We start from the raw sequence: 134139 nt of genomic DNA, 5'->3' as shown, positions 1-134139 counted from the left end.
TTTAAGTATTGACTCCCTGAGGAGTTCCTTGTAGCTGATTGAATGCTGAAAGCTCAGTGTAATGTGTACTAAAAAACCATATTCCAAGTCAGTAACCACACTGATAAGAAGAGCAGGTTAACATGACGTGACCGCTTTTCCTGCAAGATGCAGACAGTGTAGCAACCAGCTGCTTTGTAGTGTGTTATTCCTTATGTGGTAAGATCAGAGCTAGCTCAGATTCACAGTTTATTCCTGCATGAAACAATGACATTTAAAAGTGCGATATTGTCACAAGTAAGAAAGATTGGTATTTAAACATTAACAGAACCATTTTCCTTTTCAGAAACATTCAGATTTGAAAACATTGTTTTCTAGTTGCAATATCACCATAGCTTATTATTTCCATATTCTGGTTATCAAGGTAAAAATTAAGCACTTAAATCCTATAAATACATCAGTCTTGATTATTTCTCTTACTTTCAGATTCATCAGTTTATGTGTAAGTTTCAATACCAAAATTCTAGTGTGTAAAACTGCTTCCAGGGAGAGTTTTCAAATGATGTGATATTATTTTATCTTATAAATTATGTTACCAAAGAAACATGATCAGCTAGTGAAATCTCAGTCTCATCTGATAAAAGTTTTTCAATTGTGGTTCGTTACCAAATTCTTATGAAAACATCCAAAAGCTTTCCACATAACGTGCTTCAAGAAGTGGATTAGTTTGGGGTACCAGTGTGGTCGGGATGTGGGGTGGCACTTGGCAGCCACAACTAGAGCCTGATTTTGTATCAAGTACTGTTTATCTACTTGTGTTATCAGAGCCTGGCAGTCTCTGCCCTTTGGACAGCGGATCAACATGACGCCTGGGAGACAAACATCTGTCCTGTCTCAATATAGGCTGAGAAATCCATCAGGAAAGGATACTCCCTCTTCATTGCCTGTGTCTTCCAGATGGTGCCAGAATGGGCTTTCGGGAGGGTAGAAATTCAGTCCCTGTATCTTCAGGGTGACACAAGGGAATGTTGCCCAGCAGAGCAGCCGGTTTTACAGCACGTAGATTAATCTCCTCACGTTTTAAGTAGCTTTGGTGGCTACCACCATTTTCGCACCTCAGCGGGCCCCGCCTCAAGCCCTTCGCTGCTCGTCAGAAGGGCAGCTCACAACCCACCGTAACGCTTCCCCGGCCTTCTCTGATGTGGACGTTCAGAACAACCGCAACACTTCACAAAAAAAAAAAAAAAAAAAAAAAGGATAACGCAGAAATACTTTTTGGAGAAAAAACTATTTATTTATTTATTGTCACAGAGCGTTACGTTTCTCTTCCCGACGCCTCCCCGCCCTCGGCGCCCCTCGCTGTGCAACTTGCAAGGGGCCGAACGCAGCCGGGACCCCCAGGCCGTCCCTCGGCGGCGTTGCAGTCCCGAACCCGGCAACGGCTGCAGTCCCCGCAGCACCGCAGCTCGCCCGAAGAACTGCCGGTCCCCTCCTCTCTTCCGCGGCCTGCCCCGCTTATTAGCCCGCGCGAGAGGCCGGGCGGAGGCAGGCCCGGCCGCCTCAGCCCCCGCCCCTCTCGTCGCCGCGTCCCATTCATCCCAGCCCCTTCCTCTGCGCTCCTTCACGGCCGCCGCTCGGCCCGGCCGCCCCTCCCGCCTTCTCCGCCGCGCGGCACGCCGCCAGCCCGGCAGCGGGGAGGGCCCTTCCAGCCGCAGCCATGGCTGCCGAGGGGGTGGACGAACGCTCCCCGCTGCTCTCCGCGCCCAGCTCCGGCAATGTCACCCCCACCGCGCCGCCCTATCTGCCGGACAGCAGCCCCCGAGGTAAGGGCCGGCGGGGAGGGAAGGCGGGCGGGGGGCCGGGGCGGGGGGCCGGGGCGGGGGGCCGGGGCGGGGGGCCGGGGCGGGGGGCCGAGCCGCGGAGCCGCCGCGCGGCCTTTGTCGGAGGACGGCGCGATATGGAGCCGGTAGGCCGTGCTCGGATCCGTGCTCGATGGTCCGCCTCGGAAATAATGGGGAGAATGGTTGGCAGCGGCAGAACAGGTCGGAGCCGGTCTGCAGCGTGACTCGAGCGCGGGTCGGAGCCTGCGAGGTAATTGCGGGGCTTAAATCAGCTCTGGCATTAATTAGGAGAGGGATTAAGCAGGAGACGCTTAGCGCTGAATAGCTAAATTCGGTACGGCGAGGTGCGCGGATCTGCAGCGTCCGTCGGGCGGGAGGAATGAAGTGTGTGGAGCTCTGCTCCATCTCTGGCTGGGGGGGGGCCGAGCTCTGCATCCGGAGATGAGCAGGGGAGGGAAGGGGAGGGGGCTGCCGCTGCGCTGCCCTTGCCAGCGCATCTCAAGGCCGTGGCTGCCTGCTCTGCGTTCCCAAAGCGAGGCCCGTACCGCAGCCACCGACCTGTAATGGAATGGGGTTAACTTCTGTCGACTTACGGAAATTACCTTGTTGATCGATACTGAGTCATAGGTTGAACGTTTTTACTTGCAAAGCAAAAATCGGAAGGCTTAGAAGGTACATTAATAGGTGTTTTCTTTTCTTTTTAATCCAGTCACGTGTTTCACAGCAGAAATCAAAGGAGGAAAGAAAAAAAAAAAAAAAAAGAAAAAGCTGAGACTTAAGGCTAAATGAGATTAGTGTAGCTTTCCTAGCAGCAGCCTTTAAAATGTGAGATTGGTTCTCAGTGGCTCTGCTGCATTGGCCATGTCTGGGGATTTCCATAGAACTGTAGATACAGCATGCACGTACAAGAAGGCTACAAATAAGCATCTGAGTGCTTCAGCACTTCAACCAGTGGGTAGCTGGGTTTCTTTGCTTTGACATGAAAATGTCTTTTTGCTGGTGCTGTGGCTGTTGTGTCCATTTGCACAGACTGTGAGCAGACCAAAAAAAAAAAACCAAAACAGATGGGCTTTTTAATATTTCTGCAATCAAATTGGGCTGCCAATTGAAGCTTTACTGTATGAGCAATCCGGAAATCCACCTTCTTCTAAATTCTACTCTGTTTTTATTCTTTAGAGTCCTTTTTCTGTATCTATTACTTTGAAATACATTTCACTCTATTAGAAACACACTTTAAAAAAAAAAACCAACAAAACAAAACTCAACAAGTCTTTATATACTTCTTAGTTAAGGAAAGTGCATCAGGTCAGGGACTCCTACTTGATCCCTGGATAGAATGCAGAGCTGGGCACTAGTTGGGCCCCAGGAGCTGTGTGCTGCTGCAGCTCCTGCTGACCAGTTTGGCAGCAGTGGGAGGGTGTGGCACTGGAGATAAGCAGCTTTTTTTCAGAAGTGGGGTGGAATCAAATACATTTGCTATTTAGAGGAACCTCTGAAGAAGTGTAGAGTATCTTGTTTAATGGCTCTGTGAGCAATTGAACCTAGAAGCACTTACATATACGCTGCTCTATAAAACCTAAAAAAATGTCTGCAAAACAAAGTCTTGCAAAGGTGCCACGTAGATCAAGTTGCACTAGCTTTCTTGCTCCATGCCTGTGTGTGTCAGCTATCCTTAGAGAAAGCAGCTCCCTTGTGTGGCGGCTACTGGGCAGCCTTTATCTCTTTCTCTAGCGCAAACAGAAGGAAGAGGCATTGTCCAGGTAATGGAATTTACTTTTAAACCATTTTTCTTCTGTGCTTCCTTCTCTGACATTACCTGAAGATGAGGTTGGAGAGATAGAGGAAGGAAGGAGAAGCCCTCAGTGCTCAATACTACCACCTGAATTACGCTAACAGATTCATCCCCATACGTGTAATTGCTGCTCCATGTGTAATCCTGAGCTTTAGAATGAGGCTGTGGTTTGGAAGTATCCTCCTCTGCCCTTGTTGGGCTGCAGCTGAGCCCCACCTGATCCTTTTGAGCATAAGCTAGTGGGCAGCTGGGTGCTACAGAATCCTGGCATTCCTTGTTCCCATGAGGGGAGCAAATGAGAGTTTTGGGATGTGGCCTCAGGGCACAGTTAAGAAACTTCATGTGGACAAGGGCTGGGACCATCACCTCTGCTCCCTGTAGTACAGTGATTATTCTGCTTTCTCCATCCTTGCCTACCAGTCCACTACATAGTTCACTAACTTTCTCCTTTTCCCTTCCCAGATTAGGATAAAGCTGTGTTTAGAAAATGTCAAATGCACTTCTCTTTGACCAAGGCAAGCTGCAGGCAGTTCCCTGTGGTTTCTGTGTTTTAGAATACTGAAGGAGGAAGTGCACAAGCACAAGAATCTTCTCAGGTTGTGTTTTCTTTGCTGCATCTTCTGTGAGGGTTGATGGGGGAATGCACTGTAGGTTAGTCATATACTTCATGGTAGGGGCACTCTGCTGCTCTTGTTGACCTCATTATTGTTGGGTGGTTATCATTAGAAGAAAAGCTGATAAACTGTTAACTGAAATGTCAGTAGCAGAATACTGACATGCAGTATAAATATATCCTGAAGCCTCTGGTGTGTGCATGAAATCTATCTACCAACCATTCATGCCCACCATGTGGACCTTTTGTGAACTGTTATTTAAGATAATAACCTGAAATTCAAGCTGGAAAAAAAAAAAAAAAAAAAAAAAGGTCATATCAAGTACATATGTTAATGTGCTTTGAAAGTGGCCAGCATTTTCATTAAGGGATATGGAGCAGCAAAGTCGAAGACAATTCTTTTATTTCCCTTTATAGCTTTCCTCTGAATATATTTCTCTTTACACTTAGTTCTGGAAGGCCTTGCTGGTTGTTGTTTAGGGAGCCTTTCTGAAGCTCTACTTTAAACACGGATGTTGCAGTGCCTCTGGCTTTCTGCTCTGTAGCAAATGCTGTTTGCTGCAGCACCACTCTGAGAAGCAGCCATTATTGCCTGCTATTGTAAATCTGCTGAGACAGCAGCACAGGAATGAAGAGGCAGCTTACCTGGAAGCCAAGCAGCTTCAGCGTGAGGTTGGAGAATTGGTTGTCTGTGTACTTGCACACCTTATCTGACCGGCTTTAAAAATTTAGAGTTGTTTCTTACAAAGAAGATACAGTCTTAAGGTCTTCCAGCATCACTGAAAGGCTGAAAGGCTTGGGGATACGTCTTTATTAGACAACAGAACGAATAATAATGTTCTTGTTTGCCTTTCCTTGATACAGTTGCCTTGTACCCAGCTGATAGGAGTTTAGTCTCACTGTAAATTGAAAGAGCCAAGCCAAGAAGATCTGCAATCTGGTTGCTGCTTTACAGAAGTAACCTGAGAGCTGGGATTGAACTGTAGTTTCTCGACGGGGGAGTTTGGTTTTCAGCATGCTGGGCGTGCATTCTGTTCTGTGGCTCTTTTTCCTTGTAACCAGGGAGTGTATCAGTTACTGGCTGCAGAAGCAGTTAAGCAGCCTGCTTACAGCCAAGAAACCCCCTCCAGCAACCTTAGCTCGGATTCTCACAGCCAAGGTCTTGCTCTCCAAGTTGTCCGCGTTTCAGAACTCTTTTCTGCTAGTGTGGTGATCTGCTGGGCTGAGATTGTTTGTGGATGGCAAAGTGTGGGATTTTTGTGTGTGCTGTGGGTGGATGAGTGTTTGTTTTGCTTTCATTTGTTTTCCTGTGTTTTGCTGCTGTTGTTTTTCATTTCTATTTCTTCCTTTGTGTGTGGTAGTCTTGTACTGAAAATACAGTATGACAACATTTCAAAATAAAGCTATCCCTGAAAATTTTCAGCTGGGTGCTACTAGACCTCAAACAGAGAAGAAAAATCAGAATAGAACTGAAAGTTACCTGTTTTGTCTTAAGTATGTTGGTTTCTGCAACCACAGCGTCAAAGCTGTAGGTATGAGGTTCTCTTTCTGAAGTTATGAAGCACTGCTGCACATAAGTGAATTTTGCCTCTCATCTGAAATAATTTAAGTCTGTTAGGTTCTATCCTGAGACTCTCAAGATGTCCACTTGTCTTCTGCTGCCTGCAAGTTAAATCAGGTATCAATCTGTATTGTTTGGGGACCAAGTAGCCAGGAGATAGTGCCAAGCAATGGTGAAGCTTAGAAGTTTTGTGATGATATTTTGGATCTTAATGTTTCTTAAATCCGTCCAGTTTACAACATTCACATTAAAATTGAGTGAACAAATGATCTGTGTATCCTTGCAGGCTTAAATTTACTACTTGGACTTGTTGCTTTTCATAGTAGCTAGAGATTTCTCCCCACCTCAGCAGATAATGCATTGTTTGTAAATGGGAAGAAAGCTGATATCCTGTTGCTGATATCCTGTTGCTTCTCTGAGGACTTTGTTGACCATTTGGATGTAATCATGATGTAATTTCTTGTTCAAAGCTGCAGAGTATTTTAAAGTAGTAGAAAAAGTTAAGTACTAAATGTGCCCATTCCTTCTCTGCTTACCTGAAGAGCTTGATGAAATAAAACCCAGTGGTATTACATGCCAAATAATTGTAGTAATAAGCTTGTGAGAGTTTATGTGGAATTGTTTTCATTCCATGAATTCTTAAACTGAGAAGGATCTGAACTGTTTCCTCTTTTCTTTGTTGTGTGTTTGAGGCTGGCAGTGCTGAAATTAGGCTTGCCACAAGAGCACAGGGCTGTTATGTTCTCTGTTATGTTGGCTTTTGGTCAGCAAAAATATTTAGGACCCTTAAAAGTAGAAGATCTGAAGGTTTTATTCATGTCAAGGCCATGTTGGATGGGGCCCTGGCAACTTGTTCTAGTGGTTGGCAACCCTGCACATGGCAGAGAGTTGGAACTGGATGGTCTTTAAGGTCTCTTCCAGCCCAAGGCACTCTGATTCTCTTGGTATAGTCCAGGTGTGCTTTTGCTGAACTTGAAAAAAGAAGCGTTTCCCATCCAAGATCTGACCTGGGCTCCTGCGGGATTTGTTGCCTGTTCCATTGCCTTTGCTTCTTTAGTTGCTAGGAATCCTGGCCTCTTAATTATGCCTGTAGTAGAATTTTCCTCTAGCATATTTGGTACTTTACTATAAATATTCATGGATGTTTCAGTCTCTTCAGTTGTTTACAAGTGCTGGATAAGCTCTTCTGTTTACCTGGCTATGACTATTCTGCTTATCATCAGAAGCCACCCTTGGATTCTAGTAATCCATGTTTCTCACTTGCCCCTTTCTTTACTACTAAGAGGCTGATTTGAAAATTAAATGGAATTGCTTAGATGAGACTCATCCAACGCACCTTTCTGGGGTGATTTATCTTGTTTTTGTGTTGCTGATATGCTCTATGTATAACTATGATGCTTGAAATGTTGCACAGATGATTTGGGGAGGGAGGGGGGAATGCAGAGTAAACTTAGATTTATCTAATGTTGATATCAATAATTAACTTCAACATTTTTTCCCCTTTTCTTTCTTTGAGGCTGTGGCTGTTGGTGGCTGTGCTTGCTGACAGTTTTAGGATGCTGTGTTTGGTTTTCCATCTGAGATTTCATGGTCTCTTGCAGCAGAGCTCCCACCTCCATATACTGCCATTGCGAGTCCAGATGCCAGTGGTGTTCCTGTCATAAACTGCCGTGTGTGCCAGTCACTAATCAATTTGGATGGCAAGCTACACCAACATGTTGTTAAGTGCACAGTTTGCAATGAAGCTACGGTAAAAATGGGTTTTTAGCATTTTCTTTCTGTGGTGGGAGGTTGAACTGTGCTGTCAGTAGAATTCATATCCTCACATACAAAGTGAGCTGCTGATGGATATCCCTGTTGAGGGCCTGTTGCTGCAAAGCTGCTGATGCACCTGGCGTGCAAGTTCAAGGTTTGCTGGTACAAGCAGTAAGACCCCAGGTCTTAGGCAGCCAGAGCAAATCTTCCCATTCTGTCCAGCCAGCTCCATGGGGTTTCATTCCAAGGCTGAGAACAAAAAGCAGAGGTTTCATTTAAGTAATGACTCCTCTCTAAAGGAGGGTAAAATGTTTTCTGAAACAATTTTTAGTGGGATGAAAAAGAAGGATTTAATTGTTTAAGCACTAGAAGATTCAAAGTAGCCAGCCCACACCTTTCCCTGGATGCTTTCTTGAAATGATTCTCAGTGAATTTGTGAACATGCTACCAAACCACTGTGCAAACTGAAGCACAACCATCCTGAAGCACAGGAGCTGTAGGTCCTATCCAATGCTGTGCTGATCACAGTCCTTTTTGCTCCTCCTCCCCATTTTCTTAATTGAAATCTTCAGCTTTTGAGCTTCTCTGTTTCTCTTATTTTTTTTTTTTTCTCCCCACCAGTTTTAGTTTGGAAACCTGATGCTGCAGCACTCCATAGCTACTGAGATCATTTGCTTAGGAAATGCTGAGTTGTATTTATTTTATAAAGTGAATTGTCCAGAGAAGACATAAATGTGTAGGAATGTTGTTTTTTTTCTTTCTCACTTGAAATGAAAAGTGAAAGTAGAGAAACTGCCACCAATACTCACCTTTCCTACTGATATGTATAATATTGCAGACCGCAGTAGAGTTCAGCTTCTGAAACTTGTGACTTTCTGTACGAAAGGGCTCCAGAAACTTGACTGTCAGGTTCAAGGAAGATGATTTCAATACGTTTTAAAATAGGCTGACAGTTCAGCTAAGTCTGCATATTCTGTTACTGAGAGCCAGACTTTGATTCTTTTGCCTCTGAATAAAGCCGTTATATCAGGCAAGGAGACTTAATGTGTTGACTGGTTTTTGAAAAATATACCGCTACTTAAGCTCATATTTAAAAAATAACTAAGCTGAAGACTTGAGTTCTTTATTGCTAAAATATGAAAGCTTGTTTCCCCCATTGGTTTGCAAAAATTCTTGTTACTGAAAATGCTCTTATGAGGAATTTTTAGTTCCTCTTTTTTTTTTTTTTTTTCCTATTTGGAAGGGAAAGGGAACCTTTTTTTTGATTTGCAAGTTTATTTCTGTAAGAGGAACTGTATTTCCTTGTTAAGAACTTGTCATGTAGCTCTGTTTTGTCATACTTCGATGAGGAAGAAAGTGAATTGTTATGACTTCTGATGTGTGTTCTGTGTTTTCTTTTTCTTTGTTTAGCCAATCAAAAACCCTCCTTCAGGGAAGAAGTATGTTAGATGTCAGTGTAATTGTCTGCTTATCTGTAAGGATACATCTCGGAAAATAGGCTGCCCAAGACCAAACTGGTAAGAGTAACATCCATAATCTCCTGAAAACTTAAATGCATGAGTTGCTCACTTTGTCTGATTCCGGGTGGGAACTTCTGAAGAAAACAAGAGAGGTAGCAGTAGATTGGCTTCAATCTGGTACTCCCGTACTCCCTTCTTTGGTTTGCTGAGTTTTCAATTTCTTACCTTTCAACTTTAACTTACACATTGTTTAGAGTGGAAAGAAATGTGATTGCTGCAATGAACATTCTTACAGAGATAGGAGTGTTTCATTTCAAGTATTGCAGCCATAATAAGGTGGAAACTGAGATGGAAGTTGGATCTGCAGATATTAGAGTGTAGACTCCACCACACTGAGTGCCCTAGTCACCAGTCTGCTGGCTCTTCTGGTTTTGAATCATACTTTTTGACCTTGTTTCTTTTCTCTTTGTTTTTTTTTTTTTTGTTTTTGTTTTTCCTCCTGGCTGCTATGGCACTGGGGAAAATTTCACTGAAGTCACAGAGCTTTTTGTAGAGTTCATGGGATACTTCAACTGTAATATGTCATGTGTTTAGTAACTGGGCCAGGTTACTAAACAGGTTATCAGAAGGTCTCCAGTCTTGCTGAACTACTTCCTGAAAGCATATCTCAGCAGTTTTGCTAAGATAGTCTTGGTACTTGTCTTATTAGAAGATGAGCTAAACTGGAGTAATTTGAAGCAGTTGAGGAGTACGCCCTAAATGGAAGGCTTCTAGTTTGAAGGGAGGCCATCCAGCCTGCAATTTTGGTTGCATAAGAGAAGGCATGCATTACAAGTTAAATAATGCTTTCATCTTTCCTTTTCTGTTTTCATGCTAGGAAGTCTAATTCTTGTTAGTTAATTTGGATACTGTAATTTTGGATGGATACATTGTATAACAAGTTGGAAATACACTGAGCATAAAAGCAAATACTAACTTTGTTAAGGTAAATTGATGGTGTTTAGTCAGACTAGGGTGGTTTCTTCTGATTCTCTCTATTTGAATAGTATTTTTACTACAGGGATGCAGAGATGCTGCTTATGTTGACTTGTTTTTTGGTAGTGGGAAGATGCAGAATCTGACTTGGAAAGAAAAATTAGATTATGAAAGAGTAAAGACTCTTTCAACATGCTTCACGTAGGCATGTACATTCCAATTCACAGGCATGCTCAGCCCAGTTATTAAGATTTCTTTTTCCTGAGGAGTGTTTCTACCATATGATAGCAAGTCTTTGATCTCTACAGGGTTCTGGCTTGCATGCCAGATGTTTTCAGAATTGACAGGGGCATCACTTTAGAAGAAGTTCAAAATTGTCTGAATCATCTGTTTGGGGAAAAAAAATATATATATAGTTTGAAGGGGCAATGCTATGGTAGTGACTGACTGAACTAATTGTTTCAGTGCATCACCCTTTTCTTTTGTGAGCTTAATTACATATACATGTAATGTTCTTAATACAGTAGACGCATCATTACTCTTGGTCCAGTAATGCTGATCCCAGAAGAGCAGCCAGCTCAGCCTGCCTTGCCAGTTCAACCAGATGGAACTAGAGTGGTGTGTGGGCACTGTGGAAATACTTTCCTTGTAAGTAAAGCACCAGATTCTCCTTCTCACTGAAGTGTGCCATTGGTCAGGCTATTGTAAGCATTTCTAAGAGCATATTGCCTTGCTTTGTGGCATCTTGAAGGAAGTAAAGCTGCTTCTGTGCTCATGTTGCTATGAACATATTTGGTTATTTCTACATTCATTTCAATAAAATATTTATTGGTTTTTCTCTGCCTGCATCAACAAAGCCCAAAGCCACTGTTACAGCTCAAGTGTGAGAGCGGACAGTGCTGGAAAAGGAACTTACATATCTGTTCTATTTGGACTTGCAATGATGGTTGCATTCTGCAGTGGCTAAGGTGACTTAGTTTCTGCTGTTGCTCCATGGGATTCTGAATGCTGTTCATTGGAGCACTTTACCATCAGGTTGTCCATCAGTTAAGATGTAGAGATTGGTATATATCTAAGGATGAAAATTCTTCCCACTTGATGAAAGGATGCTAGGTAATCTTTTGCTGCCAAGGCGTCTTTTCTTTTATATGAATAAGGGTCTAGTGTACTTGAATTTTGATTTAGAATCGTAGAATCACCAAGGTTGAAAAAGACCTAAAAGATCATCCAGTCCAACTGTTCACTTATTACCAATAGGTGATTTGAGAACAGCTTCTGCTGTAAGTAAGGTTTAACTTTGTTATCTAGCAGTGCTAAAATATTTATCAAGTTTCTTAATAATGGCAAATGGCTGAGATGAGTGATAAAGCCAAATGACCTACAGCATCACTGGAGAATTATGTTCCTGAAACAAAGAACTGTAAGGTACATAAGGGCCAGAGAATCCTCAAATGCATTTCATGAAAGCAAAAAGGAAGCTCAGAAGGTGGTGCTTTGTGTGGATTGTTATCTGCAGTGAGATAAATGTTTGCTTGTGATGGGATCTGCAACAGAATAAACTTGTTCCCTGATCTAGATCAATTACATGTATAATAATGTCTTAACTACTGTGATAGATAAAGAATGCAAGGAGCGAGATATCTCTTCCAACTTCTGCTTTTTAAAGGAGATATTTGATTGTAAATTTGCAAGTGATGGAATAGCTGAGAAACCATTTAGATTCTGGATACATTCTTTTGTTGATTCTGGCCCCTGTATTAAAAAACATGTTTTTAATACTATTTTAAACCCTGCTGAATAACAATAGTCTGTAACTAGAGAGAACTGGAGTGGGTTTTCTGTTTTGTTTTTTAATGCAAGTCTGAATGTGAGCTTAATTACTTAGAGCATTTTATGCAATATACAAATAATGTTACTAACAGAAAGTGAATGGATCTATGGAAGAAAAAGGCCATTTCAAGTATGTATTTTAAACTAGGAGTATTTCACTGAAGGATGCCTTCTCTTGTAGTCACTTTTTTAGCATAGCATGTTAACAAACTTAGATACATGCATGGATGTTGCAGTCTGATACAGGCCATTTTGTAATGCAGTTAAGTAGTTTAGAACTACTGTTTAAAAACCTACAGGTGAAAGTAAATCTGTAAAAGAGTTAACAAAACTACTAAGTTTTGTTAACAGAGAAGAAATCTCTACTATGTAATTCAATCACTTTTTTAATTATTGTTAGGGAGAGTCAATGTTATGAAATAAGAATTTTTACTAAATTGTTGGCCTAACTTTTGAGTGCTCTCATCAGCATTTATTGGTCCTCTGTCTTTTTTCTTTAAGTGCAAGCCAAGTTAATTCTGTAGTTTATGCTCTGAACTTCTTTAGGTGAAATTCTGCTGTGAAAAAGTAGGAAAACATAAGGAGGAAAAAATACAGAAGACTAGTTTTGCCCGTAACGACCAGATTATGCATTAAAAAGCTCAGATTGGTAATTCAGATTTAGTGCATGTGACTTCATGTCTGATGGCTCCTTTAGTGAACTGCATCATTCAGAACTTTGAAGTTGTATCTGATTTGCACAGTCCGTTTAAAAAAAAAAACCCTCAAAATCATTAGAAATGTATACTTTATATTCTCTTAATGATGAATTATTGTGAAGCTGAACCTTTTTCTTGCTGTATGCAGCTTTCCTAGAACTCTTTGCTTCTATCTTTTTCTGTTGTTAAGTTCACAGTTCTACACACACATTTTTTTTAGCTAGGTAAACTCAGGAAATAGTTCTGTGTTCACTCCCAACCCCAAGCAAATAATTGTAGCTGTGCTTTAGCAGGTCTGGAAACTGGAGTTTTGTGGAGGTATTTCTGCACTTATCTCTTCATTGTGAAGCAAATATGTAACACTAGCTTCATCTCAGTAAGGTATCTCCTTTGCTTCACTGGGCAGTTAGATAGCTCACCCCCCCCCCCGCCTCCCTCAAAGAAAAGGCAAAGCTAGAATGCCTGGGGTGAAAATGTCAAATGGTCATTTGCATGTTCTGTGTTATCTTCTAAAAGTTTCAAATTACCTCTTCTCAAAGAGTTTATTTTTGCCATATAAAAGCATATTTATGGGGTGTGATTCCAAGTCAAGTGATCCTTTTAACTTAGAAGCATGCTTGACACTATGCAGCACCCTTGAGTTTCTCAGCTGGGAAAGTAACTTAATGGCTGTTACTATAGCTGAACTGCAGTACTTACTTGCATTTTGTTCTTCAGATTATCTTAATTTTTTTTCCCCCCATGGATAAGATAGTAGGAGCCATTTCTGTGTTTTCTGTTTCTGGTAGATCTGAAATTTGGACAAATGTGAAAAAAGTGGTAAAATTGAAACAGAGGGCAGAACAGGATTTAACCATCCTGCTAAAGAAGTCTAATCTTGTTGTGGGCCTTGTTTGAGAGCTTCTGGACTTGGGCTGTTGGCTGAGTTAAAGCTCGTCCTGGCAGTAAGCTATTCCTACCCTCTGCCAGTTGCTGCTGTTGGTTTGTGTCTGTTGGATCAGGCTGAGTTCTCATTGCAGTCTTCCAGTACCTAAAGGGAGCCTACAAACAGGAAGGGAATCGTCTCCTCAAAAGAGTAGATAACAGCAGGACAAGGGAAATGGTTTAAAGTTGAAGGAGGGAAGATTTAGGTTGGATATCAGGGAAGCTCTTTACCAAGAGAGTGGTGAGGTGCTGGAACAGGCTGCTTAGAGAGTATAGAGTCTCCCTACCCCAGAGATATTCCAAATTCACCTGGATGCTTTCCTCTGTCGCTTACTGTAGGGATCCTGCTTAATGTGGGGGGTTGGACCCAATGATCTCCAGAAGTTCCTTCCAACCCCTATGATTCTGTGACATAGTGGCAGGCAAGAGGGGTTGTGGACCCCCCCCCCCCCCCCCCCAACTTCTGGTGTGCTTTCAGAGACCTTCAGGGTTGAAGAGCTATGGAAGGCATGGGCTGGAAGTTAACACCAGTCCCTTTGTCACAGAATCACAGAATCACAGAATCACCTGGGTTGGAAGGGACCTCAAGGATCATGTAGTTCCAACCCCCCTGCCTAGCAGGGCCACCAAACATCCACATTCAGATCAGGTAGCCCAGGACCCCGTCCAACCTGGCCTTGAACACGTCCAAGGACGGGGCATCCACAACCTCCCTGGGCAGCCTGTTCCAGGGCCTAACTACTCTCCTTGTGAAGAACTTCCCCCTAACATCCAACCTAAATCTTTCCTCCTTCAACTTTGATCCATTTCCCCTAGTCCTGCTGTTGTCAGCCCTTCTGAAGAGTTTACTCCCCTCCTGGGTGTAGGTTCCCTTCAGGTATTGATAGGCTGCAATGAGGTCGCCCCGCAGCCTTCTCTTCTCCAGGCTGAACAAGCCCAACTCCCTCAGCCTGTCCTCATAGGGGAGGTGCTCCAGCCCCCTGATCATCTTAGTCGCCCTCCTCTGGACCCTTTCCAAGATCTCTATGTCTTTCTTGTACTGAGGGCTCCACACCTGGACACAGTACTCCAGATGGGGCCTCACAAGAGCCGAGTAGAGAGGGACAATCACCTCCCTGTCCCTGCTGTCCCTTGGGTACTATCAGTTTTATGTGGTAAAACGAATCAAATATAAAAGTAACTTTGAAACAAATTAATTTAAGAAGCAATAAAAAAATTGAAACATTTCTTAGTGTACTGAAGAATTTATATTTGTGGAAGAGTCTTGCTTTCCAAAAACAACTTGTGGTGGGAATGGGGGACTTTTTGATAGGAGCAGCTGTACATAGTTGTTTAAGTCAATTATAAGAACACACTCATTCTGTCTTGTCCTGAGAATTGTTCTAAGCTCAGAAGGTAGAAGAAGGTTTGTGATATTCTGGTAATCCCACTGACTGATGTCTCATTTTGTCTCCAGTTGAAATAAGCAAGAGCTTTCTGTAATTTTGAACTAATTGGTGATTTGGGTTATTGTCTGTGTTGCTTTTGTTGTGAGAGATGGAAAAGACAGTTTTGTATCTGTGGAACTGTGTTATATTTAAATATGTTTTTTATTGTGGAATTGTTTTGTAATATCTATGGATGTTTAATTCTCATGCAACCGACTTGAAATTTTATTAAGCACATGAAACAGCATCAGGTACTTTCAGTAAAAAAATATTATCAGTGCTTTTGTTATTTCCATCCAAATTTGATACACAAATGCATTTGAGTTTGTATCAGTTAATGACTATGGTTAATAATTAATCGGGAATCTTTAATAAATCCATAGAAATATCATTAATGAGTAACTTTAGAAATGGAGTTGCCTACTGTGGGATAAAAGCAGTGATGTTGAATTACAGATATGTAAGTCCTGGATTTAGACTTGCTTCTATTTCTGGAGCTACGGTGTGAGTAGCTGAAAGAACATCTCCAGAGAGGCCTGTCTCCATCTCTGGCACTGACAGATGAGCCTTATCCCACAGTTACTGTGTACAGCCAATGGAAATAAAGCAGTCTTTGGCATGGGTGCGTGCAAACAGCAAATTTGCTCCTCTGGCAAAAATGTGGAAATAGCATTAAGGCTCAAACACGTGTTGTTCAGCTAAAGGAAGTAGACAGAAGCTTTCCCTTTGTACTTCAAGGGACCCAACCAAACTGGTAGATCAGTTTGGCTGAGTCCTTGTAACATTGAAAAAGCAACTTTGTAACTTGGATGCTTCAGAACTGAAGAGTAAATAACTGAAGTTTGGTGGGTTTTCTTGGTGGATGATTATCTCCATTACAAGTAAATAAAACTGAGGGATGGAAATAGGAAAAATACATTGTAAATACAACAAATTGGACCCTTGCTCACAACAAAGCCTGTTAGTACTAGCTAAGCATTATAAGCCACTTCTGTTTGTTTGTGCAGAAATTTGTAAATTCATTTTCACTGTTTAAACAGTGCTATGATATAGCAAGGTCCTGTATTCCATGCAAGTTGAGGCTCTGATTTTGATTTGTGTGTGTAGCAGTTAGGATTTGTTTAGTATGCTGACTTCTGATTTCTCACAGAGATAAGGAAGTTCAAAATGGAGGCATTAAGATCTTGTACTGTAGCTTCTACCCATGCTAGTTATTTGCTGTGTGACTCATGCATAAATTAAGAGCGGAGAGAAGAATGTGTTTAACAAGAAGACTACTTCCAGGTGAGAAAGGCAGCAGAGAAGAGCTGCAATTACAGCATAACTCCTCCGGAATAAAGAACTGTAGTCCAATCCCCATTTTCAAGGCAAACATCTTTGAAATGTTTGTTTTGTACTGTCACAGAATGCTGTGTTTAAAAAACAAACAAACAAACAAAAAACAGAACAAAAAACCTAAGACCAACAAAACAAACTTGCTGTTTTTAATGAGGTACAAGAGCGTATCCTTTGGAGGTTGTGTCAGATGTTTCTTCTAATGATGTTTGCCAGATAGATTTTGGTCTTTGTGGAAGTTTGTGACTGTACTATGATGACTTTATATATAAACCTTCTGAAAATGTTACATAACATTCTCTGCTTTATGTATATAAAACTTGTGTTTTAGAAAATATGTTTTTATTATTTGATTAATGTTTCTTTGAATGCTCAACTCATTCTTCACAAGTGAAGTTAGGGTTGAGGAAAGATGGGAAAATGCATCTGTCTGTAATTGTGCCAAAGAAAACATTTACTTTTATTAGGATATGTTTGTAGTCTTGGAATTAAGAGGAGAAAAAAAAATAAAAATATTAATATTATCATGTTGCCCATAGTTCATCTGTGGATGAAACCATGTTACGTCAAACAAATCTTGCAATACTAAGACAAGTCATGGGAAATTTTCACATGGCAATCCTAATTCTGTGTTGCCACTGACAAAAGGGCATCTCATTTACGGAAGAAAGCAAGAAACAAGTCTTAGCCTGAGAAGCAAAATGTTTTCACGTTGGCATGAAGTACAACATTTTCTCAGGCCAGTTTTTCAACTTTTTTTTTTTGTTCTCTTTACAGTGGATGGAAGTGAGGTTTAACACACTAGCAAAATGCCCACACTGCAAAAAAATGTAAGTTTTCTGAAAGCAAGATTGTGTAAACTAACTTTAAATTTAAGTTCCCTGTTTCTGCTGTAAAAGTTATCTGGAGTAAAATCTGTTTGCTGTACTGATTTTTTTTCTTTTGTCATTCCCCTCTGAGCATCAAGGCTAAAGAGCGTGTTATGTGTGAGTTTTCTGCTGTATGTACAACTCAGTAACTTTGACAAATCTGATCTTCATGTATTAAAATGCCCAGGTGAAGTTGTCAGGAGTCGAAAATATGCTGCTAGCAACAGACAGAAATGGGTTGCTAAAATTAACAGTAGCTAGGACTTCTGTCACTGAAATTTTACTGCTTAGTGCAGTTAATGAGGTAACGTTTAAATGTAGAACTTGAATTGTCTTGTGAGTAGAAGAAAGGAAAAGCTTGTCTTAATTTGAAAGAGGTTTTGTTGATTTCATAAAGTCCACTAATTTGTATTAAGTATCTTTAGCGTGTTAGCTTGTTCAGTAGTGATAACCTGTCTACTCATTTGCTGTTACTTCAGTAAGGAGGAGGTATTCCTTTTTGGAGGAAAAATTAGGATGAGAGAGCCATGAGAAGCTTGAGGTGGGTTTGTTTTTTGGTTGGGTTTTGTTGTTTTTTTTTGCTATTTTTAGCTGAGAATGGGTTTATTTATGTTGGAATAATGTAAACTTAAAAGTAATGGTACCAGCATACATCAAATTTAGATAGGATGTCAATCACAGGGTGTGAAATATGACTTAAAATACTGATTCAGAGACTTAACATGTAAATAACGGGTAGAACAAACTTGCTTTCCTTTAGCTAGATGAGTGCTGCTTCCAGTTAAAGGAGCATATGCTTCTGCTACTGGGAACAGAGAACCTCAGCTGTACTGCATGTTACGGGAAAACTAACAGGTCCCTTGGGAACCAGAAGGCTTAGAATAAATGCACTTTAGCCATTGGCATTGCTTGGCCTTCAGAAGTGCCAGAAATCTTTTGCCTGAGTATTTGATAGAGAAGCCAGCTTAGCTGTGTCTATCCTCAGGACTGTAAATGGTGGGGTATGGAATGGTGGATGTGTTCTAGTTTATTTAGGTCAGATAATATCAGGATCTTGGTGAGTTGTTGCTTTGCATGCTTTTTTTTTGTTTGTTTTTACTGCCTGCTCTTGCATTCAGTTTTTTCCTTTTAGATGCTGACAGGGAGTTAGTGTTTTGTGGTGTTTGTTTTTAAACTAGTTGCAGTTAATATTTTATATTTTTATCACTTAACCTTCAATAGCTGACCTCAGGTCATCCTTCTTTCTTGACTGTTCTTAAGAAAGATTTGCTGTTTCCTTTTGAATGGGAGTGGGATTCATCAATGAAAACTTCCCAAAAGCATCAGCCCAGAAATTATACCGTGTTATCTTTTGTTCTGTCTTTTGTTGAACTGTGTTGTATTTAAAAAAAAAAAAAAAAAAAAAAAAAAAAATTGCTGGAGACAAAGACCTCTTTGTGTTCTGTCTTCAAAGTGCAAAGCATGTTACCTGTATGTAGTAAAAATGGAGTGTAGTCTTTGAAAATTACAGCTGAAGTAGCAACTGAGTTGTAGAATACAAAACACTTTTAACAAATAGTTGTTTTCTACCCTTGTTCTGAGAATTCAAATTATGAAATATGATAACTTTTGAATTAGCTGCTTGGTGTTTTCCTGCCTTTGCATTGTAACAGACAGGAGTTCTGCACTGCCACTAGCATAAGCTTTTCTAGTGAATTTAGGGCACAACATAGGTGAGGCAGAACTTGAAGTTGTGGGAATGGAATAAACAACTGCCATGACCTTCTGTTTTTCTATCAGCCCTTTGTCAGAAGTCACTATATCTGTAGCCAAGTAGTCAGAAGGGAATGTTGAATGCTGTGTTTTGGCCAGCTGGTGAAAAGCTTTCTTCATTAGCAGCTGACCAGTCAGATGTAAAAACACTTACTCCTTCTGTTGAACCTGATGATGATAGTCACTTAAAGGATAGTATAGACTGAGGCAAAAGGCATTTAAAATCACTGCAGGTTTTTCAAGAAGACAAATATTGAAACTCAAATTCTCAAATAGTTCGCATGACTTTTTTTATCAGACTTTAGAAGTGAAGTGAATCTCTCTTAATGGCTTATTTGTAAGTACCTACTTGGGTGGTGCAAACCAGATTTTGACACCAGGAATGCCTCGTGTAATTACAGGGGACTCGGGATGTATTACACAAGGAAGTCAATAACAAAACATAGTTCAGAGAAGGTGAAATTGCTCTGTTTCAGAATTAGGACAACAAATGCAGTTAATAAGGAAGCTGTTGCAAAATGTTTTTACTCTGTATAATTGAGGGTGATCTGAGAACATGGGCAAAACTGTTTCTTTCACTGTTCTAGCATTCCTGTATGATTCAAAATAGAAAATACCAGTTGTTAAGTATCAGTCTCTTGTCCCATCTTTCCTCCCCAAAAATGCTGAACCCTAATGAGCTTAAAATTTGTAGCCAATTAAGGCAGTTAACCCTTAAGAAAAGGAGATGGTAGAACTCTGGCATTTCTATAGCCGATAATTTCAGTAATACTTTTCATCTTCAAAATACTGAATTTTGATTTGTTTTTTTAAAAAGCTGCTAAAAGTACATCTGGAATCATATTTACAATTTCTATTATTTGGAGCATAGGACAGGTCCTGCGTTCTTTCGTGTGCCACTCCTTTAACAGCTGCCTCTTGAGGTTTCCCTTTATTAGCACCTGATGCTGAGTTGGCTTTGGTGTCTCTTATTTGTGCTACCACTGCCTAAAGGTCTGCAGGTGCCTTTGCTTCCTTAGTAGTAACTCAGAAAAAGAAAGGAATGTTTACTCCTTTTTGGATGGCTTTGTAGTGACTTTACCCTCATTAGTCACGCAGTAGAGATGGCTGCTACCTGTACAATGTTCTTTTGACCCCAGTTCTAATACTTCTGAATGAAAACCATCAAACCTTGCAGTTTGTAGGTTTGGGGATATGGTTTCAGCTTTCTTTATTAAAATTAGGGGTGTACATGTGGTTTGGGGTGAGTAGAGGGTCCAGATGACTATTTGAGTGGCCCAATATAACTCAATATAACTCAATATAACTGAGAAAATGAGAAGTAAAATCTGATCTATTGGAATTGCTAAATATACCCAAAGCTGTTATGTGACCATAGAAACTTAATGCTTTTATTTTAGCTTTGCATTCTGTAGAAAGGAAAAGGCAGATAAAATTAAATGAAGACTTCTATTTTTTCTGAACAGCATTTGAGGAGATTATTTTTCCCCCAGTCTTTCTAAATGGGTAGGAAGAGGCACAGCTTGAGAGAAGCTGCAGATGGAGAATAAAGATGGCACCTTCACTATTATGATTACAAAAACAAGGCTGCAAGTCAGGCAGCTTTCAAAGTGAAGATTTCTTTTCCGAAATAAACTTCCTCTGTGAAATATGCAGTACAGTAAATATTGTGCATGTTTCAGGTGTGTTAAACGTGACACTTCTACCATCCTGTTAGCTATTTAGAGCTCATTTTAAGGTATCTAGCTCCATGCTAGAATTAACGTCCTTAGCATATGGCTGGGAAATTTTGCAAGAGGAAGAAACCTGAGGTCAAGCTTAGTGCTCACTGATGTAACTTTTGAAGTATCAGCATTTGAAGTCTGTCTTCATGCTTTCCCCATTTACACAATGTTTGTTTTGTTTTTCTCAAGTGATTTGGAATGAGACAATTCGTTTTTCCTTTAGAATGGCTGTAGGCTTACTTAAGGATTTTTGGGGGAGTGTTTTTTGTTTTTGTATATGTGTGTATGTTCCCCTTTGTGTGTTAGTTAAGTGATCACTGGATGACAGGGTATCACTATTCTCCCCAGTTGGAAATCCTCACCATTGGATAATGGTCACTGTGTTTAGCCCTTGCCTTGCAAGATGAAGCTCAGTTTGTGGATGCTAACTCAAGGACTACTTTTTCTAAAAGGCTCCATGGAGGGAAAAAAAAAAAATTCCTTGTAAAGAAATAATGCTGGAGTAAAGCTGCTTAAGGGAATCTATTTCAAGCCTTCCTAAGATGAATGTATAAAGAATTTTAGTCACATGCAAAGCATATGATACCTTGCTGTGTGGCTAAGCAACTGGAGCCAGAAATTTGGTCAGTCATATGATGGATACACAACTTTAGTTTAGGAGTGCTTTATTCTGTTGTACTGTATTCTCAAGTATGTTGAACCATCATGAGATGAAAATTACTTTCTCTTCTAGCTTTGAACATGCTATAAGAGTTTCCAAAGGCATGTTGATCTCCTAGTGTGGGAGGAAGTACTTTAATGATGATACTGTGCTGCAGGGTGCTTCAGAAGTACCTCTAAGATAGATTTATGAAATCACATCTTCCACTCTGGAGCTTTTAGTTCTCTGTGTTCAACAGCATCAAATAATATTCCTCATTGATGTAGCTGTATGTGATTGGAATTTCTTGGCTTGAGATACACTTGTCACATAATTCTGAGCTTCCAGCCAAAATGTTCTAACCAGCAGTGAAGAATGTAATGTTCTATTAGCATTTTATGTTCCTTTTTGCTGAAGCACTTTAATAGTTTGTATAATGCAGCAGGCAGAGACAAAGCTGCCTGTCTAGGAGTTTGTAGTCTAGATGATGAGTGACAGAACTTCCAAGGGATTTACTTGCTTTGCTTGCCAGCAGTGATTTGTGCAGCTAATTTGGCTTGCAGTAGATGTCTGAAAGAAAATTGGAAAGCAAAAAAAATTGATACGTTTCTGCAGTTAATATAACTGATTTAAATGTCTAAGAATTTCAGTTTTTGGCTTTGCATTTAAACTTCAAGAAATAGGGTAGTGCTTAGCCTACTGACAGTACTGAGTCTGTTCCACTATGTGAATTGTGCATGTTCTTACTGTTAAGATGCTTAGGGGTGGTAGAACTGATTTTCATTTACTTAGGTGCAGTGAGTATATTAAAGACATGTATTGATGTATTAAAACACGGAAGGGTGTCTTACAGCCTACACTGAAGCTTCAAAGCAAACTTGTTTTTGCAATCCAAAGGCTCCTCAAGATATTTATCTGGGTCCACTGTGGTAATAAGATAGATACACCTAGGCCACAGTGTTACTCTTCTCTTTGTTGCAAGCATTTTGAGATGCTAGGTTATTGCTTTTTTTGTGTGTGCTCATGTCTGTGTGTTCATAGTGCCCCTTTAAACAGACTCTTTCACTCTTTAGCATTAATGTAGGCTTTCCCTTTAATTTCATAAACTCAGGTCTGTGTATGTGTATTGCTGATTTATTTTTTTTCTCATTATGACAGACCTGCTGCTTTTTGTGTGATTCTCTTCTTTGAATTCTAAGCACCTTTTATTTTCTAACAGTTCTTCTGTTGGAAGTGCATTGCCTCGGAGACGTTGCTGTGCATATATTACAATTGGAATGATTTGCATCTTCATTGGAGTTGGGTTAACTGTGAGTGATGTGCTATTTTTGTACTTAAAATGGCATTTGGGGCTATGCATGTACAAAAGAGCTCCTTTCATTGACCAGCTCTTTTATTCCCAGCATTTGAACAAAATTGCTTCAATTTGTGTATTGTTGTCAACTCTATTGTAACTATGGACATAATTATCTGAGTTAGCAAGAAAAATGTTCCTAAAAGATCTTCTGGCACTGTGAGATTCTCCATTTCCTGATCTTATATATGTCTTTTATCTTTCTGTGGGGGGGGAAAAAAAAGGCTTCATTTTAGAAATACTGGGGCATCTTGCTCTTGCTATAGCTCTCAAAACTTTCAGGTTTCTAGAAATACATACTGTGGCATAGCCAGAAGTGTAAGCCTCACTGCAGTGGAGGGGAACAGGATTCAAAAGAGTTGGTACTTGTACAAATTATAAAGGAATGTACACCTTCTTATTCTGCCTTGAAGAACAGATATTGCTGTGTTTGACACTTCTTGTTGTTTCTTTTTTTTTTTTCAGGTTGGTACACAAGATTTTGCCAGGCGATTTCATGCCACCTATGTTTCTTGGGCTATTGCTTATCTCTTAGGTTTAATCTGCCTCATTCGAGCCTGCTACTGGGGAGCTATAAAAGTCAGTTATCCAGAGCACAGTTTTGCATAGAGAAATTGTTAGATTATAGCAGATGCTCATCTATTAATTCTGGATATTACATCTTGGACACTTTTAAAACCTTTCCTGTAAGGATTCCATTCTGTTCAAAGTAGTTCTAAGACTGGAGGTCTCTAAGAACAAATGTTCATTGCACTACATAATATGCAAATAGTTTGTTTTGCTGCTAGATTCCCTAGCTCTGAATACTAAAGCTGTGTTTACATGTTCATAACTCTTGTCTTTATAGGTGTTGAATTTGATTTCAACAGACAGTATTAAGTTTTACATTTCTTTCGTTATGTTAAAATTCGTTTGCCATTTTTCTAGATGATCAGTAAGAATTCAAAAGCAAGAGTGTTTATAAGTGTTTCTACAGTAGCTTCACATTTGTACTTAACATTTTAACTACAATTATGTTCAAAGTGGCTTGCTTTAAAACCTAAGCAATAAGCATTTTGCTTGAACTGCTTACTGTATCTTTTGCCTAAGATCATAGTGACCTTACTGGGGAAATGAAAGTTACAAGTGTACTTCAAAAGACTGACACTGTTGATAGAGACATTTGTAAACACTGTATGCTTTGAGATTTTCAGGTAAAGAGATGCTATTTTGGTAGTTTAAATAAATTTCCACTTAGTCAGGATTGGATTTCAGTTAGGGTAAATGCTTTCTTCTCATGGATCCTGGGACTTGGGTGTTTTTTGTTTTACTTTTACTTGGCAGATTCTAAAAGCCATGCTCGGATTATGGAACTTAACTCTGGTTATTTGTGCAAGTTCCTTTACAGGGTCTAAGGGAAGCATTTCATATGACCTGTTTAGAAATACTTCACTGTCATGTAGGTGACTGTAAGGTGGTGATGGGTTGCCTCCTACTTTCCTTTGATCATGTCAGATTTTTCCTGTTCGGGAAAGTTGAGCACTGGTCGTTGCAAAGGGAGACACTGTAAATTCACATGTAAATTCATATTAACTGCTGTAGTAAGAAAATGGGTAAACTTGGATCATTCCATCAGAGTACATCTAGTCAATTGAGCACTCGTAATAAGAGAATACGGAAACAGAACGCTTTTCCTAATGATGTATTCACAAAGGATTGAGGGACCAGTTCTTGCACTGCCCATCTTTATAGTTTTAAACAAATTTTTGCTAAATTCAGAAGGAATGTCCTGAGTGATTTAGACTGTAGTGATTTAGATAATGGGGTTGGATGGGTAAATTAATGTGGATGTTTCAGGGATACATGTAATTTAAATTATCTATGTTCCTCCTAGGACATAATGATATTCAGATAAGGATTTTGGAGCACAATAAATGTAAATGATCAAACTGTAAATGATCTGTCTTTGTATGATGCTAAATGTATAAAGCAGTAGCTCAGGATTACAATGTACCTTTTACAAATAAACTAATAAAGAAATAAAGATTATTATTCAAACATAATGTATTTTTTTTTTAATATATAAGTACGAATACAGAAGTGGAAGAAGAATTCATTAATATGATAGGTGCTGTGCATTTATGGTGAGCTCTGCCTTTTTTGCTGAACGGAAGCCTCAGGAACATAAAAGAACAAGAACAAATTGCTGTTTTCCTGACATTTTGGGAAGAATGCAGAGAGAATAAATACCAGCTGGGACCACTGCTGGGATTGCGTTCTCTTCTGAATGACTGATTGAGAGGAATACAGCAATGTAGTCTGTTTTCTTAATGCTGTTAATATCCCTCCATGGTAGGTGATCATTGTCGTCCTTTGCGTCTTAAACCTTCAAACACTTTTTCTAGTTGTCTTGTATTTCAAAATAATGTCTGCCCTAAACATCTTGAAAAAGAGTCAGTGGAAGCTGCATTGAAAATCATCCACTGCTTTTGTATCCTAAGAGAAGGAAAAAAAGGAAGCCTGACTAATGAAATAATTGATGAGAACTTAAGAAAAATTATGGCATTTTAAACATGCAAGAAAGTTTGTACAGAACTGTAGAAGGAAATCTACCAAGAACTGGAATAGATGTGGTGACTTGTGAAGCAGGTTCATTTGCAGAAAGTCCTTGTGTTCTGTGCCAGGCAACGTTTCAATCCCTTAAGCTTTCACTAAGCTTTAAATTAAAAAAACAAGCAGATCTGTCCTGTGCATACTGACTACTAGAAGAATTTTGAGATTTATTATTAGTTTTTTAGATCACTAGTTTCTTTTGTTGGCTTTTAATGATCTTTTCCTTGATCACTGTACTGCATTGGGTGGGGGAAGGAACTGTCTGAACTCAGGATTAAGGACTCCTGTGCTTTCAGGCCTTATCTTTCCCCTTTCTAAATCTCTTCCCCTCCTCACTGAAGAGATTTATGTGAGAGAGATGGAGTGTTGCTGACTAAAAACTGTTCAGACCTTAACTCTTTATTTTTTAATCATGAACCTACTGGTGAATGTCTTTTTTTTTTTTTTTCTTGTATCCCTTATAGATTGCAGTATGTTTCATTTTAAGTGCTGTCCTCTGCTTTTTCTGAAGTTATGGTTGGTTATCAGAAGATCATTGCAATGAGCAGCATGTTGAAAGGAGACAGAGGTTTCAATTCAGCCAGAAATTCATCATGAAGTACATAAAGAAGGTGTTGAAATATCCTCGGAACCATTTGTTGAAATGTTGAAAAATAGAATATGAGCAATATTTGTTTTTTTTCTGCTCTTTCAGGTAGTGTATGTTTTCACAAGGCAGCAGCTTAATATCAAATGTTAGAAAATCCCTGTAACTCAAAACGTGGACTTGAATAATAATTAGGTGAGCAGCAGCAAAAATGACTTGTCATGTTAGATCAATCTAAATGTCTTTTAAGATATGGTGCAAATGAAGCACAGAATGCAACATGTCCTCTAATGGTTAGCAAAGTCTCTAAAAACACTTTTCAAGTGTTTTCCTAAGCAAGCTTGTGAAACACAGCAGTAAAATTATTCAAAGATTGTTAAACGGGGGGGGGGGGGGGGGGGGGGGGAGGGGGTGTTTGCCACTTGTGTTTTTAAAGTATGCATTTCATGCCTAAGTGGTAAAAAAAAAAAAAAAAAAAAAAAAAACTGATAAAAACTCAGAGCAAGCTGAAAGGGTGGATTTCAAGTCAAATTCTTAAATTGAGGGCAATATGCAATGAAATAAAATCAATTGCTATCTTCCATAGCTTGTAGCTAGGAAGAAATGCTAATATATCCCAAAACATCTGCACTAGTTAATATGTCAGTAGGATGGGGATGGTGGCTAGAAGATGAAACAGTCTTTGCTTTTCTGCTCTATGGGGAGAGTCCTCACTGAACTTCTGTGTGCAGCTTTGGTTGATGCATTTCAGGTAAGGTATTGACTGATTACTTCCACATGAAAACTGGAATGAGTAACTTGAGATGTCCAAAGCTTGACGTGCAGAACAGGCTGAAAGAACTAACAAGGACATATTTAAATAAAGAAAAGGCTGCAAAAAATAACCAGAGAATAAGAAGTAGATATCAAAAAAACATGACATAGGTTGCAGAGATTTAGGTTAGGTGGGAACTTCAGGCAAAACTTTGTTAGAGTAAGGAAAAATAAAAATGCTGTATTGATGTAGTCATAAAATTAGAACGTCTCTCAGGAATAGGACAGATGTATTTAGATGTACCAAGAGAGAGAAAAAAAAAACACAGCCTTGTTCCCTATAATACTGATTCTAAGGTACTTCTGTTAGTTTCTGATACCTCGTCCTCTGACTGTAAGTTTTGATATAATTATTAGATTAATTTTTAGATGCATTAAGGATTACTGGAGATTTTTTTTCCCATTAGACCATCATGAAAACAAAACACATTTGAACAAGACACTGAGATCTGGAATTGAATTCCAAAAGGTAGGACTGATGTGGTGCCTTCCTTGCTGCGTATAGTATTTTCCTCTGTGGAGGTCTTTGCTGTATTGTTTCTCTAACACTGAAACAGTATTTTCCCCTTAAATAATGTCAGGAGATAAATAAAAAGCAATAAAGCCTGAACTCTAATGTTCATAAACCATCTTTTCCAGAGGTATTGAAGGTCACCAAGGAATTCATGGTGTGATTTCTGCAAGAAAAAATGTGCAGATCAGAGGATGATGAGTTATGATTTTACTTGGTTTCCATTAACCTGTTTTTCTGTTTTGGGGGGATAAGAGGTTTTATTATTTTTTTTGCCTCTTTCTCACTCTTCATGCCTTCCCCCTCCCCCCCAAAAAAAGAAAAGAAATCTGAGGTAGAGTTGCAAAACTTCAAGCTTGTTTTGCTGTTTCTGTATTTTGAGACCAGAAAAAAAAGTTAAGGTTGGTCTTAACAGCTCAGCAGCATTGTCATAATATCTAAAACCTTTTGATTATTTCAAGCAGAGAAGAAGCAGAGCACATGAAAGAGTGCTGCTGAGGGCTAGGCTGGTGAAGCATTTTGCCTTCTGGACCAGGTCATAGACAGGCATCAGAAGGCAACGCTCAGGGGAAGCGGTCGGGGTGCGACTTCAGTCTATGCAAGGTAACACTAGGAAAAAAAATACTTGTATGGAAACAAGCTCTATCAGTTCTCATTTCTGGCATGAGTTGACTTTTTTTCAAGTCAAGTTTCAAGCACATCATGTATCTCTTTCTGCTTACTTTCCCTCTGTGATTTTGGTTCACAATTGCAAGGATTGGTGTTCCTATTTCAAAAATGAAAACATGAAGATGCAGAATTGCTTAGCTCTTAGCTCAAATTGCTTAGCTCTTAGCAGTAGAAAATTGCAATCCTAACGCTTTTGCAAGCTGGATGCTCACAGCATGCATGTTTCTCTTATTAGCAAGGTTTCTTTTCTTTATGGTGAAGTTAAGAATACGTTTGTTGTAGTAGCCATGTCAGCTTCAAGTATTCCACTTGTTCAGCTTCCCACTAGCTTCTGTCACCCTACCATGCTCCAGCAGCAGTGCTGTGCTGCAAGGATATCAGGGAGAAAGCCTGGTAGAAAGTAACTTCAGAGCTGCCTCATTGGTTCAGATTTCCTTCTGTGATTTTTGCCTGTACAGTTGATGTTTGTCAGATTGCGTGGAGATGGAGGAACAAAAGGCTGAAGGTCAAGAAGAAGAGGAATTTAATCCAGTTGGAGTCATTTGCAGGACTTGGTTACAGTTATCTGAGCCAAGGAGAAAGATACCTAAATTCACTTTCTTAAAGCTTTAATCACAAAGAAGCTTTTCTTTTAGAACAGTGCAGCTACTTGTTAGCCTGAGGAGCTAGCAGCTCATCTTCTAGGCTCCCCTGGAAGCTGAGTGGAAAGTTCTGAGAGGAGGGATCCCTGTATCACTTTCTCTGATCTTACATTCAGTTGTAGGCATTTAGTGTTGGCTGCTTTTGGAAAAAGGACTTTGAGCTAAACAGACAGAATTGCAGAATCACCAAGGTTGAAAAAGACTTCCAAGATCACACTATCCAACTGTCCACCTACCACTAGAATTTCCCGACTAAACCATGTCCCTTAGTACAACATCTAAATGTTTATTGCACACATGCAGGGATGGTGACTCCACTGCCTCTGTGGGCAGCCTGTTCCGGTGTCTGACCATTCTTTCAGAGAAGAAATTTTTCCTGACATCCACCCTGAATCTCCCCTGGTGCAACTTGAGGCTGTTCCCTCTAGTCCTGTTGCCGGTTACATGGGAGAAGGGGTGACACCCTACCATAACTTCCTTTCAGACAGTTGTAGAGAACGGTAAGGTCTGCCCTGAGTCTCCTCCAAGCTGAACAATCCCAGCTCCCTCAGCTGCTCCCCATAAAACTGCTCCAGACACACTTCAGGCCCTGATCTCTTTGTTGTACTGAGGGGCCCAAAACTGAACACAGGACTCAAGGTGTGGCCTCAGCAGTGCTGAGTAAAGCAGGACTATCTATCCTCTGTATTGAGTTTCCTTGCTCCTGCTGGCAATGCTATTTCTGGTGAAAGACAGGATACCATTGGCTGCCTTCTTCTGCCCACTTGGGCACACTGATAGCTCACGTTCAGATGGGCCTGCCCTAGGTCTGTTTCTTCTACAAAATCTTCCAGCCATTTTGCCCTAAGCCTGTAGTGTTGCCTGGAGTTGTTGTGGCCAAAGTGCAGGAGCTGGCACTCAGTCTTGTTGAACTTCATCCCACTGGTCTCAGCCAAGCTATCCAGTCTGACCAGTACCTACCTACCCTCAGGCAGATCGACATTTCCTGCCAGCTTGGTGTCATCTGCGAACTTACTGAGGGTGCACTCAACGCCCTCATCCAGGTCACCCATAGAGATATTGAAGAGGACAGGCCCCAGCACCGACCCCTGGGGAACACCACTTGTGACCGGTTGCCAGCTGGATTTGACTCCATTCGCCACCACTCTCTGTGCCCAGCCCTCCAGCCAATTCTTTACCCAGCACAGTGTTCCTGTCCAAGCCACGGGCTGCCAGCTTCTCCAGGAAAATGCTGTGGGAGACTAATCTTTGATCTGGTCCTATATAGCCACTTTTATGGTTCCTTTTTAACAGGTTATTAGGAAGAAATGCGTTCACCTAAATCTTTTGAGCAAGCATAACAGCTGTGACAGTGTAATGGGTTGGAGATTGCTGATCTGGTGGGTTTAGTAAAATGACTGTCAAATGGTCTTATTAAGAACACTATAAACAATGGCTAAAAGACAGTACTGGATGAGAAACATGGTGGACTCCTAAGATCAATTGTGTATTAAAGTTTTATACAACATAAGTGTGCCGGATGTGAAAAAATAATTTATTTCTAAGTAAAAATAATGCTGGCTCTTTTTCATAGCTTTGTATCAATTTGTAATGACACAGCTGCAGTTCCAGCTTAAAGTTGAGTGCGTTTCTCACTGTCTAAAAAGCTGAGGGAAAGACAGAGCACTGAGGTTAGAAAAACACCTCAGAGGGCATGTTGCTTATTTCCCTTGGGATATCTGATAGGGACAGCGATGTGTGAAGAAATTTCAAGACTGTTTTGAGTAGAAACACTGTGAGAAAGAAGATGCTATCAGGCTTAGAGGTCCAGGCCCAAAGGCACAGCGTGCCGCCTTCACAGAAAGACCAGGCTGAACTTCTAGTATTCCTCAAGCAGCATTTTTAAACTTTCTCTGGTATTTGATGAAGCCTCTTACACACACACGTGTCTCTCCAGCCATATGTCCATTTCTGTCTTAAAAAAAAAAAAAAAAAAAAATGTAATAACCTAAATAGAAAATTAAGAAATTGTTTTTACAGTATTTACCCCTAGTATTTTACTTATGTAATACTCAGTTAATTTTATTTTTGTGACAAGATTGTTGTGCTTCTTCTTGACGTTTTCATTTTTTAATCTCTGACTGATATTACTGCATGTAATTTATTCCAGTCTCAAACTCATTAAGTACTGGAAATTTTTGCCCATTTAAGAGGTGTCTTTATAACAAGCCCATCATAACTTCTGACCATTTCAGAGAGATAAAGCATAAAGCACCTTAAAGAAATGAATCTTTACTAAAACTTCTATTGCATATCAACTTGAAAGGGACTGTGCACTTCCTGAAAGGCTCTGCTAGCTTGGAGCCTCTTACCCTGAGCAGGCTGCATGGCACAGCACCCCAAGTATTCCCCAGGTAAGCCAACAGAGTGTATGTAGGTTTTCAAGAGATCTGTGTCTGTATTGCTTTGAACATGCAATCACCTGAGGAGTTTTCACTATTGAAAACTGAGTTTGCTAAACTGGCATTCTCAGATTTTTTCCCATTAAAAAATTACTTGGCTACCCCTCATCATTGCTGAAGAGGGCTATGAGAGCCCGCAGTGCTGCTTATGCACCTTGTTATTAAGGAGGCAGAAAACAGTACTGTGCCCTTTAACATAAATGTGCACTACTGTTACTTTGCTGGGACGGTCAATTGTGCTTTATGCATTGATATTTAACTTATATTTTTCATTCTCTAAGATTTAACTGTCTTTTAATTTTGTTTTGGTGTGGAAGCGAGAGCCCGCTCTGAGATTTGATCATGCTTGTGTATGTCCCCTGCATACACAAACTTTTACAAAGCTATGTAATGTTTACAAATCTATGTAATGTTGTATTTAGATCCTCTAAACTGGACATTTGGATGATAATGGAGTTAAGCAAAACTATTAAAAATACATGCATGGTACAGAATGAATTACATATCATAGTATGCTGTGAAATGGCTTAGATTTTGGCCAGAGATCTCTCACATACACACACACACAGGAAAAAAAAAAAAAAAGAAAAAAAAAAAAAGAGTTCTCATCATTGTTAGGCTTTAATCTCTTCCTACGTTTGTGTGCAGTCAGCCTTCGTTCGGTTACAGCAGCCTTCCGGTACCTGAGGGGGCCTACAGGAAAGCTATAAGGGCAGGTAGCAACAGTACGAAGAGAAATGGCTTTAAGATGGAAGAGGGTAGATTTAGACTAGGTATTAGAAAGACTTTACTGTGAGGGTGGTGAGACACTGGAACAGGTTGCCCAGTGAGGCTGTGGATGCCCCCTCCCTGGAACCATTCAAAGCCAGGCTGGGTGGAGCTGTGAGCAACTTGGTCTACAGGGAGGTGTCCCTTCCTATAGCAGGAGGTTGGAACTAGGTGATCTTAAAGGTCCCTTCCAATCCAAACCATTCTATGATTCTTTTCCAGCCCTGATAAGGTTAATCACCACTATAAGCATCACTTTATACTATCTTATACAGGGATAGCGTGAGAACTGTCCCTAGATTCATTAATTTTATTCTGATTAGAAAAACGCTGAAGTGGTCTCATTTACATATTGCTAAACAGACAAGATACTGGAGGTGTCTTGAAAAAATCACTGGAATCTACATTTCCTTTCAGAATAGTTCCAGTTTTGTTCAAAACGTCCTGTCACCAGTAAAAAAAACTGGTACAAAATAGGGCCCATTGCCTGGTCCTTGCAGCAAGTCCTTGCAACACAGGCTGATACTGAAGAAGACACAAACCTTACAAATGAGGTTTCTTTTTTTTTTTCCCAAACTTAAAAATATATAATATCACAGCTATTATTTATAGTAAAACTTCAGATGTGCAAACAATAATTTACTTTGCAAAGGCAGAAATGGCCTAGTTATCACACTATGTAGATCTGGTGATAATGAGAATAAACCGTTTACTTGCCTTTGTTTTTAGAATAAAATGCAGAAAAAGTAACCATTAAGTATATTGTGATTTTAACATATTAAACCACCCAAAAACACTATGCAGCCTTTCCATTTCAAATAAGATTAGAAATGGTCTGGAAGTAAAGCAAAAGTTCCCACAATTCAGTGTAATTGAAACTCCAAATTGAAAGGTTGGCATATATCTCATTTTGGGAGGAAGTGAAAGCTTTCCAATTCATAGTCCTCCATCATGAGTTCGAGAAGGAATACTGTAACTTCACCTAATTCAGACTCTGTCATGTGAACTGCTGGATTTTCCTATGCTTTTAGCATTAAGAAGACAGGGCAGGTTAAGTGTGGAGAACTCTTATCTTATGCTTCGCTGAGTGCAGAAAAATCAATGCTGCTGTCACGCACAGACAGCACAGCCCTGTGCTGTATGACAATGCCCATTGCTGAGCCAGAGAAAGAGCCAGGCTAGAAGCCACAGTACTTACAGTGCACTGATATGAGGAAGAGTTTGCAGCTCTGAAACAAAAGATATTACCACAGGACAATTCTTATTCTTGTTATGCCCAGAATAGCTCATAGATAGATATATGTACATACATTTAACACTGCAGTAAGTGTACTGGACCATTGCTAATGCTGGTTATTGAAAGCAGGCAAAGGAAGAAGAAAGTGATAAAATATCCTCATAGAGATTTAAATAGTATGTGCTCAGGGAAGGGACTGTTTCTTAATCAAACAGTATTTCCTACATGAAAATGAGAAACTGATCTGATTTTTTTGATCTGTTTTCTTCTTATTTTTTGTAAGATGAATCTAAAACTCTCAATTGTGCCATTAGGGGGCCATAAAAATACTCTATTCTATTCATTCTCAATAATGTCAAAGACTTTAGGTTATTGTTTTGCAGGCAGTGAACTTTTTCCAGTGCACACACTCAGGACTGCTATATTCAAAATAGCAGATTATTTTTGATTCCTGTGATGGGTGTAGGGCTTCATTTACAGAATATGTTTACCAGGCACTGCTTTTGCTTTCTGTGTCTTCAATTAAACCTATGTTTGGTTGATGAGATTGGCAATGATTTTGCTTCTGACATCCTCCTGTATTTGCTGTTCGGTGACTCTGCTTTTCCTCTGCCTTTGTGAGTGTTTAAGAAGAGCAGAGTAACAGGATAAGGCTCAGAGTATATGGATGAGAAAATCTCGGCCAAAAGACCCTTCTGTCCTAAATTGATGGGTCCATTGCTACAATGAAGTGGCAAGATTAGGTGACAGGCAGTAAGTAAATGCTGAGGGTATTGGAGCATAAACTGTACAGTTTCTGTCTTCTGTTAGCTGGGTAATCTCCAGCAGGGAATGCCAAGCCTCACAGGGCATTAGTTTTCCCTTACTGCACTCCAGTACTACAAAGTATCCTACATTTGCTGGGCTTTCCCACTTCTGGTAATTAGCTCCTGCTGCAAGGAATTCCAGGCCAGGCAGGGAGTTGTTTCACTGACTATCAAATTGCTGTTTCTGCTAAAGAAAAGAAGGCTGCTAAATGCTAGACTTTATGCCTCTTATCTGTTATTTCTCAAATCTCTCCAGTGTACTAACTTGGTTCTCTCAGGATAGTTTGCCTGGCAAGGGCTTTTAGTTCCAGGCAGTGAAGCACAGAATGACGCTTTTATATTTGCTGTCTTGGACAGCACACAGGACAGCCAGGTTGTATCTGTGTTACTGGTAGGTACGTGCTCCAGAATCCACTTTAGGACAAGGCTGAGGCTCATCCCCCACCTCTTTCTTGCCCTGCTTCCAGAGGGAATTGGAAGTGCGAATCAGAAAGAAGCTGCAGGGTGCTGCAGTAGTTCTCACTGTCCTTTTCCAAGATTAGAACATATCTGCTGGGTATGACATGATGCATTACCTGTCTTAGAATATAAGTAAATACAGGTGCAGACAGAAAGGACTGGAAAGCACTTCTGCTGTACTGTGCTTTTAAAAACCTAAGACACATGCACATAGAACACAGAACCAGAGATGACATCTCACATGAAACTTCAGCATGTGCTGAACTTACATTGACTGAGAGTTTGTCAGCATATTAGATGTACACCACCAATTAGAAAAATAGAGTGAACTGATTTAAGACAGATATTCACTTAAAAGCTATAGAAATATTAATATTGTAAGTAAATTAAAATTTGAATAAGTCAGAAACTTCATTCTGATTCCTTATAAGACAGCCCTACCTTACAAGCAAGAAAAGAGAAATGAGGTCAGGATTCTTTACTTTCAGTACTTGGTAACTTCTATTTAGCCATTTTACAAAAATATGTTTTAGGATGACAAACCAGGGTGTGTGATAGTGGAAGAATCATTGATGCCATTCTTACCCTCTCATGTATACACACACATCTGAACACGTAACTGCTTTATTGTGTTGGAATTGTATTTCCTATTTGGTCTGTAAATAAAACTGTCAACAATTTTAAAAACTACTTTTCCCCACAGCTGTAACATAAATAGATTATCTCAGATCTGAGAAATATGAATGCACTGTTCTGATGGCTGTAATTTGTACATTAACTACGCTTTTGCACAACTGCTGAAAAAGGGATTCCTTGTATCACATCCAAATGTTGATACATATATATGTATATATTAATAATTCTCTTGGTCTTGACTCTTGTCTCCATTTTACTGTATGCTGACTTATCAGTGCATGGTTGGGTGGCAACTGTTGAATCATATTGTATGGTCTCAATCTAAAGTGACTCTTAGTTATGTTATTTGAATTCCTGGTATTAAAAGCTATGACTGTAATCTCAGTCAGTGTAAGAACTAGAAGTAATTCCCATCAATGAAATACTGGAAAGCAAAATTTTACATACTATTGGAACATAAGCAGATTTCTCTTGAAGTTTGTTTTAAAATTCAGAGACTAACTCCAGTTCAAGTAGAAAGGTCTTGTAATTAAGCTATGACAGATATATCAGATAGAAAAAGGTCACGGGGAATCTATACAAATAACAGATGAAATTCTGGCCCAAACCTATGGGTGAAATAAAAAGTACAAAATTTTCACTAAATTAAGCCACAATTTCAAAATTCCATTCTCCCAAAGCAAATGGAACTCTTCCAGGATATTATGAACTATGAAATGCTTAAGTCTCTTTTCCTGTGCATATATAAAAATACACATTATCTATTTATATCTAAATATATTCTATTAATCTCTCTACCACTAGGTGTCTGTGCACAGACTACAGAATTTGTTCTGGAAACAACAGATGTGGATAAATTTTAATCCATTTGTTGATTCTTAGTTGAAGATCTGTAGGACCACAGATTGAAATTTTCATGTTTTTGTTAATACGAAATAAGCCAACAAGGGATATAACCACAGACTAGAAGAAAATATCAAGATCTTCTTGCATGCACAAAAGTTGTTAAGCCATTTACTGTAATCCAGCAGTTTTGCTTCTCTAGGATCAACTGTCCCATGGCATCTTCTTCCACATTATCCAATGCGATTCTATCAAAATACAGCTCTGCTCTGAGATGTGCCCTCCACATGCTAGTTCCTTCAACAGATACACGGTTGAGCTTTCTAAAATCAAAAGGGCAACTCTGAGAAGTGTGGGGCACCAGTGCTGGTCCTGGTAGTGACAACAGATGCTGATGTAAAACCTCTGTAACATAATGGATGCTGTGGTTTCTGTGATATTTCTGCCTTTTCATCTTCCTGCCTGTAGGTTTTGGGATCTTCTTCTTGAAGGAGGAACAGCAGGTGATTCTCAGAGCCTACTAAATAAGGTCAGTTGAAATTCCAGTGCTCAGTGTCTGCAGTTGCTGAGAGCATTCAGTTCACAGAATCCTGAATGCAATGTTCAGTTTAGGTGCAGTAATTAAGTTTTATAATTCGGTACTGCCATCTCACAGTGATGAAAGATGAGCAAGGCAGTCCTTTCTCAAAATAATGACTGTTTAATGTTTATGTATCTTTTGTATACTTATTTGTAAAATTATTTTTATGTGCCCTTTGGGGATTTATTGATCTTTTTATGATTACTTCGATTGGTGTTTTCTAGATTTTTCTCCACATTTACACTGATTAAAAAATTGGAAGACAAATCATAGAATCATACAATGGCCTGGGTTGAGAAGAACCACAATGATCATCTAGTTTCAATGACCCTGATATGTGCAGGGTCGTCAACCACCAGAGCAGGCTGCCCAGAGCCACATCCAGCCTGGCTAAATGTTGAGATTCTGTTAAAATTAATGATCCCAGAAAATTAACTTTAAAGAAAAGCTTAAAATCTTAATCCAAGAGAAGCATGAGAGTTGACAGAAGTGAAAGTTTTGTATGTGAAGAAAATACATTTTCATTTATTAACATACTTGGTGCAGTATTGTATACTGATCATCAGCATTCAAACCTCTTTTGGTTACATGTTTTGTAGGCACTAAGTGCACCAATAAATTCCTGCTTTTAATTTAACAGTTTCTCTAATCTATAAGAATACAATTAATCATCATTATCGATATTCTAAATTCTCAAATCTGTGAAAAATCTTTATACTTAGGAAGTCAACTTTAGGAACAGACAGGAGTAAAAGAAAGCTTTTGCATTCTTTGTTTGTGCTAGTGACAAGGAAAAAGCTGATGACAAGTACAGCTGAAGTAACCACTTCACCAAGATACAACCAAAATATTCAGTAAGCACATTTATATGTATACACACACACATTTCTCTTGCAGTGTTTTTCTAGTGACTGACTAATGAAGACAAATGGCATTGGAAATTTTCTGATGTGTGATGAAGTTACTTTGAAAGTGGCCTTAGGAAAAAAAAAATCTCAACAAGGACTGATGCATAAATCACAATTACACATGCAAGTAGACTGATTACACCTGGCACAACTGAATGAGAAATTACACGGAAAAGGTCTTTTAAAACCTGCAACTACCAAGTCTGCCCCCAGGCTAGCCTGAGAGTCCTTTCATTTCAGCACACCATCACTCTGCTACTAACTGCCATTCATTTGGAAGATAATGTAAAATTACAATTAAATGCTCATTTAGATGTGCAGTTGCTCATTTTTACACGTGCAGTATGGAAACCATTTTTCATTAGTGCTTTATGCTTTCCTGAACTGTATCTAGTGAAAAGAGTAAATGTGATTGTACATCTCTCAAATCTTTATACTTCAGGAGTACAAAAAAGTACGTTAAAAAAATAATAAAAAAAAACCTATTAGTTCATCAAATAGAGATTTTTTTTGTTGTTTTTCATTTAGATTTTTGCTCATACATGAGTAAAAGCTGCGATATTTCTATTTTGCTATATATAATTCTTGACTAAGGATAAAATATATAATCCTTAACTAAGGATTATATATTGGTTGTTCAAGTTATTTGTATCACATATTTGAGAGATCACTGGCCTATCAACACATAATGCAAGAACATAAATAACATCAAATGAAGCAGAAATTTCTGCAAGAATGAAACCAGCACCAGAGAAACTGGTAGGCAGCTGATAAAGTGGACAAAGCAACTTATGTTTCCACTTACCACAGTCAGAAGCAGGATTCTCTCTAAGCGAAGTACGTGGTGGCTTAAGCCAGCAGGTTGCTGGGCTCTGTGAAATGGCTGTGGTCCAGTGCTCCCTCTGCCTGCGCCAGAATGCTGAAAAGCTGGCCTCACTGCTACTGCTGGCATTGCCAAGTCAGGGTGGCAGCGTGCAAGGTGATAACTATTCCTGCTGGGATGATCAGTGCCTCAAAAAAACAGCCATTACCAGCACTAATATTTCCATCTTCCCAGCAGTACCAGACGCAACAAGCTGGCAAATTATCTGGCACACTCAATTTCTCTCCTCTTCGGACCCCATTTCTGCCCCATCCTTTTATCCTTCCTTTGTGTATTAACAGCAGCAGCAGCCCAGCCCACAGCCTTTGTGAAATATACCAGCATGGCTTCTACTGTTTAATCCATCCTCAGCATATCTAAACCTACAAAAATACTAGAATAACATGCGAAACTACATCACTGTACATAATGTCATTTTGATATGTAAACCACAAGAAAAGCTGTGTTGATCATACGGAAGCATTCTGCAGCACCTGACCCCATCTCTGAAGGTGTTCAAGGTCAGGTTGGATGGGGTCCTGAGCCGCCTGGTCTAGTATTAAATGAGGAGGTTGGTGGCCCTGCCTGTGGCAGGGAGTTGGAGATTCGTGATCCTTGAGGTCCCTTCCAACCCTGGCCATTCTGTGATTCTGTAATTCTGTGACACAGTTCTTTCAAAACTGCAACAGCCCTGTGGGGAAAAAAAAAAAAAAAAAAAAAAAAAAAAAAAAAAAAGCAGCTTTGTCTTGGCTGCCCCACTGACTTTTCTGTCAGGAACTGTTCTGCAGTAGCAGCAGACATGTAACATTTATGCGCGCTTACATATTAATAATTAATAAATAGCACTGGTTTAGCTAAAGGATAAGGTTGATCTGGATAGGGAAGTAACTGTTTTACATTATAATCCTCAGAGAACAGATGACACGGGCCAGAAGAAACATGATGCGATATAAAGTAATGATACACTTGGGAGAGATGACTCCAAACCATACTTCAAATGGCAGGAAGCAGGTTAGCAGGTTTGAAGAGGTACTACACCCATTCAAGAACGTGATGGTGCACTGTATAGCAGGAATCTAACTGGAAAGTGTTGTGTTAGGGAAAAAAATGCTACGGGAACATGAGACCTGTATCTATTAGCCTCCATTTCAGGGACAGTATCGTACTTTGCTCATCTGACTTGAGGCAAACAATTCAGAGGTGGCAGTGAAGAAAAAAGTAGTGAAGAAAAAAGTAGTAGCCAAAAGTATGGTTGGTGGAGCAAAAAAAAAAAAAGTCTTTATAGGTGAAAATTAGTATCGCAAATCTTAACGTTAGTAATAAAATTCCTTATCGAGGTATTTGCTGTTTATGTAATCAAGCTGTATGATTTTGCATACCTGTTTTGAACCTCTGGAGTCAGAGGAAGCGTCAGGAAATTTATGTACTAAAATAATTAAAAGATTTAAGAAGTTAAGGATTTTTCATTAATGTTGTGAATTTAAATAACTAAGGTGACAACCTGGAATCTAAGGAACTAACATCAGCAAATTCTGATCTGCCTCCTCGGGAGTTAGCAGAGCCGATGCTATGCTGATGCCATGCTGCAAGGGCAACACGTTTGAACTCCAAAGCAGGACGCGGCCACGTGTGGGCAGCTGGCGCCCGTTCCCTGGTGTGACACACGGTGCGGTTGGGCTGCTTTTCAGTTTCCAGTGTGTGTTCTCTCGGGCCTGCGGGTTTTCTTCTTCATTGAGGTGGCTGCACCTGGGGAGGCCGTAGGGCTGTGTACCAAAGTCACTCCCTTTCTCCTTATTTCTGCGGTAAGGCCCCAAGGCAACATGGCTGCGCTGTAGAGGACGGCTATCTCGGGGCGCAGTCCCGCCGGGAGCGGCGCGGGCAGGCGGGCGCACAGTGACCGTTCAACGGCTGCAGCGAGGGCCCGGCTGGGGGCGGGCGGGGCTCGGGCGGCCGACCGGGGAGGCGGTTGAAGGTGGTGGGCAGCGGGAACCTGATGGCCCACAGGGGGTCGGGGGGAGGTGGTGAGCGGCGGGGACGGGTGGGAGCCGCGGAGCCGGGTTGTGGGCTGTGCGAGGAGAAAGCCTGGGCTGCGGCAGGTGCCCTGGAGTAACGCTCCCTCATGGAGGCGGTGCTGCCAGGGCCAGCCTTGCTCTGCTTTTCTTGGTATTGCAAGGATAGAATAGTGTGAGAATGCAAAAGGTTAGGCTGGGTGACTTGTGGAGATCTTGTGTAGCTTCATCCTTGTGCCTGCTGGGCTTAAAAAGGACGAAGTTGAGCTATCTTAGCACCAACACTGATCTTGCCCCTTTCCAGATTGCCCTCTCTTAGCTTCCTTATTTGTGACTGTGTGGTTCTGTGGGCACCCTTGGAAATTTGGGGGCAAGAAGGAGAATGGGATGTTTGTCATTGCTACGTGATCTTGTCTTGCTCTACAGGAGAATGCTTTCTAAAAATGGTTGCTTCATTCTAGAATCTACCAGCACTCATGCCATTTATCATCAGGATACACGGGGAAACTGGGGTTTTCTTTTTCCACCTTCTGATGCAGCAGATATCAAAGAAAAGGGGAAATGGTTTTAAGTTGAGGGAGGGGAGATTTAGGTTGGATGTCAGGGGGAAGTTCTTTACAGTGAGAGCGGTGAGGTGCTGGAACAGGCTGCCCAGAGAGGTTGTGGATGCCCCATCCCTGGAGGTGTTCAAGGCCAGATTGGATGGGGCCCTGGGCATCTGGGGCTGGTATTAAATGTGGAAGTTGGTGGCCCTGCCTGTGGCAGGGGGTTGGAGATTCATGATCTTTGCAGTCCCTTCCAACCCTGACCATTCTGTGATTCTCTGATATCAGTCATGCATTGCTTTGTGTGCGTATTTAGTATCTAGTAGATAGCCTTAAGTAAGCATTCTTAATTTGGATAAAATGAAATTTAATCTTCCAAGTCAGCAGTCTCAGTTCATTCTGCAGGAGTTTTCATTGCTGTTTTTGTCTACAACTTCTCAGCCTTATCTTTTCTTGAGTTGAGAAGGTTGTAACACAGGGGAATTCTTAGTTTCGTTAATATCTGTAGTTTCAATGGACTTGATAGTTTCCTGTGAATTTATTTGCTTATTTATCCTGCTGCTTTTTTTTTTTTTTAAAGCGTGGCACTTCAAAATGCTGAAGGGAGCTCAGCAGTTCGTTGGCAAATCCCTCCAACCAGCATTACCTGCGTCCCATTTGCCTTCTAAACAAGGTGAGTAGCTTGCTAAGCCGAAACGTCAGCTTCTTTTAAAGAGACAGGAAGGGTATGTACGGTTTATTAGAGTTTCAAAGTTAATTTATTCAAACTACAGAGATGTATAGCTGTGCATTGGTCTTTCTATATCATCTCTGTGATGAAATCTTAATTTAAAGTACATCAGGTTTTCTGGTTTTGTATCTGTAAATCTGGCAAACTGTAGGAAACCAGATCAGGCCTTAAATTTGGACTCTTGGGTTAGTTGACTATTTCTGTTGAAAACATTAAAAGCGTGTAATTTAACAAACAGATTATTGTTCAGTTTTACTGTATTGTTATCAAGCCTTCATACAAGTTAGTGGAAAAAACAAATTAAAAATTCACCAAATGCAATATTTGTATCAGGTGTATGTATTATTTGTTTGTTGGTTTGTTTTTTAAACCTGTTTATGCATTCTGGGTATTACATTACTGAAGCTATTAATAAGTTGGAAATCTGTAGTGGCCGGAGAAACAATGCCAGCATCACCAATGCAGAAAGAAACTGAGTAATTTTTCATATTGTGTTAAAATTCATGGTAGAAGTGGAAAATTGGTCCTGTGGTGAGTTAGAGCTTTTAGTGTGTGAATAAATGAATTCCTGTATAATCTCTTTGTAGTTGAATTTCAGTAATGCCCTGAAGGCAAGTATCACAAAATCGCAGGTTACATTTACAGTACTTTTATTGTAATGTTTTCTCTTATCTTTGCCAGCATCAGAAGTTGCTTTCAACTTTCAGACTGAATTACCTAGCAATGCTCAAGTATGTTTGCAGAGTAAGGTTGACTGGGTGAGTACTGAGTAAATACTGACTGACAAAGCTGATGAAGGTGCATGTTACAGCATGCCATGAAATAAAGTTGAGTGGAACCTTTGTGTTTCTCAGTGAAAAGTGGTATTTCTAGCAAATGCTGTCCTTGGGGTTGGACTCGATGATCTCTGGAGGTCCCTTCCAACCCCTACAATTCTGTGATTCTGTGATTCTGTGATTCTGTGATCCCATTGAGATATTTACCATATTAAAGCATTAAATCTGGGTGTTTGACACTAGAAGTGTCAAAAAGAAGTGTGAGATTCCAACCAGATGTATAATAATGGAGGCATTTTGTTAGCAGTGCTTCCACTTGCAGAGAGGAAGAAAATCAAGCTATGATAGGTTCCGCACTATTCTCAAGTCAATTTTTGAGCAGCTAGGTAGCAGTGAACAACCTGATTTAAATGATTTAATTTAATGATTTAATGATAATTAATTAGATGTTTTAAAGAATTAAAAATTAACTAATTAAAAAAATTAGTTGAGATGTGTAGCCTGTGGAAAGTGTTCAGGTTTTCATGAGGTAGTACTGAAGCTTGAGCTTTCTCTACAGCTGCTACTGGCAAAAAATCCTAGCTGTGAAATTATGTTTTCCTTTGTTACAGGCAAAATGATGTTCAGGGAGTGTAAGTGCCTGAGAATCCAGATAGAGCTTCTCCTGGATTTTGCACTGTGAATAATTTAAAGCCAAGTATTCTTTTTATTCCTTCCTGATATACAAAGCAGTTTTGAAAGAAAAGATACAGAGAGTGCTGAGTTCACTGCATCACCTAATATGGAAGGAAAGGCTTGACAAGGCTCTGACAGTTTTAACTTGCAACTTAAGTGTAATGTGAAAATGAACTTTAGAGTTTTGAAAATACATGCAGTGATGTAGGCCTGTTCTTTATAGATTAATTCCATTCTCTTAGATGCATTTCACATGCGAGCATGTAAAAGACTGTTTTTGCATGTGGTGATTCTCCACTATTTAGGTCTTGAATTGAAAACCACACATACCATAAATTGTGATATTAGAAAGCGGTTGGCAGAGTGCAGTGATGCCAGTGGTGCAGGAAGAAATGTTGTGGTGACAAAGTCTCACACATCACTATAAATTGCTGTGGCTTTTGGGGGTTTCTTTTATCTTGGGTTTTAAAAAGAGGTGCATTCCAAAACTTCCAGTCCTTCCTGTTTCCTCAGTTCTCGCCTGCCTTCCCCATCTGCCTCAGAATGAGATTAAAATTCCTTGGCCAGTACTGTGATGACAGTCTCACACATTACTATAAATTGCTGTGGCCTTGAGAGTGTTTTAATACACCTTCCTTTGCTGTACTTTGAAGGCGCTTCTTAATAGCTCAGATTTGCCACGACTGCTCAGAAATCAGAAAGTGGCAGTTAGAAATAGCAGCATGATTCGCTGGAAACTTAATCCTTCTAAATCCCTAGATCTTTCAGATTTTATTCCCTGTGGAAAAGGTAACTGGTCAACCACAGAAAGTGGAAGTATGAGCAGGGTAATGCTAAAATATTTTACCATTTTGTAATTCTTATCTGTGACTGCAATGTGCTTAGCACCCCCTGAAAACTAGTAGTGCAGTTAAAATACTGAGTGTTGGCTGCTATCTTTTTCAAAAATAATAAATAGCTCCTGCTTTTTACACATGTAGGTATTTGAGAAAAAAAAATGACTTTTTTTTTTTTTTTTTTTTTTGAGGGGGTTGGGAGATCTGTTTTAAGATGAACAATCAATGCAGAGAAGTTTAAGACGTAGTGGTGTACGTGATGGTTTTTTGTGATTTCTTTTATCTTGGGTTTCGAAAAGAAGTGCTTTGCAAAACTTCCAGTCCTTCCTAGTTCCTCAGTTCCTTGGCCAAACTCCTGTGGAACTTTTCAGGAAACAAATACTTTCCCAAATACTGATTTCAAGATGGTGTGGGTTTTTTGTTTTTTTTTTTTTGTTTGTTTGTTTGTTTGTTTTTTGTTGTTGTTGTTGTTGTTGTTTTTAGCCAGATGGAACTCAGTGTTGTACGGTAAATCTTGGGTCTTGGTGCTTATGAAACATTTCATAGAATCATAGAATTGCACAGGTTGGGAAAGACCTTAAAGATCATCAAGTCTAACTGCAACCAAAGTGTACTGCCCTAGCAACTCTCCACTAAATCATTGTGTGGGAATCCAAATCTCTCATTCTGTGTGAAGGAAAGTCTTTTGTCCTCTTATTATTCTCTGGATTCTGGCAGTGTTTAGGTTAGATAAATGAGGAGGAGGAGATATTTATGTAATTAAAAAACAGCAATAGCATTGTAAAATCCTATCTGAATGATTGCTGTTTCAAATGTGCGTACTCCTAATATAAGTAATAAGTAATACCTGCACTGCTCTGTAAGTAGTTGAACTGTTCCCTTATTATATATGACCAGTAATAAGAAATGTTTTACACATTCAAGTGAAATCTCTCGGACTTTTTACTTGACCCCTATTCCTGTTAACAGTTTTGCTCCCTATTTTAGTTATCTGAAGTGACCGAAATGAAGATCTTAACTCAAAACACAGTGCCTCTTCAACCCAAACAGGAATTGGATGCAAAAAAAGGTAACAACGCATTGTAAGCAGATGTTTGTCAGATTTGTGTTTTCTGGGTAGAAGGCAAATGAATTTTGAAGGGATGTGGGCTACATATTGGTTGTTTTTCTTTTATGATTAGTTGAGAGTTTTGTTTCCTTTCTATAGCACAGTTTAAGAGCAGTGTGAAACATTATTGTTTTTCCCATAACATTCCATGTAAGTGTAAATGTTTGCCACAAGTGAGCTGGAAAACCTCCTGTGGTAGAGTAATGAGACTTAAGTTTGATTTGCCTTGTAGAAACATGCTACTTCTGTGTGAGTTTCAAAGAGGCTGTCTTCCAGGGTTCCGAGACAAACTACTGGTATTTCCTTGTTGAACAAATTACAGGGAGTCTGTAGCATAAAATTGGGCTCACTTTTTGCATTCTTTTGTATTGAAAAAAAAAACAAACAAAACCCAAACCCTTAATAGTCTGGAACAGTCTACTGTATTTACTTAGTCAGTGTGACAGAAATAAAATGAGGTGCTATGTAATTTACTACCAACATACAAGATCAGGCTTAAGTTAGTATTGCTTTTAATACTGCCTTTTATATAAAAGCAGATTTTTTTGTCTAAAATCATTGAATTACCAAGATGGGGGAAAAGACTTCCAAAATCATGTAGTCCAGCCATCCGCCTGCCACCAGTATTTCCCCATGTCCCTTACTACATTTATGTCCCTCTTTAACAAGAAGACACATCAGTTCTCTGCATTCTCAACTTGTGAGCATTAAACATCAATTTTGAGCTTAATTATGTGTATTTACAGAAAGGATCAAATACAGCAGAGATTTCCTCTTGGAGCTTTCAAGCGTTTCGCTCTCTCAAAAGAAGCCAGAGTTTCTGCCTGATCATCCAATTGTACTTGAAAAACCAGTAAGTGTATTCTTTATTTCAGGGGAAGCTTTAAAAAAACAAGCATAGAGGTTTATAATAGCCATTTGCTAAGAAACATTTGTCTTCAGACTAGCCTGCTATGTCAATGAAAGCTTTCCAAATGTAGAGTCTACATGAAATCATAGTGCAGTGTAATTTAGGATTTTTATCTTAATTCCTGCTTTGCCTTTTCAAAATCAAAGAGAATAGTCTTGAAGGTTTGGACAAGTTCTGATTTCAGAGTTTGTGCATCAGCGTCCACTATAAAAATTGTATTAATGAACTTACTGTAGTTTGTGTTATCGTTATTTCTCATCCATGCATCTGCAGAATGCATATTCTGTACTTTTTGATAGAAATATATGATGAATATGAAAGATATCCAATGGAGCCACTGTAACCTTGGAGAAGAAATAATCCTCAAATACCTGGTACACCAAGAATAAACAACAATGGTTTGCATTCTGCCCATGTGTGGGGAAACATTCATGTTATGAAACCAGCCTGCATCTTACCACTATTGGTGTCATTGGGGTGCAGTTCTTCAGAGCTCTTACCAGAAGAGTGGTTGAGATAATGTTCATCTGGACACATCTCAAGGCTGTTCTAAACTTTTTAAAGCTCTATTCTTTGGAAAAACAAAGTTATGTAGACAGCATCCCATCTTCTTGATTTGATGTTTTACATCTTCCTGTGATGTTTATCTTCAAGTTTAAAGTAAGGCTTTGAGGTTTTAGTTGTTTGAAAGCCAGCTTTCAGATTAAAAAGTTTCAGCTCTTGAATTTCAATATTTTTTTTTTCCCCCTTCTTTTTCAGTCCTTTGAGTTTCTAAGTGAAGTTGTATAAGCCAGAGTGCAAATTTTTTTTTTTTTTTTAAGTGTTAATGCCTGGTTCTAAAAAAAAGAAAGTTAAAAATGCAACTGGAAAAATAGCCTTTTTCTGCACTGTCATAGCTGGATTAAGATAGATTTACCTATATCCTTTCAATAGTCCCTTGTGGATTTTTGATCTTGAGAAATTAATTTTTAGTATGACAGTTGGTTTCTTTTAAATAGCAGTCCTGGACAGCATCTTGTTTCTGGGGCAAGTTATTAGGGGGTGACAAGGAAAGAGGTTTTATATGTTTGCATGAATACTTAAGTAGAAAACTCAGAGATCTTTAGAAGACAAACTAAAGAATAAAGTACCGAAAAAGGTTTTTGTCCTAGTTCTTCTGTCAGTTTTATTGTGGTGTGTTGAGGCATAAAATTCACAAACTACCTTATTTGTATTAAGGGCAATGAAAATTTGGCTATTAAAGATATTTAAATGCCAAAAAATCTCTCGCTTGAAAACATACAATATCAATTTTGATAACGCATGCTCTTACATAGTTATGTTCATGGATAAAGGAGGACCCGTGCAGAAATTGGAGGGGAAGACTGAGCGAGAAAATTGTTTATGGCATAGCTAGATTGCAAGGAATCAGCTTAGGGAGAAAATACAGTAGAAGCTGGTGTAAGCCAGGGTGGGGTGCATAAGATTGTTTTGGGGTGGGTGAGTGTATGTGCAGGAAGGTGGCATAAGTGCATTGTTAGATTGTTTTAGACATAAGATTATGTTACTGTTGATAGTGTCTGCTTTCAAAATCTTTGTTTTCTGTTGGTAGAAAAGGTTTATAAGCAGACCTACGGAAACTTAGTTTTCTTGTCACTGAAGTAACTTGAGGGTTTGTCTTGCAGGAAAACAGCAACCCTTTTGTTGACATATACAAGAAGTGACAGGTAGCTTGGAAGATGAGAAATCCATCAGTGAAGGAGCTACATGTAATGTAGACCTTCAAGATTTTTAAAGGTACTTGGGTGCCTACACGTGAATACAGGAGCTTACAAAGTCTGTACAAATACCTATTTCTATCTGTAATTTCTGGAATGCTTCAGAAGGCAAAATACTTCGTAGCACCTGAGATGGTAGTTCAGTTGCAGTGAAAATAAATCATTTTACAGTTTGGTGTGACTTGTTGTTGTTTTCTTTGAATAGGCTGCATTACCTAGCATTACTGTTTGACTATAAACTTTAAAGCAGTACTTGACTGAGGCCTCGTTTGCTCCTTTCTTACCAGTAATAAAAGAATAACAAACACCATCAAATCTCAAATGTGTCAGGATATGTGCTCCTAAAGGTTTGTTTTTTTCTTCTCTTCTCTTGCAATCTTCCTGTTCACAAAATGTGAATCATTGCATTTCCCAAAGCTGCTTGTAAATAACGGTCCAGTTATTTCTTCACTTTTGTCCAGTTATTTATTCACTTTTCTAACTGGAAACAGTGGGCGACATTAAGAAACAATACAGCTTTTCACTACTTGTCTTACCTGGTAAAGTGTATGCCAGTACATAGTGGATGCTGTAATTTATTTTGGTTCAGCTAGAACAGTATTTAGAAGAGAAAGCATAAGTCTGAGTATTCATCTACAACAACTTTCAGTTGACAAGGATTAGTAATAGTTATTCTGTACGAATGTAATCATCTTCAAAACCTGAGTTCAGACCTCAAATAACATGCTGTGGGTGGTGAAGGCAAGTTTTTAGCCTTTCAGTGGCAAAAGGTAGCAGGAGCTAAATCAGATTATGTTGAATATTAATTAGTGCAGAAAAATGTCAAGTTTACTTTCACAGATATTGTTTTTTTTCCTGCAATTGTGCTAATAAACATATTATTTAAATTCCTTTTTATTTTTTTTTATTTTTAGCAGTGGTTGGTCAGTTAAAATTAGCTTGCAAGTATATTCTATTCGTATACTGTGTGCAAGTCTGGTGGTTTCACATCAGCAGGTACCTAAACTCTAATACACCCCTTTCTTGCTGTCCTTCCTCAAAAGAAGAAGAGGAGTAAATACTGTGAGATTGGGATGGGTGGAGATAAGGACAGGAGACATCACTCTCAAATTACTGCTGTGGGCAAAGCAAGCAGTGCAGGGAGATTAATTTAATTTATTACCTATTATTAACAGACTAGAGCAGTGAGAAACAAAAGCAGGCACACCTTCTCCCCTGTCCACTCTTTTTTTACCTTCATCTGAGCAGTGAAGGGGAATGGGAGCTGCAGTCAGTCCATAATGCTTTGTCTCTGCTGTTCCTTCGTTGTTGCTCTCTGCCCCTGCTCCAGTGTGGCATCCCTCTCACAGACTGTCTTTCCTCAATGAATCCTTCTTGGGTGGTTTCCCAAAGGCTGCAGCTCTCCAAGTACCACTCCAATATGGCTCTGTACCATGGGGCCCATCGTTAAGGAGCAGACTGTTCCAGCACGAAGACCCACTGGCAGCAGCTCTCTCAGACCTCCTGTTCTACCATGGCTCTGCTCCACAGGCTGCAGCTCTGGCTCTGGAGCCTGCTCTTGCAGGGGCTCTCTGTGGGCTGCATGTGGAAATCTGCTGTGTGTGGTACACCATGGGCAAGCTTCTCCTGGGCTTCAAGAAACTTCTGCTCAGCTCTAGAGCACCTCCTGCCCTCCTTCTGCCCTGATGACGATGGCTGCAGACCTACTTTTCTCACACTTCTCAATTCTCTTTCCCAGCTACTGTTGTGCAGCAGTTTTTCCCAAGCATTGCTCATGGCTCAGTTCTGGGCAGCAGAACTGATGGGCTCTGCTCATAGAAGCCAACTAAAATCTTGCCATGTAAACCTCATACAGTAACTAATGTTGAGGAGAAAAATCTTCTTTGAGTATGTTTCTTTTTCATCTGAGAGTCTTAGAGTTTGGTTGATCTTTTTCCCCATTATGTGTCAGAGGCAATTTCATTGTATAGCTCTCTTAAAACTCTTAAGCGATACACAAGTTTTTATGATTCATGCAAGTGTTTGTTTACTAGCAAACAAGCGGAGAATTTTTATTAGGAGGATGTGTGGCATCTACTAGAATGAGTTTCTCTGCTCCAGCACCTCTAAGCAGATAATTTCTTACAACTGGAAAAACATAATAAACCTGATTATACAGTGTCAGTTTTCAGTACCAGTTTAGCCTCTAGAAAAGAAAATATACATACACCAGATGGACGTTGTGACAAAGTAAAAACAGTCAACTAGATCTAAGGGAAAATGAGTGGTTTGTCTTTTACTTTGCTAAAGGCAGGAGAGATTTAAACTGTTCACTGATTTCTCATCTCAAGAGTGTAATGTGGATGTTAGGATGCCCTTTAAGTAGATAAGTAGCTGGATCACAGATTTCTGTGTTTATAATAGTATCTGTGCCATTAAAGGAGGATATGACCTGGTTTTCTTTTTTTCTTAAGTAGTAAAGATGCCTTGATCCCCAGCAAGTGCCTATATGTGACAGTTTTAAGAATGTCAGGTTTAGTCTTAGCCATAGCTTCTGGATTACAGAACCATACTGCAATGAAGATTGCTTGCTTTTTATACCTGGTAATATTTTAGCTGAGGTGAAATAAAAATGGAGAAACACTACAAGGAAGAGGATATTCTATTGAATGTGACTTTCAAGTTATTTTTTGGCAACTGTTTATAACCTGGAACTGCTCCATGAGTGAAGATAGTGATATTTTAGTTTGCAGAGCTTGTCAACCTGCCATTGGAGGGTGAGGTTACACTAGTCACTTCCTTCCATGGTGGGTGACGTGTACTGCTCAGATGCCAAAGGAACAGCAGGAAGTCTCATTAGGGAGGAAAGTATTTGTGCTTCCAGGTTTATGGTTATTTATGCTCTAGTAGTGGTTTCTCTAATGACTTCTCAGTGAACAACCAGTTTTAGGAGTTGCTCTGATTTTCTAAATGTTCAAGACAGAGCTCAAAGCAAATGAGCTGTGGAACATTAAACCTGTGGATCCAAAGCGGTTTGGCCCGCAGATACACGTTTTTTCTTGCGAGGGAGAAGAGAGGGCAGGGGCCGTAGGGGCTCTTAAGAGAAAATGGTGCTGCCTTGTCTTTTCTTGGGCAAAAAATTTCCTGAATGATAGTGTTAACATGAACAAATTATTCATTTATTCTCCTAAAGTAGACTTAGACATTTATGGAAATGTGTTTTCAACTTTATACCTGTTTCTTCGGTACAAGGAGAAAACAGCAGCATTAAGTAACAATTGTTTATTAATGCGAGACTAAAAGTATTCACAAATACACAGTCACACCAATCAAGATGCAGTTTTCTGTGACAGGACTAAATATACACAGTTAACAGTTGAGCTTAGTTTTGTCTTTTTTTCAGCTTTTACAATGCATTATTTCACTAAACTGATCACAAGAAGGCAATGAATGTGATTTTCCGTATTTTAGAACAGATTACATCCAAAGTATTGCAGTATCACGTGATAAACCTGTAACCCAGCACACCTGTGCACTGTTAAATCAATGTATATGTAGTGAAAAACATAACATAATTACTTGGAATCACAGCTTCTAGTTGTTATTGAGGACCCACCACGATGCTGAAAGAGAAAAGAGTTCATGTATTTACATACACAGTATTTCTATCACATAAACTTTCTAAATAGAATAGCTATAATGCATAAGTCACTGCTGGTGTAAAGAAATGGTCATTATATAAGCAGCTATACAACAGCTGCACACTTTCAAGGACAGAACCACTCCAGGGAGGGGACGGACACTTACAACACTACCTGATCATAAATGGTAGGAGGATGGCAATAACATGAAAATTTAGATCTCTTTTTGATAACATCTCTGTCTGAGGTGGATTAGCACAGAATTAAGCACCCAAATCCCAGAGAGCAAACCACATAAATTCTCACTGTGAGGGGCTGCCTGTTCTGCTGCATGTGACAGTGCTGTTGCTGAGCAGTGTCTCCTGGGTTCTTCTGCTGCCTTCAGTGACTTTCATTCCTAGTGACATTATTCAATCCTGATGCTGGTGTTTTGTTTTTATTTTTATGCAGGCTTAAGAGTGTTTTGCCTCACAGTGACTTGTAAAATGTCATTTTCATAAAAAGGAAACGGCAATCACTGAATTATACATAGAGCCAAAGTGAAACATATTTGTAGCTCTTTCCCCACAGCCCCTCCACACTGGCCTTTGGAAATTGAAATCTTGCAGAGAATAACAACAAGATTTATGGAGAGAGACAAGGAAGCAAGGAAGGACTGTGACTGTATCTTAGGTGCCAAGTGCCCTTATTGGAGAGGTGCTCAGGGACTGTGCATTTTGCACTGTACAGCTTGGGGATTAAATTCATTAACACATTTGTTCCAGTGGCTGTGTCCATAAACCTATCAATTTCTGGCATTTATTTGAAAACAAGTTATTCCTGAAGAAGTATATTGAGAAGATGGTTAAGAATCCTGCTTCACTGTGAACTATTGAAGTCTAGTAGGCTCTGACACATCACTGGATTAATAAACTTTAACAACAAAAAATGTCAGTATAACGGTTTATTTCATGGATTATAGTGCCATAAACATTCAGTAGTTTTCAACGTTTTGTTTTCTTCACTGAGAGCTACTTTAATGTCCTCAAATCCAGATTTTCACACAGAATCACAGAATCACAGAATTGTAGGGGTTGGAAGGGACCTCCAGAGATCATCGAGTCCAACCCCCCTGCCAAAGCAGGTTCCCTACACCAGGTCGCACAGGTAGGCATCCATTCCATCCAATCCATTTTGGATTTAGGCACAGTGTAGGCATTTCATGCATGTGAACTGAGTGATACCTGGCACTGTGATGCAATGTCCTGAAGTAACTTGGTCTGCTTGCAACAGGAGTGCAAGTTGTTAATAGTCACGGTTCCTATTAACTGATAGTAAATGAATAACAGTACTCAAACACCGTGTCTTCCCGAGTCATTCTTAGCTGTGCACCTGTAGTCATTTGAACTAATCCGCTGAGTAATGGCTCAGGTTGTATGTAATGTTTGCAGCAGATTCAGATGATGATTTAGAATCAGATCAGCTCTTACTTAATCCAGGTGTGCCAAAAGGTGTAGCTGCATCTGAACTAATCAGTTTGTAGAGTAAGGCCTGTCCTGTACTAGTTGAATGGATTGGTTTCTTTCTTCCTGATTTTACAATGATTTCAATTTACTTCGTCTAAAATTCTCCCATAAAATACACCTGCAATATTGCAGCCATCACTTTTTACTTTATAAACATTCTCTGTGTTTCAAATAGAAATGCAATTTGTGTAGTTTATGCGTGTGGAACATTTCCCCTTAAAAAAAAAAAAAAGAAAAGAACAAAAATGAGCTATCTAGTCTGATGTGCAAATTACAGATGCTGGAGTGCTGTGAATGCGTGACTTCTGCTTGCCCAGCCCTGAGGAGCGCAGGCCGAGATGCGGTGTTTCCATGGCAACTGTAGGCCGCACTTCCCTCTGCAGGCACCTGCATGCACTCTGCATCCAATTTCACATGCTTCTCTATTGAGGCATTTATAAACAATGTATGTTTCCATTCTGTTCTGTATTAATTGTACGTTCCCTAGCTGTGAATAAACCACCCTTGGAACGCTTCTGGCTACACCTAGCTCTTTGACACAAAGACCGTGTGAGAAAATGCTGTGTTGTTTCCTAAAGCCAAATTTATCTTAAATCCAGCAGTAAAACATAAGACTTGAAGGGATTCTTTGTTCATAAATGCAATCCCCTTGTATTGCAGGAATCCTGACTTACAACCAGGGGTTTGGCTCGTGAGGTCTGAAAACTCATCTTTTCAAAGGTGACCTCAGGTATAAGGCTAGGTAGTAACTTTATTTTACTTTCTTATTTTAAATTTAGGCTGTAGTCAGACATAAGGGGAATTGAGAGTCCTGCACTGTCTCTTTTAACATTTCTCTGAAAAGGAAGGTGTATGGTTATTGGTTTGTAATAATAATTTGTAATCTTTGAACACATTGCTTTTTCCCCATGTTTTAACACAGCAGGAAGCATGGTACAGTAAAACTGGTTAGCAAATCTGAATTACTAGTAATTAATGCTTCCTTCAGTTAATGTAAAGATGATTAAATTTAATTCATCAGGAGGCAGTTCTCTTTGCCTGAAGATCTTGAACAGAGTCTATTTTATGATTTGCAGACAGTATTGTATACTCTGGGTCATTTCTCAAGTAGCGTGTGCTATCAAAACATTTGTACCATATAACATAAAGCAGTGGGGTTTATTTTTGCTGATGCATTTTATGTTTGTTTGGTTTTTTGCTTAAAATAAAACCATTTGGAGTCCCTTCCTCCACCATACAGAAGCAGAACTGACTAAAGGATGGTATTTTGCAGTGGACTCATATAAGGAACACACTGATACAGCAGAACTCTTCACATGCAACAAATAAAACTTTGTGAAAAAAATGGTGTTTACCAGGGACTAGCATTGTTGTAATGAGCTCTGGAGTTTCCAGGAAGTCCACATTACTTCTTTGGAATGTCTTGCTGTAATTCATTTGAAGGTGGCTAAATAATTGTAAAAAATAAAAAATAAGAAGACAAGTATTAAGGGACTAAATATTTTTATGTGCATCAAATTTTTTGCAGTTCATGCCATAGGAGGGATTTTGTGTTTCTAAAGTTAGACAGTGATGATAATGGGAGAGGAGACCTCTGTGAATTTCTTGCATGCTATACTAAATGAGCTTTTTGTTCCCCTGTACAGTTAACTGTTAGCCTGATGTTCTTCTCTTGATTGTGACCCAGTATACCAGTTCTTATTCCAAATGTGCTGACCTTTGTTACTGTTGTTGCTTACCCTTTCTAACAGTAAACATGCCTGCTTTGAACTGGGGCTTTGTTCAAAAGGGAAGATACTAACACTTCTCCATCTTCTGTCAGAATTGTTTCTGTCTACAGATTTAGGAACCTAGTGCTTGGGGTTTTTCAATACTAGTTACGGGAAACCTTTTTGTTTCCATTCTTTTTTTAGCCGTATGTCTGCCACAGTCTAGAAATCAGCTGCTAGTCTGACCAAAAGAGACATTCTGGAAATCTATTTGATGGGATGCTGTGATGTGCATTTGGGAGACTTTGGCAGAGCTTCCTTGTGAATGCTGCTCAGGTGTGTTGCTGCGTGCTGCACCTCCTCTCTCCTTCTTTGGCTCCTGCAGTATCCTACAACAGCATCACTGATCTATGCTGAAGCTGTTGTTACCTTATTCTTTTGTCTCTGATCAACTGCTACCTATCCAGTGCTATACCTTTCTCTCTATTCTATTCAAACTGGCTGTGTTTTTCCGATGTTTTTATCTATAAGCTTCATTATATTTTAGTCTTTAGTAATTATATTGTTTTGAAGCAATGTGATATATTTAGCAAGAGATCACAGAATCACAGAATTGCAGGAGTTGGAAGGGACCTCAAGAGATCATCGAGTCCAAACCTCTGTTAAAGAAGGTTCAATACAATAGGTCGCACAGGTAGGCATCCAGATGGGTCTTGAATATCTCCAGAGGAGGAGACTCCACAACCTCTCTGGGTAATGTGTTCCAGTGATCCATCACCCTTACCTTAAAGTTGTTCTTCTGCATGTTTGTATGGAACTTCCTACATTCAAGTTTTAGACATTACTTCCTGTCCTATCATTACACATCACCAAGAAGAGCCTGGCATCATCCATTTGCCTCCTATCTCCCTTTAGATAATTATAAATATTAATCAGATCCCCCCTCGGTCTTCTTTTCCCTAGGCTGAACAAATCCAGGTTACTCAGCCTTTCCTCATAAGGGAGATAAGGGGAGATCAATTAGCAGTAGTTAATTTGTATTCAGTTCTTGTACACAATTGCTCACATAATTGCTCTCTAATCGTCAAACCTTTATGTGTATATATGTATTAAAGCAACAACAAATCCAATAACAGAACAGCTTACCTATTCCAGATGTTGCTGTTCTCCCAGAACTCATAAATAATGAAGCGGGAATCATTTGGAAGCTTCTGTATGGAAACACTAAGAAATGTAGAACAGAAGTAATTCAATCAAACATGTCAAAACTATTTCACATATGCATCCTTTCCCAGGTTTTCTGAGTATGAACAAAATAAAAGGATTTTTTTGAAACAAACAAACAGAAACCAACACACAGTCAAACAAATATGTGAATTTTGAGAACGATATAGCAAAAACTCATCTATAAGATTTTGAGGATTTTCATGGCTTTTCATTATTTTTTTTTTAATATTAATAACAGCTATGATGGTCTCATTTATGAAACTCATTTTTCATATTCCTCCGATGGTTAGAGTCTGAAGAAATGCAAATCAGTAATACAGAAAATCAGACAAATGTGCTCCAGAGAGAATCGAGCGACACAGCACGTTGTGCACACAGAACAGCTGAAGGGATAGAATGACTTGTGCTGCTTCACTGAAGAGTCTCTTCATGCAAAGTCTGCCCTTGGCTGTGAGACACAGACCAGATGCTTTGAGAGCACATAGCAACAGAGTATTAAGACAAATTGATGTCTGATGAAGATAAGTTTGAAAATAGTATCTCCTGATATTGCTTATTTGTTCTTAGGGCATTTAGCTAACATTTTATCATGGATAAAATGTGTCCCATAATATACTGATTGTGTACACCAGATTATCCTGTTTATTGTCCTGAGTGTATCAGGTTCATAGCACATGGGGAAATTACACATTGTTTTTTAGATATATGGCACAGAAAGCATATGTATGTACTTCACTGAGTAGCCAAAATCTTTGAGCTTACTAGTGGTGTGCTTGAAAACTAACCTCAGATTATATTTCACACAGTAATAGCTAATGAATTCATAGAACTTACTGGTGTATGCAAAAATACACTGTAAAATATAAAAAACAATCAAGAATTTTTGGGGGAAGAAAAAAGGTGAATCAATGGCATAAATAGCTCAACTTAAAAACAGCCGGTAGGTGGCATTGCAGATCTGCCAAATGCCTTTAAACTTGGGAAAGAAAGTTCTTGCTTCGTTTTCTAAGTTGCATTCTGAAGTGGTGTAAGCTCTCTCTCATGCAAGTATGCAATCACTGAAGTTGGATGTTCTTTTTCAGAGGGACAGGGAGTGGCACTCTTTGTTCTTCCAGCTTAATTTTCTTGTTTTTATGAATATTGCTGGTAGAATCACTGTACTTGTGAGGATCTCATAGCAATAAGGCTCACCAGTTAGGGATGTGGCAGGCAGACTTTGAAACCCTTGAATATATGAGAACCATATTGTGTACACATTATAAAAATATTTCATTGTGGTCTGTAATGTGTGTATAGCATAGCTTTTTCAAGTCTGTTAAATTCAGTATAGCGGTGAGTCATTTAAACTTCTTCTTAACCCTGCTCTAATGTTTTATTTCACTGGAAAAAGAGCGAAGCAAAAATACACTATTGAAAATTTTGCTTTTCAGTTCTTTACATTCTTTATTAGGAATGAAAATTTAACAGTGACAAACTGAGGGAAAAGTTTTCAAAGCTTCCAAGCATAGAACTGGAAGACAAATTGATCAATTGCTCACTTCCCAGGTGAGCAAAAATGATGGATGGCAGATGACTTTTCCAAAAGATATTGTCACTTTAGGAGCTTCTGGAAGCTGTGAAATGGTGACCTAAAAGCCTTTAAAAATGGTACTGTATCTCTGGGATTATCTTTACAGTTTTAGCAGGAGTTGGGGGGCAGGAAGATTACACACAGGAGTGTGAATGTGTTTGGTTTTTTTGTTGTTTTTTTTTTTGAAGACTCAGTGTTTATTTCATTCATGAGATTTTGTGATACTGCTGGAAGTTCACGCACATACTTTTGACATCTCTTTATGACTTCTGTTGTATTTGAGAAGTTCTGTATAAATACATGTGCATAATCGCTCAGGAAAGAGGATGCTACTGATTCTCTCTTCATAAACTATCTATCTCTACTTAGAGACTGTTCAAGAAAATAGATTACTTTCCTTTATTCAACCCACGGACAGTAACACTGTACTTACTGCAAACAGCCACTCTGAGCAGAAGCAGACTCCACGTACTGCTTCAGAGCAAGCCTGAATTCCTCAATTTCTTCTTCTATCACAGACATTTGACGTTGAACGATCATTATGTGCTAATGCAAAAAATAATAATAATAATAATAATAATAATAATAATTTGTATCTTCCTATGAATTTCTTGTACTTCAAACTAAATAAAGTCTATTATAATAAATCAGAATATGCAGTCATCAAAGATCTTCGTAATCTGGTTGACCATGGGCCTGGGCACCCTGCTCTGGGTGTCCCTGTTTGATCAGAGGTTGGGCCAGATGGACCCAGGGAGCTGTGACACTATTTCCTTCTTACATGAGCTTTGTTTGAATGTATCCTTTGAAAACAATGTAGTAGTATTAAAGTTTTGTATTTTAAGTTCTATTCTGTTGTCTCTTTCACAATGTATTCTGCAGACTAAAAATTATTCTTTTTTTAAGAGAGACAAGTTGAGATTGTTGCATCAAAACCTAGCATTGAAAATCAAACACCAAAACATATTATCTTGGGAAATACTTACAGATCTTGCATTTTCTTCCAAAACTTCTTCTTCAAATGGCTCAAGCTTCAAGTCCTTTCAGCAGTATTTAAAAAAAAAATTAAAAAAAAGAAGTGTGAGTAAACAGATATACCTTGATCTTACCATTTAAAGATTATTTTCATAATTGTATTCTCACATCTCTAGAAATTATAATTAAATGTCTTCTTTATTATCTGCAAACCAAATGTAAACACTGCTTGCAGAATCTTGTGTGTTTCAGTGTTTAAATTCAACCCAAGCTGTTCTGCCAAGTTTTATTTACAATACTGAGCAGGCAGTGCTTCACTTGTAATAAATCTGCTTGTTCACAATTGTTTGTTGGGCTTAAAGAAGAAGATGTCTTAAATTGCGTGGACTATGGAGAGGAGAAGGGATGGTAATTTGAAGTAGACTTTCTGCATAAAGAAAACTTCATGCAGAATAAACTTATCTAGGGGAGATTATGACAGATTGGATCAGAAATCTTTGCTGGAAATAAAAGGACAAGCAGAAGAAAAGAAATGCACACCTTCTTTTCCAGCCTGTCAATCAGCTTCTGAAGTCTGCTTATCTGGGTCATCCACTGGCTCTCTTCCTCAATCCAGCCTTTGGAATTCATAAATAATGAAGAAGAAAACATTACTAAATGCTGGAACATACCATATTCATCTATTTTGTAAAAATCATTAACTTATCTTGCAACTTATTTTGCTTCTCAAAAGAAGACCGTGCTGCAATCACTTCAGTGTTCATTTAAGTGTAAATAATGTTAAAGCATAATTTTGTCCATCCGAATGTTTTACTTTCTTCTTAAGATACAGTAGAAATCCAATACAGAAAGAAAATTATGTTCTAAATTAACACTGGTGTTTTGAAGTCGTGATGATAACAGAAGAGAGGAATGCTCTGCTCTGCAGGTGGGACCAGTTTATAAGCTGAAGCTCTGCTTCTGCCTAAGTTATGCTGTTGCTTTTTCATTTTTATCTATAGGCTATAAATATTAACTAAGAAATGCTGACTCAACTGACAGACCCAAAATAATATCCCAGTTTGGCCCATATTTATGTATTTATTTTTTATCCATTCTTAGGCTACATACTTATTTTCCCTACAGTTTGAGCTAGTACCTCCTATATTGAATTGAAAGTTGATTTGTGTCAGTAAAGGATCTGAATTAGTTAGCACATATAAATTAAAGTTTTGAGATGAAGATTTGTTTCTTCTCCACATATGGATATGTGTTTTATAGACATTTAAATTGTGAAATGCCATACCTGTGTTAAATTGAGGGTTACTGGGTGATAGGCTGTTGCTCCTTTGAAGCCTTCGAGCAGAGCGTTTTCCTGGCCATTGCACTGAGAGCACTTCTGGTTTTGTTGGACCTTGTCTGCACAGGAACACAGGACAGTTCATAAGGTAACACATATGAGGGAGCATTCTGTTCTCCTCTTTCTGTTTTCAGGAATGTCTTCATCTCCTTCATCTCTTTGTATCTGCCACTTTAAGCTAAGAAAAAATAAATTAGGAACATCTATTGCTACTACTGAATTCTTTTCCAGATAATTTTGCTACAAATAATTACTTGTGTTTTTAATGACTTTAATGACCACATTGCTTGTCATAAACAAGGAAAAAGAGGGTTAAGATGGCATCAGCCTATCTTTCAGAGAGTGAAAGCTCAAGGTCTGTCAGTGACATGGTTCTGACCTAGCCTGAAGAGCCCTCCTTGCAGTGTCATCTTGTGGTACCATCTCTGCAGAACTGGGGTTATACAGCAGCTGAAACTAAGGGATAAAGTTCACATTGAGGAAAATGTAACTGTATTAAGGAGGTCTTTTTTGGGTAGCACTTGCTGCCACATATGAACAAGATAAAATCTCGTTAACACTAAAGCCAAATTATGGCAGTTTCCCAGTGTAAAGACTTAAATTAGCTTAGGATTGCCTTAGTGGGTTTATGCATCAGGCAGTTTCCCCTGTGTTAATTCAAGCATAATTGAAGATGATTTTGCATTGAGACTGAGGCATCTAGAAACTAGCCAGATTTTCTCCAAAATAGCTGTAGTTTAAGTGCTCAGTTTGCCTGGCTTCTCTATTGCTACCTCAGAAAGCAAGGAAGATGATATTTGGCTCAACAGCTCACAGCTCCTTCTCATTTTCTTTGCCATGGCACACACTAGCTATCCAAGAGGATGTTTCTGAACAGTTCTAGTGGTAAAACTGGAGGAAGAACTGTCTGTAATGTCCTGTTTGGAAGTCAACACAGAAGAGAAATCTGGCAGCAAAAAGGATATTTGTATTGCCCAATTTTACACATCCAAGGTAGTTGTTTGAGTTACAAGGACTCAAGAAGGCTAGAGATGCTGTCCTAGAAGGTAAGTCAATTTGTGATTAATGCAGAGGATAGCTTAAAGCACCCAAATTGGCCTCCAGCTCTGAACTGGCCATTAGAGACTTCTTTCTCTCTCACCTAGAAAGATGTATGTGCAAATAGAGGGGTTTATATGCTGTGCCTGCTCTGTACACCTTTTAAAACCTGTGTGATTCCTGAGGTCAAGCTGTGGCACAAAACCCCAGCATGAGACTTTCAGAACCAACAGGAAAGCAATTAAGAGAATGACAATATGAAAAAACAACACATTTTACAACATAAAGAAGTGTTGAGATCTTAGCTCATGGAACACAATGGCTTGTGTTTTGCTCTCCCTTTCATCTCTATAATAACATACTGAGGATAACAAGACCATGAAGCCAAGCAGCCTTTCAGAAATGTTGCAGCTTTTGATCCTACAGATTCTTATCTATGAGGAGATGCCATTAAATTCAGCTAAACCTGGATATTGATTACCCAGGTGATATAGAGCTCATAGACTTAGGAGTGAACCAGTACTATGGCCTCATGTTGCAGCACGAAGCTGTAACAAGTAAGACCCTGGCTGTTTCTCTTCTTCATGTAGGGAATGTTGTGTGACCAGGAATAAAAAAAAAAAAGCAATCATAAAGCCAGAAGAAGCAAACAAAGAAGTAGTCAGTGACCTTGGTTATTTCGGAGTTCTACACGTTACACTGATTTTTCTGTATTTGATATTAAATAATCAGTGGATTTTAAGAGGTCAAAGGAACAAAGATTAGGATGCAATAAAGTGCTCTCACACTTAGCCTGTTCTCACTCCTACATGCAGCCCGCCATACGATCAGAGTGCAAACCTCTTGTAGTCAATTTGAGGAAAACTATCAGTGAGTTCCTATGGAGAATGAAGAAAGAATTCTTATTTCTCCTGTTATTTCCTGCATCAGGATGCTGGATGAAACGCAAAATATCTGAGAGGTTTGTGGTGGCCCCCTTCCCATGCTGGCTACCAACCTCTCCTGCCGAGTCTGCTCCTCTGTGGTTTCCATGGCACACTCCAGGGAAGCCTGGAGGGACTGGAGCTGGTTCAGCGTTTCCTTCAGGAGAAAGCGAGTCACGAACTGCTCCAAATTAGAAGCTTCTTGATAGTCCTAAAAATACATTAAAAAGAAAATGCTAGGGATTTGCCTATTGTGTTAGAAATGAATTTCCAAGTATGAACACTCTTCCCACCCGAGATAAGAGAGGCCCAAGCATAAATTTCAACAACACAGTTTCTACTAAAAAAACCCCTCCTCCTCACGTTTTTTATCTCCAGATGATTGCAGTACCATATTACTTCCTACGTTTGGGTAAGCCAATATATACTTGACAACTACTGAAGCAAATTTAGAATTTTTATTCACATCCATTCTTGTGAAATGTAATTTATTTGGCCCCGTGGCCTGTCTGTGTCAGAGCCATTGGGCAGGCCAGGTGATGGGTGATGCTGCCAAACCGCTGATGGAGTTTTCCAGAGCAGCAGCACACAACACCTGCCCTGCCCAAAGCTCTTCCCATCATCAGTTTGGCTCGAGGACTGCCAGCACCAGAAACAGTGAATTTTGAATACAGGTTTTGGTTCCCATTATTTGTTTAATTATTTTGGAAGCCCCTTTTCTTTCAGTTCATTAATGACTCCAGTTATGATCTTGCTCTATATCAGTGTCAGTTAAGCTTTGCTGAAAAAGTTTCATTAGATGCCATCAAAGTATGCAAGAAATCAACTTTACGTTTAAACATCTGTTCAAAACAGAAAAAGGTTTTTGAAGAATTCATGCAACTGCTCACTCCATCAGTCACCCCAGGAATCAGATTTCCATGGACAGAATCAACATTAACATATCCAGTAGCCCAGTTGTGCACACAGGTAAATGCTGTGTGAGGGAAGAATTAATACAATATTGTAACCATATGCAATAAAGTAAACAACCCCTTCCTTTTCCACACAAACATGCAGAAGAACTTCTTTAAAATAAGGGTGATGGATCACTGGAACAGGCTGCCAAGAGAGGTTGTGGAGTCTCCTTCTCTGGAGATATTCAGGATTCATCTAGACACCCACCTGTGTGGCCTATTGTATTGAACCTTATTCAGCAGAGGTTTGGACTTGAGGATCTCTTGAGGTCCCTTCTAACCCCTGCAATTCTGTGCTTCTGATTCCTGGCTGTTCCCCCTAATAAGGGCAAGAGAGGGGCAAGGCCAGTCCCTTAGAGCCTCTGTTTACTTAGTAGAGCCCTCATCAAGAAAAGAGAAGTAAAATGGCCTGAATGACCATGTTATCTGCTGCTCTAAGGACAGTAGTCTGGTACCCACTTTCTGCCCCAAGTCTGGTTGTTCACGAAATCCATTCTGCAGATCTTGAAAGTTTTGGCTACAATTCCATCAGACACCAGAAAGGCATCATAGTATCCAAGGAGCACTGAATGAAAGATTTCTATAGTTACTCTACTTAACAGATGATGGTCTGTTAACATTAAAGAAAGCTTGTCATTTGATGGTGTTGGGTTCTCCTCTAGCTGAAAACCTCTTTGAGTATTTGTGGCAATGTATGTGGGGCGTTTTTTAAGCTCTTCCCAATTTTAGAATTCTCTTTGAATTTACTTGATTTTTGCATTTTATGTTTGCAATCAGAACACAAATAGGAGATGTTTTGAAATGTAAATGAGAAATAAAAGATTGCACAATAATAGCTTCAAAAGCACTTTGCTCTCTTTCACAATATATGCTATAAAGTTCTTGCTGAAAGACTTCTGCTACAGAAATCTTGGATGTCGAATCACCCATGAATGATCAGAATTACTTATATAGCCAGGAGCTTCACAACCATCTGTATTTTTTCTCTCTTCAAATGAATCAGGTGTGAGGCACACTACAACCAAATAACTTCTTTATAAATTTGTAAAGAGGCATACGAGATTCTCAGTCTACCTTTTGAACAAATACCTAAGATTCATACCAGTCCCATAAACAACATTTTTTAGAACCCTTTCTGTGTAGTTCATCTTATTATGCAACACAACATCTGATTTTTCCTTCTGAATTTTCTGACCCCTTAATTGCAACTGATGTAAAACTCGGTTGCACCTGATGGAAATCATGTAAGTTCCAACAATTTTGATTCTATGTGGCATGTAAGAACCTGTACAAATCTTTATAGTATGGACAGCTAAATAAACCCCCGTGGCTGAAATCCCTGGTTTGTTTCAATTCTCAACTGTCACCAGCACACTTGGAAATAAATGAATAGAACATGACAGAAGTGACCATTTTTAATAAGTTTTTTAATCAAAGCAATATGACAAGAGGAGGAGAAGAATTAATCTGTCTGAAAGTTCTGCGTATCCAAAAATAATCTCATTACAGCTTCCCACTCATAGTTATGGTAAATCTGATAGCAGCATGCTGAATTAGAACTTAAAATGTACGTCAATAATGTTTCATTTTGCAAACTGCCTGGGTGGGCCTGTGCTGTTGGGCACAGTGTAAACATAAGCTATGTGATCCTTACTGAAGCTAGCTCCTTTCTGACTCCTTCAGAGATGCTTTCCTGCATATGAAAGTTATTAAAGTCTTTTTAATCAGTCTTTTTACTCCATGTTCATTCACATACCAGGAGTTCTTTTTTTTCCTGTTCTGTTGTCCCACAGTGGTATCTTTAAAGCCTTCCCAGTGGGAAAGGTCCCTATAATCTATAATCCTTGAAAATGGTTTAGGGCTACCTTGTAAGGTGCACAGATTGTTTAGATAAAGATAGGCTAATCAGGATGCTAACACCATCTGGGGGAGTCTAGAATTATCAAATATTCTTTCCTTATAATTATCTTTTACCCAAACACTGGTATGGTCAGTTAGGTAAATGGTTATTTAATGTTTTTCTTTAATCAGGGAATTAACAACAACACTATTTCTACAGATATTATTTAAAGTTCCATTTAACTTCCTATCGTTTTTGCAGACCTGATTAATTCATGGACTGAAACCAGTGGAAGTATTTCTGTTGCTTTAAATGAAGTCTCTCTGTATATCCCAGTTGAAGGGCTCATTCCTTCTGTGGAGGATCAATGTGCCTCCTACGTAACAGACTGGAAGGTCTGACCAACTTGTTGAGTGCCAAACTCCTGCCTGCTGACACATAACTGTTACTTGTGTAATTAATTTGTAAGAACAGTTATGGGAAAAAAAAACAAAAACAAACCAATAATCATTTACAAATTATCAACATTGGGATAATTTAAGTCATAGAGGAAAAAAAGATTTTCAGCTACAATTCAAATTATATCTTAATTCCAGTTCTTAACAAAGAGGAATTAACAGCCATGCTTTGCTATCACTTCACCATTCTACTTCCTACAGAAAAGGGCCTTAATTTCTATCTTACTAAAGAGCATTTCACCAAATGAAAAAACATGTTGATTTTGAACTAAGAAAAATATGTACCAATGTATTAGGTGTGTATTGTGTTATAATCAGACTAACTGGCAAGCAGAGTATTTATATTGTTGGCATTGTCCCAATTAATAATTAGATCAACTGATGGCTTCTGTACGTAAACTTGAAAAATGATCTTTTCTTGCATGTCAGTAACTGTAAATTACAGTTCATTAGCATACATATTATACTATACAGCAGTTTAGGAAGTCCAAATGAAATAAGTCTTTGTTAACATATCATTCTAGTTGTTAGTTTTACTGACTGTGAGTGAATGAGGGCAATTTTCCACATTGCCCTCACTGACAGACAGCTGTGACCTTTGCAAGCAGCTAAGATTTGAGTTCCAATTAATGCTACTGAGGATGCATATAATTAGTGATTTCCCTAAGGAAAAGGTCACCATGGTCTTTAAAACTGGCTTACAGCTACCTTAACACATGCAGAAGAAGAATCCTTGTATAAGGAGGAGTATTTGAGACTTAAGTATCCCTGAGGGAACCCACTTCTCAGCTGCCACAGGTTGTCTCTCTGGATCCCATCAAGCCCTGGCTCCAGCCCCATCCTCTACCCTCAGGTGACCTGATGCTGACTCATTTATCAAAAAAGCAGCTCCCTGAGGTGGGGCAAGATGGAAATGCCTGTGTTCATTTACCTAGAGGCAAGCAAAGTAAAAGTGACTGGGACATAAAGAAAACTGAAATCTTTCTGAAGAGATGGGATATGAGGCAAGACCCACAAACTTCACAAACTTACGTGTAATTGACATCTGCCAGTCATCTATTCCAGACTCTGTACAGAGCAGGGCCAGCTCTGTAAATCATAATCATCATAGAATCATCAGAGAATCATAGACTGGCAAGTCCATGGTACTGCTTTTTTTTTTTTTGCTTTTTTTTTTTTTTGCTTTTTTTTTTTTTTCCCAGCAATGAGTTTGAAGAAACAGCTGCCTGTGCTGCATTGTTGACCTCTTTTGTGATTTCCAAGATGTGTCCAAAAAGAGAGCATCTTCACATTGCTGGAAAATCGTCTAGCTCCACCTATTGTCATGTTTCTCTTGGTAATCACAGAATCATAGAATGGCCTGCTTGAAAAGGACCTCAGTGATCACTCAGTTTCAACCCCCTGCTATGTGCAGGGTTGCCAACCAGCAGACCAGGCTGCCCAGAGCCACATCCAGCCTGGCCTTGAATGCCTCCAGGTATGGGGCATCCACAGCCTCCTTGGGCAACCTGTTCCAGTGTCACCATCTTGGATGAATTCCTCCTAATATCTAACTTAAACCTCCCCTGTCTTAGTTAGATAGATATCCTATCTTCCCTCAGCCTCTCCTCCAGACTGAACAAACCTAGTTCTGTAGCCTTCTCCTTCCTATAGTATCACTCATTATTTTATGTTGCATAGCATTATTTTATTAATTATTTGTTCTTTATTTGTAGCACTATATATTGCATTTAGTACTGTTACATGGCTGAAATTTCCTATTTCCTATTTTATTTGTAATCTCAAATTCATTTCATAAAAAATTGCTTGCACATCTTTACAGAAAACACCCCCAGGCAACTGAAAAGTACTTATCATTGAATCAAAATTAGTCCAGAATAGATCTGCCCTGTAACATGTAGATGCAACATCAATGGGACATTGCCCTAGGTTATGATTTTAAATTCAGGATACAAAATTAGGCGGAATAGCTGCAGCCAGAAGAAACCGAATTCATGCCCTTTTCATTTCAATGACTACGATCTATTTCTTCAGACATTAGGACAGCATCATAACAGAGTTGGACAGAAGCCAGATCCAGAGATGCTCACTATGTAGTTTGGTGCCTTCACACAAACTCAACTGTTAGCATATCTTCTTTTGAAAGAGTGAGTGGATGCATAACATCCCAAACTATTAAATAGATGCAACTTCAATTTTAAAATGCAGCACAAATGTAACAAGTCTATTAAAGTACTATATTTCAAATAATCTGCCTGTTTAAATTCTGCCTAGAGAACTGGAACAGTGGCAAAGTCTACTTACCACTTACAATGGTGACATACGAGCAATGACATAAAATAGCTACAGGTGCCTATAGGAGAATACTGACACTCATTTGAAAAAGCATCCATGAGAAAAGCAGTCTATCACTCTCCTTTACTGTGATTATTGAAGGAGTAACATACTCTTCTTGCAATAACTTGTACAAAAGTCATGCCTAAATGAAAAGTAAGTTCTATTTAAAGTCCTACTAAAGAGCACTGGGTAGCACAGAGAAAAGTAACTGTCTTATATCAGCAGGTAGCAAGATAAATGTAATGCCACTGCTCCTGGAAGAAAGTTGTAAGAATAGAAGTAAAGCATCAAAGCTGACAGAAGAACAGATAAATGGATTTTTTGTTTGTTTTTCTGCTGTGAAGTTATTTCTATGCACTTCCTTGCTTAGAAGTATGGATATCAACTTAATTAATTAATTCTTTTTTTCCTTTTTTTTTTTTTTTTTTTTTTTTTTTTTAAGGTCTGACTATTTAGCACATCATTTTTGGGAATATTTGAGCATTGTCTTCTTCTGACCCAGTAGATGTGAGACTTCCACAAAGAACAAAGGAGTTCCCAGGAATGTCCTCTCCTGACAAAAAGAGGAAGGGGATGTATCTATCTGTAGAATATGCTTGCACAACTGGTCAGAATTCGTTGCTTGCAGCTTGCTGAGTTTATCTGCATTGACTTGACTTGCATAATATTATTTGACTTGACTTGTCCATAATATTAAATTTTATAGTAGAAAATAGCACACAATAAAATCCCAAAATATCATTTAATAATGTCTTTGCATAAAAATAGAATTCTCTCTGCCTGGTAGCAGAGAGCAACTGGTGATATATTTAGTACTGTTGCCAGCATTTGTCTCCTCAGATGAGATTATAGCAGACAGCTGAAGAACTGCTTAGTGTATGGATTTAAGCAAAAGGGATCCAGACTCCAATCCTAACCACTGGCAAGTCTGTCTCATCAAAGATTAGGGGAAGAAAATAAATGGAATAGAATTTAGTATGATCTTACATCCATTCAAGGGGATTACCACCACTGGGTTTTTACCAGAAGACAGCTGATAATAAATGAAAGTGCACCATTTTCTCTGCTATCACAAATGCCTTGATTTGATTTACTAATTGGATGATAAATATTCTGAGATGTTTTCTGAAGTGAAATTCGGAAGTGCTCATTCTTCCTGGATCTCTCCTTTGCTTATGATCTTCTAACTAGTGTCGTATGCCTTCAAGAGAATTATGAGATTCTAAACATCTTCTAAGTAATTATGAGAATCAAAACCCCTTGTCTCTGTAACGGAAAGAACTACAATAGTTTCTTCAGTTTTTCAGTGTCCATTTAAATTAGTAAAACAGAGTTAACAGTTATTAAAAGATGGCCCAAAGCAGACAAATTTAAAGGAAGAATTAGCTGTTAAGTTATATATGCGTTAGGCTGCAGTGATGTATTTTTATCAGTTGCCTTACAGTATTAAAAATAGTCACTGCATGCAGCAGTATTACCACTGCTGCTCTCTCTGTCTTGAACTTCATTTGGCTACCTTCAGATTTTATGTAATCTTCATCCTGAATAGATTTCTCTTTTTTTATTGGGAATAAAAGGAAAAACTCCTTTTTGTTCCAGCGCTGCATTTCCAATGGAATCTGGCTATCTTACTGACTTGAAAACATCAAAAAGGTAGATGGCTGTGGAATTTTAGACTGACACTGACCCGAAAAAGCGTAACAATGAATGTAAGAAAAAAATTAACTAGACTCAAAGCTTACACATGAAAATTAATGATCAGGATACCTGCCTGACACTAATCTCAGGCAGCAGGAATGTAATAGTTATTCAGTACATTAATTCTGAGAGAGGTTAATTTGCAGAAAGTGCATTTTCAAAAAGACCAAGACAACGATTGTGGAAAAAACTGATAATAAATTCCAATCATGTGCAAAGACTACTGCCAGCCAGTCTAACACATATTTTGACAAAACAAAAAAAACCAACAAGCTGAAACTTCATTTTCACTCAAACATAATATTAGTCATGAAACTCTATTGCTGAGATACTGTCATAATTTTTTTTTTTTTTTCCAGCTATTTTGTTTAAGGAAACAATTTATATAATTTCTTCTGTTGCTATTACTCAAATACGCAATTTAAAAAAAAAAAATTAGGATATTCTGGTTTGTAGTGGTTGTCAACCCATCAAAGTGCAGTGATTTGCATAATTACTATAACTGCACTGTCAGTAACTAAATTGCAGGTCCCTGCATTACTCTTTCAGCTCTTATAATCTCCTCTCTTACTTTAACTGGCTCCTATTTTTAGACTAATCATGATTTTTTTCAGTAGTAACAAGGCTGCTTTTCTTTTTTCTTTTCTTTTCTTTTTTTTTTTTTTGATTAAACAGAAAAGTAAATGCTTTCATAGAAGCAAAGAATTAGATGTGATGTGTCAGTCAGTAAATCCAGCATCTTTCTGTTGTTGCATGCATAGAATCATAGAATCACTGAGACTGGAAACAACCTCCAAGATCATCCAGTCCAACAATTCACCTGCCACCAATATTTCCCCATTAAACCATGTCCTTTATGACATCTAAACATTTCTTGAGCACTATGCCATAAGCTTCTGTAGTGAGAATGCAAAGTCACAGCCTGGAACAATAATTGAGCTCCTGGTGGTAAGGCAGGGCCAATCCAGGGGCGTTCAGGTGCATGCAATGCACCTGAGTGACTGGAAGTTGTGGAATCAGGATTCACCCATTCCCAGACCTCATTTAAGGGTTGGCAATAGAGGCAGGGGTATCTCTGTGGAGATCTCTGTGTACCTGAGGCCTTCTGAGGATACACAGCTTTTTTCCTTTGTTTCTGAGTCTGTGTCTGTGGCGTTTGACTTGGTCTTCATGTGCTGCAGCCTGGGATCTTGCTGCTCTGCTGTCATTGTTGTGCTTTTCATTGTGTTACAACTTCCCTTAATGTTTTTTGTTTTTTTTTTAAGAAACATGTAAAAACCAGATATTTTTTTTTCATTTTTTAATGTTTTTGTCTGATATGCTTGGAAGGCTCTTCCAGAACTTGACTTTTCTAGTGAATAGGAATTATCCTTCATTTCCATCCTTTTTTTAATATTTGCATGTTTAAATACTGGGTATAAATGAGATATGCTTATAGCTATTTACGTGCTATTTGCTAACTTGCTGAGCTTTGTCTCTAGCTGTCGTAAACAGATCATGTGTCTTCTCCACTGAATAGTTGCAAAGAAGGAAAGAAGTTCATCCAAGGCAAGGCTGTGAGACTTCACAGTTTAAAAAAAGAGAAACTTTGTGGTGTTCTCACTGTGTATATTTGTCTACCATTTCTTTTACTGTAAGGTTGCAGTGCTTTTATCTCCAAAAGAAGAGCTGTACATCTTTATTTAAGTGTGCACTCAGAGGTTGTATCTCTCTTGGTTCAAATTTGAACGTGTAAGGCATTTGTTCTGGTCACAGTGCTTTCTGGCTTTTGTCCACTCAAGAAATCCCTTGTTGTATTGTTGAGGGAGAAAAGAGTAAAAACAACGAAATAAGGATGTTGAAAAGAAACTGCAGAGGAAGAGATGAAGGGGACATCTCCAGCAATTGTTTAAACCAATTCCTATTGTGCTGACAAGCCCATGTGGGAAGTTTCTGCTGTGTTGCAGTTAGTACAGCTCAGGGGGCAAGGCAGCTCCACGTTCCCCCAAATACTTTTTTTATGCTGCGTTAAAACCATTCTAGGATCTGACTGAATAAGTTATCACTTTGGGCAGCACTGCTTCATCAACATATTCTCTTCTTATCTCAGTTTTGATGGACTGCATGGAAATGACCCACTTAACATATTATGGCTTTATTGGATTTGTATTCAGAGACCCAGTTATCCAGGGAAGCTCTGCTCTCACTCACTGGCTGTAAGTTTTAAATGTTAGCTATAAAAGTCAGCTGTAGCTTGCATTTTTTTATTAAAATATAGAACCTACTGCATTATTTATTCTTGGAATTAAAATATATGATCTAGTAACTATAACAATATAACATAAAAAAAGCAGCTTAAGCATTTAATTGATAGAGGTTTGATCACTGTTATGTCAGGTCTGCTGCTTTTAGGCCACTTTGAGACAGCTCACAGGGTGATCTGCTTGAATGCTATGCAGACTGCAATTATCAGAGGGAAAAAAAAAAACAAGTGGCCATACAGTCCTGCTCTCCAAAGGAAGCTTCTCTGCTGGGCTGAGCTGCTCTCAGTAATTCCCAGCTCCCACTGATTTTATTTTATATGTTGTGGACTGCACAATTTCTCTTGCAATCATTAGAATAAAAATGCAGGTCATTAAAGGTATTATGTTAATTTGGGCAATAGGAAAGTTGAGATTACATACTGTATTTAAATTTGATTCTGTGTTTTTTTTTTTTTAATAACAGATGTCAGGGGGAAAGACAAGTCTTTCAGAGCTTCTGTGGAGGTGTGCTGCATCTTTACATTTTAATGCTTTTTTTTTCTTTAAGATGAAGAACAATCATGAACAGAACTATTGTGGCTTGCACTTTGATCAGGAAAACATCAGCGTGGCAGATATGAGGAAAACAACCAACACCAATGATTAATCTGTCCTCATCACTCCTGTAAGAGCAATTTGTGCAGACTCTCCATCCAGAGAAATGTTCAAATACTAATGGCACAAGTCCCTCTAAAAATCCTCAGACACATTTCCCTTCCTTGGATAGAACAGAAGAGATCAGTAACAAAACAGAAGGACTATAGATACCCATAATATATTATTTTTTGCAATTACATGCACACAAAGTCTTTTCCCTGCTGGAAGATGTAAATGGGATCATTTATTTCTCCTCATCTTTAGCTTGGCACCTTCCCCTGAAGTTTCTGAGCACAAACTTCCTACATCAAGGAGCAGTTCCTATCCTCCTGTCTGATACACTGCTACCTTGTGTTTATTGTAATAAAAATCCTGAAATTTGAACTTTGCTCCCATCACACTCATTGTAGTGGATAAAGACCTGGGACACTTTCCATCTGTTTGAGTAAGATCACAGAATCACAGAATCACCCGGGTTGGAAGGGACCTCAAGGATCATGTAGTTCCAACCCCCCTGCCTAGCAGGACCACCAAACGTACACATTCAGATCAGGTTGCCCAGGACCCTGTCCAACCTGGCCTTGAACACGTCCAAGGACGGGGCATCCACAACCTCCCTGGGCAGCCCGTTCCAGGGCCTAACCACTCTCCTTGTGAAGAACTTCCCCCTAACATCCAACCTAAATCTTCCCTCCTTCAACTTGGATCCATTTCCCCTAGTCCTGCTGTTGTCAGCCCTTTTGAAGAGTTTACTCCCCTCCTGGGTGTAGGTTCCCTTCAGGTATTGATAGGCTGCACTGAGGTCACCCCGCAGCCTTCTCTTCTCCAGGCTGAACAAGCCCAACTCCCTCAGCCTGTCCTCATAGGGGAGGTGCTCCAGCCCCCTGATCATCTTAGTCGCCCTCCTCTGGACCCTTTCCAAAATCTCAAGTCTTTCTTGTACTGAGGGCTCCACACCTGGACACAGTACTCCAGATGGGGCCTCACAAGAGCCGAGTAGAGAGGGACAATCACCTCCCTGTCCCTGCTGACCACCCCTCTCCTGATGGAGCCCAGGATCCCATTTGCCTTTCGAGCTGCCAGAGCGCACTGCTGGCTCATGTTAAGATCACTCAAACAGCAAGCTGCTGTTCAGCTTGGTTAAGCTGGAAAGATCTGACCCCAGAATAACCCAATAAAGTTTGGCAACTGTTTGAAACTGCTAAAAGACTGGAATGTTTTCTCCAGTAGATGACTCAGTATTTTTATTCTCGGATGGAATGGGGACTAGAGAAAAGCTCTGTTCAGGAAAGCCGTACTGGAAACCTTTTCAAAGCACAGAGGTCAGTAGACAGCACAGAAACTCTGCTGCAACTCTTGCAGGAGTCAGTTATCTGCTAATCTACTGGTTTAAAAATAGCTACAAGTGGAAACAATTTTGAGTGATGGGGATGATTTGCTTGATCTTGACTAAAAGCCACAAATCCATAGAAAAGCCAAATTGAATTGCTCTTGGTAGGAGATCTTTCTGATGAAAGGTGATGTAATTTGGGGCTGTTGGTAAACAAACCAATATGTTGATTAATGCATATGATTTCCAAAACTCATGGTGAATTAAAAACAAGCCAACTAGAAGACAATCTGAAGAGTCAAGCTGATTTCATATACAAAAGTCTTTTGGTGTATGTTTTGTACTACACTTATGGATATGACTTGCATATTGTTTTATCACATTTAGATTTACTTCTAAAGAAAAAAGTATATTGAACTCTGCATTTACTTTTATTAATTTGAGGGTTTATATCTGAAATAAGGAAGGTTTATACACTGGCTTTTCACATTTTCAGACATGCTGTTCACTGATGTTTGTCAGGGGTTTCCTTGGAAACAAGCTGAACAATTTATCCCAAGCTCCAGCTCTGCATCTAATGCAAAGAATCAGCTACACAGATTGGGAGGAGAGTAGGGATTTCAATCAGCATTTGGTCGTTCCTATAGTTTACCTGACTCTGAAGCAGATAAATGAAATAGCAAGTTGCTACTTTTCCTTCCCAGGTATTTAAAGCCACCTATCTGAAATGGCAAGTTCTCTGGGAATGTTTAGCAGAGTCTGACAGTTAGATGCACTGAGCCTTCCTAAACCCATGAAAAATCAGAGGGATGGAAAGCACTCAGCCCTGAGGACTGGGTCTGTAGCCAGCCTCATGCTCTGCAGGGTGGAGTTCAGATTCAGTTTTTATTGTCAACCAAAGGTGAGCAATATGTATGAATGGAAATGTTTTCTAAGCATAGCCAGGTCAAATATTCATCTTTTACTATGCCTGACAGCATACATAACCTTTTCTTTCTATATTGCTGATAATAAGATGTAGACTAGAGTCTCTATACAACAGTAAGTGATTTTGGAAGGATACCAACCCAGCCTTTAAAAAAAAAAACAACAACAAACAACAATTTGGCCTTGGACACTTGATTCTGGTTACTGGATACTGATTCAGCCACTTTAAATCTGCCAGGTCTTTGTTGCTCTCAATGTGTAGGTCCTCAATTTTTTGGCTTCTTTTCTATGTGTGAGTTTTGGAGTCTTGGAAGATAGTAATGAATGCTCCCACTATCTGGTATTTAAGGAACTAGGCTAATGAAATGGCATTGTGATGTCCAAGTTTTATTTTTCAGAAAGAGGGGAAGTCCAGCATTTCCTCTGGACACAGGCCAATGGTCGTTCAGAACCAAATCACCAATTTCTGGTCACCTGCTCATTTGTTCTTGACTGTATCACATCTTGTGTGTTACTGGCAATGAACATCACTAATGCATGCTATCTAAATATGTTAATTATGTTTGGCTGAACCTCCAGTTCCTATTTTAGGTGGATATATTTATTTTTCATATCTTACTCTATTAACTTCAATAAAATCTTGGAATATTGAAGATCAGAATGTTAATAGTGGTACTGGTTTGATCATACAGCTTATCTCTTTCTTGAGAGATGAGTTCTCATTGTCTGCTCCGAAGACTGAATTGAGAATTTAATTTCTGTACAAAGCTCTGTTTGCTGAACATACGCTTCTCAGGAAGCTCTGTTTTGGAACATTTGAGAACATGTTTTGGGTTTGATGGTGTTCCCATGCTGTGTCTAATAAATGGAATTAAGGTGGGGTATTTTCCAGCGCTAGCCTTGCTGTAGTTTTACCACCTTTAAGGTATAGTTACTTGGAATATTCCTACAAGAGAAAAGCTTAAATCTTCAGTCAGAAAGGTGAAACTTAAATATATATTTTTAATGGGTTCTTTAAATGAGACAAATACAACAAATACAACATTCATTATTCCAGACTTTCTTATCCATTTTCTAGTCAGGCCAATGCTTACTACTTTTCCCAGACTATTGGGATTCTTCTGTAATAAATTTCTGAAGTAATTCTTAAATGCTGTGTTCTGTTTGCTTCCAGTAGTTATCAGCTGATGTGTCCTGCCCTTTAGCAATGTTTTATGCAAGTGGTTAATCAAGCATTTGGTTTATGGTGCTTTGTTTTGTATTTGTATTTTTGATTTCTGGACAACTCACATGAACTCCTCTGCTCTTTAGTGCCCACCCCAGTGAGGCAGTGATTCAATGTGCACTCACTTCATTAGATGAACAGCACAAACTGCGAGGCACTCAGCTCACTGGCTCAAGGTCTAGAAAAAATAAGCCACATTTTCAGGTTTCTATTTTGTCAGTTCATGTAAAATGTATGAGTGCTGTACTCTTGCAAAAGCCTGAATGCCAAAGAGCATTCTCTGATAGAGCTCTGATAAAGCTCCTCATTGATTGCTGATTGACTGAAGGACATATGTATTTTCCCCCATGGGATCTCACTGAATACTTTCTGCTAAAATTTTTAAGTCATTGATGGCTTGCCTTGCAGTGACTAGCCCTGTGTGAGGAGCTAGGGCTGGATTTGGAGGATCTTGGTTCACCTCCTTCCTGCATTTGGGTTTTGCCTCACCTTTTGAAATTTTTCCATCTTGCAAAGAACATTTAACTACAAGGCAGCCAAGGAAAAAGCATGTTATGTAAATGCATATTAACTTCCAGCTTGCAAATGGTCACGAATGGTGTTCTCCAGGGGTAGGTATTGGGGCCTGTCCTGTTTAATAGCTTTATTTGTGGCATGGATGAAAGGACTGAGTGTACTCTCAGAAAGCTTGCAGGTAACACCAAGTTGGGAAGAAGTGTCGATCTGCCTGGAGATAAGAAGGCGCCATATTAGGATCTGGACAGGCTGGATCACTGGGATGAGGCCACTGGGATCAAGTTCAACCTGACCAAGTACCAGATCCTGCCTCAACAACCCCAGGTAATGCTACAGGCTTGGGGCAGAGTGGCTGGAAAGTTGTGTGGAAGAAACAGATCTGAGGGTGTTCATTGGCATTTGGCTAAATATGAGCCAGCAGTGTTCCCAAGTGGCCAAGAAAGCCAATGGAACCCTGGCTTGTACCAGAAATAGAGTTACCAGCAGGGGCAGGGAGGTGACCATCCTTCTGTACTCAGCACTGGTGATGCTACACCTCAAGTACTGTGTTCAGTTTTGGGCCCCTCGCTACATCGATGCCATCTGGAGCGTGCCCAGAGAAGGGCAGTGAAACTGGTGAGGAGTCTGGAGCACAACTCTTATGGAGAGTGGCTAAGAGATCTGTGATTATTCAGTCTGGAGAAGAGGAGGCTCAGGGGAGACCTTACCTCTCTCTACAGCTGCCTGAGGTTGTGGTGAGGCAGGGGTTGCCCTCTTCCACGTAACGAGCAATAGGAGCAGAGGGGATGACCTCAAGCTGTGCTGTGGGAGGCTCAGATTGGATATTATGAAAAGTTTCCACTTCGAAAGAGTGTTCAGGTGCTGGAATGGGCTGCCCAGGGAGAGGGCTCAGTCACCATCCCTGGAGGCATTCAAGAAACATTTACATGTTGTACTGAGGGGCAAGGCTTAGTGTGTAAATATTGGTGGTAGATGCACAATTGGACTAGATGATCTTGGAGGTCTTTTCCAACCTTATTGATTCTGTGATTCTAAACTCTTTATAAATGATCAAACACCTGGCCGGGAAGTGAGCATGAGCAGGTGTGACTGCAGTGAACTGAGCTGCTACAGGCCTTTAAAATCTTTTTAAACTGTCCTGGAATTTACCTTTAACAATAACACAAACCTGACGACTGTGCACATCTACTGCCTTAATGGCAGGCAGTAGTATAGTTTGATAATTGAATTTTTTACTCACATTTTCTATGCCAAGAACTTGAATTATTTCTTTAAATTCAGACTATTTTCAAAACTTGATAATACCTTCACACATTTAGCATTAAATATGGAATCTTCTCTGAGTACTACAATATGAAGAACATCGTTCCCATCAATCACAAAGACAATTTTGATTGATTCAAACTTTACAGCTGGGATACTGAGCCATTTTGGTAAGCCTTTTCCTCCTGGACTTTTTCTACAAAAACAAGTATATTTGGAAGAAATTAAATACGAGTTAGCAACTTTGTCTCAATATAAATATACTGGACACACATCCAAATATAAAAAACATTTCCAGTTTTTACTTACTTTCTTTGTTTTGTCCATTGCCTTCAGTATAGTAATGTTCAATTCCTCCAAAACAGAGAGAACATTTTCATACTCTCCTAAGTGCTGCGAAAAATATTCTGAAGGAAGAAGAAAATCCAAGTCACCTATTCACTACTGGAAAATTCAATATTTAATCAAATGTCAATATATTCAAGTCTGAAATTAGTTATGATATTATTATTAGCTATCTAAATATATAAAATGATCAAGGCTTACAATGAAGGGAACGATTTTACTTTGAAATTTTGATAATATTTTCCTCAAAACCATTAATGAATATTTTAAATGCCAAAATTGGTGTTTCAGAACATTTCCTTTCAGTAAGTAATGCCAAGTCAACAAGAAGCAGACGTATTTTCAAAATATGTACATCTTATGTCTAAAATGAGTTTTCAGTATTTACTTCATAGTTATTATCAGGAAATGAAGTTTTCTTGTATTTCTTGTAAATCTGATTATAATGATACACAAAAGAATAGCTGTTGTAAAACCCTTAGGAGAGATGAAATCAAGTAAGGGCTGTTTTAAGTTGGGTTCAGCTGAGGCCCAGTGTTTTTCTGATGCAACCATGAGTTGCTCGGTTGTGCTTCTGAAACCAGGAACTGCAAATATATTTTCAATAAATATAATACATCCAAGGTATTTTTAACAAAAATAGTGAAAAGAACATTAATTGTGTATGCCTGTTCTTTCTGCTAAAATATCTTAATTTGAACCAAACTAGAGGGCATTCTTCAAAGTATGTCAAGCATAAAACAGAAATAAATCTGTAAAAATTGTATTTACTAATTTTCTACATATACTTGCGTCTGGATAAAATTCCATTAAGTAAATAAAATTATCACTGTATCAACAGGCTTTAGAGATTCTGCTGCATAAACTAAGGGCTCTCACAAAGGCACAAAAACACAAAGGAAATCTGACCAATGTTCATGAGTTTCGCAGGGCAATCATGAAAGATTTCAGTAGCCTGGTGACAAAGCCTGGTATTGCTGAGAGACTGAATGAAATGATTTAGAAAGAAAATATGCTGCACATTCATGCCCTGGAAATGAAACTTCACTTCCTAGGAGTTACGGAAATAAGTCAGAGGAAGCTGTAGACTAAACGCACGTTGGGTAAACTCAGCATCAGATTCACAAATGAGAAACACCCCAGAGGCAATCTGTGAAAGAATTACAAAGGAGTTGCAGAATTCAGGTATCATGAGGATTGCTGAAGCTGCCCTTAGTTAATCTAAATGGTCAGAAAAAAAATCAGTACTGAGCTGAGACCTCAGCCAGCTCTCTGGCTGACTGGTGGGCTCGGTTTGTGGGGTGAGCTCTGAGCAGGCCTACAGTGCACAAACCACCCCATAAGCTGTGTATAGCTCCTAGAACAAAGCCCCATTCTTCCTTGGCCAGGTTGGTACAGTTTTGGCCAGATTCTGAGCTAGCAGAAGTCATCACAGCACAACTGACTTTGGCTAAGTCACTAAATATTTATGTACTGCATGCTGAGATGCCCCTCAATGGGTTCCTTCTGCCTACAAGGTGACAAGCAGAGTCACCTTGTAGGCAGATACATCAGCTGGCACTCAAATCTACAGTGTTTTCAACTTTTAAAAGACTTCAGCATCACCGACTTTGGGAAAATTCAATAGGCCACTGTTTGCTGATATCTTTTCCCAGAAATAGCCTGCTTTTGACAAGCATAACTATCTGTTTGACACATCCTGTGGGAGGACTTACAGAAATTTTCTGTAAATACTTTCTACTGCAAGCAGCACCCCTAAGTCGTGGAAAAAATCTTCATGACTCACAGCAGGGATCAGGAACACAGGCAGGTCAGTGGGCCACTGTGGGGCTTTGCAGGAAGTTTTGGTGATGAAGAATGACAGTGTGTCCAACTGCTGCTCATACAGAACTGAGTTGGAGGCAGATAATGTACTTTCCTCCAGAGGAATATGAAAATGTTTTTCAAAATGTCCCACACACTCCTACCTTTGAAAACAATCAACTAGAAAAGTATCCCATAGGAAAGGAAATCAAGATCTCTTCACTAGAACCAAGTTCTTAAAGCTCAGACAGTCTGAGGCATGGATTAAGAAAAATATTTTCAAAGCAATATCTGTATCGAATGGATGGCTCTCTGAAAGATTATAAGACGTCTGCATTCTTCAAGTGTAGATTTTCAATGTAATTTACATATTTTCTGTTTGAGCCACAAAGGATAAACTGAAAGAAATATCATTTTATAATACAGAATATGTTCACTTGCACAGGGCTGCTGCAGGCAGAGATGATCTTTTCGTTTAATGAGGAACTTACCAGAAAGCTCTTCAGTGTCAAGATTGCTGGAAAGATAAAAGGATAGTGGGTTAGTGAGCTCAGTCACGGTGCCTGTTGCACTGATAGATAGCAGGACTCAAAGATCAGTTTTGACAGGAATGTGAAGCTCCCCTGCCTGGGCTTTAGCTTGGCCCTTGCTGCCTTGTGTAGGCACCTCCTGAGCCGTGCTGCAGCCTTTTTGCCCCACAACCTTCCTTCCCCATCGCGTTCCCTCCGCTTCAAGACATGGCACCTTCCTACTCACCAACAACACCTGCCCAGTCCCTGAGCATTACTCAGTGGAGTCTCAAAGCTGTCAGAAATCCATTTTAACACCAGAATTTGTGCTTTTTTTTTTCCCCCCTCCCTGCACTCCTTTTCTGTGGCTGTGGTGCTGGACAGCATGGCTCTGCTTAGCCTTCCATGCTAAACAGCAAAAACCCAATATTTGTCTTCCATTGGTGTTTCTCCCACAAAATGAAGTACAACAGAAGGACAAAATCAGAGATAGATTGTGTGTGCTGAGAAGCTGTAAGTCTTTCTGGCCATACATAACAGTTTCACCAACAAAATGAAAATAATAGTTGCACTGCCATATTGTCATGAAATACACATAGTATAAGCACATGAAGGTAAGCAAATATTCTTTAAAACTGAAATCTGTTTATTTCAAACAGATTTCATCCAGACTTTAAAGCATTCTTTTCTCTCTGAGGTTTTAAGAATCAAAAGAGAAACCATTTGAGCTGCAGCTCAGTGCTGAAGGTTGGCATATTGACTTTTCTCAGGGAAGAGAAGCTGATTATTAAACTTAAAAGCATGAATGTCCTTCTTGAATCTTGCTGATGGGTGAATATGGAATGGCTAACTGCAGTTAGGATTTTTTCACTTATCTTTTTAATGGGATTTTTTAAATTGACTTCTTAATAAAATTATGAAACGATATTACCTTAAAGTCATTTTCACAAATGCTAACTTTCTGACTTATTTATGAGAGAGACAGAAACAGACAGAAATTTCTGGATCCTGAGTTCTCAAAAACTTGCATAATCAGGGCTCTGGTCTGAGCATTTTTAACTGATGATGTAAATGAAGCTTCACCAAAACTTTCATTAACTAAAGGTGACCTGAACTGCATTTGAATGGACCAAGCAGGATGGCTGCAATGGGGAAATTCAAAGCCTGTAAGAATTAGTGCTGAGAAACTTAACCTGGATCAATAAACGGTTTGATGGGAGTAGTGTCTATGAATACTTAAGGCTGTTCACCATGGATCACTCTGACATCACTGCTTAACCATGGCTGATCTCCTTGCAACCACGTCTACAGTCAGCAGTCATTTTTGAAACACTGCAGATGTTTGCTCCCCAAATGCAGACTGAGATCTGATAAATGACCTCAGCCAAAAAGCAGCAACAGAATACCAGGATATTACATGGCAGGAGTTTGCTGCTCTGATGCCTGCTTCCTGCTCATTTTCCTCACATTTTCTGCCCTTTCGCATCTTCTGTGCTAATGCCTTCCCTTTGAAAACAACGTTTTTGTACTTTTCAATTTACATCTTGATAACAGTGGTTAAAAAAAAAATCCCTTAATATTGCAAGCCAGTCAAATTTGCTTGATGTTTTCAAATCTCACATTAAAATTCATTCTGGTCCTTGTTCTTCATCACTATCCTCAGCAGTGTGATACTAACAGAGCACTACGACGTGGCTCAGAGGATTCCAGCATCAGAACATCTGCGTTAGTCTCACTAATAAAAGTGATGCACTTGAAAATGGACTACAATTGAAAATGGAGAAGTATTTAGATGCTGAATTTATTTTCAATTAGAATTGGGCACTTGAATAATTAGAAAATTACTATCTGAAGTGATTTGTGCAACAGCACTCAAGAAGCCTGTGACAGAATATGACAAAAAGAATATGGATTTCACTCCAGTATCCTCATGGTGTTTCCTTTTCTGTTATAAATATCTTCTGAGGCTCCATTGTTCTTGGTGCACTGCTGGGAGGGGATGCCATTTTAGGCAGAACACTGTAATTTTTCATGTCACTGATTATTTCATGCTCTCAGAAATATAACGTTTCATCATACAACATGGCTGTCAGCAAACCTGGTGTTCTTTTTCTGCACACAAACAATTTTGAGCAACCTTCAGGATGTTACAGAAGCAATTAAAGAAGTTTGAAATATATTTAAGAGTAGAGGAGCGAGGCACAGACCAAGGGGCTGTTTGTGCAACTTGGTGCTTGGGTTTACGGTGGGCACCTGTTCATCATTTCAGTGCGTATACACACCAAGGGTGCTTCTGCTGCTCAGACCTATAATCTAACTGCTCTGAACGTGTAATTTGCAATATTTGCTGGATGACGCACATCCAGGCTCAGGCGCTCTGCTCCTGCTAAGTGCCCAAAGGATGGGGTAAAGCCAAATGCATTCACATCACATCAGCACAATCATTTTTTAAACCTCTGTGCACTGTTTGCTTTCTGAATTTCTACTAAATGCCATCCTTTTCCATGCCTGACTGCGTGTACAATGCTCTCTACCTAATAACATGAGCAATTTTTAAAGATCTACTGCAAATATGCTACTGTTTGATAAAAAAAAAATTGGTATTATCTGCTGCTCAGTGACAGACATATAGGCAAATTCATTTGGCCAAAGTGACTGTTTGTGGTATAGAATGGAGGCATGTGAAGCAGCTGTGACTGCTCCCTGGTTCTCCACACCACTGTCAGCCATGGGTTGGGGCTGGCCAAAGCAGGAAGGTAGAAGCCATTCCACCTATCCGCTGATGGGCAGTGACATTTCTTCAGCAAAGGAATAACAAGCAGTGTGGACTCTCTTCATCTACAGCAGTTATTTTATTGAAGAACTCAATACTGTATTTAAGATTTAATGAACTAAATTCTTTTAGGATATCCACTGCCTCTACAATTGTAACTGAAGAAGGATAGTGTGTCAGGTCTCCATTCTCAGGACTGAGAAGGATTGATTTCAAAGGCTTGAACCAACTCTTTTATTGTGCCCATTTGCACATCTCTGATAAATTTGGTTTCAGAGAGGAAAGCTCAAGGCTGGCATCTCCTGTTGTTAAGCAGAAGCATATAATTTGTGAATGAAAGGAATGTCATGATAACTGTGCAAGGGCAGCTGAATAGTCATCTGTGGATGTTCTCAGCCAAAAAGCTGTGAGCTCTTTGCAGCAAGCTTGCATAACATCCCACTTCAAGTCAGCCAAATGAGATACTTGCTCCAACACTACAGAGAGTGTTGTGTCAAGGAAACTTAGAATATGTGCACTTGCATTTTAAGGACATTCTGCCTAATATCTCCTTTGGAACAGCAATGAGTTTTTTTGCTCAGGTTTGTTCAAAGTTTCTTACAATTGGAGGCAAAGCTGCTTTCTGCTATAAATGAGATCATAGAATCATAGAATCAATAAGTTTGGAAAAGACTACTAAGATCACTTAGTCCAATTGCTGACCCTTCCCCACTGTGCCCCCAGTGCCACATCTACCCTCTTCTTGAACACCTCCAGGGATGGTGATTCCACCACTTCCCTGGCAGCCTGTCCCAATGCATTACACAAGGAAGGGAAGAAAGAGGGGGCAAAATGAAACAGGGCTCAGGAACCAATCCCTGGAAAGCCAAACTTCTTGCTTCCCTGAACACATTACTGCTTCAGCCCCAGGGCTAACTGGACCTCACATCACCTGGTTTCTCAAATACAGATCGGTTTTGCAGCTCTGAGATGGGCAGTGGGGCTGTGGGCTGTGTTACTGTCCCAGATTTTGCTGCACTAAATAACTGCACAGCTTGCTTATGGTTAACTTCAGACCAAGCTATAACTTCAGTGTTGTCACTTATTGCTCTGCATGTGGCAGGGACAGAGGGGAGAGTAAAGGATTTTTCCTGCCAGCAACTTCCCCCCCAAAAAACACCCTTGCCCTTCTCATTAGGCAAGATACAATGAATAAAATACTTCATGGATGGCTGGCCACCTTAATGACTACAGCACACTTGCCTGTGTTTCTAAAAGCGCTTTTTAATGTTATTAAAAGGTGCGGATGCTAAAATCTCTGGAGAACTGTGCAGTGGCTGCAGAACCATTTGCCAGCACATTCTGAATCACATCAGCCTAAACAGGGAGACAAAAGTCAGCATGATGATGGCTCTTTTACCATGGGTGGGATACACTTCAGGGTTTTCACCTTTCAGGAGATGATAACGATGTTTCAACTTTGGAGTTTGTTCCAAAACAATTTTTCTCAAATGGAAGCTACCCCTACCATTAACAGTGAGCTCACTGCTGATGTCTTCTGGAGAACTGATCTGAAATGAAACCTTGTAAGTCAGTTCCATTTAGGACAATGGAATTGAAATGGCTTGTTACATTTTGATCGTTCCCATGTGACTGAGTCTCTTATTTTCTGCAGAATACTGAATTTTACATTAAAAATAACCATTCATGTGGAAAATTTCCAAGCAACTCTATTTGCATCTTGTCTGTGTGACTGGAGGTTCTGTGTTGGCATCAGAACCCTGTCAATCACTCATTACACTTCTTTTATTCAGTCATGAAATGCTGAACTGTATAATCAACTCATTCTGAACAGTATTTTCCCTTTTTCTCTGCACTTCATTTCCAAACTGATTTTTGTAGCTACCATCTTTAAAAGACTGAAGATTGAAGTCAATACCTGCAATTACATCTCTCAAACAGCAGCAAACACACCTTCCTCATGTCAGGGCTGCACCATGTACCTGAAATTGCTGTTCACTCAAAAATATAGCTTTAAAAATGGGCAAAAGCTAACGTATATTTTCCTCCTTTGTGTTTTGTTGTTGTTTTTTTTTTCTTTGTACTGAATAATTCAATTTTGAAAAAAAATACTTTTGGCTCACTTGCACATCGTGTTATTACAGAGCCTGTCACTATCTCATACTGTTTTTTAATCAGTCTTTTTTGTTTCTTGATCATATTTCCTAGTTCATTATTTTTTCATTGTACTTGTATTGGACAGCAATAAATGAGCAGCAGTGAGTGAGTGAAACAAAAACAAAATATCCAAGGACCAATATCCATAAGTGCTGCTACAGACTGCTGTCAAATTACCAGTGAGTTGTTTTTTCAGCCAGAGTCATGAAGGAAGAACTGTAGTCCCATATAACATGTCTTTCACTGCAGTTACATTGCACAGGCTAATGCAGATGGATGGGTTCCCATGGCTGCAAGGATAGTGATGACATCTTGCTCTTGGATATCAAGTCAGCATCCTTTTGGAGTTTGCCATTAGAGCATTCTCAGCCCTTCTCTTTTTGACCCTTTTAACAATGTTTTTTTATGAGGGTAGATAGTGATGGGACAAGGGGGAATGGTTTTAAACTGACACAGGAGAGGTTTAGGTTGGATATTAGGAGGAAGTTTTTCACACAGAGGGTGGTGATGCACTGGAACAGGTTGCCCAAGGAGGTTGTGGATGCCCCATCCCTGGAGGCATTCAAGGCCAGGCTGGATGTGGCTCTGGGCAGCCTGGTCTGGTGGTTGGCGACCCTGCACATAGCAGGGGGTTGAAACTGGGTGATCATTGTGGTCCTTTTCAACTCAAGCCGTTCTATGGTTCTTTGATTCTATGATTCTATAATTCTATGACCCAAGGGAGGAACTAGGGCAGTGGCTAATGAAGATCTGGACAGGAAGATTAGTATGCTGTGAGCCTCCAAACCTTGGAGGCAGATGTTCATGTATGCACTGGGCATTCAAGCTACCCTGCCACAAAAGGAGACTCAGTGAATTCTCTGCAGCTGAGGACTTTGCAGTGAACCAGCCAGAAGGAACTTAATTAATAGGGCATAACACAGGCATCCAGTGTTGTTTGAGCTGCTCAAGCATCTTTCTGCCTTCACTTACATCCAGCTGCTTCTCCTGTGTCGTCCTGTCTATTCTGGACAGATGTCTCAGGTTGGAGTATCTTAAATGCCTTATGCCTGAACAACAATAATGAAATCTGTGTCAGCAGAGCTACTTCTTAGGTACTTCTTACTTCACTAACTTAGGGAGACTTAGACACCCTGCTGATCTATGCACATACAACTGTACATGTGTCCTCATTTAATGAACACCCAGTGTGATGGACTATCCCAGATGCCCAGCATCTGCCTGGAGCTGTAGGTGCCCAAGTTTCTCAGGCCCACACCAAACTTGTCTCTGGTTTGTACATGCTTTTTCTTCTTTAACTTGTGCCACACACAAAGGCTCAATGGGATACCTGCCTTTAAGAGGTTGCATGTGCCCCAGGTCTGTCTAAACACTCCTTGCGTCCCTCCCACCTTGTAATTAAAGTACTGGCTGAGGACTTCATTTTCCCAGTAAGAAAAATGAGAAAAACAAGTCTGATTCCCCACTGACTCATATGAATCAGTAATCAGTGAAGCATTTATCACACCATCTCTCTGGTAGCACTGCAGACTGAATCCCCTCGAGATGTACTGCATATCTCTTAGTTTGTAACTTTGCCAAATATTCTCATTATCTTCTGACACCTTTCCCCTGAGGTTGCCATTATGCTAAAAACATTTTCTGTGAAAGTTACTGGGGGAGGGGGAGGTGGGAAGGAAAAAGGATAAGAGCAAAGGCAAGATTTGCTTTTGCAGTGAATGCTAAAACCAACTCACAGAGAGATTAACCATTTCAAGGAAGTGTGGCATTTGTGTTTTGCCTTATGGCAACCAATATTAGAGCCCACGTGCCATTTCACTGTAGAACTGTCAAATCTGATAATTTATGCAGAGGTTTGGGTGGGAAATAGTAAGTTTAACAACTGATTGAAATGAGTCAGAGTTATCCTTAATGTGTTTTACAATATTTCATCTATGCTTCATAGAAAATTTTATTAATTTTGTAACTTGGAACTATGGTAAGGTGAAAAATACTCAAGTCCTCTTCTGAAAATAGTGATAACAATCTGGTAGGAGAGGTCTTTGCCACAGATCAGTGCAGTGTTGATAAGGCTGATAGTTTTCTGCTTGTTTACACTCCTAGTTTGGGTATTATGAAAGCTTTATAACAAGTCACTGAATAGCAAAATATACCCCAGTGAGACTATTAAAATACCAAAATACTCTCTATTTTGCTTGAAATCCATGGCACTTTTGTGCGGAGATTGTAAAGATATGGAAATTATGCCTGACTTTATGACTATTTATCTTATTTTTACTTTTTAGATAGAACTAATCCTATGGACAAACATTTAGAGATCATGATAAATATGCCTTTAGCAAGTGATCCAGTCACACCACAGATGTTTGCAAATGCTAGCAAAGAATATATAGAGAAACATGGCATTGTAAATATATATTTTGCCATTATCATCTTTTAAAGAATTGACTTAAAAAATGTTTATGCTGAAATTTCACTTTTGAAAAACTGATAGCATTCAGCATTCTCTTACACAAGGACTGCAGCTACAACATCCACAACTAACACAGGGCATACCTTTGGGTAAAGAGCTGTCTACAGAGAAGTAGGTGAGATGCAGGCGAATGACACCTTTGGGAAATACAATAGAGATTGACACAGACTGTCTGGAAGTCATGCTAATGGTACAGTTTGTTCTTTAAGATCTATATAAAAAGGCAGTATAACTTCCTGCATTCTTTTCTTTTGTCTTAGGATATGTAGACAAGCTCATCACTGAATTTTGTGACAAAAGCTGTTTTTCCTGTTCCATTGCAGGAGAATCAAAGTAGGTGACCTTTAAGGGTCCCTTCCAATTCAAACAGTTCTGATTCCTTGCTTATTAAAGTGCTTGAAATACCACATCTGCAATAAGAAATACCACTTATTTTACCAATTATATGCAACTATAGGAGAAATATCTGGGTATTTGGGTTGGTTATGCACTGCCATGTGATTCAAAAGGGCCAAGAAACAAAAGAGCAAGAAGAAATAACACCAGAAATATTTAAAAATTAAGGCTGGAAAAGACCACTAAGAGCATCCAGTTCAACCATCCTAATATCATGCTGCTCATTTTAGTGGTCTTCCATAGTCTGTCTGCTTTGTAATAGGTACATTACAATAGTTTGTCTTGGTTTAAAAAAAAAAATAATAATACCTTTCTAATTCTCTTCTTCCACCAGATTGACATTAGGACCTGAGTAATGGAATTTTATAATAGCTGGTTAATTTAGCTCCCTTCAAGGTGTTAACCTAGTGGAAGTCTCTTATACATTGAATTTTATTTTTTGCTTTTTGAAAGTTTGCTGTAGCTGAGGTGCAAAGAAAATTCAGGTTTCCTGAGCTTGTGGTCCATGAATATCAGTCTGAGGCCACTTGCTTGATCTGCACATAACAGCACAAAAACTAACATACAAAGAAAATGAGGTTTTGAGTGCTGGCAGAGTTAAAACATTTAATGCAGGCAGGAAAAACCCTAAGTCTGCTCTTCTGACAAAATGAAATTTTGAAGTACACCGAAGATGTTTGGGAAGATCAAGACATATTCCCTTACCTATCTGTCCTTGGCATTTACATGCAGTATAAATCACTATAGTATGAGAACGCTGCACAACCTCAATCTTTATATAACATTCATAGAATCACAGAATCATAGAATGGCCTGGGTTGAAAATGACCTCAAAGATCATCTAGTTTCAAGCCCCCTGCTATGTGCAGGGTCGTCAACCACAAGACCAGGCTGCCCAGAGCCTTGAATGCCTCCAGGGATGGGGCATCCACAACCTCCTTGGGCAACCTGTTCCAATGTGTCACCACCCTCTGTGTGAAAAACTTCTCCTAATATTTAACCCAAACCTCCCCTGTTTCAGTTTAAAACCATTCCCCCTTGTCCTATCACTATCCACCCATGCAAACAGTCGTTCTCCCTCCTATTTGTACGTTCCTTTCAAGTACTGGAAGGCCACAACAAGGTCTCCCCGGAGCCTTCTTTTCTCCAAGCTAAACAAGCCCAATTCCCTCAACCTTTCTTCATAGGAGAGGTGTTCCAGCCCTCTGATCATGCTACTGGTCCTCCTCTGGACCTGTTCCAAGAGCTCTGTGATCAATCATAAACTCCTCGGTGATTTCAGGCAGAGACAACAATTTTTGCTTCACTCCCTTGGACTGTTTGAGAATGAAAGCATAGTAGATGGTTTTAGGATTGTTTAATATGTGCACGTTTCTCCAAATTCTTACATTACAGAACTTCCTAAGGTTCAGTGAGCATTTTGCTGCTTTTCTTAGCCAACTGGTTAATTTAAGACATTTTACATAATCTGCCCTTTTCTGCAAATGCCAGTGAGTAAAGTTTTGTCCTCATTATATCTGCTTCATGTGATTTTTGCTGGAATGTCCTAATGAGGAATTCATATTACACTGCCCAAGATGTTTCTCTTTTCTATACCCACCTGATATTTGGCATGCTCTGTCTCGCTGTCTTATGACAAGGTTTTGAAAAGCAAAAAGGTGCTAAGGAAAGCCTTTAAAGTGTATTTCCCTTTATTAAAGAGAAATATCAAGTAGTATAGAGTGCTTTCCAGCTCTAAGTCAGGCATCAAGCCTTTTATCAGTTAAAGACTTTGGGAAAAACACTCAAAATCTTCTTATTGCTGTTTTAAATTAAGGCATGTTTTCTTATTATCTATATCTAGGTTCTACTCTGTGACAAGTTATAAGTAAATAAACAAATAAATAAATACACTTCTGGTTGGAAAAAGTGATTTAGTGGTTTTCCTGAGTCTTCTACCTGTTCAGTCCTCTGAGAGAGATGAAAACCTGATCCTTCACAGCACGTATTCTTTGTGACTTTTGTACCATGCTTTCTGCCAAGCTTTTCTCAGAGTGAGAATGATCCCTCTCTGATGTCTGCCATGTATTACCTACTGTCAGCTAGTAACACTGGCCTTCGACAAAGCCTCATATATTTCCCAGGAGAAAAATCATAATGTTATTCTCATTTTACTATATATTCTTCAGATCTGTGTGTTCTCCAGTACAGAGGAAAAGCTCTAAAGATTGCAATTAATACAACTTCTACAATAAAAATATTTTTCAAATAATAATAATAATAAAGCTTTACAAACAAAAAGAAAACATCCAGGGAAAGAAAAAAATAGAACATCCTTAAGATCTTTTTTTAAAGATCTCACACACTTACTAAGGATATTTGCCCAACAAAGGTAGATATGTACAATGGTGGTAACATAAACTGACTGTCAAGCACGTATAAGGGAACATGAACGTTTTAATAAAGGCTAAAAAACTTGTGTGAAGGATAATCTGATAATCAGATTCCCACAGTGTTCCAAGGAGCATGTGGCTCATTTTGCTGGCATATAGATAGACTATTTGCATCGTCTTTGTTCCACAGCCTTAGCCACTGTTTTTAAGAAAATTGAGAATATTAAAATATTACATTTATTTCTTCTTTACCTGGTGCCTAAAAAATTCAGCAGTATTTCAGCCATTTTCTTCCTTGAATTTCAAGTACTTAAACGCTTTTGACAAATTAGGGAAATAACAACTGCCTTTATTTCTTTTCTTACAGTAAAACAAAACCTCCTGTTGTCCTCCCATACCGTCTGTTAAGGTAAGTGATCTATCAGTGAAAGCTGCTTCTCTGTGCTTGTGGCATTCCACTAATGAGAGCCTTTAACACTAGGTGCTTTAGGATGGCCTTGGGATAAGGATGCCAATGCCTCCATTTTGTTCTGGATTGAACCAGAGGAGGAGCAGCAGAAGCTGAGGATAAAGGGAACAAGGAAAGATGCAGTGCTGTGGCACTGACAAGTGAAGGAGAAAAAAACATAGGAGGGTTACTGCCAGGAAGAACTTATTTTGTTTCCTTGTAGAAAGATAAACCCAGAGACACAGTAGAGTTTAAATGATGTAAGTTCCTGTTATATTATCACATTGTCTTTATTTTTGTTATGGCAAGCATAGGAAGCTGGGCCATTATAGCATCTTCATACACACTGTCTCACTGTAGGCAGCTAAGGAAAGCAGTACTGACTTACTGCATGCTCACTGCTTGTAAGGGGGACCACAGCCCATGCCATGATGGTTGCCTGATGTCTTCACAACCCCTCAGCTAGAGAAACAAGCAACCTCCTTGACTACAGTGTTGTGATTTAAGCCAGCGGGTGGCTGAGCACCATGTGGTCGTTTGCTCCCTCCCCCCATTTCTTAATGGGATGGGGGAGAGAATAGGGAAAAAAAGCAGAACTTGTGGGTTGAGATAAAACTATTTACTAAGATAGAGAAAATGAAAAGGTGAATAATCATGATAAATAATTACATATATATATGAATGTCTATAACAAATGATGCCAAGCCACTGCTCATCACCCCCCCAAACTATGCCCAGTTCACTCCCTGAGCAATGGAAGAGAGCAAGGTGAACTCTCACCCCTTTCAAAACTCCTTCCATCAGCTGTCTAATTCTGTTCCTTCCCAGATCCTTGGGCCCTTCACTGAGAATTGCTTTGGTACTGCACAACATTGCATAGCTGCAACTATAAATATGTTGGTGTGTTATCAGCATTGTTTTTCTCCTAGATCTGAACTACAGCATCATACCAGACACTCTAAAGAAAGCAAGTCCGTCCCAGCTGCAACTAAGACACACAGAGTTCAATTTAAAAACCACTACCTTGATAATACCATCCTGATTAGCAGTAACTGGGAGATCTGTAGTGAATAACTGCAGATGGACAGAAAGTAAATAAAAAGGAAAACCATTCTCTTCTTCAATCACTATACATAAGGAAAAAAACAGCTTAAGAGAGAATGCAGTGGCATAATATTTGATCTGCTGAAAGCAACAAGCAGTGTTGCCAATCTGTTGTCTTGTTTAGCCCAGTCATAAAGAAGACATCAAAATTGCCCAAGAGATGACATCAGCACCGTTCCCAAACCAGCACCAGATGGGATGTCTTTTTCTGTCCTTTGTTATTCATGAGTGCTTTGGTTACTTTTTTCCCAGCTCAACATCTGGTCAAGTACTCGTCTCAGGTAATGAGTCAGTGAAGAGGGGTAAAGAATGGAGAAACTGATATTTAATCCTGGAGGATTAAATCCTGGAGGCCATAGCATCATTTCCTTATTAACATGAGAGGAAAGCATAGAAAATTTGCTCTGCAAATCACATACATCAGAACTTAGATATTTCTAAAGAGTTTAAAAACAGTGCAGCTGAACAGCTTAGAGCAGAATGACAGTACAGCTTTCCTAAAGAAGCCTTCTTCCTAGAGTTTAAAATCACCCTGATGGCTTTTTCCATTCTCAGGTGCAGGGAGTAGCACTTTGAGTGTAAGAAGGGGACACTTACTCTGTGTTGTGTGTATCAATCATGTGAAAAAGTTCATGCAGTTCTTCTCCACTCAGAACTCCATCAGCAAAGTAAGCTTTGAATTCATCAAAGGACAGTTTTCCATCATCTGAAAAAAGAAAATAAGAAGAAAGTGTCAGCTTTGTTTATGGTTCTGCTCATTTAGTCCATGCGACAAAAGAGGAAGCTATTAAAAAAAAACACCAACCACTACCTCTTCATAGTAAATGTAGAAACTTTATATTCAAGACATGTAAATAATATGATGTAAAATGCATCAGCTGTTGTACAAGAATTCTCAGTTAGACTGACAGCTCTGTTAATCTTCCTCCTCATCTTCCAAAAAAGATAGTTTGGATTTGTAAGTCTCTACTGCCAAACACATCAAGACAATCTTCTTGTCCTTGCCTTGATCCCATTCACTGTGTCTTCTTCCCATCCTCCCCACCCTTCCTCCTGCTTGGCCCATGTCCATGTCTTCACCTCTGCATGGAATATCAGTGGCCTCTTGGGGCAAAGAAACCTCGGGAAACTACAAAACCAATAATTTCTTGAAGGAACATGTTGGTTCAGTGAAGATTACTCCAGCTATTTATAGTTATCTATTTATTTTCCTTTTCTACTGCTTCCTGCCTCTTAAAAAGGAGAATGAAAGGGAGTGCACAATTCAATAGCAGTAGGGTCTCCTGTGTGGCTAGCAATGTTAATCAATACACTGCACTGGTCTGCAGCATTACGATTTTCAAAAAAAAAAAAAAAAAAAAAAAAAGCCCCAAGCTTGGTATAGAACTAACAAAAGAAAAAAGAAATGTTTGACTTTTATGGAGTAAAAAAATTCTTTACTATGAGAGTGGTGAAAAAGCTGCCCAGAGAGGCTGTGGATGCCCAGTCCCTGGAAGTGTTCAAGGCCACATTGGATGGGGTCCTGGGCAGTCTGGTCTAGTATTAAATGTGGAGGTTGGTGGCCCAGCCTGTGGCAGGGGATTGGAGATTCATGATCCTTGAGGTCCCTTCCAACCTGGGCCATTCTATGATTCTGTGATTCTGTGAGTAAGAAGCCAGCTCCGTGTCCTCTTCCAATGGAAAGAATTTCAGTTCATCTTCTTGGTCAGTATAGAAAATAATGTTTTATATTTGACAGCATGTGACTAGTCTGGAGATGACACCAAAAATACGCAATGAGAAAACTGTTTTGAGCATATATCAGAGGTCAGCCAAATATTAAGGCAGTATTCAAATTGATCATGTAACATATAGTGGAGCCCAGCTATAAAAAAATTTGACTTTATATTGTCTAAGTACCTACTATTACCATTTGTTGGGAACAAGAACAATCATAACCACATGGATCTCGATCACCACCAATATGATCTTGTCAATCCTGATCATCGATACATCTCCCTGTAGTTAGGAGGTGTCTTCAGGGCTGATGAAACTGGAAGCAAGGAGAAGTCTCATATGATTAAATTTAGAAGGACAGTAATAGCATGTATGCTGATTGAAGAGGAAAGAGTCCTTGTTACAACTTCTACTGCATTATTTAGCAGGTCATTTTCTTGATTTCACTTTAATTATAGCAAGCCTTTGTCTACGTGAGACAAAATCACTGAGATGTATTAGGAAGTGGTTAATTGGTGTTTTCAGGATGTTAGCACTTTAGATTGAGGCTCTGCCCTCCTTTTGTCAAACTGTGCACAATCCTGACTAATTTCTAAAGGATTTCTAATTTCTAAATGAATACTACACTATTTTGCTGAAGTAGGGATGGTATTTCTACTTCCTTACATCTGAACTACATCTACTTCCTTACGTCTAAAAAATCCTACTCATTCTGCTAAGCTGCAGATACTTTCTAATAAACAGATTTTCCTATTCTTTTAATTAAGAGAATCAGAAATTGATAAAATGTGTCATAGTTTGGATAGCTTGTCCCACCCATAGGATGGCCATGACTGCATTGACAGAAGCAGCAGAATCAGGCAATCATTTATTCTTGTAAGTAAGACTCTTGGATGCAGGGATCATTGGAGTCTACTAACTTGGCCTCTAATTAGACACCATGATTATTTTTTTCTTGAGAATATGATTCAAGGATGAGGAGAGGGAATTAGTTAAATGAAAAAAATAATGAAAATTCTGACTTCTGAAATGGACTACAGTCCAACATAGCCTATCACTCATAGGACACAAAACAACGGTAGAGCAAAAGGCTGAGATGCCCTTAACACCCAACAAGTTTACAATACTGCAGCCTAATTTTACAGCAGTGAAGCATCCATTACAAAGGCAGTGTCTGAATCCTGTAACTGTGAGCTCTGCAGTAGCATGCTCACTTGAAGGGCAGAGCTAGGGAATATCTTCAATCTCTTACTTGCTCTTATTTCATAATTTCTTTGATTTGTATATATGACTTCAAATGTGCTGTCTTCAAGAGGATTCAAAATTGGACAAATTGAGTGTCTGTTTCAACAAAAACATTTTGAAAGTTTCCACTTGAAAAGACAGATTGTAGCTGGCAATAATCATCATTATGATTAAAATGAAAAGGCAAGATCTATAAGAAATCTAAGTCAAGATGGCACAAGTGTGTTGAAGTGGCGAAGACAGGCAACTCCCTTTGACAGAACTGCCATGATTACCTAATTGAGAATCTAAATACATCTGCCATTTGGCACTGGTTGCAGAGTACAAATACCAACAAGCTGCTTTTCACAGCTATGCTTTCTTTGGCTTATGCCGACAAAATTTATCATTTAATTAAATTGCCTCTGCAACTTTAGCCTCTGCTGCGCAGGGGATTCGTGTGAGCTACACACACACAAGGAAGCAGTGATTTTTGGCAACTTTCCTGTATTAAGCATATGTGTTTACTCACAGAGCAGCCTGGCTGTGACACAGAACCTGAAACATCTGCCTATTTATCTTTGTTCTTGAGGATCATTGGTTTTACATCAATCCACAAAATCAATGAACTGCCAACTGCCAGATTGGGCACATCAGCTGTTTGCTTTGTATTTCATTATCCAACAGCAGAGACTGCCTTTTGATTCATCACTGTTATTTTCAGTAACAGTTTTAAAAGCCAGTCTGATACTTCAGTAAGGTTGTTGCTGGCAAAAGCTAAGGAGCATTGAACATATTTGGTTACTTACAGACTTCATGCAGCTACACTTACTGAAACAACAACTTGATTATTTGAGGCATTTCTCTCATTTGGTATAAGTGTAACTGTCTGCTACTGTAAGTGGGAGCCAGGGTAGATCTGTTCCTCTTGAGTAAGATGAAGTTCAGGCCCAATCCCTAGCAAGTGTTCCTTTTACTGTTTAATTGAAGACTTCTGCCTAGCCAACTGCTTTCCCAGCTTCTAGCATGAGCCTTAATTTAAAAGACTGCATCACATATCCTCAGTCCTCCCTCCCTGGAGGCATGGTTCACTGCCCGCAGAGCTTCCAGATAAATACTGTCTGGTTTAAGAGCTCCAAAGCAGCAGAGCTGAACCGTCTGTTACAGATACTTCAGTCTTTGCCACTGGCAAAGTGACAGGGGATGGGTGATTCATGGAAGATAAACTTTTCCGAAGGCACATCCCTTGGACAAACCAGACAAATCCTTCAGCCTTCAGCAGTGTTTGCCTTGGCAACATTATCTCACAGGAGCTGTTTTGCAAGCCTTGCTTGCTCTTGCGTATTTGTGAAGTTTCTTCAAAAACAAGCATAGTTCCCCAACCTCCTTGGAGCTCAAAGGTTCCTGACTGGCAGTATAAACAATAAAATGTATCTCCCTATGTAGCTCCAAGAGTAAAGCCTTCTATTTTATGATGTTGACTCACGACATCAAGAGGGGGATGTTGGCAGATGTTCCTACCAATAGAAGCATAGAATCATCAAAGTTGGAAAAGACCTCCAAGATCATCCAGTCCAACCATCCACCTACCACCAATATTTCCCCACAAAACCATGTCCTTTAGTACAACATCTAAATGTTTCTCGAACACCTTCAAGGAATGCGACTCCACCACCTCCCTGGGCAGCCAGGAGACATTGCAAATTGTCTATCTTGTCTAATTGATTTCAAAGGACTACAGTGTATCTGACAAAAGAAAGCCACATTTGTACTCTCTTTCTGAGTTGAAAGATAACCCCAGTGAGCAAAACAAAATAATAATTAAAAAACCAAAAAAAAAAACCAAAAAAACCAAACCAAACCAAACCAAAACAGAACAAGGTACCTTTGATGTATTTGGATTCTCCATTCCCAAAGATAATGGCAAATGATGAGTTTGAAGCCCACAGAGGTTACAGTGATCAGGGGAGCAGTGTACCTTGCAGAGGTGATGGCAAAGGCCTGAAGGCAACCAAACAGTTCCCACTGTCACCTATTTTTCACTTCTGGGTAGGACTGTGAGCCCTTCCCAGCAGATACTGCCTTTGTTCATTCAGCATAGGCCTCCAGCAGCAAAAGTAATCTACATGTTTCACAGATGAGCTTCCAGCCAATGTTTCCATAGCAGGAGCAGTATCAGATGGCTCATATAGCTTACTGCAATCAGAAGAGCTGAGGGAAGGAAAACTAAAACTGATCCCAGGATTCAACCTGTTGAGATGGGAATTTAAAAGCACAGACAATAGAACTGTGCCCGCCCAATCAGACTGCAAGTCCATAACTACTGGATCGATGAGATGCTAGAATCAGAGCACTTGAGTGCTAAAAGATACTGGCATTTCTCAGCGATATACACAGAGGAAGCAGGAAAGGGGTGAAGATAGAATCAGATTCAAAGACTTGAAAAAACTTAATTTGTTGCCCTATGGCACCTAGACTGGAATGAGACAAAGGAAGTGCTGGTAAAATAATAAATTTCAGAGGTTATGGTGATCAGGGGAGCAGTGTACCTTGCAGAGATAATGGCAAAGGCCTGAAGGCAACCAAACAGTTCCCACTGTCCCCCATTTTTCACTTCTGGCTAGCAATATCCTCCAGATTTCAGACATAAGAGGATGTGTAAGAAAAAGTACTAAATCTGAAGCTTTAAAGATTCTGTGCTTTCACTGACTCTGATCTGCATCAAGTGTTGATATAACCAGATATAATGATTTCGAGCCATATCAGGTAGATTCAATCAATAGAATCTAGTGCAGGAGAAGCACATGTAACTGTGTGGTTCCAGCAGAGTAGGATAAATAGGAAGAAGGCTGGAATCTAAAAGTCGGCACTTTTTTTTTTTTTAATAGAAATAGTAAAATTTGGAATCTTAAAATCCACTGGAATGGAACTTATGAAATGTGAAAGAATATAAATATGTGAAAATGTGAAAAAATACAAATACTAAGTGATGCTTAATATCTGTTTATGATTACCTGTTGTCTACTGATTATGCCAAACCCTGTTTGTTTTCACTGCAGCATGACTTTTTATGCAGGTAGTGATAAGGGGGAATGGCTTTAAACTAAAAGAAGGGAGATTTAGATTAGATGTTAAGGGGAAATTTTTCACTGAGAGAGTGGTGAGATGCTGGCACAGGCTGCCCAGAGAGCTATGGATGCCTCATCCCTGATGTGTTCAAGGTCAGGTTGTTTGGAGCCCTGGGCAGCCTCCTTTGGTGGGTGGCAGCCCTACTCCTGGCAGTAGGGTTGGACCCACTCATGGACACTGGAATGCAGGGCCCAGCCCCACAGCATCTGAGGGATTTGGGGAGGTGGGGTGGGGAATCCAGAATTCAGAAAGTCTCTGCTTCTATAGAAATCATTACCATCAGCGTTTTCAAATCTCTCTCTCTTAGGAGCTTCAGAGATGTCTGAGACAAAGCTTGTGCTCAGTGTTTTTTCATAACAGTTGAGTGGTATTTCCAAATCAATGACAGCATCTGCATACAAACCACCTTTTCAAACCAGTTGTATTAGAACAGTTTTACTTAACTCCTGCTTGGGTTTGATCCCAGGGTTGGGGGGGAACAAGCCCATAATCAAGCACAGGTTCTTAACTTGTGAGACTCAGTAGCCAGGCAAGCATGCTGCTATGCTTGTAGCCATTTCTTTCCACCTCCATACGGAATAGACCTGAAGCAGCCATGCTCCCCTCAAGAAAAATCCTGAGAGGATAAAGCAGAAAGACTTTGACAAAAAAACTGCTACGCTTGCAAGATGAGGAGCTGTGCCTTCAGTAGATTATCTCCAGTTTGCATACCTTACTTCTCCCCTGCTAAGTGGGGAGGAGATTTTACTTTTTGTGAGGAATTTCATGAGTTTGATGTTGTTGTAAGTAGCAAAAGAAATGAAATAAATGAAGAACTTTCAGTTGGGAATTTTCAAAATAAGTTCTGTGTCAAATACTTTGAACACAGGGATTTTTGTAAAGTAAACCAGACCGAAACTTCATTTTGACATGCAAAACCGAAACCTCTCCTTTCCAGATAGGTCAGTGTGCAACATCTCACCTTTATGAAATTGTTTTTATTCCTCAGGATTTTCTGTTGCCTTTGTCAATATTATGAATCATATATTTCTTCAAACTGTGACATTCCTTTTCCATGCCAAGTTCCTTCTCTCAGAAAATCATATGATTCTTTCAGTTGCAGGAAAAGCGTTTATCTGATCCATACAGAGTGGAGCTGCTCAGTCATGAAATACAACCTACAGACAGAGTTTATGAAGCTGATCATCCTGTTGAAATTGTAGATATTTCCAGAATTGGAATGGCAACAGAATGATGGCAGAGAAAGAAGCCGCCACCACAATATAATTAAAATTTATATGCCTTCTTTTAAATGAGGAGAATGACTTTGATAAAGTAGTTTCTCACTTAAACCCATCTGTCATAAGCAACTGTCATGTCTCTGAGTAACAGAAATTCAGCAGGATTTCTCAGCTCTGTAGCTCTTAAACAGTCCTTCCTTTGCTTAAGGCAAGCCTTAAGTCACACAATCCCTAAATTCAGAGTAAGAACACCCTCTCTTATCGTAGCCTATTTTTCAGTTTGATCCAACATTTTGATTGCATTGTTTTATGGCTGTCAAACAAGCAACAAGAAGGGATTTTATAATTAGTTGCATTGGGGGTATTGTAATCCCATAGAATTATTATGGCAGCTCTGAGAGAAGTGTAGAAGAGCTTAACAGACAGTATCCTGAACAGCAAATTGGTATTTGTTACTGTAAGCCAACACTCGGTTTCTGTAGCACAGAAAGGTGACTGGAAATGTAATTATCCTATAGAATCATAGAATCGTAGAATCGCCAAGGTTGGAAAAGACCTAAAAGCTCATCCAGTCCAACCGTTCACCTATTCCCAACAGCTCCCACTAAACCATGTCCCTCAACACAACATCCAGCCTTTCCTTGAACACCCCCAGGCTCGGTGACTCCACCACCTCCCTGGGCATCCATTCCAGTGCCTGACCACCCTTTCTGAAAAGTAATACTTCCTAATGTCCAGCCTGAATCTCCCCTGCTGTAGCTTGAAACCATTCCCTCTGGTCCTACCACTATCCTATTCATTAATGAAAGCTAATGATCTGTGTTGACAACAGTGTAAACATATTAGGTATGTCTTCAAATTTCCAGTAACATTTCAGAGCAGTTACTTAATATCATGGCCTTAAAACAAATCTGCTCCTTAATAATTCAGCACTAACCTCTGCTAGATTAGCAAAGTGGAAGTCCCACAGGCTACTGATGGTTGAGCAAACACAATTAAGCACATATGAAACCACTTCCAGTTTATAGACTTAAATTAATAGAACTGGAGTGCTTGATCTCAATTCCTCCAGTACTATGCTGTAAAGCATCCATGTATAGCTGTGAACTCCAGTGACCAAAGTCTCTAGGGCTCATGCGGCTACTGGAACAAGCAAGTTCGTCACTGATTGTGAGAAGTTTCCTCTGTTCTAATAGAAAAGTGTAAGTAATAAACTGGGGAGTAACTAGAAGGAGGACTGGAAGTCCTCCTCACCATTAAAGTGCTGTGGATCCAATAGGATTGGGGCAGAGAATGAATTCAGATGTTGGGACATAGACTTGAAGCCCCAAGGGCTCTTGATGGCCACAGTGGCATTCAGCAGGAGCTGGCCATGGATGAGTGCTACAGGGCTGACTAGGAGAGGAAATAGAAAATCTGTCACTGAGTAATCATCTGGATAATGCTCAGTCACATTCAGATCTCAAGAGGGACACTGACTGCTGCTTTGTACCATGCACTCAGTCTCGTACCAATCTTCAGGCAAACATAAGCATCTCCCCAAAAGCCACAAGCAGCCTGCTGGCAATGCTGCAGTTGGTGTGAAGCTAAGCTGGCAAGGCACTGCTGGTGAAGGTCCTCTTTCATCCCTCTCCCAGCATCCCACACATCCCACACGTTGGGATTCAGTTTGATTCATCACTGCACTTGAGAGTCTTTGGTGATCTGAGGGAGATAACAAAAAATCACTACAAAAAAACCTTACATTGGGCTGGTTTTGTGCCCCTGAGCTCTCTGAATGAGACTGCTGTAGTTCAGTGGGAAATACCAGTTGCTGCACACAAGTTTGGGCAGAAACACACTGCCACAGCTAATGGCTACCCAATGTTCCCCAGCTATATCATCCAAATGTACAGAAGCTGCTTTAGTGCCCAGCAGGTCTTCCTCGAAAGTTCTCTTTCATTGAGAAAATTGGTCATTGTGCCTTCACTTACCAGAGTGAGCTTTATCAAAATTGCACAATATCTGTTTTCTGAGGACAGACTGGGAGTAACCTGCCAGGGGTAAGCACTGAGCCGTGGGTCTGGCACTGCTCACAGGAAAATGCCAAAGTGCAGCCTGAGCTTTTCTAAGAACTTTGGTTTCCCTACTTCTTATACATTAGCATTACAGTGATAAGTAATTGGGAGCCTGTATTTTCTTCCTGTCTTGTGTGATCTAGCTCTGGTTACCTAATAATGTGTGATAGCATAAGTATTATTATGGTAATTGTAGTATGACTTCATAGTCTCAGAAGTACTCAATCTCACATTGTGGCAGTGACATCATTTTTCTAATAGGATAGTGGCACAAAATGAAAATGTGATTTGACCAAAACTGGACAGTAGTGCAGAGATGAGAAAAGGAGTTAAAGACAGGTCCAAGACAACGAATACGTACACCAGCCAAAACTCCTGTGATGAACCTTGTGGCCTTTATGGCCAGGCCCTTCCCCTGCTATAGCCAAAATGTGTGAAGATTTACATGGTCCAACTTCCTGTATTCAAACAGGGGAGCGACATATGTGGAAAGAAGATTTGTCTTCAGCACCAGGGGAAAAATTTCAATCAATAATGTAATAAAAACCTCACTTTTGTGTTATAAATGCACAAGTTGAATTTAAAGTTTTATTCTGCCTACTGACATACAGAACAAACACAAACACAAACAGAGGGAATGCAAATTTGACTGCTGGATATAGCCTATAGTGTTTTAAAAAAGTAATAAAATAAAGCTAGAACCAAATAGATCAAAACTTTTTGGTAACAGAATGTCATTATGAAAACTCCCACATACACCAGAAGTGCAAATCAAACACACATGCTAAATTGTGAAAGCAAAAGATCTGTTCTTAAGGAATCCATTGGGAGAATCAGTGCACAATACACATTGCACAAAACCTGTAGAAAACATAAAATGGCGTGAGAGATGGCTGGTTTTCATATCAAGATGTTTAAAGCACGATTTAAAGGCTGTATCAGTGATGAGTATTTTTCCCTAAGGGAAGAGGGAAACAGGTGACTGGTCTTACCATTCTTGTCTGCTCTTCTCAGTATCTAAATGAAAAAAGAGAGAAAGCAATTACTTTTCTGATACGAGTTCAGAGCATATAAGGCTGTATTTAATGGGCATTCACAGTTGAAGTGCTACATTCACATTCCAGAATGCTGCATAAAAATTGAAAAGCCTTCAGTGTATCTCCATTCTTCTCTTGCAAAATTGCTTTCTTTAACTCCTCCTGTGCTGCATGCACATAAACCAAACCCCTAGGAACCATCTTTATTTACTAGTTTACATATGGCTTACAGGGATCATGTCCAGGCACAAAACCTGATCCCACAAAACTGCTGTGCTTATGGACTTGGGGATGGGAGAAGCCGTATAGAGAAGCAGAACAAGGGCAGTTGGCAGCTGGGGTATGCTCTGAACATCTGAGGTGCAGAGAAAGACTCAGGGTCTGGGTGTGTGGAGGGAGAAGCAGGAGAGGAGCTGGGGAGCACACAGTGATCAGACTGGGGGTGGCAGGCAGCAGTGTCAGCTGAGTGGGAGCAAATCTCAGGATTCCTCTGATGATAGGAAACAGAGGTGGAAGAAAGGTCTCCTCATGCAAAGGCTGTGGAAGGGCCCCAGCAGGTGCCCCCAGTGAAGACCAGTGGAATCTCACCTGGGGTCTCAGTGCAGGTACCACCACCACAGCACACTCCTCGATCAGCAGTTTATGATAGGTCCCCATTCTTGGGGTGAGGTGGTTTTGCTGATTAGCTGCCAATGGCAGAAGTGTGCTCTGCTTATAGTGCTGCAACTAAATGAAAAACCTGAGGATTCAGCTGCCACTTTCTGCTGGATCATCACTGTTGCTGAATTCTGTCATATGGTGTCAGGGCAGAAATGACAAAACAATGACCAACAACAGGATTTCGTTTATGACCTCTGAGCTGAACTTTCCTCTGGGTCAGTTTACATCATGTGCAGTATGAAGGAGGCTTATCAGGATGACACCCTCCCTCCTTGTATTTCCAGATAAATTAGTTTTCTGTATGAGGATTGGACTGTTTGGGGTTTTAAAGTTTATACTCTAAACTGGAAATTTCCTCCTAATGCTGACACAAAACTTTTGGCTAAGAGCAGAGCAAAGGAAAGAGCATTCAAAGAACTGTTGGAATAAAATAAAATCTTTTTCCATGGTTCCTAATGGGTCTTGGATTCCTGGCAAGTTGAACTGGACTTTTGGGAGACTGTTGTTGGTCTTTCTCCCATGTCATTGCCAAGCACTCTTATTTCCTTTCTTGTCACCTGGAGGAAAAGTCAGCATGCATGTCAGTGTATCTATCAGCCAAAATGGCATAGAATCATGGAATCATTAATGTTGGAAAAACTTCTGACCACCCACCTACTACCAATACTGCCCACTGAACCATCATGCTCCATAGCTAGTAACTGTATGTGCACAGAGATGGCAAAGAAAGTCACAGAGTTGAATGATTTTGCAGGTTTTTTCAGCTGGAAATTGACAGATTCGTGAAGTCTGAAGACAGCACTGTGAGATCTAAAGTGATGAACTGAGCTTTGTTTTGCCCAATTACAGGCAATTCAAAGGAATGATGGGTGCCCACCACCAGAAGCATATCAAAGGTGCTAGCAGAGCTGAAGTCCTGCTGCTCACCTTGCAGGTTCATTACTAACAGATTAAAATGGCCGTTGTCACAAGCAGTAGAGCCTCTGTATGGTGCAGCTGTATGGTGCAGCTACAGTAGGGATGCACACTGCACCTGGGGCAAGGGATCTACATCACCAAGAGTGCTGTTTATTCCATCTTGGCTTATAGGTGTGTAGGGTCGGGGGCATCAATTGACTAGAGGTGCCCCAAAGATACAGGTCAAAACTGGCTAAAAAAATCTGCATAAAAATACTTTTTAATGAAAATAACACTACCACCACCATATAAAAATGTTAAAATAGTTTGGATGTATGGTAGGTATTTTGACACAAAAGCAGGGAGGAGGTTGCACTAGAAATCAAGACTGCTGTATTTTCATTATGCACTCAAATGGAAACAGTAACTCGATGAAGAGATTTAAAGAAGTTCTTATGAAGCCTAGAGAAATTATTAGATGAGCAGACGTGGGTTTGATTTTGCTTGAAATAATTTGGGCAACAACCTGGGGACGTTAATCATAGAATCATATACTCTTCTGAATTGAAAGGGAACCTTAAAGGTCATCTAGTCCAACCCCACTGCAATGAACAGGGACATCTACAGCTAACGTGGTCATATTGGATAAAACATGTAGATAGAGGATCCTGAAAACAAGCTTTAATACACATGTCCTTTCTAGCAGATACTGTGGATTAACTCTGATATAAGAGTTGGTCTGAAGTAGATCACAGTTGGTGGTAGTGTTTGAGTGCTATGAAGGTACGTAGATAGGCAGGTATGAAGATTTTCAAGTCTCAAGAAATGCAGAGGATACGTTAGAGATTTTGGGGATGGAGTTTGCCTTTTATGCAGTGCTTGCCTTAGTCCAAAGGAACTCTCGGTGCCAAGCAAGCTTAGACAACAAGTATTGCACCTGCATCTTGAGGGGCTGAGCTGACGGTCCAGCACTGCACCTGGAGGAGCAGGATGGGCACATGCTGGGCTGCTCCCTCACCAGGCTTCCCTTTCAGGTCTACTCAGCACCTCAAACCCATCAGGCTCTAGCAGGACACACTGGGAAAAACTCCACACTTCTGCAGGGTGAGATACTCTATAGAGGAAAGCCCAGAAAAAAATAAAGTAAAAAGCCAAGCAATGCAGCTTGACAAATGATGGTTTTTTCACCCAGTGCCTCTCTTGCTAACCTGCTCTCCTGATACAGACACACTGTTGGCAGCAAACTCACTCTCCAACACAGGAGGAAAAGAGGAAGGAGAAAGCGAAGAGAAAAAGGAAAAGGCAAACGGAAAGGGAAAAGGGAAAAGGAAAAAGAGAAAAGGGAAAGACCCATAGCCTTGCTCAGCTTCATTTCCTTCCACACAGGAGAGGAAATCGTAGCTCCGCAACAAAAAAAGGCAAAGAAAAAAACCCACAGCAATAAATACACCCCCATCCCCAGATGCTTGGGAATGATGCAGGGGGTCCCGGCAAGGCTGCCGCCTACTCACATCGCGGAAGATGCGCAGCCCCGCGCCCAGCTCCGCCGCCATCCGCCCGTCTCAGCCGCCGCCACCGCACGCAGCAGCGCCGGGACCGCGGAGGGAAACCCGCCGCCCCCCGGCCCCGTCCCGGCCCCGGGGCTGGATGCTTTGCCGGGGGTCGGGCCGCAAGCTCCGCCCGCCGGGGGCTGGGTCCTGTGTGCGTCTGTTGGTGCCGAGGGTGAGCTCCCTCCAGTGGGTTGGGCAAATCATTAGAGAGAAAAAGAAAAAATGTCCCAAAAGAGGCTGGAGGGGAGCTCGAGGGATGCGGTAGATCCTGTGTTGAGAGACGGCACTCTGACATTTCTCTCTGGGTCAGTTTTGGGTTAAGCCTCTTCTGTAGTCTTGGAGTGTGGATAGGTAATGAGGACCAAACATATTTTTACTTCTCGGTTAAGGACGTAATGATAACCAAAAGCAAATGGGCTTGAAAATAGGATCCTATGTCTGAGAGCGCTGCCCAAACGCTCCCTGAACTCCGGCATGGGGCCGTGCCCACTGCCCCGTGCAGCCCGTTCCGTGCCCACCGCTCCCCGGTGCAGCCCCTGTCCCTGACCGCCACCCTCCCTCCCCTGACGCAGCTCCATGCCGTTCCCTCGGGCCCTGTCGCTGTCACACAGAGCAGAGCTCAGCGCTGCCCCTCCGCTCCCTGTGAGGAGCTGCAGCCGCTGTCAGGCCTCCCTTCAGCTCCTCTGCCCTGGGCTGCATAAACGCAGGGACCTCAGCTGCTCCTCATACATTTTGCCCTCCAGAGCCTTCACCATCTTTGAAGCCCTCTATTGGATGCTCTCTAATGGCTTGATGTCCTACTATTGCGGCACCCAAAGCTGCACCCAGTGCTCAAGGTGAGGCTGCATAGCCGCTGATATATCAAGATCTCTTTACAAGACCTGTTCTCAAAGGATTCAACATTTCCTCCTAATGTAGTGACTTCCACAAACTTACTTTCTGGGGAAGATTTATAATGCGTTCACTACTGACAGTACTTCTGGTGTCTGACTGAGCCTCTTGACCCAGGTGATGCCCTTTAGCTCCTGCTCTTGCTGGCAGATAACATGCAATTATCTACTACACGTCACAGTCATGATATGATAATGTCATAGGTAATGTGAGAATGAAGGTTTTACTTTAAAACAGCTTCCTGTATTAAAAGCCTCTGATACAGTATGGCATGTTCTGTGTGGATTTTCTTGCTTCTTCTACTTTGTTCTCAGATTTTAATAGAGATCAAAGAATTCAGAGAGAGATTTGTCCAAAAGGGAAAACTGGGCATTTTGCAGGGTGAGAAAATTGCATCTTGCTTACTAAAGGTGTCTTGAAAGAGATGGAAAATCATCCCAGGCTATTATTGCTTTTTAATAATACTGAGAGGCTTCCATTTGATCTGCTTCTTGTGACAGAAGTCTGGATTGCTGTTTCTGTCCAGACAGAGAAAGAAGTCCAAAGGTTGTCTCAAGAGCCAGGATGATGAATAGAGATGTGGAAAAGCTTCTCTAGGTTGTATATGGGCTTGTTTTTGTTAACTGTTATAACAACAGTAATAATAATGATGCATATTTTACTTGAATTACTATCTTGAAACGAAAACATCTTTTTCTGAAGAACTAATATATTTCCCATTTGATTGGTCTTAACGGGAATACTTTATGTCTGTCCAGAGAAATCTTTCTTAAAATTAGTGAGAAATTTTATTGGCAAAAATATACATTTGCAGAAATAAAACAAACCACGCAGGAATACAAGGAAGTCATATTTCCATCATTAAAAAATATTACTTGCAAAGCGCCTTTGCATGACATAGAAGTGTGGAAGAACTATTAAAGTAATTAACATTGTCAGAGACCATCTAGTTTTAAGGTTTAAATGAGCAAATAAATTTGTGAGGGGAGTAGCTGCATAACTTTCTGATGGGACCTTTTTATACCAGTAAACATTTTTTTAGAGTGCCTGAGTTTTAACAGCACAAGGAGGATGAAAACTCTGAATTTCACTGATTTCTGTAATGTATTCAGTGATTCCTCTCTCTCTGAACAAAAGGCAGTGGGGAGGCTATGGGGAGGAGGGGCGTGGGGATAAAGCCATATGAGGATATGGGAGTGCAATTACATGCAGTTATGTTCTGAAATCCCCATGGGAGGTTAACAGAAGCTAGTGACCAGTCATCTGGTCACTTCAGCAGCCACAAAGCTGTGCGGCTCATAGTCAGTTAAAAGAAATGGAGCTGTCTGGGATGTGTGTGAGAATAAAGCATAAAGCTGCCTGCTCTTTTTCTTGCCGTGTGTCACATCATTAAACTTGCATTTAGGAACCAGCCTACTGTACCAATGTCTTCACTCCTGTGAAATGAAAGGAAATGATCAGCCAGTACTTAATGATGTTGCCCTTTTATCTGTGAAACAAACGAAAGAAAAACAGCACCGACAGCTGCCCTTACACTTACCGTGTAGTGGGCTGTACAATAGAAGCCCTCAGCAATGGGATAAATGAAACAGCTTCCTTTATACGGAGGAAATGTAAGCGTCCTGACTCTCTAATACAGTTACTAAGTCACTTTATGATGGTTAGCCATGTGTGTTGCCTCTAAATGTCAGAAAAATGCTCATGTCAAAGTAGAACATTTCCAATTGAAGACTAGCTTGCACGCTATGGTAGCCCACGGGTCTGTAATGAAAAGTACTCTTTGGCAGAAGAAATGTATCTGCTTTATGTTCCTTTTTTAACTGTAGGAGTGGGATGGTAGCTACAGAAAGAGTTGAACTAGCATAATATGATGTCTCTCTGTAGCTCTTAGAACATGGCGTTTGGTCATGGTTTGAACATCTGGCCTAATGCTCTATAGGCAAAACTCAAATCCCCCATACCTATGGCCTGCTCCTTTTCCTCTGGTCCCATCTCCACTGTTTGATAGAAGAGAAGCCAAAAAGGGAAAAAAAAAGAGAAGCCAATTCCTCCGACAGGAATCCAGAGTAGACAACTGGGATGCAGAATGTACATCAGCAGGTGAGTTGAATCCTGTCTGTGTGCACTGGAGCTCTTTTCTTGTTCACCAGGAAAAGAAATATGGTTTAAAGCCATAACAACACGTGGAATTAAGCAGTTGATTTCCTTGTTGCTGTGATGCTTCATACAGCTTGCACTAAAACATTATTTTGCTCTTTTTTATTTGCATGCTCTTTCTATACCTGTTTGGGAAAATCACGGTTTACATAGAGGCTCTCAGTATTATTTTTCCAAGCAGTTCTGTGTGTTGGACTGACTCTTACCAGTCAGTAGGAAACATGAGACCTCTCCTGAGATCTAAGGCAGCCTTCAGAGCAGCAGCTGTGAACCTTATCTCTCTTTATTGCCCCCTCCTTTCCATCCGTAGGAGATAAACAAGACTTCTGAGATGGAAAAGTATAATTATAAAAATAGTAAAACCAGTATGATTCTGATTTCAGGAATGCACAGCAGTGCACTCAAGGTGCCAAGAGTAAACTAGATAGGCATCACTGTACAAAGCATAGTGGTTTTCCTTGCAAGAAGTAAAACTTTTTAAAATTTTCACACACTCTCAGATACAGCCAGACAATGTTTTTAGTACAATGTTTTAGGGACTTGTGAAACACATAAGATGTGTGATGTTAATTAATATACCACAGAGAGTTCTCTATGCATGCTCTGTTTACAGCCAGTCCTGCAGGAGCATTTTAGAACAAACAAAGTGTAGTAAAATGACTTTAATGGGGCACCCAGCAGAGACTATGTCTCATGTTGAGAAAAAGCCTGCTGTGAGGCTGGATGCCTAAGTCAGATATTTACTTTAAAGATCTAAGAAAAGAAACAAAGGGGAATATCAAAACATGACAGAACCAGAAGCATGACAGTGCAACAGCGCAGTAAAAGAGAAGATCTTTCCTTCTTTGTATTTGGGGAAAAAAAAGGTAGAAGAAAATGCCAGTTGTTAGACTGAAGCTAAATATTTAAATATTTAAATGTTGAACCCAAATGCAAAGAAGTCCAGTTCTCAGTACTGAGATATAAGCAATGCTCCTGAGCAGACCCTAAGCCTCAGCTCCTTTTCACTTCATAAGGGAGAACAAATGTCTAGCTGTATTACAAAGCTTTAATCTGTCATTACTTGTAAAACCAGGGAGGATAGTTCACTGAAGAAGCCAAGGGGAGGGAGAAGAGAATTCTTCAGAGGTGAATGCTTTTCAGCATTGACTACAGAATAATTTGAGGAGGCTGGCTAGTTTATTCAAGTGCCTGAAGTTTGTTGGGGTGTGTAAATAACTAGACAGTTCCATGCTTCTGTTCCTCCCACCAATGTTCTCATATGAGTGATTTGTATTGATTTCCCCCGATACTGGGTGAGTTTTGGATTCACTTATTTATGACTGGTTATGCTGGAAATGTCAAAGGCAGGTTACCTTCAACACAAGTTATTTTTCAGGAGTTGAGTGTGCTGTGACTCACCGAGGGGTGAGCTGGAACAGAGAGAGGGCTCTTCTAGGTGTGTTTTTGAACCATCTCTGTGTTGGCATGCAGTGGTGTGCTCTGAGATTACTGTGATGTAATGATGAGATTACCAAGTGAGACAAGCAAAGGATTGACCTGCTTCTGGACTTTTGTTGAGCTAAATTATAGTTTGGGATTTCAGGAAAGTGTTGGTGCTTAACTTCTGCCTTCAGTGATCAAATCTTTTGCTAGGTGCAGGTCACTGTCCCTCAAAGGCAACAGTTTTAATTGTATGAATCTAATGGCAAAATCATAGATCTGAAAAATGTTTCTCAAATCCATTTCTGTATCTAGATTTGAGAAATTAGAATTTTTTATTTTTTTTTTTAGAAATACTGTATTATCACAGTGGTTTTGTGAAATGAATAATTTTTGTTTGGCAGTTGATGAAATTCTGCTGTCAGAAACAGTCACCTGCCTTATTCCATCCTTTCAGTCATGCCTGAAGCTCCACGCTGCTGGCAGTGCCCTCTCCTTTCAGCCTCCACTGGTGATGTTCAAAACCTTGTAGCACGTCTGCTGCTACTGCTTACCTGAAGGAAACCCAAAGGCATTCCAATATGTTTATGATCATACTATTACAGTTGTAGCTCACTCTCTGTTTTGCTTTCAGAAGAGTTTATTCAGGGACTGAATGCTGGAAAAGTACATGTAGAGCCATCTTCAAAACAAATCTTTGTAATCTGTATACAAATAAAGTGTTCAGTTGCTACCCAGCTGTTGGCAGTTGAGGATAATGCAACAGAATACATAGAAAGGAGGGGAGTAATTAAGGTATGATGTTATCTGTTATTGATTTTAACAATAATGAATGTAATTAATAGAGGTTTCTTTGAAGAAAATGTTTCAGTTCAGCTAAATGAAAGAACCATAACCTTTAGTGTGGTTGGAGTTCAGCTTTGGAGAAATTTCTGTCCTGGATGAATTTCTATTCAGTTGCAGCTTGAGATTACAATTTAAGGTAATTTCTAGTAATGAAAGTCAGTGTTCACTTGTTTCTGCACATTGTGTTTTTTTAGGGAAATTCTACATAAATTATTCCTAGAGAAGTTCTACTTACGGGTGGGATTTGAGACTGACAATAGCAGTAAATGATCTGCAGAAACACTTCCCACTAATGCTGTATTTATCACAGAGACAGGATGGTGAAGGGTGGTTCAATGCCACTGTGCTAGCCTAACACCATGACAACCAGGTTAAATTCCTGGCCATGCAGCGGACTGTCTGTAAGATCCTAGACCAGTAGCTTAGTAGCACTGGTGTACCTAGGAGCCCCCAGATGGAGAAACTACCCTGTCCCATCATCTGGGTCGTTAATGAAGATAAACTGTACTGGCCTCAGGAGCAGCCCTTGAGTACCCCACCAGTGGCTGGCCTTCAGCTGGCCTGGACCAGTCTTCCTTGGGCGAGGAGGCTCAAGGGGGACCTCATCAGTGCATGTGAATGCACAGATAGAGGGAGAGAGGAAAACAGACTGCTACAATATATGATCTCAAAGTGTGTTCCCTCTCTGTGTTACTAGCAGGGAACCATAAACAAGACTTAAGGATATCCATTCTCTACAAAGGCCAAAATACACAAACCTTACCATCAAAGAATGCAAGAAAACAGTGGTGAAGTCGAACATTTTTCACTGTTAGAGGCATTTTTAACAGCTGGGGACTGATTGTAAAAACTCCATTTAAATTAATGGGAATTGCAAGACTGAGTTTTCAACATGGAATCCTTATCCTCTCTGTGAAATTTTAAAGATTTTTTTATTCTCCATTAAAAACTAAATAGGTTATATTTCTTTGGCCTGTTTCTGTGCTCAGCTACATTAACATAAGAAAAGAGGAATTATATCCCTTGGTGTGAATTTGTTGCTCTCTGGAGAGTCCCCTGAATACAAGATACTGCTTGTGTGAGTAGAGGATCTAAGGGTATGAGAAAAGAAGTTGGCTTCTTTCATTTCAATTAGCATGAGACTTGTAGGAATCAATCAGTATCTCCATCTTTACCCTTTCCTTCCCTCCATTTTCCATGGCAAGAGTGGTTTGCCTGGATGAAATGCAGCAAGTTTGGGAAGGCCAGATTTTCATTTGGATGCTAGTCAGAATTCTGATTTTCTACAGAAGAATGTGACTAATGAAGTTATTATATTACTCTCCTTTAGATACAGATTAGATGACTAGGTATAGTTATTTCTGATAGGCATATGTCAGTATTTAGATAAGTTTATGTTTAGACTTTGATGATTTTGCCATAAAAGGATCTCTCTGGACCTCTCCAAATCTCTGGTATTTGTGACAATTAGCAATGAATACAGCAGTACATAAATGGATGAAAAGTTAATATTTTTATGGCAGACGCTCCTAGAAATCTTAATAAGGGATCATCATCCTGCTATGCTAGATGACAGGTGTGGGACAAATGGCAAATCTCACTGGTGAAAGACACAAATCACCATAGTTGTATTAGGGTGAAATTCCACCTCCTTGCATAGTCCCTAACATATGTCTGCTTCCATTTACCTCAGACTATCTCTTCATTTGTTAAAGTTATAATAAAAGCACATATGTTAGAGATAATAGGCCTATCCCATCCAGTTCCCTGAGATACACTGATGGTGTAATGATGGGCTTAAATTTCCATAATATTTTCTGGGTCATTCAGAACAGTGAATTTGTGTCCCATAAATCCATATTAGAAATGCTATTGTCTCCCAGAGTGCATTCTCTGCCTTGTGGATTGTTTTATAAAAAGATTTTTAAAATTCATTAGTACTGGATTAAAATAGGAATTGCTGTCAAACTTATTTGCTATTCAGAAATGGAAAGTAGTTGCAGATGAAATGGTCTGAGGGACAGTGAGAATCTGTTGGCATTAAAGAATTTTCTAGCTTAAAAAATATTTTGCTAGAAAGCTATCTTATAATCAGTGTAACAATCTACTGAAAGTAATCTAAAGTTGCAGTGTTCTATCCCATTTCAGTCAAAAATTAGACTATTTCTATTCAAAAATCCTTTGGTTTGTATTTTTTTCTGTTAAGTATATAAGTAGGTGATTACTGAAAATGAAAGATGTCAGAATTCTCTTTGCTTTATGGGCTCAAACAGCATTGCTATTCAATTAGAAATAATAGCTCGTTGACTAAAATATTTTGTTCATCTCCCCCCATCTACCTCTACTTCACGTAAAACACCATATTAATTTTTAATTTTGTTTGCATCATGGTGCCTTATCCAGTTGCATATAGCTACTACAGCTGTGCCATCTTGTGGTCTGCACAAAGCTGGGAGGTTTTGCATACAGAATTTACTGAAAGCGTAACAACTTGTCATCACTTTTGAGCCACTCTCTACAAGAAGGACATGCTGGAAAGTGCTCAGAGCAGAACAGCAGAACTGGTAAAAGGAATTAAAAACAAGATTTGTGAGGAGTGACTGAGGGAGCTGGTGGTGTTTAGTCTGGAGAAAGGGAGGATAAAGGAAGAGCTCCTGGTTCTCTACAGCTACCTGAAAGGAGTTTGCAACAAGGAGCTGTGGTTCGATGTCATTTACCTGGACTTAAGCAAGGCCTTTGACATGGTCCCCCACCACATCCTCATCTCCAAATTGGAGGGATGTGGATTTGATGGGTGGACGACCCGATGGATAAGCAATTGGTTGAAAGGCCGCAGACAGAGAGTGGTCATCAATGGTCACCTCTATGTCCAGGTGAAAACCAGTAACGAGTGGCGTCCCCCAGGGGTCTGTCTTGGGACCGGTGCTCTTCAACATCTTTATCAATGACATCGATGATGGAATCAAGTGCACCCTCAGCAAGTTCACTGATGACACCAAGCTGAGCGGTGCGGTCAACACAGTTGAAGGAAGGGATGCCATGCAGAGGGACCTCGAGAGGCTAGAAAGGTGGGCCCAGGTGAACCTGATGAGGTTCAACATGGCAAAGTGCAGAGTTTTGCACTTGGGCCAGAGGAATCCCAGGCATCCGTACAGGCTGGAAGGAGCAGTCCTTGAAAGCAGCCCTGTGCAGCATAGGAAGTTCCGCACAAATGTGCACAAGAACTTCTTTACAGTGAGGTGACGGAGCACTGGAACAGGCTGCCCAGGGAGGTGGTGGAGTTTCCTTCTCTGGAGATGTTCAAGACCTGCCTGGATGCCTACCTGTGTGACCTGCTGTAGGGAACCTGCTTTGGCAGGGGGGTTGGACTCGATGATCCCTGGAGGTCCCTTCCAACCCCTACAATTCTGTGAGTCTGTGATTCTATTTCTGGGATTCCATGACCAACCAGAGGCAAGAAAGTTTGAATCAAATGTTTGCACTTTGTTAAGCAGAGGATCTTGATAGTTTTACATAGAATTGCAAGCACTTGCAACCCAAGTGAGAATTTCCTGAGGAGGAATGCAAAAGGCTTTCCCAACCAGCTCCCACCAGCAGGGTGGTGCAGCTCAGGGTCCAGGGTACTGTTGCATTCATTTGCTGAGCAGCCCTAGAGCATCTGGTAAGCAACAACTGATGAACTTATGGGGCTGGAGCAAAGAAAAATTGTGAGTACAGTTAGAGACGACTGAACCCACTGCAGATCCTTAGAGAACTCTACCAGTGACCTTCTTCTGGCAGAGTTATTTTCTTTTCAATAGAATCAGATTGTTATCTTTCCTCTTCCAAATCTCATTCACTTTTATGGTTCTTTTATGAGTTTCTTTCTCATTCATCTAGCAGATATGGTCCCATGTGTCAGTGCATTAAATGTTTTCCTGAAATTCAAATAGATGAGATCTGCATTTCCTATGCAGACCTGTTAGCATATCAAAGAAGCATAGTCTGGCATGATCTACCATTGGTAAACACATGCTGCCTTTGATCTCATTTTCTATTAACCTCCATGGGCTAAAATGATAATAGATGTGCAGTGTTTCTAACTAGAAATCAGAGTTCCCACGAGTCTCATTTTTATTTCTGCTTTAATGGTTTCCTTTTGTTCCCTTCATTCTTGCTTTTACATTCATGAGTATGAACATGAAGTTAAATAAATATACAGATAATTCTGTATAAAGGCAGGGGATTAACAGCTGAGCAGCTGAACGCCACTAATCTACACATCAGGTACAGCACAGGCTACAGCTTTAGGAAATGCACTCACATTTGTTGCAGACTGCACTAGAGAAAACTGGACAGAAAGGGGGTGCAAAGGCCTAGAAGACAACATCTGCAACAGGCTGATGGAGCTGGGCTTGTTCAGCCTGGAGAAAAGAAGGCTGCTGGGTGACCTCAGTTGCAGCCTTTCAGTACCTAAAGGGAGCCTACAAACAGGAGGGGAATCAACTCTTTGAAAGGGTAGATAACTCCAGGACGAGGGGAAACGGTTTTAAGTTAAGGGAGGGAAGATTTAGGTTGGATGTCAGGGGGACATTCTTTATAGAGAGAGTGGTGAGGTGATGGAACAGGCTGCCCAGAGAGGTTATGGATGCCCAGACCCTGGAGGTGCTCAAGGCCAGACTGGATGAGGCCCTGGACAGCCTGGTCTAGCATTAAATAGGGAGGTTGGTGGCCCTGCCTGTGGCAGGGGGTTGGAGATTCATGATCCTTGAGGTCCCTTCCAACCCTGGCCATTCTGTGATTCTGTGATTGTACTCAACAGCCTGTTTTGCTCCAGTTAGCAGAAGTGAGATGATTAGTGAAGAATATACTCAACTTAAGATTAATACTCAAATATTTGCCTAACCGTTTTTATTATAAGTCTTGGTTATCTATGCTTGGGGGTGGGGAGCGTTACATTACAGTAATGCAGAAATAGCTACCACCGCAGTGCCACAATGGTCAACGAGTCTTCCAATGGGCTGTGGGGGTGAGGGGTGCACATTCTCTTTCTTGGTCAATCACAGGGAAGTTTCTGCAGGAAGGGGAAAAAAACACACCACGAAAAAAAGCAAAAGAAGCACACATCTCTGTTGGCAGAGTCCTTATATAAACTGTCCAGTTCTTCTCAGATTGCCTATAGTAATAGCATGTCCAGCGCAGGCGCTGCAGTCCAGTGCAGGCCTACTGACATCAGAGCAGCCAGGGACCCCACACAAGGCTGAGCTGCCCCATTTTCAGAGTAGTCTGGAATGCAATAGGCATCAACACATTCTTCTGCACTGTTGCTGGCACCCCTGTGCAGGCAGAAATGCATCTGGTTGTCCTTGCATCTCAAAACAATCTTTGAGACAAAAGGAGTTTTTGTGTATTGTCTTGAATCATAGAATCACCAAGGTTGAAAAAGACCTACAAGATCACCCAGTCCAACCATCCACCCATCAACAATAGATCTCACTACACCATGTCCCTCAACACGACATCCAGACATCCCTTGAACACCTCCAGGGTTGGTGACTCCATCATCTCCCTGGGCAGCCCATTCCAGTGCCTGACCACTCTTTCAGAGAAGTAGTATTTCCTAACGTCCAGCCTGAATCTCTCCTGGTGCATCTTGAGGCCATTCCCTCTAGTCCTGTCACCAGCTACATGAGAGAAGAGGCTGACCCCCAGCTCACCACAATCTCTACCTTCAGGTAGTTACAGAGGGCAACAAAGCCTCCCTTTAGCATCCTCTTCTCCCAGCTCCTTCAGCTGCTCCCCACAGGACTTGTGCTCCAGACCCCTCACAGCTTTATTGCCCTTTTCTGAACGCACTCCAGGGCCTCAATGTCTTTCTAGCAGTAGAGGGGCCCAAAACTGAACACAGAGGTGCAGCCTCACCAGTGCTAAGTACAGAGGGACAATTACTTCCCTGTTCCTGCTAGCAATGCTATTTCTGATGCATTTCTGTATGGGAACTGCTGAATCACAGCCTGCATGTCTGATTGATCACCTGAGATAAGCAATGAGTCAGCCAAAGGAGCACAGGTGAAGGCAATTCACCTGGCTGCCAGAAGGGGTGGAGGTTGGCTTCACCTCTCTTAGACCCCATTTAAGAGCTGACTATCACTAGGGAAGGATCTCTTTCTGGAGATCTCTGCTTTTGGAGTTTTTCAGCAAGTGCAGAACAAGGGTTAGTCCCTTATGTATTTTTTTTGGTGTAATAACCTGCTTATCCAAACTCTCTTGTACATTTCCAAATTATAACATCTGTATATTTATTGATTATACAATTTCTTATACTGCTATACACCAAACTGGTCAGAAACAATCAACAGGGTTCAGGCTAGTCCTGCTATGCCTCTGGGCATGGGCATCCAACCTCATCATGTTGGATGATGTTGAAATTCATTCCTTGAGCAGAACCACCAGTTGTCTCCAGCCACAGATACAAACTCTGCCTCTTATGGACAATACTATCAAGTCTTTGAAGAGTATGTGTTTCTCAGATTTATTTCTTAAATAGTCTACTCTTATACTTCAAAGTTCAGTTCTTTTTTTCTCTTTTGCAATTCTGCAGGGAACAAAAAAAAACCAAACAACAACAAAATCAAACTGTTTTCAGCTTAAGAGCAAAATGATCCAGGCTGCAGGCATGCTGTGGTCTTCCATCTGAACTCTGATCTGCCATGGGAGGAGTGCTCCTGTTTAATGTGGATTTTACTCGTTACACTGCAGCTTAATGCTGTCTAACTGAAAGCTTTAGGGAATTTTCTCCAGTCTGTCCTAATTAAAGTGCTAGAACAGCATATTTTCAGTAGATGTGCCTTATTCTTGCTTTCAGTGTTTGTTGAACAGTCTGTTTGAATAATTTTTCCAACTTCTGTAACAGTGTTTGCTCAAAACTAGACAAGTAAATCATCCAACGTGCTTGTGAATAATACATTTGACAAGATTTGTAATGTGTGTTAAAATTACACTGACAAATAGTCAGATAATTGTTTCTTAAATAGTAGGAGGAACAGGATATTTATTGCACCTTTTTTAAAATAGATTTTAGTAACTTAAAAGGGATGAATAATTATTTGAAAATCTCTCATTTTGAAGTATAAGCACGGTGCTTATATTTATTTTAATTGATTTTGAGCTTATTATGTATTTAAGCAAAAATCAGAGCTGTAATCATTTAGCAGCACAAAAAGTGGTTTGAACAATTCAACTGATTTCTTGGTTTTGGTGTTTCCAATGAGTGCTTGAAACTTTACACTTCAGAAGAAATTCTGAATCTTACCTACTGAGCAGTGCAAAGCTAACTTCATGTTCTTATCTGCATGACATTCAGCAGGTTTTTTCAGCCTAGAGAAAGCCATTGCATAGGGAAAGAGATTTATCAGCCACATCTGTTTCCCATCTTACATTGTTTTCTTTTTCTCTATTTTGCCTTTAAATTTCTACCACTGGAAGGTAGGCAGTGCAGTTACCTTGCCTTGTTTGTTGTTGTCAGCAGTGAGGAATGTAGAGGCAATTGAACAGTAAGCATAAGTAACTACCAGGGGGATCTCAGGAAGGAAGGAAAATGATGTGTCTGCAGAAGATGAAGACCTTGGGTTCATTGGAAATGCTGCAGACAGATCTTTTCTTACTGAGACACTGAGGTGCTGCAAAGGGAGGGTGCATCCTCTCCTGCACCTTAGGACAACACATACTCTTTACTCAGTATGTGTCACATCCACAGGCCAGAAGGTGTCCATGTTCTAAACATAGTGATTCAGCCACTGTTGGTACTAGCAGCCATTCAGTGGGTGAGCCATAGTGCTCTTTGCATTCCTTCTCTATCTGATCATACCTTCATGTCAAAGGTCAGGTGTCCATGTGAATGCAATAAATCTTGTAATCTCCTGCAATTCAGCCTTGATTCTTGTATTGGTATTTGTTTTCCACTTGTTTCATTCCTGTCCTTCAGAACAGATGTAGGGTCCAAATCTATGCAAAACAGTCAGCAAATATTTGTCAGTGGTTACCTTTGCCTGTTTCCTGCTCGCCAATCTTCTGCCTTGGCTCCCTTTGGCCTTGTTGTATCCAGCCTGCTTCTACAGTTGAGCATTGCTTCTCAGAATTTTTCTCTATCTTCGGGACAAGAGGAAATCTCCATTGACTTCATTTGCAAGAGCAGACAGTGGAATTACACCATCAGTCTCTAGTGCTTTTTCATCCTCTCTCTAATTCTCTAAAGAGAACCAGTTAATTTTCTCATCCTCTTCCAAGTACACCCACTCTTTGGAAAGCTTTTTCATATGAGTTGAGATACTGTATGTGTATTTTGTAACTTCAAGCCTTACTTCTTCCTCCTAATCTAACCATCATTCCAATCATCTCTGAAGTTCAGAAAGGTCTCATTTAGTGAGCGCTTCCTTCCAACATACAAAGCTGAATATAAAGCTGGAGTATGTTGTAGATTCACATCTACATATACATCTTACTACTATATCTTGATATCAATATTTAGCCTTTAGACAATCTTGAGCTATATAATCCCATACAGAAAAATATCTTTATTGTAATACACTTTTATACAGGCAGATGGAGTAAGAGACTCACACCCAGAAAAATCGGTGATGAAAGTGACTGTTAGACCTCCTGTTGCTGAGTTTCAAAAGAACAGAATGTAGAAATTTAAAAGGTAAAAATTTACTGCAGGTTAAATTCTTCTTTGGGAAATTAAGTTTTGTTAACAACTGAACCTTCTAAAACATCCACTGATTTTCATGAAATACTACAATGAAAAGAACTGCTAAGTGCTTTAATAAAATCAGTGTGATTAATTCCCATCCTTTATAGATTACATATATTTTCACTATTTGAAACTCAAAGCCATTTATTAGTTAATTATCTTAGGGAAATGCATTTGTTTTCCTGAAACAGCATCTTCTCCAGAAATTTACATTTTAAGAAATTATTAGAAGTTCCCATTCAGAATGAGAACTTTTAGAATCAGAATTTTCTACGAGTTCTCATTATGGAGCAGCTGCAAATGACTGGAATGATGCTATCACAGAAGTGATTTGAGAGTTTCATTGGAGATGATAAACGTGTTTAGAAATTAATTCCAAGGCTGGAGAACAGAGTCACATTCTTCCATCACTTCTGTCAATTCCTCTGATGGGAATAATAATGCTAATGTTTTTTTTTTTTTTTGCTCTAGGTCTGATCACTAAACTGTTCTTGATGTGAACTGATACAACTGTCCATGTTCAAAGAGATCATAGAATCATAGAATCATAGAATCACCAAGGTTGGAAAAGACCTAAAAGAGTGCATTTGAAACGTAGTTACAGGTTAACTTTTCTTTTGTTAAGAAGCACAATGATACACAATAGATAAAGTTAAAAAATAATTAAATGCAACAATTAATTAACTGCATGGAAGAGTATTGCTATGTTCTGAAAATCTGAAAGGACTTTGTAGGAAAAAATGCGTTGTGGGAAAATTTCATATAACAAATGCTGTCTTTGTAAACAAAATATTGCTGATAGGAGTACTGAAGATGCAAACTGTTGTTCATTTCTCATTCTTTTGCTGATCTAGATTTAATATTGATGTTAATCCAGATCTTGTTGCAAGTGATGACTGAACCCAACTATTTGATCATCATTTTAATGCTAGGGACTTACCTTGCAGAGATGTGTTATTTTACATCAGCACATTTCTGTGAGGCGTAGGTCAAATATACCACTGGGACAAACATCAGAACCAGGTATTTCGTATATCATTGTGGTCTTACATCCCACAGCTCCATTCTGTCCCCTGCATCATTATCTGCTAAAACTTCTGCACTTGGAAATCTGCTGATTCTGGGAACCTTACTAATAGCTCATGAGGCAGAGAAAATGCTGCCTCGTTCTGCTGCTTATACAGTTTTAACAAAGGAAGGTAAAGCTTTTTTTTTTCAAAACAAGCAAATTCAAACAAAGCCATACAGAAAAGCATGGTTAATCTCTGATGAGATTTGCACAAATTTCAGTCGGGTTAGCACATCACCAGTTACGTCAACACTTTCAGTACAACCATGTAAAAAAATAAACATGTACTTTTTAATTATCAAGATGGTGATTATTCATTATTGAGCATTGTGCACAATATGAATTGTATGTATATTGTAATATGTGTACATATACACATCATGCATATTACACGTTTTACATTTTATACATTAAATTGTGTTTACTGTTGTCAGTGAGAATTGCATGTCAGGATAATGTTTTCGTATTGCTCTGCTCACTTTACCTCCCTGTGCTTTGAGATGACATCCCAGTACAGGTCTCCCTCTTCTATGCATAGGTTTCAAGTTGCTTTTGCCTCTGTGCTTGGCTCTATATTGTTTCCTTCTCCAAAATTTTGCTAGTGTTACTCTTTTTCATAGGCACTTGGATAAGAAAACAACAAAACACTGAAACTACTGTTTACTAAAATGCTTTACCAAAACAGCTTTTTGTTTTGGCAGCAATTTTGGTTTCAGCCGGGCTTCTGGGTTTAAGTGCAGGTCCTGCTTTGGTTTTGTACATCAGAAATATGAAGTGGTTACAAAGTGCCTTCCACAAATTCTCTCTTCCCCTTCCACTTCCTCCTTCTCCTCCCCTCTTCCTTTCCCAAGTCCCACTGGCAAGTTCTTTGAATAACTAACAATACTGTTATTCAGTAACTTTGAATAACAGTATAATTAGTACTAATCCACATTTCCATTTTTGCTTTGAAGGATCAGTGTGGTTCTTCATGACAGAAGGTAAACAATATAGAATACAATCATTTCATCTAGAAGATCAGGTCCAAGACAGGCTGAGAGAACCTCTGCACTGGAGACACGAGGCGAGTGAGTGAGCTTGTGTGGAAAAGCTAGGTCAGAGCTGAAGAGAGGGCATTCATTGGCACAATCCTTTGCAGGATTTTATACTTACTTAAAACAAGAATTCAGAAATTCCATGCTGCACAAATAATTTTTACATCAAAGCAGGCAAATGCTTTTTATTCCTCTCTTTCCTTTGCTTTTTTTTTTTTTTTTTTTTTTTTTGTGTGTGTGTGTGTGTGTGTGTATTGCAGGAATTAGAGTTGATAGATTCTCAAACTGTCTGTAAATTGTGGAAATTCTTCCTTGTGTGGTTTGGCAGAGGTTCTGAGAAGAAAAAGCAGCAGTAGAAAGGCACTTGACACACATTTGTTGGCGTAACAGTAAATATGAACAAAACTGTTCTAGGAAACATCTTCTCTGAGAGGGGAAACAACATCAAGACTGTCCACTGATAATTTTATACTTAGTGACAAACTCACAGGTTTATTTGTTTTCTGCCATACTAAGGAATTTCTAAGAGCTTGAGCTTCCCCTTTCAGCTGTTCTGTGAGATTTGCTCTGCCAGTCATCCTCCGCTGAGCAGTTCCTGAATCCCATGTGTTCATTGGTCAGAAATCCTGGTCTCTTACAGGTTTCAGCTGCATCTAGAAAGGCTTAGAAACCCACTGTGAGGATTCTGAGCATTGCTTTTTAGCTCTGACTATTCCTAATTCCTTTCTCTTTAATCCCCAGCCATAAAGCTGGCTATCTAAGGTCTTCTATTCCATACAATGCTATAATTCTGCTTAATTACAGATACTGAGCAAGCTTACACGGTCATAAACTTTCTCAAAAGTATCTAGAGATGGGTAAGAGACTGGTGGTTTGTATCAAGGTTTCATTCATAATTGTCTCTACTCACACTGGCCAAAATCTCTCTTGATAAGGGAACTAAAGCTCTGCAAGCTCCTAAAAGCTTTTTTTCAAGACCGGATCTGGCCCAATTCAGCAAGAAGTTGATCTCCACAAAGAGAAATGAGAGTTTCTGCATTCACTGCATTGCATGTAACCAGCTGCAGCTCTGAAACTGGTTCAGTTTGTTGTATGTGAGGAGTGTAATCTATGCCATTTCCTTTTCTTTGAAAATATGAGCATTTGCCCTCTCCTCCTTCCTAAATGATAAAGGAAATCACAAGGAACATTTCTTCCATCTCACAACCCAATTTGCTGGCTTGTGGGAGTTCCATACAGGACATCATTGACAGAACATCACTGATAGGCTCCTACTGTATAAAACAGAGAGAAACTCAAGGCTTTATAAAGGGCAGAGATTAATAATGCGCTCTCTGAGAAAATCTAATTGGCATGCTGATACACTGAACACCACATGAGGACTGCCAAACTATATTATTGTGGAACAACAGCTCTAGCAGATGAATTTCATTTTGAGACTCTCCTAAAAGATATGCCAGCGTCTTTTGATTGATTGACTTCTAATGCTTTTAAAGGAGTCATACTGCATGCTGAGGAGAGCCCATCAAGGGAGATGGCCTTTCAAATTTATCTCTTGATTTTTGTCCAGTTGTTAAAGAAACAATATCTTTTCAGGACCTGGTCTGTATTGGCTAGGAAGCAGAAGTAGCAGCGCAGAAAGCAGAAAATAATTTCCTGTTTTATTTTTAACCTGTCCCTTCACTTATTTAACAGTTTAATGATATGTCATAAAATAATATTAATTTTTTCCTTTATTTTTGGTTTTATTTTAGCAGTACTATAAAGTGATGTCCAAAATAAGCACTGGGAAAAATCAACTACCGCTTTCTAGAGCTGTGCAAGCTGTACAGGCTCTCTTTTATGACTGCTAAGCAGTCTTGCAACCTCCAGCCATTTTTTACGAAACAAGTCATGTGGAGGCACTTTGTAGGTACTAGATTTAGTTGTCAGAGCAGAGTTTTGTTTACATGATCAAGTGATTCACTGTGTATTTGTTGATATCGCTGTTACCAAGGGATTAGGGATTCCACGACATGGGGCTTCTGATCTTCCAAGAGACATCCTGTATAACAGTCCCTTGAGAAAGCAGAAGGGTCAGCTGTAAGTTTAAGCCACTTTGATGCAGTAGTAAATTCTCATCTGTTCTGCACTGGAACAGGACCATGTAGTTCAGCTCAGAAGGCTGCTGGGATTCAGTAGGCTTCCTTCCTTTACAGGAGGCCCTTCTGTCTTGAAGCTATTATCAGGAAAAACAAAAAGTGATGCAGAACTATAAGGTGTAAATAACAGTGTAATCTCTATGACTTAGAAAACTCAAAATAAGTTTAACCACTTCTTTCTAAGTTTGAATTGACCCGTTGTGCAAATACAAGGAATAAAGTATAACTGTTGCAATAGTAGCACTAGTTGTGCTAGTTCAAAGTGAGCTGAAATTTAATTTAAAAAAAAAAAAAAAAAGGAAAATGCAGAATTGTATTGTTTACTAATTTATACTTTAAATAACTTCAGTGGGACTGGATGTGGTACAGCTTCCCCTGTGAGGAAGAAGCAGACGGTTCAGCCACTTCCTGATTTTGCTTGAAAGCCAAGGTCTGCTAGGGACAGGCTGGCCTCCCTCCAGCATTACACCTCCCATGGGTGCATTTTTGCCTTGCTCAAATTCTTAGACTGGAGAAATCCCTTGACTGGATAGTTTGTCCCCTCCATTGACCAGATTTTCCTTCTTTTCTCCTTCTGTTAAAGCAGATATACTGTACCAGACAACACAGTGCTGTTCATTGCAACAGACATACAGAATCTGCAAAGGTCTGATTACAGCTGGACAACTTTTTCACTCTTCTGCAGGATTGCAGGCATAGCAGATCCATGCACATTGAATGTTTTGCTCATATTGTACTGCTTTGAAATCACAGCTTTGGTTTGGTTTGGTTCCCAAACCGCAAGAGTAGTTACAGAGCAGGAAACAGGTGGGGAAATACTCCATGGCTTCTTACACTTGTTTTGCACAAATCAAGATGCTGGTATGTGGAAGAGCAACTCATTGTCCAGTTATTGTCCACAGTATACATCCACTTTCTTCAACAAGTGACCTATTGTATGCTTTTCTTAGCAAACAGCTTGAAAACATCTGTTTTTAAGTTGCCAAAAGGACATAAACGTTACATATATGAATCTGCATTCTCGGAAGCGATGGTCACTTGTTTCCAGGGCTGGCAAGTGCAACCTGTTCCTTTTCACATAGAAAGAAGTGCTTTATAAGCTCTGAAAATTACCTTGCCAAAACCGTGCAGATCAAAGGTGTTGGGTGCTTGTACCAAAGAGGAGAGGAGAGAAAAGGAAAGGAGAGGTGAAGAGTAAAGAGAAAGGAAAAGAAAAGAAGAAAAGATAATGTTCCTCTTTAAAACACTTATTTTGCTCGAGTTTCTCTCTTGTGTGCTTCCCTGGGACTTTTCCCACCTTCAGTCAGTCAGTGAACCAGCTCATCCAGTCATCTTCATCACCGTGCAATTTTTCAACAGGATTAGAAAAGGCAAACTGCTTTTATGATAAATAATAAAACCAACCCTTTTATGATATTTATGATAAGCAATAAAACCAACCCTTTTATGATATTGTTGTTGCTTATTTTCCCCAGTGGATATCAATAAAACAAAAAGAATTCCCCTGAGCAGCACATTCGAGAAGCCGGAATGCTTTTAAGTGCAACAGGTTAGAAGGGGTGCTTAGACATAATGTCCAGCGCTCTTTAAAAATAACTCCTTGGGGGAAATTCTACATAATTCTTCATGATTAAAAACTTTACAATTTGCTGCAGTAAAATTAAAATTGCTTTATTACATCAGTTGTTGAAGCAGCCTTCTGTTATTACTCAGCCATCTGACTGTTGCTGTGTTTCCCTTTTCTGCTCCGCTGGCCCAAGGAGAACTTGTCCTAGAGCTGTTGTAACGCTCGAGTGAATAAGATCAAGACTTCAGTTATGTAGCTACTTGTTGCACAGACTTTTTATTAACCTCCTTCCTTCACTTCGTTTAGGGAAAGAATTCTCAGTGAGGGAACAGCCTGCAGTTAGAAATTACTGGGAAGAGCAGGATGGCAGATAGAGAGAGGGGACAGCTTGTGTGGCTCTTGTCCTTCTCCAGCTGCCTTCCCATCCTCCTTTATCAAAATTCAAGCACTTGATGTGAGGGCTCACACACAGTGTAGTCCTCAGATCTGGGTAAGAGTTGCATCCAGCTCTGTTTGTGTTGTTATGTGTTGGTGACATTTATTATTCATAATTTATGCACTGTATCATAATAAATGTGGGGAGAAAGGTGTAGCAGCAATAAAAATATATTCTGATTAAATGCTTTCTGTCTGTTACCTAAAAGGCATAAAATAAAGCCTTCTGGGAGCATGAAAGAAAAGGTGAATGTGGGCAGCCAGCATAGATTTACCAAGGGTAAATAATGCATGACCAACGTGATTCCATCAGTGGACTCCATTTGTGGTTTCTGAGGTAAAGGAATACCAACAAAGATTGGAAAGGGCAGCTCAAACTAAGATAAGTAGAACTCCAGATAGTCAAGACAAGAGAAAAAAAATGAAGAAATGAACAAATGTCTTATAGATTCCAAAGGTCAGTGCAATTTATTCCTGTATTAGGAATGTTTATGGAGGATAACTTTGTAAAAAGCTCCGTGTATCTCTCAGGAAGCTACTGAGATTGACAGCATCACTGCATACTGTGTTTATGACTAGTTGTCTTAGTTCTCAAGCTATCTCCTAAGGTATTGCCTAAGATATGTAGTCAGCTTTCTGCCAGCAACCTTTGGCCAAATGGGCAAGTGGGTACTCAAATAACAGGAAACATATGAAAGGCAGAAAGTTTGAAGTGCAAGACAGATTTTAAAGGGAGAGGGAGAAGTAAAGATGGCAGGTCTTACACCTCTTCTATGAAGATAGGTTCACGGTTGGGTTAATTTAGCTGGTAGAAAAGAAGGCTGTGGGAAGACCTTGTTGCAGCTTTCCACTACTTGAAGGGAGCTCACAAGCAGGAGGGGGACAAGTTTTTTAGACAGTCTGATAGTAATAGGATAAGGGAGAATGGCTTAAAGCTAAAAGAGGGGAGATTTAGGTTAGATGTTAGGAAGAAATGTTTTACTCAGAGGGTGGTGAGGCCCCGGCACAGACTGCCCAGAGGGGTTGTGGATGCTCCATCCCTGGAAGCATTCAAGGCCAGGTTGGATGGATGACGCCCTGAGCAGCCTGAGCTGGTGGGTGGCAGCCGTGCCAAAGGCAAGGGTCTGGAACTGGGTGATCCCCTCCAACCTAAGTCATTCTATGATTCTATTATTACGTAGAATAATAGATACCTCATCTCTGCTCTCAGGAGGAGTTCAATACCTCAATCCAATTTTATTCATTTCTTCCTGTTTCATTACACCTTCATTTTCTACCTCTATGCAAGAAAAAAAGGAAAAAAAAAAAAAAAAAAAAAACTGGAAAAATAATAACAGCTACTGCAAAACAGAAACAAAGAAGCAAACTAAACGCCTTTTTAAAGACATTCACACAAATAAGAAAGACACAATCCTTCTCTACACTTGTCAACCTCTTTTAGCACATGCATAATTCAGACAAGCAGTTTGTGTTTGTAAAACAAATTTTCTGGGAATTAGCAAAACAAACAGCACTAAGTATACTGCATTGGGCCTTGACACTTTGAGACATTTGCACATGTGATGTCACTACTCCTGACAGCAGCACAGGTCTTGAGGAACAACAAGCACAGTTTGCCCATGAGTTCAGAGTAAAAGTAATTTATGTCTCTGTCATTGCTGGAGTGCATCTAGATACAATCAATCAAGATGATCTAGGAGAAAACAACATATATTTTGAGGAAGTAAAAGCTTCTGTGGCAATCTAGAAGTTCTCCTTCGGTACCTTGGAAGACATATGATACCAAAAAGAAATATGTTTAAAACGTAACAGGTCAAGAAAAAAGGAACCACAGCCTCTTTCTTATGATCGTAGCATAGTATTGTGGAATGGAAAGGCTCATAATAGAGCATGCCATGGTCTCATTCCAGCCATAATTAGCAAATAGCATTTCAATTCCTTCAATATAATGTATTTTAGGTTATCATGACAGTGTCTATATTCAGTTTAGCAGTATAACTTGGTCTGCTTTTATACAGTGGGATAAAGTTGGCATCACATATAATAACTATTTGCTCAAATTATTAAACATTAAACTCAAGTCCAAATATATTTTACTGATTTATTTTATTTTTTGTAAACTAATGATTTTACAGGGTTTTGGGTTTTTTTTTTTTTTGGTGCATTTTAGATGAGGTGGTATAGACTGCTTTAAAATGTAACTATTTCATACCAAATATTTTTAAAATATTATTTTACATTGTTCTAGATGTAAAACTAATCTGGAATAATCTGACGCATAAATAAGAAAATGAGATATGCTTCAAATAAAGGCAAATTTTGTATTGAAGTGGTGTGGATTTGCTTTCAGGAACAATTAAGGAACCATGCGTACATGTCTATGCCATAACTCTTCAGTATTTCCTTTAGAACAAAATTAGTCCTGACTCACTGGCAATTATTATTAACACACATAAGCAAGAGTGAAATGGGATTGTAATGAAAAAATGTATCTGATTAGGTTATCCAGTTTCCAGTGAGAAACTTAGTGGCGCCCCTGCAGTAAAGATGGAATGGCATTTCAGCTGGCCCTGGCTCAGGACTAGTGCTTGCTGCCCATTTGGCAGAAAAGTGATAAAGCAGCAACAGCTGCTAAGGGGCATGGAGAAATTAATTTGAAGAGGAATGCATGCCTGAAGTAACTGCTTGAAGAAGTAATACTTGCCTACTACCCTATGGCCATAAGCAGAATGCCAGGAAGGAGACAGTGGAGGGAGGAAAACAGATGGACCTCCTGCTGTAACTGACTGGAAAGAGGAACTAAAGGATGATGTTAAATGTTACTATCAGGACCACACGTAATAGTGAAAGCTAGTATTTTCCTACTGATGGAGTGGTATGAGATATCTCCAGGTAAGTAAGGAATGTTATTTCAAGAAGGAGTACAACCTTAGAACTATGATTTCAGGACATAGTAAACAAACTGTAAGAAAGTAAGAAGAAATTCTGAGGAAGTTCTCTTGCACAAACCTTCTTTTAAAGGAAAAATAACTTTTTCATTTTTAACTTGTTAGTAGAGGAAAAGAACTCACAAAAATTTAAATTTTTATAATAGAAGAAAAGGGCTCCTGAGATTTTAAATCCCAGGTTTGGTATTTACTACCTATCATCTAATTGAACCCCTCTGCCTTATTTCTGATCATAAGAAGTAAACAATCCAAACACATTACCTCCTACAGAGAAGTTCTATAAAGATGGCCAGCTCAGTGTTGGGGAAAGTTCTTAAGGTGCTCTTTCAACAGAGAAGAAACTATCTACCTAAGTTAGGACTTACTACAATGGCTCACATAATAGCTTGTGTTATTTTGGGAGAAATAATGTGGACTGTATTTTGTAGCTGAGAACATTGTCCTGGGCTATCTTCTATATGCTGTAGATGGATTTATTTTCTAAGAGCAAAGCTGGATTTGCAGGCTGCTTGTTTGGTTTGGTGACTTGAAAAGCAACTTATAGCAGATTCATTTAAATGTATAATGTGTTTGATTTAATGTATGCATATTTTATAAAGGTAATTTTAAGTGTTCCAAGGGAAAGATGGAGGCAACGAATCCAATGCAAAATGCTTACATAGTGTTTTGAGGATGCAAAGTACAGGAGCACCGGACAGTTGAAAGATTTGTTGTAGTCCAGTGAAAACTGCTGAAAGCTGAAATTGTTTAAATAAAGTTTGAGAAGCAATGGTACAGGGGGCTTAAAACCCCAAACAGCCACCTTCACAAAGTCCAAAGCCAGGTAAAGACTTGAGCTGAAGAGGAGATGAGCTGTAAAAACCTCTGAGTGCTGTCGGGTTTTGTGGATGTCTATGCCTGAACATGTCTACCAGTGACATGTACCTTTTTTTTCTTGTATAGTACGTATATATGGAGAACATCTCCTATTGTGTACAATGTTTCTTTGAGTTTTATTCACTGCAGAAGGCAGAGTTTTGCCCGGGATGCTGTAAAAAGAGGGCAAACCAAAATGCCTCCTTATATTACTAAGATTCATGTGCTGCTAAGCCTTTGCAAGATCAGGCTCAGTGTCCTTCTTTGTTTGTTTGTTTGTTTCATCTAATATCACTTTACTAAATAACCTTAGTTTTAATACATGCTGTGGGTTATCAGTGCAAGAGCTGTTTAAGTCGATTTTGAAGTCAGTAAGCAGTTTCAACATGACTTAAGGTTGTTTGAACACAGCTATTCTGCCTCTGCTAACCGTATAGAATAGAGATGCTGTTTGGTAACTTTTGTTCCAAAAGTCCATACACCTGGCCTCGTACTTGCATAAGCTGTGTGCCTTATAGTGATTCACTCAGTATGCAAGTTTCATATTTAGCAAACACATTAATCTTAATTACTGTGTGCAAGAATGTTTCAGTTTTAGAGGTTCCTCCTTATTATGGGAAAGCTGCTCTCAAGACCAGAAAGGGGGATGTGGAGGTTACCCTGCACAAAGCACTAGTAGGGCTGGAGAGAGAAACACAGCCTTGTCATTCTTCTTGTTCTTGTAGCCTCTCCTGCATAACTCCATTTAAGCAGTACTAACAGGCATTTCTGTGTTTACAGCACCTTTTGTGACTTGAGAGGGTAGAAAAAAAAATCTTGAAAATATATGGCCCTTTTTCACATGCCTTTTTTATCAACATCTTCTCCTGAAGTCCTGTCATCTCTCATTCTCTCATCTATCCATCCTTTTTGTTTGTATTGTGTGTCTATCACCTATGCTGCTTGAAATGAAGCACTGCTCAGGAGTGCCCGAGTACCTGCTAAGCCTGCCAAGGACTTCTGAATCCTTCAGAAGAAAGCTACGATACTTCAAGTGTTTGGCAAAATCTTTTCTGTGAGTCTCATGGTTGCGTGCTCTCAGCTGCCAGAGCACAGACAAAGCAGGAAAGAAGTGGAGTCTTCTGCACTTTCTATTTCTCAGTCTCAGCACTTAAGAGGTGAGATCACTTAGAAGAGACTGGCAACCACTTTTCAAACACAGTCGTAATTTCCCGCTGGTTTAAACAACACAGCAGCCTACCAGACCCTGACTTCTGGGGCTACTAGTTCAGATGCTCATTCACATGGGGATAGGATCATAATAATTAGAATGGGAAGCAAATTAGGCATCAAATCATGTTTTCAGTGGCATCATATGCCACTGAATGGAGAATATAAATATTCCTTCAGATAAGTTTGAAACTTATTAGTTTGTCCATCTAGAATCTAAGAAAAATATTTTAATAGCTGCACTACAATCAGGCTTGTAAACATGCAGATTGATAACTATGCTTTGTTGCAGCAACAGTGCCTGCTATAAGATTACACTTCAACAAGAATTCTGGTATTTCTTCTTTACAAGGAGAGTGGTTAGGCCCTGGAACGGGCTGCCCAGGGAGGTTGTGGATGCCCCGTCCTTGGACGTGTTCAAGGCCAGGTTGGACGGGGTCCTGGGCAACCTGATCTGAATGTGTACGTTTGGTGGCCCTGCTAGGCAGGGGGGTTGGAACTACATGATCCTTGAGGTCCCTTCCAACCCGGGTGATTCTGTGATTCTGTGATTGATTTTAAAAGTTAGAATTCTTTAATCCTTGTTCTTCTTCAGAGGCATGAAAACAGCTCAGTGTCTGCCGGCATTTACCACACTGGTTTTTCAGATAAAGGAGTAACAACAAAGATGGGAAAGCACTGCTCAAACTTTGCTATGTAAAAGATAATTATGAATCAAGACAACATAAGAAAAAAAATAATAATAATCCCCTGAGCTTCCTTCTGATCTTTGACTGCTGTAACCAAGATCAATAGCCTGCTTTATACCAACAAACTTTTAAATGTTTGTTTATCCAACCACAAACTCAAATACGATGTTCTGCTTCAGTGCTGTCTTGAAGCTAATGTTAAAACTGCTTGACAGTGCTTAACAGCAAAACTCAGTCAAATATTACTGTGCTGTTAAGTCACTGGATCTTGGGTTAATTTTTAATGTCAAATACTTTTACTAAAACCACCAGTCCAAAAACATTCTGAGAAACTGACCTCCAGTTGATAATCTGCCGGAGCTCTACCCTTGCCATGGAAACAGCAAAAAGGCAATCTAGCATGCTTTAAAAGGAAACAGATACATGTTTCACACATGGAATTGGATTAAGTGTTCCAGGTGTACCAAAATGAATGTGATATGTTGTTGAAACAGATCAGCATATACTGCTAGAAAGCCACGAATGTGTGGGAACACAATACTAGGGATATGCTAACATTACTCTTTTCCTAAGCTCCTCCCATTTACAGCATCATTATAGTATACATTTACATACATTTCTTGTTTTAGTCACTTTTAAGTGGAGAATAGACTTCATGTGAACAACCTTACTAAATTACTTTACTGAAACAATTCCTATTTCTTAAATATTCTTTGCTCACCGTGCATTATTTCATGACATCCAAAATCCATTCTGAAAGAACACCTTCTAAACAAAATAGCATTTCTAAACATGGTGTTCTCAAGAACTGCATCAGATGTTCTGCTGCATGAAAACAAATTCCCAATTTGTGGCCCCAGTAAAAGTAAGTAATCCTGTGGTTTTATTTAGAGGTACATCCCACCTTTGCACAGTGCAATTTGGGAAAAGAATACAAATGTAGTATGTGGTATTTTTTTCTACAGCTTACCATTTCCTAGGGTTGCCGTGCTCACCCAGTCCTCAAGACAAATTCTATGATTTCCAAACTTCTGGCTAGCTACACTACATTGCACCAATTGCCCCTGACTAATTTTTTTTTTTTTTTTTTTTGCCAACAAAGCAGTTCTGTCATGGAATGAAAAATATATGGAAATTTATTCTGTTAACATAAGAATATCATTTTCCAAGGAAAAATCCCACGTGAGTCTTTAAGATGAATTACTATAAATTTTCCATTACTAAAACAGCTGAAAGCAGCTATAAATGTACCAAACACAGAACTGTATGTTTGTTTTACATGTAGGAAAGTATTTCTCATCTACTTTTCTGGGCTAGAACATTCCAAGGAGTATAATCCTGTAAACCATCACAAATTTCCATAGTTCCACTAAAGTGGGCTTGTTTAAGGCGTGTCACTATCTGTATTTCATCTAACACCAGTGATGTCTCAGAATCTTTCCTCAATGTAAATGTTTCAGCACTTTGCTTAATGCATTGAACTTTCTTTCATGCCTCATATATGATTCTAATGAAATGTGGTTTGCTTTTTTTTTTTTTTTTTTTTTTTTGGTAAAATTGTTGTATTAACCAAATCTTTTATATTCAAACATGTATAAAAAATAAACACAGCAATTTTTTGAATTGTATGAGATTTGACTACTGGAGTCAAAACCCAGTGACTCCTAACATAAATTAGTCAATTTTGCAGCTCCTACAAAAAGACTTTCACATTAATTCTGACAGAATGAAGCAGCACAGAAGCTAATTGGAGCTGTGGTGCTTAACACTATCTTCTCAGAAGACTCCTGCTTCTTTCTCACAAACTGTAATTCAGAAATAACTATGAGAAGTTCTTGGCAGTTTGTAACTCAGAATTATGTTGGTTTGTGAGTTGTTGCTCAGTGTATCCTACTCCCTGGCTTCAGCACCCCATTCAGCAGGGACCAGACACATGGGCCTAATCAAGTCATTCCTTCATTTCAGTACCATGACTCTCACACTTTGCTGCCTGTACTTCTGTGCTAATATTCCTTGAAATGAGAAATGACATAGGAGACTTGCAGAATGCAGAAGAGCATTCCTTGGATCAAGCAGATACTCTAGCTCTATAACATGGACGTGGCAGAGCCCCACATGATGAAAATTCCAGCACAACCTGTCTCATCATGAGAGCTCCTCCCTAGAGAAACATCTTTTCTTGAAGCAGAATAATCATCTGCCTGTCACCCAGTGCTCCTCAGGCTTTAGACTGACTTGCTGGCAAACCAAAATAAAATATAGAGACAGAGAGGAATTTAATCCAAATAAATTTATAGAGAACCCAAGTACTTCCATCTGAGAAAGAATAGGAGTAGTTCTAGTTGGTGCAAATATAAGCTTTTATATCAATTACTTATATAGAGGGCAAGAATTGTTCTTTTAAAGAACAGGTTAGACAGCATTTGCTGGAAATTACTAAATCAATTAACTTTCTTGGAAGCAAAAAAAAGCCAAACAAAAAGCACTATCTTTTGAAATACACAGTGTTCCTCCAGGAGCTCAAGAACTTGCCTTATTTTATTTTTTCCAGCATGAAATGATTGGTCTATTAAATGATAACTGTTTTTTTTATTTACAGATCTTGCCTTATCACAGTGCACTGCCACTGCATCACCCACAGTATGGGAACACTTCATGATTCTCTGACTACTAAGTATGAAAGGTGGACCATTTTTTCCAATAGCTGGCTGCTTTTCAAGGGCGCAGCTGCTTTTTGCCCCCTGCAGATGATAAGCAGACAGGCATGCTAGCAGGACTCACAGGAGCCAGCTGTGACCTTGCCTTTGTGGCTGTTGGCTCTGCCTGCAGGAAGTCACTGCTGGATGCCTGCTGAATCCCTGTGGTCTTGCCAGAATGTTTATCCATGAAGCTGCAGCTCCTGCTTCATGACCATGCTCCATATCACCCACAATCTGACTGAGCTTCCTGAGCTGTTGCTCCAAGGATCTGTAAAATGATGAGTAATGGATGACAAATGAATTCCATCCTTCATCTTCCTAGGAACAGTAGAAGAATCTCCACTAAGGCACTAGATAAAATAATTTCGTAGGTTGGAATCTAATATCAACACTGCCACTTTGATGGACCGTTGTGTTCCTCATACACTTGCAGAACCTTTCTGATCTGCTTTTCGCAGTTACAAATACAGAACTCTGTAACATGGAGGAGTGGCAGCAAGGGATCCACTCCAGCTCTGAGTAAAGGGTTATGCTCTTTATACAGAGAAAAGTGGGAAGAATAAAACATATGACTGTGATTGATTTCTCTACTCAGGCTTTGTCACTGTCCATGGAAGCAGCCATACTGAGCAGAAATATACACAATCTGAACCTGCCTGTTATATGTGTTCTTAGTATAAAAGCAGAAATTAATATTTTGTCCTCTTGTTCTACCAAACGTACCTTATCATCTGCCCATCGTTTGCTCACATGCCCTGCTGAATGTGTAAGCAGGCCCATCATCCTGTACCAGAAGGGATGCTTAGCTTTCTTGCCATTATTTTTATGGATGTACTGTGTTTGCATTGTGAATAAAGAGCTCACACAAAATCAAATGATTGCTTTCAGATACAGATAACAGAAACAAATAAACAAACAAAAACAACCAGCACTGATTGTGCTGTAGGTATTTGTCTGCAGCTTCCCTGAAGCCAGGATGACTTCATTCAGCTTCCCTAGATTGATTTGTGGTAT

At 39.7% G+C, this 134139-nt stretch overlaps 3 protein-coding genes across 9 annotated transcripts; 2 read left to right on the top strand and 1 right to left on the bottom strand.

Moving 5' to 3' along the window:
• Window positions 1-1573: 1573 nt before the first annotated feature.
• PIP4P2 (phosphatidylinositol-4,5-bisphosphate 4-phosphatase 2) lies at window positions 1574-24571 on the top strand. Of its 3 annotated transcripts, XM_052703381.1 has the most exons (7): window positions 1584-1802; window positions 7388-7536; window positions 8952-9058; window positions 10501-10624; window positions 16968-17020; window positions 22395-22485; window positions 22995-23261. In XM_052703381.1, exons 1-7 carry the CDS (start codon window positions 1697-1699, stop codon window positions 23136-23138), a joined length of 774 nt encoding a protein of 257 aa, XP_052559341.1. In that variant the 5' UTR covers window positions 1584-1696; the 3' UTR covers window positions 23139-23261. The 3 variants fall into 3 exon arrangements, with proteins under 3 accessions (XP_052559340.1, XP_052559338.1, XP_052559341.1); XM_052703380.1 differs by lacking the exon at window positions 16968-17020 and having other exon boundaries at window positions 1574-1802; window positions 7391-7536; window positions 22995-24571; XM_052703378.1 differs by lacking the exon at window positions 16968-17020 and having other exon boundaries at window positions 1578-1802; window positions 22995-24571.
• A 6533-nt stretch (window positions 24572-31104) lies between these two features.
• On the top strand, window positions 31105-47408 carry CUNH8orf88 (chromosome unknown C8orf88 homolog). 5 transcript variants are annotated; one of them, XM_052703386.1, is made up of 7 exons: window positions 31105-31132; window positions 36000-36060; window positions 41016-41108; window positions 41847-41923; window positions 44440-44521; window positions 45307-45413; window positions 47135-47408. In XM_052703386.1, the coding sequence occupies exons 3-7, from the start codon at window positions 41030-41032 to the stop codon at window positions 47171-47173; spliced, it is 384 nt and encodes a 127-aa protein (XP_052559346.1). In that variant the 5' UTR covers window positions 31105-31132; window positions 36000-36060; window positions 41016-41029; the 3' UTR covers window positions 47174-47408. The 5 variants fall into 5 exon arrangements, with proteins under 5 accessions (XP_052559346.1, XP_052559345.1, XP_052559344.1 ...); XM_052703385.1 differs by lacking the exons at window positions 31105-31132; window positions 36000-36060 and adding an exon at window positions 38826-39683; XM_052703384.1 differs by lacking the exons at window positions 31105-31132; window positions 36000-36060 and adding an exon at window positions 39727-39899.
• Window positions 47409-50272: 2864 nt separating this feature from the next.
• On the bottom strand, window positions 50273-104562 carry NECAB1 (N-terminal EF-hand calcium binding protein 1). Its single transcript, XM_052703375.1, has 13 exons — window positions 104394-104562; window positions 101281-101305; window positions 91540-91648; window positions 79202-79227; window positions 76872-76969; window positions 61208-61344; window positions 59119-59231; window positions 58374-58450; window positions 57845-57898; window positions 57292-57404; window positions 55208-55285; window positions 53708-53799; window positions 50273-50829 (listed from the first exon to the last, which is right to left on the bottom strand). Exons 1-13 carry the CDS (start codon window positions 104433-104435, stop codon window positions 50801-50803), a joined length of 993 nt encoding a protein of 330 aa, XP_052559335.1. The 5' UTR covers window positions 104436-104562; the 3' UTR covers window positions 50273-50800.
• Window positions 104563-134139: the final 29577 nt, after the last annotated feature.

The sequence above is a fragment of the Tympanuchus pallidicinctus genome, unplaced genomic scaffold, assembly GCF_026119805.1.
Source record: "Tympanuchus pallidicinctus isolate F22 unplaced genomic scaffold, pur_lepc_1.0 scaffold5, whole genome shotgun sequence".
In the NCBI taxonomy this organism is placed as follows: Eukaryota; Metazoa; Chordata; class Aves; order Galliformes; family Phasianidae; genus Tympanuchus; species Tympanuchus pallidicinctus.
This window is presented reverse-complemented; position numbering and strand designations above follow the sequence as displayed.

Excerpts from the sequence above, each read along its gene's own strand:
- PIP4P2 (XM_052703378.1), top strand. The coding sequence starts at position 1,697 with ATGGCTGCCGAGGGGGTGGACGAACGCTCCCCGCTGCTCTCCGCGCCC. Across the intron at positions 9,059-10,500 it reads GGCTGCCCAAGACCAAACTG|TAGACGCATCATTACTCTTG; the intron begins GTAAGAGTAACA and ends TTCTTAATACAG. Across the intron at positions 10,625-22,394 it reads ACTGTGGAAATACTTTCCTT|TTCTTCTGTTGGAAGTGCAT; the intron begins GTAAGTAAAGCA and ends ATTTTCTAACAG.
- CUNH8orf88 (XM_052703383.1), top strand. The coding sequence starts at position 39,875 with ATGGCCCACAGGGGGTCGGGGGGAGGTG. Across the intron at positions 44,522-45,306 it reads GGAATTGGATGCAAAAAAAG|AAAGGATCAAATACAGCAGA; the intron begins GTAACAACGCAT and ends GTGTATTTACAG. Across the intron at positions 45,414-47,134 it reads CAATTGTACTTGAAAAACCA|GAAAACAGCAACCCTTTTGT; the intron begins GTAAGTGTATTC and ends TTTGTCTTGCAG.
- NECAB1 (XM_052703375.1), bottom strand. The coding sequence starts at position 104,435 with ATGGCGGCGGAGCTGGGCGCGGGGCTGCGCATCTTCCGCGAT. Across the intron at positions 91,649-101,280 it reads GAGAAGAGCAGACAAGAATG|ATGATGGAAAACTGTCCTTT; the intron begins GTAAGACCAGTC and ends TTCTTTTTTCAG. Across the intron at positions 59,232-61,207 it reads GAGCAGACTCGGCAGGAGAG|ACAAGGTCCAACAAAACCAG; the intron begins GTTGGTAGCCAG and ends GTTCCTGTGCAG.